The sequence below is a fragment of the Lynx canadensis genome, chromosome A1 (genome assembly GCF_007474595.2).
Source record: "Lynx canadensis isolate LIC74 chromosome A1, mLynCan4.pri.v2, whole genome shotgun sequence".
Lineage (NCBI taxonomy): Eukaryota > Metazoa > Chordata > Mammalia > Carnivora > Felidae > Lynx > Lynx canadensis.
The window spans coordinates 104338208-104460103 of record NC_044303.2 but is presented as its reverse complement, the minus strand read 5'-3'; the positions used below and the strand labels follow the sequence as shown (position 1 = coordinate 104460103).

The window sequence follows — 121896 nt, the reverse complement described above, 5'->3', positions numbered from 1 at the left end:
TCTCAGTCTGTGAGTTCGAGCCCCACGCCGGGCTCTGTGCTGACAGCTCGGAGCCTGGAGCCTGCTTCCGATTCTGTGTCTCCCTCTCTCTCTGCCCCTCCCCGCTCATGCTCTGTATCTCTGTCAAAAATAAGTATTTTTTTTAATTAAAAAAAAACAAAAACTTTTTTTTTTAAGTAAGGAAATCTTTGATGTGCCACACTGCATTTCCAGAACCCTGTCCCTGCTGTTTTCTCTTAGTTGCGTCCCTAGTCTCCCAGGTGCATGACACAGGCAGGGGCCCTGCTTCAGGCTCCTGTAGGAACTTCTGGCAGGAGGCCACCCTGAGCCTCCCAAACATGCCTCTCTGTGCCCAAACCTTTCCTTCCCCACCCAAGGACCCCTCCCATATTATAAACCTAAGCACTGTTCCTGGTGGCCCGCAGCTGCAGCTGAGTCTGGGCCAGACCCACCATCCCCTCGGTGCCAGTAGAGGGATGATTACACAACAGGCACTTAATCAAGACTTTTCAGCTCCTTTTTTCTAAGGTTCAAATTTCCAGTTTTTCTCTCAGCAGGACAAAGACTTAAAAGAAAAGAGCAACTGAGAAAATGAATCATAGGAAAATTTTGGCTCCACATTTAGCCTGGGTTCAGTCCCCTCTTGACACTGGCTGGAAGGTAACAAAGGAGTGGGGGGGAGCTAGCAGCAAAGAGGAAGGAAGGCTGGGTGGTTTCACAATCCCAGGCTTGGGAAGACAATGTTCCAGTGGCCAACAGCTGGGCCACAAAGTAGCCTTTGGTGAAGGGTGGTGTGAGCTGGGACTCTCCCTGGCTCAAATGGAGAGCCTGGAGAAAAAGAAGGGAAAAGAAAAGAAGGGTTCTGGGATTCAGACTTTGGGGAAGTGAGACAATGAACAAGTCCTCTGAAGACCACGCTCAGCCACTAAACTAGAAAGCCAGCCTCTGCCAGATGAGACCAACTCAGCACAGGACACCCGTGTCCCTCTGATGACACTGTGGACACTCTAGCTAACACTGGGAGCTTAAGGTAAGTCCCGGCACACAGGCCTATATGGAAGGCAGTTATGGAAACACTCCGATGGGGACACCTGGGTGGCTCAGCCGGTTAATCGTCTGGCTTCAGCTCAAGTCATGAGCTTACAGTTCATGGCTTCAAGCCCTGTGTCGGGCTCTGTGCTGACAATTCAGAGCCTGGAGCCTGCTTTAGATTCTCTGTCTCCGTCTCTCTGCCCCTCCCCCGCTCACGTGCTTGGTCTCTCAATAAATAAATAAATAATAAACATTAAAATAAATTTAAAAAAAAGACTCTGGTGTATTCAACAAACTAGACCCTTTGAAAATAATTACCCAGAGTGTATTACAAACACTGAGGAAAAAGAAATACTGGTGTAGGTACCTCCACTCTATTACAGTTCCATGGGGAGATCTGCCCCCAATGCTGGATGTGTGGGGAAAGTGAAGCCTGGTGGATGTGACAGGGCCAAGAGGATTAGGACACCCACTCTGAGGGCTGAGTGCATCATGTAAGGAGGCTTAAAAGGCAAGTGGGGGCACATGGGCGGCTCAGTCAGTTGAACATCTGACTTTGGTTTAGGTCATGATCTCATGGTTCGTGAGTTCAAGCCCCACATACATCAGGCTGGCTGCTGTCAGCACGGAGGCTGCTTTGGATCTTCTGTCCCCCTCTCTCTGTCCCTCCCCTGCTTGCATTCTCTCTCTCAAAGATAGTAAACATTTTTAAGAAGGCAAGTGAGGATTTTCTTATTCTAAATCAAATAAACCAACAGCAATGTTTAAGAAAATGGTATAAGAAATTTTCATAGAAACCATTAGGCTCCACACACCAGGGCCCATTTGAAGCACTACAAAGCCAAAGGAGGTATAAAAACTCCTGAAATGGAACAAGAGCTGTGTTTCTCTGAGAGCAAACTTGGCTGACACTTAAACTGAGAATTCCAGTTCAGATTGGTGGAGGAAGCACTCACATAATAAATCTGGGTGGATATGTGCTTTATCGTTGTAACGTTACTTAAGTTACTGAACCGGCTGTCTCCTTGAACTGAGAGGTGCATTTTAGCCTCTGGTGAAAAGTCAGCAAAAGACAGGATTTACTGTGCTGTTAAAAGTGAAGGCAAATATGTAAGAGAAATGAGACAAGGGGTGCGGGTTCGCACTCTAGGTCCGGTGCCGGTCTCCAGGGCCAACTGGTGACTGGTCAGCCTCCACGATGATCCTCTGCCCTTCTCTTTGCATGACCCTCCAGATCAGCCAAGCTGCATCCATTCCCCACTGATTAACTATTCTTCCCGTTCAGCGTGCTCACATGAAGCTCCCTCCACAACACCTTGAAAACAACTCCTGTGAGTTTTACTTGTGTTTTGCCTAAATATTTTCCTTGCTGCCATCAGTTTGGTTCTGAAAGTCTCCCTAGTAAGACAGACAAATGGCAGAAACACAGAATACTAAATATTACGTCCTTCTGTGCCTTTTTTTTCTTCTGGCAAGGGAGGGAAGGAGTATTCCCAGTTTCAGAATTCTGGGCTTTCCTAGGTAACTACGTGGAAATACCAGAACATTGCTTCAAGGGGCCCAAGTCATTCTGTCCTCCATATGATTTGGCCGGGAAAAGAAAGGGCATTCAAATAAGTTCCTTTGTAATTTAAGATTCCATGAAAGGGATGGTGGGTGAGAAACTGAAACCAAAGGGAACATGATTTAGAATCAGCATCTCTCATAAAATACGTACACATACACACAGGCAAATCAATGTGCACATGCTTGTATTGGTGTGTGATGAGGAAATAACTGACAAGGAGGGGCTCCTTCTATCACTATAAAATTGATAACCTGTAATCTTTGTTTTAATAGAGAGCCAGGCTTAAAATGAGAACCAAAAATGCCCAGGTGCCATAAAGGAACAAGAATTCAGAGTGTGAAATGGAAACTTTCAGGATGGAGGCTGGGGGGTGGGGGTAGGAAACAGGGCACAACTCCATGCAAGGACAGGACCTACCCAAAAGGGAGCTGGTTGCAAAAGGTTCAGAACCAGAAAGTGCTCCCACACCTCCCATTACAGCAAGCCCAAAGACCCAGAGCAAAGGCAAACTTTTTTTTTTTTTTTGCTAGAGCGAAAACGTGTGCACGCATCAGTGAGGGGGGGGGGGTGGGGTGGGGAGAAAGAATCCCAAGCAGGCTTCACACTCTGCGCAGAGCAGACAAGGGTCTTAATCCCATGACCCTGGGATCGTGATCTGAGCCAAAATCAAGAGTCGCACACTCAACTGACTGAGCCACCCAGGCACCCCAATGGCAAACTTCTGATGCAGACCAAGGGGGAGCATGTGGAAGTTACCTGTGAGAAATAAAGAATACCCATGCACCAGCATCCAAGTGGATTTTTTTTCACTACCACCAGATGAGAAAACAGCAACAAAGGTCCAATCCACTATCATCATTGGGGAGCTGGAACAGAAAAGCACCAAACTACCCTGTATGTTAGGCACACAAACCACTCACAGAATAAACACCTGTTGAAGGGAAGTTCACAATCTAAAAACCCCATGAGGAAGCAAACCATTTTTGGCTCTCAAACCATTTTGGCAAACCAAATTAGGCTCTCCATAAGAACTCAGGAAAATATGTTAGAAACCATACAAGTGTGCCTAAAATGACCCTTTAAAAGAAGAAAAGAACTATAGTGAAGAGCTGAATTTGAAAAAAAATCAAATTCCAGAAATGAAAAGTATAGAAATTACAAACTCAATGAGCAGGATAAAAAATACAGAGATAAATAGAAAGAAATTACTGAGAATACAACAACACAGAGAAATCCACAAGATATGAAAGAGAATGGGTTCGATAAAAAATCTAAAAGAAACCCCAGAAGGGAAGAACAGCAAACAGGAAAGAGATCATATTCAACAAAATAGGAGCATCCAGAATTTTCTCAGTGAAGAACAGAGAGGAGACCTACCCACAAGAGAAATTTAAAAAAAAAAAAGAAAGAATAAAGAAAAAAAAAATCCCTGTCCAAACACAGGGGTGAGACCAGAAAACCAAAGAGAAAGCGGAAGGGAAACCTCATGCCAGGTGTAAAACAGGTCAGTAATCCAGAAATGTATCCCAAAGCTCCGTGGATGTGGAGACACAGAGCATACACAGGAGGCAGGTGCTCGGGCCCTCTGCCTCTCCTGCTCCGTGGGAACAGATACACGTGCAGCTCGTTTTCAGAGAACCTGGAGTTTCACCTTTGTCAGACTAAGTGAACGCCACCAGCTTCTGCTTGCAACACACCCAGGGCACCAAACCGCGTGGGTACAGGGGCCCAGATTTTCCCCTACATCACCAGACGTGCATCTACGTCGCCGGAGTACCTACTACTCTTCCGTGTCACAGCCGTCGATTCTTAGTGCCCACCTACTAAAAAGGGTTGATTTCTAGAACCTGACTTACCCAGCAGGAAAGTACCCTGAGTGCATTTTGATGACAAGAACCCCATCTTGTGGCAAAATCTGTCAAAGCCGAGTCTGACTGCACACTGCAGTGCCACGCTCATGGTGAAGACAAATCTGTGCTGAGAAGTTATCATTTTATCTGCTTCACCTGACACCGTATCTTGCCCGGCATTTATCTTGTGTCTGTGATGGCACCAGCATATGCAGTAAATCTGCAGGGCACAGTAATTCTGAGACTTTGTGAGTTATTTTCCAGTGAAAGCCGGGAGTCTTTGCGCAGCTTACTGCAGGAATATTTTAAGGGAAAACCAAACACTGACTCCGGGCTGGCTTCCGAAATTTATCATCTGTTCGTTCGACGGATGGTGCAGGCATTCCACTTCCCACAAGATGAACACACTTGGAGAAAGCAATCGCAAGACAAAACTGGCCCAAACCCCTAACAATCGACACCCTAGATTACCACTATACATGACAAAGCCACCCCATAAGCACATGGCCTCCCTGTCACATCACTCATACCTTAATCCTCTAACAGGTACGGTTACGGATATCTTTTCTCTATAAGTCGGTAAAACTAGATTCTAGAAGAGTATTCTCTCCCTCTTCTCCCTTTAAAAGGAGTATCTTCCTCAGTGTCTTCTGCCACTGTCCCTGTTCCCATTTGACTTTCCTATTAAAGGAGATTTTGAAAGGTCTAATTGTTAATAAGCTAAAAAATATAAAGCACTGAGCACGGTATCTGACCCCAAAACATAAGCTACTAATATTTTTTTTAATGTTTATTCATTTCTGAGAGAGAGAGAGAGCGCGCGCGAGAGAGCACGAGCGCACAGTGGGGAGGGGCAGAGACAGAGAGGGAGACACAGAATCCCAAGGAGGCTCTGAGCGGTCAGCATAGAGCCCGACACGGGGCTCAAACTCAAGAACCATGAGGTCACGACCTGAGTTGAAGTCGGAAGCTTACCCAACTGAGCCACCCAGGTGCCCCTATTATTACTTTTATTATTGTTATTACTGCTATTGATGAAGACAGAGTACTGAAAGGGGGAGGAGGGGTAAAGACCTCAGAGTGGTTTGTGGTTTCCTCATTATCAAAGCTTAAAGAAACACCTAGTTTATTTAATTTTTTATTTTAATTTTTTTTTTTGAGAGCGAGCGAGTGCGAGTGGAGGAGAGGCAGAGAGAGAGAGAGAGAAAGAGAGAGAATGCTCAGGATGGAGCCCAATTCGAGGCTCAGTCCCACGACCCTGGGATCATGACCTGAGCCGATATCAAGAGTCAGATGCTCAACCGACTGAACCATCCAGGCACCCCAAGAAACATCTACGTTAAACAAGAAGCCAAATTATTTTTATGAAAAGCACAGGTAAAACAATACTCTTCTTCCCCCCAAATCAGGTTTTTAAAGTTAAAAGAGACCAATTAATATTAAAACAGCTTTTATTTGTTAATGTATCATAGGAAATTAAAGCAAGTTACACTATCTTTAAAAACACAGCTAATGCATTTTAAGAGAAACCCGTCCCTCCCACCCGCTATCCCCGCATGAATTAAGAATCTAAGAGAAGTAACCATAAAACAAAGTTTTGTGGAATCCTTCATCCAAGAGTGCTTACATGATGATTAGGTTAATATTGCCTTCTTACAAAATTTCTCTTTTCTATTAAAAAAAATTTTTTGTAGCCTTGATTGTTTATTACAAAAAAATTCAGTACAAAAGTTTGATATATTGAAAAATGCCCCCCCCTCACAGCACCGTTATATATAGCAGAGAGTAATCAAGAGCAGATTGCTAATCTAGATGGAGCAATCTTCAAATTATACCCAGACACACAGTGGTTTATTTACCCTCCCGTCCCCTTCTTGTAAGAACTTAAAAAAACACACATACAAAAAAATGTCAAAAAATTTGAGGAACCCTTTCCAAACAGTACACAGTTAGTTCAGTGTCAATAATTCACATCTTGCAACAAAGTGTATGGATATGGTTTCTTTTACAAAACTTTTTCAGTGTCAAAAAAGGAAATTAAGGCCATCAGATTCGCAGCTTAAAAATTCACATAAAGGAAATATAAAAATATTCTGTGCTTCTGAGAAGGCTCTGCACTGCATGTTGGTAAGGATTACCGTATTTCTTTGTGTTGAGGAAGACCGTTGACTTGAGAAGTTTACATAATTGCACAGCTTCTATTGGATGCTCTTGGGGTTCCCTGACGAGGAAAAGCAGAAAGAAAAATCAGTGCTAAGAAAATGGAGGACAGCACTTTAAAATAAGGCAGAGATGGGACAAAACCGTATTACCTAACTTCAAATGAAACTTTATCATTTTCTCATTTTTAACCTCCTCTTATAAACTTCTTCCAACAAATTCCACAACAGTGACACTAAACTCCAGCTGCACATTCAGATCCTGAAGAGCTTCAAAAAAAAAAATTCTGATCTGGGTCTCTAGATAAGAATTTCTCATTTAAGTGGGGAAGTATATCTATTTATATATAATTTTAAAACTCCCTAAGTATTTAATGATATGCAGCTAAGGCTGAAAGTCACTATTCAATAAAGAACCTTCTTTTCTAACCGAAAACAGGAGGTCAGCAGGCTCCATTGTGAACAACCACATCAGGGAGCCCAGCCGGCTGGGTCCTCTGCTTGCACATCCCAAAGCACAGGCTCCGGCATCGTCCTCAGACGTGAAGTCAACATGGCTCTCTCTGTTCTTGTCTTTCACCACGCACTAATTCCTTAAAACCACACAGTCGGACCTGTCACTCACCACCAGACTGGGCTGAAATTGGTTTCTCGAAGGCCACCAAAAAAACCTTATCAATTCGAAAGGCCACTGGACCCATTCTCTAATGAGAATTCAAAATATCTACCCTTCCATCTTCCCTCTTTTAAAACTTGACATCATTATATACTCTGATCACCAAAGCTAAACGCCTCACACATCTGCCTTCTTCTTCTCTCCCCTCTCAAGTTCAGTCACTAGGTCTTAATGAACCTCCATTCACAGTCCCTCAGTGTCTCTCTAATCTCCCTTCTGGAGTCAACTGCAGATTAGTATTAGCATCTCCTTGGCTCCAACGTGTGCAGAAGCTCTCTGCCCAGGCAGCCCAGAATGCACACTTACCACCAAAGCTTCCCATTTCATCTATGTATGACGTGTATCCTACGATACAACTGGACAGATACACCTAACACTGACATCCTGACACGTCCTTTGTGGTGAACAGAAGATCACCGCAGGTTCTCTGCCTCACTCCTCCCCATCAGAGCTGAGGACTATTTGCCCTTGCCTATGGCTGAAGATGGCCTACAGACGCACTTTGTCTAAGAGAATATGGGCCTAGCCTTTAAGAGATCTGGTGCTCTCTTTCTCCCCCTTATGGAAGCCAGCTGCCATGTTATAAACAAGATTTCAGCTAAACTACCAAAAGATAAAACAACGTGGGGGCGCCTGGGTGGCTCAGTTTGTTAAGTGTCCGACTCTTGGTTTCAGCTCAGGTCATGCATGATCTCACGGTTTCGTGGGTTTAAGCCCCGCATCAGGCTCTGTGCTGACAATGTGGAGTCTGCTTGGGATTCTGTCTCCCGCTCTCTCTGCCCCTCCCCAACTCACATTATCTCAGTCTCTCCCAAAATAAATAAATAAACTTTAAAAAAAAAAAAAAAGATAAAGCAACATGGAGAGAAACAAGGAGAACATTCCAGCCCCAGCCAAGATCCCAGCTGAATACAACTGTGTCATTAACTTTCTCTCCATCGCATGGAGCAAAAGACTTGCCCAGCTGAGCCCAGTCAAACCACAGAATCAAGTCAAGTAAGAAACACTTGTTCTAAGTCACTTATGTTTTGGGGTGTATGTTAATGCAGCCAACAGGTAATGCAAACACCACTGTGGGTCTTCTGATACCCAAATAACTGCCCAACTTTCAAATTACTGGACAAGCATACTCCCAGGGATCTTCTCAACAATTCTGGTGGCCTAGACAGTCTTCTCCAGCATCCGACCTGCTACAAATCATACTCTGAGCCCCTTCTCTGCCACCTTGAGATATCTCTTACATTGTTATTTTACTTCCACTCATTATAATGCTTCCCACTGGGGGCAGGAAATGGATCTTGTCCTGGTTTCTTGTGAAAGTTAAGGCTAAAGTAGCTGTTCTTGAACAGTCCTCCAAAATGTATTAGGAAGTATCCCAAAGTTCGTTCTACCTCATACAACCCCCATCAAGTGGTTCTCAACCCTGGGGGTTAACCACCTAAGAGAACGTTTATTCGGAGTAGGACTGGGGCCAATGAAGCAAAATGAACCGACTTATAAAGCTGGAAACATAGAAACAAAGTCTTATAAGGATAAGGGCAGGAATTTTGATTAATCACCTGACTCAAACAGCTTGAGACTATAAACTGAAGGCTTATTACTTATTAATAATTCCAATTTAATTAATTAAAATCAAATTTGGAGTTTATTTCAAGGGCTCTCAAAAGCCCAAGCATCAGCTAAAATCTATCTTATAATTAGATGATTTGGAATTTAATATAGTTTAACCGACTGAGCCATCCAGGCGCCCCTTGGAATTTAATATAGCAAGAATTTTTGTTTCCCACTGCAGTAGAATATTACTCTGGCTTTTTTAAGTTTATAGGCAGACACTCTAATTAGTGATCTAAAATAAACCTCTATCACAGAACTCTCCAGTAAATAATTTTGAGCATGCATTCCAACCCATATATACTTATTTATAAGTGATACACAACATGTCCTGCATATTATGTACATTATGAAACATGATAAAAACTGAAATTGGATATAAGGAGAAAAAAATTGTTTTAAAGAAGTGCTATCATTTTCTTCTAACACTCTCTAATGTACTATCTTGAATGTCCCCTCGGGAAAAACAAACCCCAGGTGGCAAATCACTCATCTGGTTCAAGTAATAGGGAAAAAGACCAAATCCACTGCTGATTTTGGTTTCTGTGTAATTCTTTCAATAAAATTTTAAGTATATATATTAAAGTGATACCTGCTGGTGGAAAATCTCTTCCTCAACAACCACTTCAGGTGCCGCTTCCTCCTCTTCCTCTTCTTCAGGTATGGTTGTTTTAAAGACTGTACTTCTTTGAGCAACCTCCTGAAAACAAGAGTAACTTTTAAGTCAACGTCATAACTATCGCAAAGGCAGTTGGGGAGAGGGAACTTATCTTTGCTTAACTTTTAGAAACAGCACCTTTCCTGCATCAGGGATTATTTTCTAAAAAAGAAGAAAGTGCTTCATCAATAGCTTTAGGTAGTGAACAGGATATTTTACACGACTAGTAGCAGTTGTTAGATTTTCAATATTCCCCACAGAGGAGCTACCGGTATCCAATTTGAAATACCGGCTGCAAAGATTCCAATGCTTCTGATCCCATTCGCTTACTAAGAACTCTGTGAACAATCTGGCACACGAGACTCTTTGTAACACTCAACATGAATGCAGCTTCAAGGTCCCGGCTCCTCGCAAAAAGAAGGCACTGAAGAAATTCTGAATTAAATGAAGCTGAAGGCCAAATGCTGTGATCGGAGGCAACATGGTGGCAACAGTCCACCTTCAACAACTTTCCTCTCAGGAAATGGAACCAAGACGGATGAGCGCCATTTACTAATAACACACCAGTGAAGCTCCAATGTATTCTGCACAGAAAATAGTTTCATCATTCACCGTTTCCATTTTCTCCTGAGAGGCACAAGTACAGATGCCTCTCCTGTGGAGAACGCTGACTTGCACAGCACAGCAGTATTTGTGTGTAAGCAAGAGGCTGACCTGACGATCTGGCAGCAAGTAAATGAGTGTCCTACAGCCTGCTGCAGAGCATCTCATTTTATTCTGTACCAAGTCCTAAGGTCACTCAAGAAGGATAACTCCACAGACAAAGATGCTAAAATTCCGTCAGTAAAAGCTTATCTGGAATTTAACACACAACCAGCTCGTTTAAAATAGCAGAGAAAGAAAACCAAAGAAGGTTGTCTTACAAATCAGAGTTCAACTTTAAATTTATGTCCAGGGATCTATCTCATAAATGAAGCAAGGTAGTACACTAGTGTTTTGTGGGGAATTTTGATTACGTTACACGGCCAAGGAAGACGGAGAGTGAGAGTCTCAGCTGGAAACTTCAACTCTGTGAGGTCAGTCAGTGCTCAGGTACACGAACAGCCACTTCACAAACATCAGCGTGCTCTGACCAAATCAGCACTAACAAAAAAGCATGTGAGCCTTACATCAATTATAATTCTTTGAAGTCACATATCAATTGGGGGATGGCGGCATACAAAATAGAAGAAGAATTCTCAAAAAGTGCTCAGAGTACCCAGCCTTCCACAATTCATCCTAAAACGAGGCAAGAAAAGTCAAAGAAACCCTGCTACAGAATTCTCACATTCCAGCTCAGGCAGCACGTGACAAGCATATACACCTCATCTTGCAAATATTCTTAAAGCATGTGACGTTATTTTCCTCAAATGTGAAACTCCGTAAGCAGGAACTTGCCCAACTAAGTTAATTATAAGTTAATTCACCTGAACTACTTTTTATTTTTATTTTTTTTATTTAAAAAAAAAATTTTTTAACATTTACTGATTTTTGAGACAGAGAGAGACAGAGCATGAACAGGGGTGGGTCAGAGAGAGAGAGGGAGACACAGAATATGAAACAGGCTCCAGGCTCTGAGCTGTCAGCACAGAGCCTGATGCAGGGCTCGAACCCACGAACTGTGAGATCATGACATGAGCCGAAGTTGGACGCTTAACCGACTGAGCCACCCAGGCGCCCCTGAGCTACTTTTTAAAAATGTTTATTTTTAGGGAGAGAATGAGAGAGGATGGGCATGAGCACATGTGGGAGAGGGGCCGAGAGAGAGGGAGAGACAGAATCCTAACCAGGCTCTGCACTCTTGGCACAGAGCTCAATGCGGGGCTCAATCTCACGAACCCATGAGATCATGACCTGAGCGGAAATCAAGAGCTGGACACTGAACTGAGCCACCCAGGTGCCCCTCACATTAACTACTTTTTTTTTTTTTAATGTTTTATTATTTATTTTTGAGAGAGAGACAGAGCATGAGCAGGGGAGGGACAGAGAGAGGGAGACACAGAATCCAAAGCAGGCTCCAAGGCTCTGAGCTGTCACTGACACAGGGCTCGACCCCACGAATTGTGAGATCATGACCTGAGTTGAAGTTGGACGCTTAACCAACTGAGACACCCAGGTGCCCCTTTAGTTATTTTTAATATAAGCCTGCTGTTAAGCACCTTTCATGTGATGACATTTAAAAACCAAATAATCCAATGCAGAAGGCCTGTATAGAAAATCAGTGTACTAAATAATGTCTAAAAATTGATAGAAAAATCATAAAACACATTTAGAACCAAAAATCGTTGGAAGGTTTGGGCCCAGGAAATTATTAGTCAAGGCGCTAATAAGTGTCTTTATCCAAAAAGTTCCTCTCATCCAACCCTATCAAGTGCCCTGAAAGACACATATAAATGGCCTCTCTGTAAAATGTATTAGGAGTCTGTCCCTGTTAAGCCTTGCACACACAAAGGTACACTATTCAGGCATGCACTGAAGCCAGCCAGTACCAGCTGATGCGCTCACCTCTGCCAACTGTGCTCAGTCATGACATGCGGATATCCTGGAAACACCACAGTGACAGTATGGGATATCCACAGCACAGAAATCAGCAAATGTTACAGGGCTGTTTTTCGATGGAGGAGCTATTAAACTATGGTATCTCTGTACAGACAAGCAATCATTCACATATATAAAAGCTTCAGTTATGACTATATTCCAGAAGGTAGAGACTTTTTTATTTCTTATTTCCCTCACAGAAGAACATTTTAGCATGTCAACACTTGGTGTTTTTAATCATCTAGCACCTCCTCCCTCATTTCTCAGTGACAGTCCCCAATTTCACCTGGGTACCCATCTCTCCCATGGAGATGGGACAAATGAGTCACAAGGAGCAGAGGGGATCAAGCTGCTAGAGAGAGAATACTCAAGCTCTGTCCTCCTGACTCCAGGAACCGGGTTAGAAGGGAGCCTGTGAGCCATGCTGGTACGAGGAGAGTAAAGCCCAGGATGGGAATGTCACAGGGAAAGAGGCTCCTTCCCACAAAAAGCCAACCTGGAATGATGCACTTCCAGGAACTCCAGCACCCATCCCACATCAACCACAGAGACGCTCAGCAAACAGACAAAGAAGATCCTTGGTGACAGTGAGTGAACTCCTGGATCAAGTCCACTACTGCTGGATTTCTGGGTGTGTGAGCCCAGATATTCCCAGGAGGGTTGGTTTAAGTGGGTTTTCTGACATTTCCAATGCCTCAGGCAAGAAGAAAATATATGTAAAAAAATAAACTGACATGCCAATTACCTACAAACTTACAGAAAAATGGTCTTTATGGTAGTGATTATGGATTGTTGCAAATATGGTCTGGAATTTACTAATAAACACGGTTTCAGAATTAACGAATAAATACCAAATTTACTTGGCTGGCAACCACAAAAATAGAAACTGTATTCATCCTATTTTCCTCATTTGACAAAAGTCACTTTAAATAGAGCCTAGCAAGCAGAAGACAGAAGTTTGTTAAAAGAACAAAACCGACCAAGCAAATAATCTAATATTCAATGGTTTAAGTTCTGCAGAGAAACCAAAGCTTCAGTCAGCTTTATCGAAACGTCACTGTAATACCACCTTCAAGCCTGACCCCAGTCACGGGATCTGCTTTGTTCACATGTCACTCTATCTTGTGGGCTTTAAACTGCTACATTCCAAATACCTTCCCATAAGACCACCTCTAACTAGATAGGCTTTCACAGAGAAAAGAATGGTACACAGGTGATGACTGGATTTCCATGGTTCACAAAAGCCCATCTCATCTGCCAGGGCCCCTTCTAACGGTGCTTTTCAACCTGAGCAAATCGCCACTTTCGGCAACACTGTGAGAGTGTCACGTGTGCTGCCCATGTCAGGTGTCGGGGGAATGCAGCACTTGGGTGGCGGCCCCAGCGACCCTGGGAAAGTTTCCAAAGTGCTGACGGCAAGAAGCCTCTTCTTTCTCCTGCGGAGAAGATCCAACACCTTGAAGACGGAGTGAGCAACACCAAGTGTCAACTACGCCCCCACCGGAGAGGCTAGCCAAGGACCTGGAGGGGAATTCTTCACGCGTGCCCTGAAATCTCACACGACCGTACTGAGGTCTACGGTGAATCAGAACCACTCTCAGTCTGAGATCAAGGGCACTCTTCATCCAGCAGACCGTGAATTCATGTGAAGAGCGGTCCCAACACCAGCGCATGTGTGCAGTGAGAGACAGACAGGAAGGTGGCACGGCACGGGGCTCCTGATGCAAACACCCCACACCCGCATCGCAAACGTGTTACTTTATTTCTCTGAACTCAAGGGAAGGCCCACGTTTAATTAAAATTTTTTTATCCAGTAAATTCTTACTGAAATATGTGCCAAGAAAATTCACCGTAGGTCCTCACCCTCAATGTGCTGTGCTGATTACTGTAATGAGACAGGCCAACCGGACAAGCCCCGTACAGGTGAGAGGTCTGCACTCGGCATTACAGCGGCGGAGAAGGAAGCCCTAAGGGGCTGCTGCGAGTTGGCCTGCAACCGCTCCTTCCTCCGCAGATTCCCACTTCTTGGGTGGGCGTGCACGTGCACATATGGTAGGGGTGTCTTTACCTGACAGCACAGGTAGGTAAGGTTCTTTGATAAGAATCTAGGACAGACATGTTAAAAATAGAAATATCAAGCAGATGTACACTCCACGGTCTTCAAACTCACAGTTTCACAAACACTCTGAGCGAGCAACAAGGTGAAAACATAAGCAGTCACCAGAGGCCAGATGCTGTTGCAAGCATTTCCCAATGATTATCTCATTTATATTGTATTCCTCCCATTAATACCATCACAATTATATTACTTGTCTTTATCATCTCCACTGTAAAATGAGAAGACTAAAGTAAAGGAACTTGCCGAAAGTCACAAAGCCAGTGGCAGTGGAGACAGAACTACTGTCCTGTATGTTCAGTGTCCACAATACATTCCTACTTCACTCCTAAAATCTGAAGTCAGCTTCACTTGGATTTACTGAGCGGCCTTGGTCTGGTGTAAGCAATCAACTACTTCCCACTTCAATGTGATTTCTGAAGAGAAATCATCTTGCACAATGAACTTTCAAGGGGAACATACACTGTGGTAGTGCTGACAAAATGGCCTTACCTCTCCCTGAGAATTTTTCAATATCACCTTCACATCTTCACCAGTGCCCCAAGAGTTCTGGTTCTTCCAGATGAGGTCAGTGGGAGGACTGGCTGTGATGCCAGCATTTGCAGCCCAAATCTAGAAAAGAGAAAGGACATCAGTCGATCCAGATCCCAGCTCTCCCACATCCCAACGACAGCAAAGTAACCAAGAGACTTGGATACTTTATAAAAGAACGGATTCTAACTCTCAGAACTGAGTCCCAGGTTCAGAGACCTGCTGTATGACTAGCTATGCAGCCAGGAGAACCTTTCTAGGCCTCGGCTTCCCCAACCGATAAATGTGAATGGTGATGCACAGGGATCTGAGGGGACGTTGTCCATATTCACCTCCTACCCCTCAACATGTCAGCTGAATGTGTGCAAGTCACCTTACTCTCATCAGGCATGAAATGACAGAAGTGAAACCTGGAACGCATGAGATTACTCTACCCGCACAGAGGGGCTGGCTCACTCGGCAAGGCTCAGCTCTCACTGTCGCTACTGTTACTCTATGCGTTTTATGGGCCATTCTTCCGGGGTGGAGCCCTCTGACCAGCTCCAATAGTAGCCTCCAGCTGCCTAGAGCAGGAAGTGAAGAGATACCGCTAACTTCTCTCAAAACTTCTGCAGCAGACAGCCCACGTAGAATATTCTAATATAAACTAGTAGGTCTCCAACTAGGGGCTCTGTCACAATACGTCAGGAGTGTCTGATACTCAACTCCGAAAAGAAAACAGGAAAGGAACAAATCACCCATTACTCACTGATAAACAGGAATGCTACTGAAATAGGCAAAACCAAAAAAATTACATTTCCCTCCTAATAAGCATGGAAATTCTGCCATATTTTTAATGTATTTTATAGGCAAAAGAGTATTGGTAGAGTGGAGAAAATGTGAGTCAGAAACTCTGGCTCTGAGCCAAGGACAAATCACTCCAGCTCCACAACCTCCATCTGTAGGGACACCACCACCAATCCTGATGCTTCTGAAAGAGTGTATGAAAATAGAAAGGAAAGTCTTACACCCCATAAATTATTTTACAATATAAATGGCTACATGATGGCAAAATGAAGACTGGAGATCATACAGGCAGACATCTTTTTAAATGGGGAGGAAAATCTATGAATTACTAACTAGGAGGGAGCCCATCCTCTGTAGATGCTCACCTGAAGCTTCAAGATCTTTCGTCAGCATTATAGCTGGAAACGGACAAGGAGCATTTACTGGGGTAAAACAAAAAATGAACTGGAACTGGGCTGTCAGGTTTGTGGAATGTTAATGTTTTCCTCGTTTCAAGCAAGACATTTTCACTAGTCCATATGGAATCATATAGTTGGTATAGTGTTGTTAATAATCACAAAATGTCAGTAACCTTACTGGGTAATTTAATCTACATCTAAAATGTCCCAGAGTCTGGGGTGCCTGGGTGGCTCAGTCAGTCAGGTGTCCGACTTCAGCTCAGGTCATGATCTCATGGCTTGTGAGTTCGAGCCCCGTGTCGGGCTCTGTGCTGACAGCTCAGAACCTGGATCCTGCTTCAGATTCTGTGTCTCTCCCGTTCTCTGTCCCCCCCATGCTTATGTTCTGTCTCTGTCTCTCAATAATAAATAAAAGTTAAAAAAAAAAATTAAACATCCCAGAGTCATCCTGTTCCACGTGCTAGCCATATGTGGTTTGTGAGCATTTGAAATGTGGCTGGTCAAAATGGAGATGTACTGTGAGGACAGCTGTAAGTCTGAACACATAGTTTAAAAAAAAAAAAAGGTAGGGGCGCCTGGGTGGCTCAGTCGGTTGAGCGTCCGACTTCAGCTCAGGTCATGATCTCGCGGTCCATGAGTTCGAGCCCTGCGTCGGACCTCTGTGCTGACAGCTCAGAGCCTGGAGCCTATTTCAGATTCTATGTCTCCCTCTCTCTCTGCCCCTCCCCTGTTCATGCTCTGTCTCTCTCTGTCTCAAAAATAAATAAACGTTAAAAAACAATAAAAAATAAAAAAATACATTCTAAAAAAAAAAAAAAGGTAAAATATCTGACTTAATAATTTTTTATATTGATCACATGTTGAAAGAATAGTATTCTGGATATAGTGGATTAAATAAAATATAACACTGAAGTTAATTTCACATCTTTTTTACTTTAATGTGGCTACAAGAAAATTTTAAATTAAGTACTTCTTTTTTTGTGTTCTAGAGCTTTAAATTAATCTTTGCTATTGTCTAGTACAATTTTACAGGAAGATTACTTATCACTACCATGTTCCAAAGAGCTTCTTATCATATTTAAGGCTAGCTACTTAAAAAAAAAAAAAAAAAAATCACATTATTTTATATGATAATTGAGCTCCACTAGACCTATAGTATATTTATCTATTTGGTCCTTGAGGAACTATATCTAATGGAAAAAGCCTATGATTGGCATAATGGTTCCACATTACTTTACAGAGACAGAGAGCACACTCAATTCTGAAATCTTCTGAATTAAAATGTCAGATTCTCTCCACCACATTATGCAACCTCCAAAAGACATGTAAGAGGACTGAACAATTTTCTCTCACTATAGTAATGACTAATGAGAAGAAAAGATAGTGTGGTTAGAATATTTGTTTCCATTTTTTACCCATTATTACAAAATTAGCATCTCATATTTTCCCAATGTGGTATCAAGCTCTAGGACACTTTTTATTTTTTTTTTTTTTTTAATTTTTTTTTTCCAACGTTTATTTATTTTTGGGACAGAGAGAGACAGAGCATGAACAGGGGAGGGGCAGAGAGAGAGGGAGACACAGAATCGGAAACAGGCTCCAGGCTCTGAGCCATCAGCCCAGAGCCTGACACGGGGCTCGAACTCACAGACTGTGAGATCGTGACCTGGCTGAAGTCGGACGCTTAACCGACTGCGCCACCCAGGCGCCCCTCTAGGACACTTTTTAAAAGAAAAGTCCTAACTAGTTTGAGCCTCTGATCTTAAACACTAAATGTGTATCAATCATAAATTTAAAAATATGTGTTTAGTATTTTTAAAAGAAATTGATAAAAGTTACTTCTATATCCTTCAAGAACGAAAACATGAACCATTTTCACATCTTTATCAAAGTTAACAATTTACAAAATCTACTAAGAAAAATAAAGAAATTTTGTGTTTGCTCAATGATGCTACTTCTATAGAAAGTATGCTAATGACATTTAGTAACTATTAAAGATGTGATGTTTCAGAGCACAGCCAACGGTCAGTGAACCACTTAGAACTCAAAATACAGAGTGACACAAAAAGCCCATCTCTCTGCAAATCTAGAAATGTAAACACTATGTATGTAAAAACCACGTTACCCTCGCTAAATTATGTTTAAAAAAGTGATTCTGGGGGCACCTAGGTGGCTCAGTCAGTTAAGCGTCTGACTCTTGGTTTCAGCTCAGGTCACGACCTCATAGTTTGCGAGCTCGAAACCATGTCGGGCTCCGTGCTGACAGCGCAGAGCTTGTTTGGGATTCTCTGTCTCCCTCCCTCTGCCACTCACATGCGTACACGCTCTTTTTCTCTCCCTCTCTCTAAGTAAATAAACTTCAAAAAAAAAGTGATTCTTTCTAGGATCTATCACTTAAAGACTATTGTTCAAACCACAGGTCCCTAATCCAACACCAGAGATGGTGACTAAGGGTGAGGTGGGTCCTGGACACCAAAGCACTACCCAAATGATGCTGAAAGTCAGTCACCCAAGGCAGACAACTGTCATTTTAAGGCATACCCTAGCATTAAAAGATTATCCTAATAGTTCTTTATGCTAAGCAGTATCTCCTGAATCAGACTGGCTACAATAATGTCAAGAGACAGCTGTTTTATATCTACTGGAGTAGACAAAATAAAGATTATTCACAGGTCAATACTTTCACTTTTAATAGTCAATTACCACTCTCAATAAAATAGGATTTTAAAAATCTTTAATAGTACTTGTAATTCCCTAATAATGTCAAAGATGTTTTAATGCCCACTTCTAAAATGCTTCCCTTGAAGCCAAAAATTTTCTTGAGTTACTTTAACTGTTAGTTAAGACACTGAAGTTAAATTAAATGATGATTAAATTCACTTACTGTAACAGTCTGGCCTGCCTTCAGCACATATCTTGAGGTATATTTATAACTGACTGATGTGTCTCCAATTTTTCTGATCATTTCCCAGCCTCCCATTGGCTGATCCTATTCACAAAAAGAGTAAAACAAGGTCACATGAAATATACAGAAAGTGATAGATAACCATATAAATGAACTTACACAGGCAGTTAAACTAAGAAGGCTCTATGGGAGTCTTCCTAGGAATCTATTTTCCTACTACAAAAAGAAAACATGGTTTTGTCATTTAGCAGAGCAGTAACTTCAATAGTGCTACAGTTTTAATATTAAGGTACTTTATTTTAAAGAAGACAAAACTGGAATAAAAGGAATGTGAACCAAACTAAATGGTTCATAGTCACTGCTAGATCAGGTGGGTCTTTGAAATTTACAACACAATCTAGCGGTCATAATCACGATTATAAACATCTAACATTTGATTAATTTAAGCTTTAAAAAAATACAGACACATAAACTTAAAAACAGATGGAAGAAAATGTGTCCTTTATCTTTTGCACCTATACCACTTCTGCCCACATGTAACTCCCTTACCTCAAAGCATGAGGGGCTAGGGGGCGCCTGGGTGGCGCAGTCGGTTAGGCGTCCGACTTCAGCCAGGTCACGATCTCGCGGTCCGTGAGTTCGAGCCCCGCGTCAGGCTCTGGGCTGATGGCTCGGAGCCTGGAGCCTGTTTCCAATTCTGTGTCTCCCTCTCTCTCTGCCCCTCCCCCGTTCACGCTCTGTCTCTCTCTGTCCCAAAAATAAATAAACTTGAAAAAAAAAAAAAAATTTAAAAAAAAAAAAAAAAAAAAGCATGAGGGGCTGAAAAAGGGTCAGTGATGCAATGAGCCAGTCCCAAGTGAGGTCTATCACCGCGGGCCCCCAAGCTACCCAGGGCTGCCTGACACCCGAGAAAAGGTGCAGGGTATTTAAAGCAATTAGCTGGACTGATCTATATCCATCTCTAACTCAAAGCCAGGAATAAACCAGGCTGAAAGCCAGCTGTAGAATAACTCAACACAGGGCTATTAGGCCTTTTGAAAAACAGCCAAACTACAACAATGGAGCAGCAGAGGCTACTCTTTTTCTTCAGGTTTTGAAGTCGTGACTAAGAGGGCATAGAGCCTGTTCTCTTTTAGTATGTGGACTACTAGCTTTCCTTTGCCCATCCAAATTATGTATTCATACACACAAACACACACACACACACACACACACACACACACACGGCAGCTTCAATAGCTCTGGTGAGAAAAGGAGTGGTTTTCACAAACAACATTTGACAAATCCTGAACAATGCTTCAGGAAGTGACATTCATCCCACTGCACCCCCCATGGAACCCCCAGGCCTGCCATCCAGCATCATCGCACACACCCCTTCATGGCCTCCAGCTCCATGATGCCTAGCCAGGAAGGAACTTCACTTCTGAGCTCTCAAAAACCCCAGCTCAAAACCTCACAATTCCCTGCTATGAATATTTTGTTTAACTTTAAAAATTTTTTTTTTCAACGTTTTTTATTTATTTTTGGGACAGAGCGAGACAGAGCATGAACAGGGGAGGGGCAGAGAGAGAGGGAGACACAGAATCAGAAACAGGCTCCAGGCTCCGAGCCATCAGCCCAGAGCCTGACGCGGGGCTCGAACTCACGGACCATGAGATCGTGACCTGGCTGAAGTCGGACGCTTAACCGACTGCGCCACCCAGGCGCCCCTTGTTTAACTTTTAAACAAATAATTTCAAGATAGGGCTCCATACAATTCTTCATATAAATTAAATCATGAGTTTTTATTCATTTATTCATTTAAAGAGCAAAATACTCCCTGCATATATGTGACTCTAGCCTCACATTTCCTTCCTTTTCTGATGTTAACAGCTGTGAAAAAATATCTCCCATTTTCACACTCCCACTCCAACTTTTCCACCAATCTGGCTAGGGAAGGGGGTAACAACAACTCATCCTTAGGAAGGCCACTGTGAGAGAATGGCCAAGTGTGAGAAAAAGCTGTGGCTCTGTACAGAAAGGCTAAGGAAGGACATCTTTAAATCACTAAGTGTACCCTCTCCTCTTCCTCCTCCTATTTCAATATGTATTTTACTCCGTGAATTTAAGTAAAAAATAGAGGAGGACAACTCTTATTCTATGAAGACTACTGAATCCAAATAAAGGCTGAGGAATTATTAGCAATGCAAAATAGTCTACCAATCAGCAAAGCCTTCCTAGAAAAAAAGGGGGAATCTGTTTTTCACCTGTTCAGAAGTGTTCTTCAAGCGGATAAATTTCCCATCAACATCGATCTCTTCAATGCAGACATTGCCAGTGGCCGAGGCGGAATGAGAGATGCTGACGCTACTGCTTGCCTCAGACTCTTCTACGTCGACTCTCTTCCGCTTCCCTCTGGTCGTGCGCACGCTCCTACTTGAGGATGCTCGGGACACTGTCACACGAGAAGAAGGGCTTGGAGAGAGCTTCAATCTACAGGGGAAAAATAATCCATTTATGAGACAATTATGCACTTCCAACTTTAGTAAAAATGGTATTAATATCCTACACACGCATTTCAAAGGCAAAACATCACTGAAGATCTGCTGAACAAGGCTGATATACATCTTAACTAAGACAAAAGTCTTTGTGCTAGAGTGCCCACCATAATGTTCTTTAAAAAATAGTATCGGAGGGGCGCCTGGGTGGCTCAGTCGGTTAAGCGTCCGACTTCAGCTCAGGTCACGATCTCACAGTCCGTGAGTTCGAGCCCCGCGTCGGGCTCTGGGCTGATGGCTCAGAGCCTGGAGCCTGCTTCCAGTTCTGTGTCTCCCTCTCTCTCTGCCCCTCCCCTGTTCATGCTCTGTCTCTGTCTCAAAAATAAATAAACGTTAAAAAAAAAAAATAGTATCGGAATGTTTTTCCCTAGGAACAGAATGTAATTGTTACGCAGGAAGTCTGGAAAACATGGGGAGAGGAACCAACCCACCTACTACAATGTATGTAACACTGAAACTAAATGGCTTCTCATTCCAAATTTTTTTTTTAACATTTATTTATTTTTGAGAGACAAAGCATGAGCAGGAGATGGGCAGAGAAAGATGGACATACAGAATCCAAAGCAGGCTCCAGGCTCTGAGCTGTCAGCACAGAGCCCGAAGCGGGGCCAGAAGTCACAATCTGTGAGATCATGACCTGGCCTGAAGTCGGATGTTTAACCGACTGAGCCACCCAGGCGCCCTGGCTTTTCATTCTAAATCAGACACTTATGCTTTGAAACTTTTTTCTAAGAACAGGTATCAAAGGATTTATACACTAACCATATTTGAAAAATAAGCATAAAGGTCTCTTTCAGCAAATGTAGTATTTTACAACATAATATTTAAAATCTCAAGAAAAAGACTCTGCATCTTGACACAGTCCAGCATTTAAAATAATACTAACAGGGACATCTGGGTGGCTCAGTTGGTTAGCGTATCCAACTCCTGATTTCAGTTCAGGTCATGATCTCACAGTCACGAGATCCAGCCACATGTCAAGCTCCACACTGAGAATGGAGCCTGCTTAAGATTCTCTCTCCCTAACTGACATATTAATTAACTCTGGGGTGGGAATCTTTTCACAATGTATACATATACCAAATCATCATGTTGTACACTTTCAATATATTGCAATTCTATTTGTCAGTTATATCTCAATAAAGCTAAAAAAAATTCCAAAAACAAAAAATCTATCCCCCTTCCTCTGGCCTCTCCCCCACTCATGCTCAGTTTCTCAAACAATAAAATAAAATAGAATACGATAGAATACAATACAATAAAAAAGACTGCTTGAATATTTTTGTTGTTGAGAGAGATAGATGATCCATTTCTACTTACATCTATACTCCAGTGTTAAAATATGACAGAGAAAATATTTAAGGTTGCCTTATATGTTAAAATAAAATTTTTGCAAAAGCTCAATCCTATTTGCTACTCTTAAATAAAAAGGGGAAGGACAAAAAGTATGGGGCAGAGTGACACCGAAGTTACTTACCTCTCCTCTTCGCCCTCTAAGAGCTTCCTGTAAGCACTGATTTCCATGTCCAGGGCTAACTTTACATCAAGAAGTTGTTCATAATCATTGAGCTGTTGCTGCATCTGATCCCTTATTTCCGCCATCTCTCGCTCTTTGTCAGACAGCATGCGCCTAGAGTTGTCTCTTTCTTTAGCGAGCAAGTCCTCCAACTCTTGAATCCTCTCCAAACATGCTCTAGACTTCAGAGTCAAGGGAACACAATTACTTTCTAGGAATGTTTCAACATTAGCACAAAGCACCTATCTTAAACCATTTCCTGGATGGGAAAACAAATAAAGCTAAAAATTTTCATAAATAAATAAAAGATTCTCTCTATCCCTCTTCCTCTGCCCCTCCCCCACTCAGGCTGGCTCTCTCGACACAAATTAAGAAGACTGCTTGAATATTTTTTGTTAAGATCGATAGATATATGATCTCCCTCTTTCTCAGTCCCTTCCCACTTACATTCTCTATCTCTCAAAATAAGTAAACTTAAAAAAAAATTAAAAACCAAAATCTCTCAAATACAAAATACAGCCCTTGGGAACTTTTGACTTGTAAAAGATTTTAAAAAGAGGTAAATTCTTCAAATGCAGTATGTCATAAACGTACATATAATTTTTCTGTATTTGGCCAAATAAAACAAAATTTTAAAAGTTGTGGTTTTAGTAAAAGTCAAGTCTGGCTCCCCTAAAAACCTTTTCACTCAAAAGTATAAATTAACAAAAGTAAAGAACAAAAAAGATAGGAAACTCAGTGGTAAAGAACGAAAAAGGTAGGAAACTCACTGACAAAAGAAACCTAAGGGTGAAAGTATGCTTTGGAGAACTGCTGGAATTATGCAGAAACCACAGAAAGGGATTCTGGTAACTCCCAGAGACAGTGTCCCTTTAGCACTGCTGTGCTCTCATGACCAGGCAGCATACAAAGACTGTACAATATAGTGTGGTTTGTAAGATACTATTTTAAGCATAAAACTTTGCATTTGGTATTTAAAAAAATGAGAAATCACACAGCCTGAGCCAGAAAGTTCATCTGAGAACCTTGTGGCTCACTAGGTTATTATTCTTCTGCATTTCTCCAAGACAGAATTCATCTCAGTAACCTCAAAAAATGACAAAGGTGATCAACTCAACAAAGCCTGATAGATAGTTCACACCCTTAGAATCACAAGTAGCTGCATCAGAGCAGAATCCAAAGGGCATGTATCGTGCAAAAATTAAACCTAGAAGGCGAAAAATCAAAAGAGGATCTACACTGTGCAGAAACACTACCCTTTAATCGGTTTATGTGTTTCTCACAGGGGTATGGGTTAACATTTTTGAAAGTGCTTTACATCTATACTTGGGTTGAACAAATAAGTAAACAGGATGGGAGAAACTAGGTTTTTTACTCTCAAAGAGAAAAGTTATAGACAAGCAAACAAGAAAGCCTAAAATGAACCCTGTGGGATGGGGTTAGTCAGAAACATCTATATTAACTTGGGTTTTGTTTAATATAAATACAAGTGGACAGAAATACATTATAGAAAGTGTGTAAACTTGGCTTAGCATAATACCTATGTCAGCTAGCTCCATCCACAAGAGGGCCTAGAAGCAATGACACCCCCAGACCAGTGAGACACTCAGTGTCCAGATCATCATTTCTTTTTTTTTTTTTTATTTTTTTTTTCAATGTTTTTTATTTATTTTTGGGACAGAGCGAGACAGAGCATGAACGGGGGAGGGGCAGAGAGAGAGGGAGACACAGAATCGGAAACAGGCTCCAGGCTCTGGGCCATCAGCCCAGAGCCCGACGCGGGGCTCGAACCCACGGACCGTGAGATCGTGACCTGGCTGAAGTCGGACGCTTAACCGACTGCACCACCCAGGCGCCCCGAGATCATCATTTCTATATACTATTCTCTAATAAAAAGAACCAAGGCTCCAAGGAGAAATGTCTGATTCTAGTGCAGGGAAAATACAAGATGAACCTGGAGTATCTTACAGTACTAGAAAGTAAAGAAGTGCTTAAAAAGGGGGGGACATGATAGGCAATCTGACAGAACTCCTAATAGCCAAAGCTGGGACCATCTAAGCCAATAAAGGAATGTAGAATTGGATTAACCCAAAAGATAAAATAAATATCCATGAGTCCATACTAATATAAACAAACAAAATGAATGAATAAAATATAAATAAATTTTAAAAAGAAGAGACATATCTTTACTAGGGAATTCCACTTAATAATAAATGTAGATACCCCTTCAGGATGGAGAGCTTATTTCCCATCCCTTAACCCTCAAGAGTGGGCTAGACTTAGTAGGTTGCTTTCCAAGAACAGAGTATAAAAAGAAAGAAATGGTAATGACAGTGGAGAAAGCTGGCAAACACTACCTTAACCAGTGATGAAGGTTAGTATCACCAATGATGTCATGTGACCCCTGACATGATGAGACAAGAAAGGCACTTAAAACCCAGAACCCCAGTCTAATCATGAGAAAAACACCACACAAACCCAGACTGGGAGACAGTATACACGGTAAGGGGCCAGTTCTTCTCAACACTCTCAAGGTCATAAAAAACAAGGAAAGCCTAAGAAACTGTCACAGGCCTGATGAGACTAGGGAGACAGGTGGTACCCTGGAGAAGGAAAACAAGTGCAATAGAAAATGTGATAAAATCCAAATAGTCTGTGGTCTAGTTAGTAGTACTGTACCAACAGCAGCACTTTCATTTTGACAAATATACCATGATAATATAAGATGCTTACAATGGGGGAAAACTGGTTGAGGGAGACAGGGGAACTGCCTGTACTACCTTTCTAACTTTTCTGTAAATCCAGAATTATGCCAAAATAAAAAGGTAATTTAAAAAATAATTAATTAAGGGGCGCCTGGGTGGCGCAGTCGGTTAAGCGTCCGACTTCAGCCAGGTCACGATCTCGCGGTCCGGGAGTTCGAGCCCCGCGTCAGGCTCCGGGCTGATGGCTCGGAGCCTGGAGCCTGTTTCCGATTCTGTGTCTCCCTCTCTCTCTGCCCCTCCCCCGTTCATGCTCTGTCTCTCTCTGTCCCAAAAATAAATAAACGTTGGAAAAAAAAAAAAATAATTTAAAAAAAAAAAAAATAATTAAAATCCAGAGCAGCATCTGACAGTCCATATCAGAAGCAGGCATTCATCTTAAGAGTGATACTAAACATAATCCCTACCTCGAAAACTTGCATTTAAACTGCATTTGCAGGGGCGCCTGGGTGGCTCAACTGGTTAAGCATCCAATTCTTTGTTTTGGGTCTGGTCATGATCTCACGGTTTCTGGGTTTGAGCCCCGTGTCAGGCTCTGTACTAACAGTGAGGAGCCTGCTTGGAACTCTATCTCTTTCCCTCCCCTGCCCAAGCTCTCTCTCATTCTCTTGCAAAATAAACAAACATTAAAGGAGTTGATGAAAGGCATGAAGTACCCAAGATTCAGAGGTAACCTCTGAGCCCAGATTTGTAAACCTAAAAATGTCTCTACTTTTCTGCCTCTGATATTACAGAGCTATATAAGTGGGGAAAAAACAAAATCAAGGTATAAAAAAGTTTTAAAGTTACTCTGAATCATTTAGAAATAAATTGTATATATATTTTTTTAATTTTAGAGAGAGAGAGAGAGAGAGCACAAGTGGAGTTGAGGGACAGAGGGAGAGAGACAGATAGAGAGTTAGAGAAACAGAATCTCAAGGAAGTTCCAAGCTCAGCATGAAACATGATGCAGGGCTCGATCCCACAATCCCAGGATCATGATGTGAGCCAAAATCAAGAGTTGGATACTCAAGCAAGCCACCCAGGCACCCCTAGAAATAAACGATATTTTAAATAGCTACACAACACCTGTCGTGTAGACAAACACAAAGAATACAACATGAGAGACAGACCTAGATTCTTCTTGCAAGTCTGCCATTAAGTACCTTCAAAACTCGGGGCAAGCTGTAACTAACCTCACTAAACCAGTGTCCACATTTGAAAAATGAAGAAGTCAAACTAGATTATCTACATGTATGATCCTACCCCTCACTCTAAAATACTTTATAGCTGACTTCTGCTGGTCTTTTGTTTGTTTGTTTGTTTGAATAGTATGTAACATAATTGTACCAGTTTATTAGGGTCTAGCTACAATAGAAGCTTCCAGAGTCTGAATGTTAGAAAGAAAAAAAAAAAAAAAACTTAGAGGTGCTTTCAAAGTGCTAATGGAGAGTCTTCTGCAAGCCAGACAGACTGTGATCAACCAAGTAATTTGGCCACTAAAAAACTAGACAGAAATAAAAGAAATGCTGTAAGCAATAAACGAAATTCCTAATTTCAAAACAGACTACTACTATCATATCTATGTTATTTAAAAATATTTTAAGTCAGCATTTTAAAGGCTATGTCAATTTTATTTTTTTAGTATTATTTTTTTTATGTTTAAGCAATCTCTACACCCATCGTGGGCTCAAATTTCCAACCCTGAGATCAAGAGTCTCATGCTCTACCGCCTGAGCCAGCCAGGTGCCCCAAGACTATGTCAATTTTAAATCAAGTTTAAGAAGTACCTCACTAGCATAAGTCAAATAACCAAAAGGAAACTGTATGGCCTAAGAGGCAGCATGAGGAAACAGGTATGGCCCAACAACAAATGCAGTTAAAATACACAATGGGAAATACTGGGAGGGGTGGCTTTTTGCTTCTCTTTCTAAGAGGCTAAAGTTTATGAACTAATGAAGACACTCCTCAAGATATATTACTTACCATAAAAGCTGATACCAGTAATGAACAGAGGAAGGACACCCCGCCCCCTGCAGCTCCCCAAAGTCAAAGAAATTTAAAACTATTCTGGCTGAAGGAGGTGCATCTCTCCTATTTCGTAAGGAGTTAGCTCCTGGAAACCCCCAGGGCCCCGCCTAACACGGTTTAAAGACCATTAACCAGAAGTTAACAAAAAACTGTCAAGGACAGGAGTATAACTAAGAAGCCAAGAGGGAAACAGCCCTGAGCCTGAGTCAGGAAAGGTGGCTACCAAGTTTCACAACCTATCACTATTTAACAGGCAAGTCTGTGCCTCTGTCTGTAAAACATCTATACCTAGCATAACTAAGTGGAATATGCAGCTGCCAAGAAAAAAAAGGGTAGGGGCCATGTGAAATTCAGAGAAAGGGGATGACTAGAGTATGATTTATTAAATGGAGAAAAATAGTAAATGTCAACACATAGTAGGAACACAGAAGCCTATTTTTTTTGGAAAGGTAGCTCTTAAGATGGTGCAAAGGAAAAAAAGATTATCTTTAAAGAGTATGAGGGGTAAAAGGAAAAACAGGGAACTAGGAGAAAAACCCATCTATCAGCCTGCAGCCTCTTGGGCAAGTATTTAAACTCACCTAGATCTGTGTCAGACTGAGTGAACTCAATCACTTCTCCGCCTTTGGCCTAAGATTATGTGCGGACTGAGTGAACTCAAAGATCCTTCTAGTCCTATTGCTACATGAAAACTTCAAAATACTGTCAGGACAAAATAGGTCTAAAATAATTTTTTAAATTATGTCATGAATAATAAAGTACACAAAACAGGCAATGTACAAGTTTCTTTCTTTCTTTTTTTTTTTAACTTTTTTAACATGTATTCATTTTTGAGAGTGAGAGAGATAAAGCATGAGCGGGGGAGGGGCAGAGAGAGAGGCAGACACAGAATCAGAAGCAGGCTCCAGGCTTTGAGCTGTCAGCACAGGGCCCGATGAAGGGCTCAAACTCATGGACCGCGAGATCATGACCTGAGCCAAAGTCAGATGCTCTACCCACTGAGCCACCCAGACACCCCCCCCTTTTTTTTTACATTACCCCATTTTATGTAACTCACTGTTTACCTTGTTTTCTAAATTCTTGCAAAAAAAAGTCTTCAGTTTTATAATCAGAAAAACATTTTACTAAAAATAATAAAATAAAAATAAAAATAAAAATAAAAATAAAAATAAAAATAAAAATAAAATAAAATGGAAGGAAAACTTGATCAAGAATAGAGTTTATTCTTATGGGGAAAATTTAAGACAACAAAAATTTCCTCCCTGATGGGAAACGGAGGCTGAAATTACTTCCCCAGTAATTAAGGTGAGCGGCAGATTATCAAAGCATTCTGCATACTTAAGTGGTCGCTTGTGTACTTTGTGTCCACATCAACACCACCCGTACACTGAGACCGGTTTCGAGCGGCGTCCCCACCGCCTGGAGATGCACCTTCAGGGCCCCATCACAACTGGGAGGCACTTCGTCAGCACAACCAGCAATGTCATCATTTGCAACTTAGGTGTACTGACGAATGAATCAGTTGCTAAATTCTTAATAGGCAACTAATGCTACATCTGATGACCCTAATTATTACGTAGTTCAAACATTGAGAGAATCTGTCCAAAATCACAAAGCATTTACCACTCACAAAGAATTTTTGCATGTTTTTCTTATTATGGCTTCCAAATGTGAAGAAAAAGGATGAGGCTGCTAGATGGTTCAGAAAATCTGGGTCCAAGGGGTAAGCCCTAGAAATAAATCAGCATGTCACTTCCTAAGGGAAACCTCTTTAGTTCTGGGTAATCTATTAATTTAGGAGTAACAGTCCTACCCAGGGGACGTTTATGTAGTGCAAAATCAACAAACCAGGAAAGCCCTGTGACACAAGAGTGTAGTTTTCTAACTACGATGCTCTCTGCACAATGACATCAGGCTGAGCCAAGCAGGTGGACGACAGTGGTCAAGGTGGCCTTCAAGAGCAGCTTACATTATTCTTGGAAGAAGACACTTACTAACCTCTTTCTGTAGATTGGAAAGCTGAGACGAAAGGCTCTCAATTCTCATACGACTTTCCATCAGCTCTTCCCTGGCACTGTTGACAGTAGAAGTATTCATCTCTGATGACAGTCTGGCATTCTCCAGCTAAAAGAAGAACAAACAAGAGTCAGCCTTATCTAGTGACTTAGAGCAAACAATGAGGAAGTATGATTCATCTCAAGGCATTTCGGTTCAAACCTAAGCCCTACTAGTAACTGGCTGATGAAACAGGAAAAGCATCATGAAGTTTGCTGACGTGGTATGAATTATCTTACACGTCTTTCTGACTTTAGGTTCAATTCCCACCATATGAGCTTAATAATGGTAATACATGAGGTTCTCTCCCCAAAGTTTAATACTTACATATTTTACCTGAGTATTTCTAATGTGTTAGGTAATACTGCTAATGAGGAGACTGGGTACTAGCAACTTAATTGTGGGTGATGTCTGTAGAAAAATAAACATCACATATCTCTAACCCACCAAATCTAATTATCTAATTAGAGAAGATAAAGCCAGGGGCGCCTGGGAGGCCCAGTCGGTTAACTGTCCGACTCTTGATCTCTCGGCTCAGGTCATGATCTCACCGTTCGTGAGTTCCAGCCCCACATGTGGCTCCAAGCTGACAGTGTGGAGCCTGCTTGGGATTCTCTCAAAATAAATAAACTTAAAAAAAAAAAAAAAAAAAGATAAAGCCAAAAGCAGAGAGTACTAACTCATAGATTATTTCCCACCAAGTAGAACACTTCCTTTCAGAAGCAAAATATAGCCCCTTAGAAACATCCTATTTCTCCAAATGCCCATAACATTCAGCTCTGCGTGTGCCTGAGACACATTTTTCTGGACGTTGTTAGTCTGTTGGCTCCCTCTGGGGACACAGTCTATGTGACGGACGAAACCTACGTTATACTTTGGCTCCTTCACTGCCCAGCACAATGCCTAGTATGGAGTATCAGACAATTCAATGTAAGATTTCAAAGATCCCTCCCTTTCACTAGCCAAGGACTACTTCAGAAATGAATTCAAAGCAACATCAACAAACAGTTTGAGGCCATTCAACAGAAATTATATTCAACATTTCGATGACCTTAATTTTTCTAAGTCTTCCACTAACTCTTTTTAATCAAATCATTTACATTTCACACACTGGGATAAAATCATTTATGAGGAAAGCCTACACTCATTGGTGTTAAAGATTTTTGCATGATCTGCTAACACAAGTGGAAAGTTTCTATAGTATTTTTAGATGAATAATGGCGGCAGAGGAAGAAATACCACACTTTCCATTTAGCCTCTGTTCAAAAAAGCTTGAGTTGTGGTGGTCGCAACCAATGCACAATGATGCCATGCAAGTCAGAACGAGGTGCCGTCTGACATTCATCCGCTGTTAAATGCACATGTAGGACAGCATGATTAGTACTGGCCACGGGGAGGGAAGTATTTTCAGAAGGCTTGGGTTTAACTATTAAGACACAACTTACCTCTATTAAGAAACCCTTACCCCTGATATGGGTGAAATAACCCTACTTTCTTTCAATAATTTCTAGTATCATTTACGTTATAGAAAACTTTTTTAAAAAGTCCATTTTCGAGGCGCCTCAGTGGCTCAGTCGGTTAAGTGGCCGACTTTGGCTCAGGTCATGATCTCGTGGTCCATGAGTTCAAGCCCTGCATCGGGCTCTAGGCTGACAGCTCAGAGCCCAGAGCCTGCTTCGGATCTGTGTCTCCCTCTCTCTGGCCCTTCCCCGCTCACGCACTGTCTGTGTCTCTCAAAAATGAATAAACGTTAAAAAAAACTTTTTTTAAGTCCATTTTCTATTTTCATAGAGACTAGGGGAACTCATTTAGGAAAACTAGCACAAGACAACCATCAAGTCATGTTCTTCAGGGTGCCTGATGCAAGAGTTCTCAGGACTCAAGCCCATGCTCACAGGAGACCGCTCACTTTGGCATGGTAAGTCTGCTCCAACTCCTCCTTGTACAGCTTCACTTGGGCATCGTGTTGCTCTCGCATCTCGTGAAGGGCCTGAGCCAGCTTGTACTCATACTCAATCTGACGTCCAGAATCCACCTCCACCAAGCGAGTTTCATGCTTCCTCCTGGTCTCGTTAATCTCCTGGGGGAAAAAATTACACGAAACCAAGTTACCTACCATGGCTGCACTAGTACCAGTCCAAGCAACATCGGGGCCACTTTAAGTGTTACACGCTAACCTCCTTTTGTCTCTCCTACAGCGGGCAGGTGAAAAGACCTCGCTTTTGCCTTTGCTTGCAAAGGAGATTTGTGAGATGGAACTAATGACAGAAACGAGAGCCCTAAGAATTTTGTGTTTCTTTTCAGTGGCACAGCTATATACTTCTCTCAAGACCAGGAACGGCGTGAAGACTTACAAAAGTACCATGCAACCATGGATTAACTATGTGCACTGATTACCATCTGTTTTTCTACACTGGTGTAATGATCCTCAGGACATCTATAGAAAAAATCCACGTGAAAAGTTAAACTTGCCAACCGGGGCAACTTTAACTACAAGATTTATGTATAATAAAACTATCTACTTAAACATACTAAGATGCAAGCTAATTTATGTGACTTATTTTAACAGCTGGTGCTAAGGCATGAATATCAACTGATATGAAACTGTACTAACAATGGGGCACCTTGGTGGCTCGGTCAGTTAAGCGTTCAACTCAGGTCACAATCTCATGGTTTGTGAGTTCCAGACCCACATGAGGCTCTGTGCTCACAGTGCAGGGCCTGCTTGGGATTCTCACTCTCTCTCTCTCTCTCTCCCCTCCCTGCTCACATGCTTGCTCGCTCTCTCTCTCTCTCTCTCTCTACCAAAAAGAAATAAATGCTAAAAAAAAAAAAAAAAACATTAACAATATTACTTTACTCTCTCAAGTACATATGATCATTCACTATTTAAGATCAGAAATAGTAGGCATAATCCTTCACTTTATGTTATAAAGAAGTATCCAAAACTAGGATGCCTAGAAAGACAAGTCCCAGAATAAAACCTCCATTCCAGCTTCTAGCGCTGGAAATACAAAAGAGCTGTCTTTAATGGCAATAATTCAAGAGGCCACAAGAGGGGGATATAACCCACCGACATTTGTTTTTGTGTCCTCTTCCTGCACGTGGTTCCCTATGCATTTCCTCATCTTCCTTTTAAATGTTCATTGCAGAGGAAAATGCGCTTGACAGAATCTGAAAACCAGGGTTCAAATTCCAGTTCTGTCTCCCACGGCTGACATAAACTTGATGAAGCAAATGACACTTAAATCATGAAAACACGCAAATGAAAGGTTTTTAGTTCAACAAATACTAAACACCTACTGATTTTGCCCTTTGTCTACCTCCTTTCCTCCTCTTCATGTTTTTCATCTTCCTCTTTCTCGCCTCCTAATCCTTAACTGTTCATAGTAAGGAACTTAAGTATATTTATTGAAAAGTATTATATCCTCTGTTAAAAACATGAATATTTTACATTCATTCTCTCATAAAAGGCAAAATCCAAAATATTCAAAGATGCTATGCAACCCCCAAAATACTACTTTTTGTTGGTGCCATTTTTCATTTATTATTTTATGTAGAATCCGTGACTTGCAAAGGAAAAAAAAAAATACCCTATTCTTGGTTTAAAGATGCAGGAGTCCACACACAGCATAAAAACTAAGTAATGATACACCATCGGCAATTTTATCAAAACAAAACAATAATGTAAGTCAACTTAATATAAAAATATCTCCATTTATAAAGCAAAGCTGTAGTTAACAATTAAATGACAGCATTCACTATAATCTTTACAAGGAACTACACAAAATATTCCACTTTGATGGTCACCACTCTTCTAAGAAAAAAATAGCAAGTATTGGCATTTCACTTTTAAATAAATGACTCAAGAGTTGTCATTGAAAAAAAAAAAATTAAAAAAAAAAAAAAAAAGGGCGCCTGGGTGGCGCAGTCGGTTAAGCGTCCGACTTCAGCCAGGTCACGATCTCGCGGTCCGTGAGTTCGAGCCCCGCGTCGGGCTCTGGGCTGATGGCTCAGAGCCTGGAGCCTGTTTCCGATTCTGTGTCTCCCTCTCTCTCTGCCCCTCCCCCGTTCATGCTCTGTCTCTCTCTGTCCCAAAAATAAATAAATAAACGTTGAAAAAAAAAATTTAAAAAAAAAAAAAAAAAAAAGAGTTGTCCAAAGTCTGTTTGCCCAGTAAGTGCACTGTGCCCCCCATACCTGTATGTTTTAATAGCATGTAGTTACAAAAATAGTCAAATTTCTATTTTATTATTTTTTTCGCCAAGTAACAAAAAATTTTAAGTTCCACACTAATTCCCCATTTTTTACATCACTGTTAAACAGTTTTCAAAAATTATATTACCTCTAAAATCACGAAGTATTTAATTGCAGGTTCCATATACCCTGGGTTCATTCCAATCCTCTTCAATTTTGAGGAAATATACGTACATTCCCTGTTCTCTTCAATTTTATTACTTGTTTTTTTGACAACAGCTGCTACCTTCCCCAACCAAGGCTTGACCACAGAAGTCAAGGCTTGTAAACAATATTTTAAAATATACATATATAACTGTAAATGCTGTGGGCAGCCTGCCTTCAAGATGATCCCCAATCTTGATTGCTGCCTCCTGACAGTCACACCCTTGTAGAATCCCACAGTGCATCATGGTTGGTCTGTGTGGTAAGAGAGTGATGGTACATCACTCTGTGGGATTAGAAAGGTTATGGCAGATAATGAGGCTTCTGTCTTGCATTCTCTCTTTCTCTCTCATCATGAGGAGCCCCATGGAAAAGCCCAAGATGAAGTGACTCTTCATGACAGCAACCTGTGCATGAGCTCAGAAGCGGTTCCTCCGTCCAGGATGAAAGCCTGACGGCAGCCTCATGAGAGACTCTAATAACAAGGCAGTTAGTTAAGCAGCTCTCAGATTCCTGACCTTCAGAAACTGTGACATAACAGAGATCTGTGGTTTAAAGTTGGTAAATTTTAGAGTAACTTATTAACGAAGCAACAGATAACTAATACAAATGCTTAAACAGGTTGATATTAACTGCTATGACCAAGCCTCTATGAATCAGATAAAGTGAAATCCTATCTGTTTATCTTAAGAGTTTGAGTTCTTACATACAACATTTCAGCAGCAGTGCCTTGAATAATTCAGCTATAAAACCCCTCCAACTTTATATATATATATATATATGGTTAGAACAAACCTTTTAGGATCCCCCCATTTCTTACAAAAATAAAACCATACAGTTACCTCCTCATACATGTTTTTACGAAACTCCAGGTCCTCAGTAAGGCTCTGACAGCGATTCTCTAAATCCACTTTAAGTAAAGTTTCATCTGCTAACTGTTTCTTGGCAGCAGCTAAGGAGGCTTCCAACTAATATAAGGGAAAAAAATTGATGAAAATCACACAGCGATTATTTAGTAATGAATTTAATAGACACCTATGGACTGAATCTAATCAAGTCTTAAAACTTCCATATCTCTTATCTTTATCTTCTCTTTTACCAATATATGAGAGTCTCTTATTACAACCTTTATCACAGAACTGTGTAGTCAACTGCTGGTCCCACCCAGAACGCCACACCAAAACCTCTCAGATCTGGTAACTGCCAACGAGTAATAGACATATACCGATGATTTTTGCCACTACTTTCATTTGTTTCCTGCGTGTGGAGCAGTGGTATGAGTTTTTCTTTTCCGATCTTACAGTTTGGTGCAATAACGAAAGAGGTTTTGAGAGTAAAAATAAGCATAAGCACAACAAAAACGAAGAAGAGCACCAGTAAGATCTGCATGACCCACAAGTGCAATGACTGAGAAGCGAAGATACTTTGTATGTCAGCTGCGTTAAGACTATCTTTCAGGTAAGCCACAAAAAAAATCACGATAAATTTTAAAAACAAAAAATATTTTCAAATTTAATTCAAAACTCAATCAATCAACCGAGTCGGATGGGGCAACTAAACTCCCAATATGGTTCAAAGGCAGAGTTTGCCTTACCTGGGCAATCTGATCCTTCAGATCCTCCAAATCTGCCTCTAAACTTTTTTTGTCACCAAGTGCAGTGGCCAGAGCTGCATCTTTAGAATTCAATGCTGCTTCATATTCTCGAAGCTTGATCTGGGCTCCATTAAGATCCGATTCCTTCTTAGCATAACTGTAAGACATTTAAAGGTACAAGATACCAAATTATACCCCTGACTTGAAGCCTTCCCCCTCCTTGCTGAAGGGCAAACAAAAGAAGATGCAGTTTAAATAAAGGCTGCCATAATCTACTAAAATTAGATGAGCAATTCAGGAGCACTGCATCTACAACTCTGGCGGATAACAACATTCTCTTTCAATGCCTTTCCTTCCATGATTACTAATGATTCTAGGTCAAAAAAGAAGTCCATAAGGCCATTGTTCCAGAATCTTGGCTGTCAGTAAGAACATATGCCCTTCTTGTTCTATAAGGACACTACATATTTCAATAAGAGAAGATGTTTTTGAAGAAATAGAAAAGTATTATATTAAAATACAATTAATTTGGGGTGCCTGGGTGGTTCAGTCGGTTAAGCAGCCGACTACGGCTCAGGTCATAATCTCAGAGTCAGTGGGTTTGAGCCCCGCACTGGGGTCTGTGCTGACAGCTCAGAGCCTGGAGCCTGCTTTGGATTCTGCGTCTCCCTCTCTCTGCCCCTCCCCCACTTGCACTCTGCCTCTGTCTCTCAAAAATGAATAAAACGCTAAAATAAATAAATAAAATAAAATTAGCATTAAATCCAAGACCCACAGGACACATAAATCAAGATATACAATGAGATTAAATAAATGAAAATGAAGTTATTTTAAAAAGCAGTTTTATGACCTGAAAATACATCATATAGAAATCTTTTAATTTACTTTTATTTGAAGTATAGTTGATACACAATGTATTAGTTTCTGGTGCTCAACACAATGATTTTGACATTTATATTCATTTACAAAATACTTATTACCATGATACATGCAGTTATCATCTGTCACCATAGAAAGTTGTTACATTATTATGGAGCACATTTCCTATACTGTACTGTACATATCCCCATGGCTTACTTATAACTCAAGTTTGTACCTCTTAATCCCCCTCACCTATTTTACCCAACCCCCATCCCCCTGGTAACCATATTGGTTCTCTATATCTGAGTCTGTTTCTGTTTTATTTTATGCAGACACTCCCTCAATATTACATAAGAACTAACTGATCCCAGGCTTGCAAACACTTTCCATTTCTTACAGAGGTGATTTTAAGATTTCCCTAACTTAGAAATAACGGCTTCCCTAATATCTCGAGGAAATACTATTTCAGTTTATACTATTAACCCTCCAAAATGAGATTTGAAATTTCTCTGTCTTCTATATTACATCACTTTTTCATTAAATGAAGTTCTATATTATAGAATTAAGGCTCCTTTGGATATATTTTGTCAAATAATTATATTTTAAAGGAAAGTATTTTTTTCATTCCAAACAATAATTATTAGGCACCAGGAAAGCCTCAAGACCAAAATTCTCCGTAACAATTCTTAATTAAACTGCTATTGTCGAAGAACGTTTCTACAACTGATGTTTGAGAATGGTCTAGAAGAGGAATCCTTAGTTAACAGGAATTTTTAAATTAATCTTATACTACTCAAATAAAATGGAAAAAAAAACCTGTCCAAAGTATTCATCTCTTACTCATTTGGTATCATAGAACAACAATTTTATATATAAAATCTCAGCAGTCCTTTCCCAGTAACTTTTTTCCTAAATTCTGTATTTTTAACAAACCACAAGATGGCATCCTTTCACTGATGTCTTGTTCAGGAGAGGGGAAAAATTAGTTGTTAAAAAGCAATCCCATACAGTCATTAATTTAAAACAAAAATGCTTAGTTCATACAACGGCCAGGTTCTAAAGCAGAGAATTCATTAGAACAGAATCAGTGTTCGTGAGGAGTTCTGTCCCACATAAATGAGCAGAGCTGGGCAGAAACACATGTCATAAAACATGATTTAAAACAAACTCATATTTTACAGATTATACAATATTCACAAAAAATACTGGCTTGCTTAACAATCACAAAAAATTCTACTACACTATCTTTGTGTGTGTGTGTGTGTGTGTGTGTGTGTGCATTAACACGTGGCTTATTTATTGCTGAGTGAGTGAATAAATTAAGGGGCTACAGACTGAGCCCACATTTAGGGCCTGGGGTTGGGTGGTGGCAGAGAGGGCCTTGGTAAGATTCAGGCTGGGCGTGGGGGCAATGGGCAGAAATTGGCCACAGGTTCTGAAAGACTGAGTCTTGAGAAGGGCAGGGAAGGGGTCTTACCCGGTAACTGACCAGGTCTGTAGTCTGGGGTCACAGCCTGTGAGACCAGCCCTCCCTGCCATGTGCCTTATCCTGTGGGGCCTGTGTGGTAGGGGACTGCCTTGTCCCAAGGGGCAAGGGGCTCCAAGGACAACCAGGGAGCAGGGGTGGGGCGTTGCAAGCTGACGTTTAGAAGCCTGGCCAAGAAGGAGCCTGTGAGGTCTGGCTAGAGGCAGGCCCAAGCTCCAAGTATCTCCCCACCCCCCAGTATCCAGTGTGTGTGTGTGGGGGGGGGGGGGGGGGGGTACTTAGGATTGGGAGAAGGAAAGCCTGTCTTTCACAAGCACGTGGCCCAGGCCAGGTTGCTAGAAGGACCAGAACTGAGTGTGGGTTTTATACTCACAGTATCTATATTAGGTATTATTAGGTACCAGTATCTAATATTTAAATCTCAGATCATTATGTAGTGCTTCCAAATGTGGTACCTCTTGGCAGGAAAGAGAACCTGTGCTTCCCAGAAACCAAACGGTCTACCAGAAAGGATACTGAATTTTTTTTTTTAATATGAAATTTATTGTCAAATTGGTTTCCATACAACACCCAATGCTCATCCCAACAGGTGCCCTTCTCAATACCCATCACCTACCCCCCCCACCCATTAACCCTCAGATTGTTCTCACTTTTTAAGAGTCTCTTATGGTTTGCCTCCCTCCCTCCCTCTCTTTTTTTTTTCCTTCCCCTCCCCCATGGTCTTCTGTTGAGTTTCTCAGGATCCACGTAAGAGTGAAAACATATGGTATCTGTCTTTCTCTGTATGGCTTATTTCACTTAGCATCACACTCTCCAGTTCCATCCACATTGCTACAAAGGGCCATATTTCATTCTTTCTCATTGCCACGTAGTATTCCATTATGTATATAAACCACAATTTCTTTATCCATTCATCAGTTGATGGACATTTCAGCTCTTTCCATCATTTGGCTATTGTTGAGAGTGCTGCTATAAACATTGGGGTACAAGTGCCCCTATGCATCAGTACTCCTGTATCCCTTGGGTAAATTCCTAGCAGTGCTATTGCTGGGTCATAGGGTAGGTCTATTTTTAATGTTTTGAGGAACCTCCACACTGTTTTCCAGAGTGGCTGCACCAGTTTGCATTCCCACCAACAGTGCAAGAGGGTTCCCGTTTCTCCACATCCTCGCCAGCATCTATAGTCTCCTGATTTGTTCATTTTAGCCACTCTGACTGGCGTGAGGTGGTATCTGAGTGTGGTTTTGATTTGTATTTTCCTGATGAGGAGCAACATTGAGCATCTTTTCATGTGCCTTTTGGCCATCCAGATGTCTTCTTTAGAGAAGTGTCTATTCATGTCTTCTGCCCATTTCTTCACTGGATCATTTGTTTTTCGGGTGTGGAGTTTGGTGACCTCTTTATAGATTTTGGGTGCTAGCTCTTTGTCCGCTATGTCATTTGCAAGTATCTTTTCCCATTCTGTCGGTTGCCTTTTAGTTTTGTTGGTTGTTTCCTTTGCTGTGCAGAAGCTTTTTATCTTCATGAGGTCCTAATAGTTCATTTTTCCTTTTAATTCCCTTGCCTTGGGAGATGTGTCAAGTAAGAAATTGCTGCTGCTGAGGTGAAAGAGATTTTTTCCTGCTTTCTCCTCTAGGGTTTTGATGGTTTCCTGTCTCACATTCAGGTCCTTTATCCATTTTGAGTTTATTTTTGTGAATGGTGTGAGAAAGTCGTCTAGTTTCATTCTTCTGCATATTGCTGTCCAGTTCTCCCAGCACCATTTGTTAAAGAGACTGTCTGTTTTCCATTGGATATTCTTTCCTGCTTTGTCAAAGATGAGTTGGCCATACTTTTGTGGGTCCAATTCTGGAGTCTCTATTCTATTCCACTGGTCTGTGTGTCTGTTTTTGTGCCAGAAAGGATACTGAATTTTAAAAATCACACCCATTTTATAAGCTATGGCATGTTCTATTTGATTTCACTGATTTAATGGATAATGAAACATGCACATTTCCAAATTCAGAATGTTACAGTGTAAATGACAGAAACCGTGCAACATCTTGAAAAGTACAGGAAATCCAAGAAGTCAAAAGTAAGATGGTGCACTAGTATAGGACTAGAATTTGGTGAATTCTGCAACAACAATCAAGACCAGAGTGGTGGAGTAAAGCGGATGCATGAGAGGAGGATATACTGATGTGTGGTACCTTGAGCCACCCAATGGTACCAGCCGAAACTTGGTGCCAAGTTCTTAGCTGCTTATACCATTGCCAATCTGTAAAAATATAAATTATTCCATTACAAATTCTTTCTTAAAGCTCTGTCATATTAGTAATTAGGCAGAAAAGAAGTCAGAAGTTGAAAATGTGCTTAAAATTACAAATAAAAGCTTTATGTGCCCAGGTACAAGATGGAAAAGGAAGAGAGTTAAATAACTGCACCTTGCACCTATTTTATATTACCCTTTCCATACAAACCCGTATTTGTGGATGTACTCGGCTACTTCAACAGAATGAAACTCTTTCACGGCAAGGGCCATGACTTACTACCCTCTAACTTCTACACAATCTGTAGATAATGACTGTTTTGGTAATTCTTAAAAGAAATTCCCCCATACAGTCCCCAGAAAAACTCACTCTGCTTTTTCCCACTATATAAAAATACCATGTTTTTTCCTAGAAGGAAAAAATAACTGTGATACTTCTATCATCTCTACAATTCACATTACCAGAGGCCCTCCCTATCCCCTTGCCAATTTCCTAGGCTGGATGTATCATAAGAAAATTATTAAGATCACATGCAATTTTCCATCTAATAAGCTATGAATCAATGAGTTTTACCTAGCACATAAGCTGCCAATACCAAGGACACATGGGAGCTGTGCAGAAAGCACATAATCTTGTGACAGTTTTCTAACTGCATTGTTATTTTTCACTCATTACAAAGGACACAGGAAGTCTTGATCTAATTATCAGTGCTTGGTCAAATTACAAAAACCCGTGGAACTGACATCCTAAAACATAACACATTAATTGACTATAGCCACCACCTAAGCATAGAGTAGCATCTGACGCTACCCCGGAATGAACAGCAACTGAGACAGGAGACCAAAGTTACCAGAAGCTATCGCTTAAGGGTATGGTGGGCATTTTTCTTTGACAATATTTTACTATTGTTTATTTTTGAGAGAGAAAGACAGAGTGTGGGTGGGGGAGGGGCAGAGAGATAGGGAGACACAGAATCCAAAGGAGGCTCCAGGCTCTGAGCTGTCAGCGCAGAACTCAACACGGGGCTCGAACCCATGAACCATTGAGATCATGACCTGAGCTCAAGTTGGACACTTAATCAATGAGCCACCCAGACGCCCCTCTTTGACAGTATTTCCTAACTGGATCTCTTCATAGTTGCTGACCTACCCTAAGTTATTCCCCACCTCCAGATAAGGAGACTTTCCTGTGTTTTCATTTACATTCATTCAGCATGTGAATCTACCACTAGAAATATGCACACTGCTAAACATTAAGTCAGAAAACATGCTCGTTTACAGCAGATGCTTACAGATGAACCAAAACTCCAAATGCAGCCCAGAAAACCTTTATAAAATGTAGTTGACACCCCATCGTAATTAAGTACTGCTTCCCTCAGGGGCGCCTGGGTGGCTCAGTCAGGTAAGCGTCCGATTCTTGATTTCAGCTCAGGTCATGATCTCATGGTTCCTAAGATCGAGCCCTGTGTTGGGCTGTGCACGGACGGCACAGAGCCTGCTTGGAATTCTCTCTCTGCCCCTACCCTGCCAGTTCACTCTCTCTCAAAATAAATAAAATAAACTTTAAAAAAAATTGCTTCCCTTAATAAAAATAATATGAATAAAACGAAAGCTTTCATTTCAAGAAAACTTGAATTTCACCAGGCATAACAAGTAACCAGGTCCAATCAAATATATGACCATTAAATAATCAGCTTGACAGGAGACACCTACATTCCTGTTAACATCCTATAGCAATGGCTCAAGAGTAACAGACATAGTTTCAATGATACAGCATGGATATACTTTCCCAAGAGAACCTAGTACCATTAACTTTTGGGAACCAGCCCTACAATCTCCTGGGGTCTATCTGACTAACCTGAATGCAACTGCTTACTTGCCACTTTCGGAATTACTCCTGATCACCTTCTACTTACCAACAACACCACTGTACTTCACTGCTTTCACCATCTTGGTTTTTCATCCTACCACCTCTTTGACCTTGACTTGTCTTAGGATCATAATTTCAAACCTAGCTTCTGCACTGAATTACTGGCTCTGGAACTCAGTGCTTGAACTTGCTTCGATGTCTGCACTACCCTTTCCATTTGGAAGATTCAAGTCTCCTACTGAAGTATCCTTCATTTTGTCTAAGTGAACCCAACTCCGACAACCTCCACCAATAAAGAAATGGGAGATTCAAAAATGCACTTGAGGTGTGCCTGGGTGGCTCAGTTGGTTAAGCATTCAACTCTTGATTTTGGCTCAGGTCATGATCTCATGATTCGTGAGCTTGAGCCCCACATCGGGCTCTGTGCAAACATGGAACCTGCTTAGGATTCTTTCTCTCCCCTTCTTTGGTTCAAGCTCACACTCTCTCTCTCTCAAAACAAATATATAAACTTAAAAAAAAGTTTTTTATTTAAAAAATAAAATGCACTCAATTACAGAATCACTAGAAAATGAATGTTCAAGGTAGCTCTTAGGGGAAATACATCATTACTAGGTAATAAATGTAGAGCACTTTTTAAATAAAGTCATACTACATACACAGAACACACAGAAAGTGACTGAAGACCTAATAAGCATATGACAGTAACTATTTGAAAATGAATTAATATAATTAACCACTTAAACAGTAACAAAGAACTAGTGTAAAACAGAAACCAAGAAGTAAACTTAGAGGGACACACACTTAGAACATAATCTGAAACTCATTACACAACAGTTTAATTAGATAATGGCAAATTATTGCCCTTCTGTTAACATTTTGTTGGTCACACAGGTCAGTTTGTATCACAAATGCTCAGCTAAATGAATTGTCTAGTTTGGCCAGTAGCACAACTACAAAAAAAATCTTGGAGCTCAACTTTTTTTTTTTTTTTTTTTTTTTTTTTTAATTTTAAGTAAGCTCCACATGAGGTTTGAACTCAAGACCCTGAGATTAAGTTACATGCTCTACTGACCCAGCCAGCCAAGCACCCACCCTGGAGCTCAGCTTCTCTGTATCACCTACAATGTATCTGTGAACAAAGAATCTGTGTTAGTTTTCAGGATAGGAACTATACACATGCTTTGCTTCGGTTTGGTTTCCTTCTGTCACAAGTGCCGTAATTTTCAATGTATTTTCTCAAAAAAGCCCTTTTGCCCTTGTTCTTTGATTTTCATATATAGAGTATATATGGGTACAAAGAGTTCCATTAAGCAATTCAAAATAAGAGACACAAATTATAGATGGTCTCTCAGTTGTTCTAATAATTACATACCTAGAAAGGTATGTAGTTTCTGTATGTATGTAAGAAAGTAAGTAAATAAATAAAGTTTCTGGATATTAAATGTCATTTCCATGAAATTCACCAAAGATTATTATGCTGCATATAACCAAGCATGGACAAGGGCAAAAATTTGTGTTCAATAAATACTGAGAGACTTAAGAATATAGAATTGTAAAAGCTCTAACTTTGACAAACAAAACAAAAAACTAGACCAGGAATATTCATGCTTCTAAATAAAAAATAGAAATACAAGTATGTGGGGTTTTTTATTACTACTTTAACAGGTCAGGCAAAAGAATAGTGTAAGGAAACCAAAAATAGACCACTCTCAAGTCAGTTTTAAAATCCATTCATAATATTCTACAGCAAAATACTATGCAACTCTAGTTTCTTAGATCACTTCTTAGCAATTGGGAGAAGCCCTTAAAGATTGTCAGGTTCATCTTATAGAAAAATAGACGCTCGGGGTGCCTGGGTGGCGCAGTCGGTTAAGCGTCCGACTTCAGCCAGGTCACGATCTCGCGTTCCGTGAGTTCGAGCCCCGCGTCAGGCTCTGGGCTGGTGGCTCAGAGCCTGGAGCCTGTTTCCAATTCTGTGTCTCCCTCTCTCTCTGCCCCTCCCCTGTTCATGCTCTGTCTCTCTCTGTCCCAAAAATAAATAAATGTTGAAAAAAAAAATTAAAAAAAAAAAAAAAAGAAAGAAAAATAGACGCTCGAGGCACCTGGGTGGCTCAGTCGGTTAAGTGTCTGACTTCGGCTCAGGTCATGACCTCAGGGTTCATGGGTTCAAGCCCCACAGTAAGCTCTGTGTTAACAGCCTGGAGCCTGCTTTAGAGTCTCTCTCTCTCTCTCTCTCTCTCTCTCTCTCTCTCTCTGCCCCTGTCTGCTTGCACTCTGTCTCTCTCTCAAAAATAAAAACATTAAAATATTTTTTTTGAAGAACAGACACAACAAACAGATTGAAAATTTTCCCTAATGCACGTATTGTGATACCCTAGATAGAAATGAGATGATAAAAAAAAAAATGAAAAATGAACACAAGAAATCCATGCCAATGACACCCCTTCTCTGTCCAGCTGCCTTTCTTAACTCAGCACTCAGCACTAACATTTCACTTCAGGACCATTCTTATTTAGAAAAAACAAATAAATGACAGAGGGTGAAATGGAAAAGCTATTTCGTTTTTCACCTACAGCCAGATAACCTAACAGAAACCATTCTATATAAACTGTTATTTCTAACATAACCACAAAGCAAGGATTTTAAATCCCCCAGAAGAGACCTACTCTACACGGACAGCCAGGCCAAGTATGGCCAGCTGTTTGAGCCCTGTGCTGGGATACACCGTAAACTTCTGACAGTTGTCTGATGGCAGCTGGACACCACTCCACACGACAGCAATTATTCAAGTGACTATCAGTGCAACTTCTGAGGCTCTCTTCACACCTGGAGTTCAAAATGAACATGGCCTTTACCATCTATCTAACCATGGTCTAGGCTTTTTAAGAAAAAATAAACTTCCCTTTGAATTTAAGGTAAGGATTATTAATATACCCAAACACAAACCTTGTCTTTAGTTAAACTAATCTATTTCAAATAACAATGTACTCAAAACGCTGTTAAATAAGCATTTGCTCCAATATTCATTCACCAGCTTCAATTCTGTCCCCAAAGTATCTTCCTTTCCAAAGGAAAAAGGAATGTGATCAACAGTAGTTTTACCGAGGAAAATAAATGAATTCCTCTGCAATTAAGCTCAATGTAATACACAAAATCTCTAGAAAGTCATATGACCACAATTTCCATTAAAGAGGGTCTCCTCTGGCACAAGTAAAAGGACTAAGATGATTCTGTACAAGCCCAAAGGTTGAAATTAATATTTTTTTGTGGGAGTAAAATTCTGCTATTCAATAAGCTGAGCAGTCAACAAATTAGCAGCAATCCAATCACAATCAGGCAAAACCTAATTGAAATTAGATTATAATTAGGAAAAATACCAAATAAGACTCAAACTGGACCTCACATCTATTTCTTCGAACGAAAGAGAGTCACATAGTTACTTCTGTGCTTGCTTATAGCACAGACTTAGACCTTAAATCCTAACAAAAAATGACTTATTAAGGAAAAAAAAAAAAAAAAACCAGTAACCGCCACTGTGTGCCTGACCATTTATCAGAGGGCTTGGAAACCAGCAGTGAACAAAATATAACAAGTCCCTGCTCTTATGGAAGGTATTTTCTGGTAGGTAGAGGCACACAGTAAACACATTTATATATGGCAGAGGTAATCAATACTTTGAAGGAAATTAAATCAGAAAAACAAGTTAGAAATTACTAGTATGACTACTTTACTGCTCCTCTATGGGTTTCACACAACCCAATCTTGTAGGAAAATAGCCTCCTGAGAAAATGGTAATCATTAAGTCAATAATTATCTTAGGAGAGCCTAGAGGGTACTGGAAAAATGTACTGATACAACAGGAAACAAAGTCAGACACTAACCCTGTCCACAAAGAGACTCCATTCTCATGAGGGAATCAATCAATCATATAGAATTGTCTTAACACATCAAATTTGTCGGCAGCCTTCTTGATACACAGCGCTCCAAGAGTACATGATACAACTTCAGGGTAAAAATGTCACATTAAACAGGACTCCCGAAACTTCTGGGTTAAAACATCACATTACACATGACTCCAGAAACCCAATTAAAACAAGCAAAGGCACAAATTCACAATGACAAAGGCAAAGGGAAAATGACAAAATCTTGGAAGCTGAACATGGATGGGTAAGTGAAAACGAGCTTAGCCAACACAAGAGTGCTGAATCCTAAGCCAGGCACAGGGATATCTGAGAAGTAACCTACTTTATACTGCAGATGTTGTTGATAACAAGAGATACCCTGGTAACTCCGAAGTACAACTAGCTGACAATCTATTACAAAGCAAAGCAAATAACCACTCCATACCACACTCCTGGGTCAATGGACCCTCATCCACCGTGGCAAAGATGAAAGATCTCCTCTCTGAGGAGAGTGGGGCAGATTCCTAGACCTGGTAGTTACACAACACACCTGAAGGCAGCAGTACCACACAGAGGGTACAGTGGACTCTCCAGACACCGAACCCGCTCTCAGCCTCTCTCAGCTTACAGCAGGCTGGGCAGCAAAGCCCAAGGAAGACTTGAAAACATGACAGTGGGTATTCCCAGTGACGTGATCCTGCCCTATCACCCCCGGGAAGCTTGGCCAAGAAGCCCCACTTATGCACACAGCTTTCTATCAGCTTCTGAGAAACACTTCTGAATATAAAGGGACATACAACAGTCATCAGACAACTGAGAAAAACTCTCACGTGGATTAACTCACCCAACGTCTGTTCCATCCTCCTAGTTGTGCTTTCCTCAACTGGAAAGGTAAAAATTACATTTTCCAGAATGCCTAGACGCTAGGATATGGGAGGAAAATGAGGAACTCTAATGCACCTGTAAGGAGTATGGAAGAAGGAAGTACCACAGGACCACCTTCTTGGTCCGTGTGGCAATTTTCCTGCTGAAAACCAATCATTACAACCTGAAGTTCTCCTGTCCTTATGTCAATAACACACACATTAATCGAGCTTTGGAGTGAAATTTAAAATCAGAAACTGAATCCTCCAATTTTGTTTTTTGTCAAGACTGTTTTGGCTACTCTGGGTACCACAAATTTCTGTATGAATTTTAGGCTTAACTTGTCAACGTCTGCAAAAAGGCAGCTGTGACTTTGATAGAGATTGCACTGAATCTGCAGGTCAATTTGAGGAGAAATGGCACCTTAACATCTTCCAATCCATAAACATGGGATATCTTTCCATTTATGTAGGTCTTCTTTCATTTATAGTTTTCAGTGTACAAATCTTAGACTTCTGTTCAATTTATTCCTATGTAATTCATTCCCTCTGATGCTGCTAAAAATGGAGTTTTCTTACCTTCATTTTTAGACTGCTCATTCTTCATGGCTAATGTACAGAAATATACTTGAGTTCTGTATATTGCTCCCATGTCGTAAACTTTGTTGAACTTACTAGCTCTCAAGAGTTTTGCTTTGTTTTTTTTATTAAATTCCTTAGGATCGCCTATGAAAGCATGGCACCTGCAAATAGAAACAGTTTTACCACTCCGTTCCTAATGTGGATGCCTTTTACTTCTTTTTCTTGCCTAATCGCCCTGGCTAGAACGCCCGGTACACTGGTAATGTTAACAAGTAGTGACAGTGGGCGACCTTGTCCTGTTCCTGGTCTTAGGAAGAAAGCAACCAGTCTTGACCATCCAGTATATTAGCTGTAAATTTTTCATAGATACTCTTCATCAGGTTAAGAAGCTCCCTTTTATTCCTCATTCGAATATTTTTACAATGAAAGAGCAGTGTACTTTGTCAAATATTTCTTATGCATCTAGTGAGAGGGTTTTTGCCCTTCATTCTATTAATATGGTTTATTACATTATAGACTTTCACAGACTGAACCAACCTTGCATTCCCAATATAAAACCCACGTGATGAGGGGACCCGGGTGGGGTCAGGGTACCTAAGCACCAGCTCAGGTCTTGATCTCAGGGTTGGGAGTTCAAGCCCTGCATTGGGGCCCACGCTGGTCATGGAGCCTACTTTAAAAAATAAAACAAAACCAAAAAGTAAAAAAATCCACATGGAGATAGTATATAGTCCTTTTACATGTTGGTATGTTTGGTTTGCTAGTATTTGGTCAGGAATTTTTGCACCTATATTCGTAAGAGACATTGGTATGTGACGTTTTTCTGGTCTGAAGTTTTTCCAAAACAGTGTCCCAATGTCCATCTCCAGTTTGCTAGATGTCATGGGGCAGGTGTTTGCAGCAACAGCAGTGGCAGCTTCCTGGTCCTGAACTGGAGCTATAAACTGTTTTTTGTTTTTTTTTAATTCAGTGGCTTCAATGGTGCCTGAGACATAAAAGCTCCCCAATCTACAGTGTTCTAGCCATCATCCTAGCTCTCTAACGCTTTTAATAATTTTTTCTAACCACCTGCATCCCATATCGTTTTCTTTTCTGCTTAAAATATCTAGTGGATTCCATTTCCTGCAGTGAGACACAAAGACCTAAATAAACAGAAAAAGAAATTAACTTGGAGCAAACAAAAACTGTGAAGGAAAAGAGAGTTCTTAAAAGGTAAGAGGAAGTACTGCACCTACGAAATGTAAACAAGATCAAGATACTATAAGGAAACATCGAGACAGTAAAAAGAAGCTATTAGAAATTTAAAACAGGACAGCAAAAACTGGAAGGTAAAATGGAGAATATCTACCAGAGAAAAAAAAGTTTTAAATGAGAAAACTAAAAATTTAAGAAGTCCAACATCTGAATCACATGAGTCTCAGAAAGTATAAAATAGGAGAAAACCATGAATAAAAGAATGTGTTGTTTATATATTTATTTTGAGAGAGAAAGAGAGAGAGAGAGAGAGAGAGAGAGAGAGAGAGAGAGAGAGAATCCTAAGCAGGCTCCGCACTGTTAGTGCCAGAGGCCCATGTGGGGCTCAATCTTACAAACCATGAGATCATGACCTGAGCCGAGATTAAGGGTCAGATGTCAACCCACAGAGCCACTCGTCACCTGAAATAATTTTTTAAAGTTGCCAAGGACTGAAAGACATGAATTTCCAGACTGAAAAACTATCACCACATGACCAGCACAATGGAAGGAAAAGAGATGCACACCAAGGGACATTCTTAAGAAACTTCAGAACTGGACCAAAAAAGGATACTATAGGCTTTTAAATTTTTCACTCATAGTGCTTCTTAGCAACAACAAAAGCAAACTATAAAGCATGACTTCAAAATCCTAGGAAATATGCTTTACAACTTAGAATTCTATAGCCAAACTATCCATGCTGATGTGACATAACTAGCCATAGAGAAGAGCATAAGCCTCCAAACGTTATTTCTTCAATAACATAAAGCTAATTTAAAAAAAAAAAAAACTCAGGGCGCCTGGGTGGCTCAGTCGGTTAAGCGGCCAACTTCAACTCAGGTCATGATTTCGCGGTCCGTGAGTTCGAGCCCCGCGTCGGACTCTGGGCTGACGGCTCAGAGCCTGGAGCCTGTTTCCGATTCTGTGTCTCCCTCTCTCTGACCCTCCCCCGTTCATGCTCTGTCTCTCTCTGTCTCAAAAATAAACGTTAAAAAAAAAAAATTAAAAAAAAAACTCATGATTCCAAATGACTTGATGTTTTAAGAGTTAGTATCAAGTCTTTCTATATAATTAGATAAAACTAAGTGGGAAAAAATGCCATTTCCATAAGTAAACAAAAGATGGTATAGGGAAGAAAAACTAATGACTACTGAGTTCTGTGGGAGATTATGTCCATAGTACGTCCAGGCATTTCTGCCATAACACAACATATGTGTTCCTGAAAACCCTTCCACTAACAGATCAAATGGAAACATAAAGTTGGAACAATCCTCTCAAAACCTATGCAGTTTTGTAACAAGAGCACTAGCAATAATAATATAAAACTAGTAGCTCAGGAAATGACTTGGACAACCCAGGCAGAGAGTTGTGTGGCTATAACTACCTCAAGAGATACTTATAAATGCACAAGAGTGGTCATGCAGGCTTGCAGGAATTGAGACGAGACAGAAAGAAGTAGAGCTCTGAACATACCAAAGGGAATGTACCTGTTTGGGAGAGGGAATCCTGGGAGCAGCACTCATGTTTAATCTTCTTCAAAAAAAGGTGAAAAGCAGAAACAGACTCATAAATGCAGAGAACAAAGAGATGGTTGCCAGAGGGGAGGGGCGTGGGCAAAATAGTTGAAGGGGAGAGGAAAATACAGGCGTCCAGTTACCTAATGAATAAGTCACAAGGATAAACGCACAGTACAGGGAATACAGTCACTGGTATTGTAACAGAGTTGTACAATGGTATTCAAGTAGAGTCATACCTTAACAGACAGCAGCTACACTTGTGGTGAGCACAGGGTAAGTACACAAGTATGGAATCACTATGTTGTATACCTGAACCTAATGTAACAGTGTGTCAACTACATTTCGATTAAAAAATAATAAAACTAAAATAACACACAGCTGAAAGTGCAACTGAAGGCTTTCTCTACCTCTAAATTCTACTCTTGGTTCCTTTACTAGGAAAAGTCACATATAAAGCAATACAACCTCCAATTACAGTAATATCATTTCTCGATTTAAAAGCCAAATATGAGCTAATTGGTGTTAAAGAAGCATCTGTAGCACCACAATGAATTAATACTTTAAATACCAAAAAACTGATCTAAATCGGTCCAAAATATAATGTACGAGGCCAGTCACAGGAAGAAAATGTGTTATGGAGAACACAATGAAGAACTCAATTCCCCATCTTTCAAAGCACAAAATCAATAATATCATTTAGGTAAAAATTCCAAATGAGCAGTGAAAATAGTTGAAGGTAATTTCTTTTTATGAGAAGCCTTGGGAGAATCCTTGGAGTCCTTAAATTATATACACACATACACCCTGCTGTATAGTCCTGGGTTGTTTTTTGCTTTGTTTTTTTCTTTTTTCCCAAGACTCAAATTGAAAACATCTGATAGTCAGGAAGGACTTCCCTAAAAAATGGATGCAGTGGACATCAGAGAGATGAGACGTTAACCCAAGGACAAGAGAAGTCCAGACAAGGAAATCACTTTTGCAAAGGACCTATTAACAGGGAGCGTAGTAAACAAGGTTGAATAAAGGACTTCAGAGTGAGGAGAGAGAGCAAGACCAAGTATGGTGGGAGATACAGCTGGAGTCAGAAAGCAGCCAGCTCGTGCAGAGAAGTCTGAGGTAGGATGACCATCTTGTCCCAGTTTGCAAAGGGCAAGTTCCATTCATGCCAGTTGTCCCAGCATAATTTATACCTCCCTCTTTCACATACAAAAGCATCCCTGTTTGGATGCTAAATTATATGGTCACCCTGCAATTAGGCAATACTGAGGGTCTTAGTCTTTATCCTAGAAGTTACTAAAGTGTTTTAGGCAAAGTGGGTTAAGTGCATTATCTTAGAGGGTAAGTGTTCTGGTCTCCTATCCAATGTTTTGTGATACAAAGTTGAAATGAGAATCTATTTTTTTCTTTTTTTGATGTTTTTATTATTTTATTTCTGAGAGCGGTGCAAGCAAGAGAGGGGCAGACACAAGAATATGAAGCAGGCTCCGGGCTCTGAGCTGTCAGCACAGAGCCCGACGCGGGACTTGAACTCATGAACCATGAGATCATGACCTGAGCTGAAGGTGGACGCTTAACCAACTGAGCCACCCAGGTGCCCTGAGAATCTACTTTAAATAAAACTTTAAAAATGTCTTCTCTTCACAGCCAACATTCTTATACAAGTAATCTCACAATCTTTCTTCCCACTCCTTCCTTCATTACAGCCCATGGCTTTGATCCCACTGCCAAAGTTACTAGCATTATGCACTCCTCACAATCAACAATAATCTGCCAGCCACCAAACGTAATAAATAACTTTTAGGACTTATCTAACCAAAACTGTCCTAGCATTGCTTTATAAATCTCTGTCCCATGACTCAACTCTTGTCCTGCTTCTCTGGCTATTGCTTACCATCTCCACTTTTCCTTTTTCTACCCAGTCCGCATATGAAGATGTTTTCCACGTCTTTGCCCGTCCTCTCTTTTGTCTTTATCCCCAAATATCAGCCCTGCTCCTGCAACTGTATCTCCATTCAAAGTCTCTCCATAGAGCTCCAGGCAAGTACTCTAGATTGCCATGTGACATCTCCACCTAGAAGTCCAACAAACACCACTAATTCACACTAACCTTGAGTAGGTTCTCTAAACCAGTCCCCTATCCATCAAGGTCTAAAAGCAACACTTCCCCCAGGCACCCATGCATGGAAGCAGGGTCACCCTCAACTCTTCTCCTGACTCTCTCATGCTTAGTATCTCTTAAATCCCCTTTCTATCCTTTCCCACTGCCTACCTGAGCTCAGGGCCTGCCTCAAGTGTTCTTACCTGGGTTTTATCTGTACTCTTTGTTTCCTCCACAGAATGGCCAGACCATTCTTCTGTTCATGTCACTTTTCTACCTGAAATTCTTGAGGCTCATTTCCTAAAATCCAACCGCCCTCTACGACATACGTGCATGCACGCACACACGCACGTGTGCAGGTCTAGTTAGAGGAAACTAACTGCCATTTGGGTAACCACCCTCTCCTAATGCTTTCCAGCCAACTCCTAGTTACTTACCTCCCAACATTCAGCCCAGTTCCCTGGCGATATCTTTCAAAACTTCAGAAGGCTCCTGTCTGCCTTAGTCTTTTCTTCCACAGCACCATGTAGATACTGCTATCATAACACTTATTACACTGTATTAATGTACCACATTAACAGTTCACAATAGCATAGTGTTTGTTTTCTGCTTTGCCCATGAGACTGTCAACAACTTGGTAACAAGAACTAAGCATCCCATCTATTCGCGGCATCTGGTTCAAGGCCTGGCATATAGTATTATTTCCACAAATGTGTGAATAAAAAATGAAAAGAACATTTCTCAAAAAAATTCAAAAAAACAATATTTCTCTCATGAGTATTAAAGACTTAAGAGATTTTAATTCCTCTTAAAATTATTATTAAGGCATAGAGTAAAGTAGGAAAGTAGCTTTCTAAGAAGGAAGATAAAAGAAGTCTTTTTCAGTAATTCATCTTCACCCTTTCCTCATGAGCGAAGGAAGCCCTCAGTATTTCCAACAGCTGCTTCCATTACTGCACCCTCCTGACAAATCCACAATCACCTCCAGGGAGCTATGAACTATCACTGTGAAAAACACACATCCAGTACCATCTGCAAAAGTAACAACCAAATGGACCTGAAAATCAGCCGTCCTATGTAAGATTTCAAGTCCCAACCCAATGATAGTGCATGATGAGCCTGCTTCAGGCAGAGAAACCAAAATCACACCTGCAAAACAGCAATGATGTAAGGATTACAAGAAATGACACGGGGGGGCGGGGGGGGGGGGCTGGCTGGCTCAGACGGTAGAGCGTGCAACTCTATCTTGGAGTTGAGTTCAAGCCCAACGTTGGCCAAAGAGCTTACTTAAAAATGAATACATAAATGATCCATGTAAAAACTCTCTGACAACGCTGTAACACAGAGCTCAGACCTAGTCTAGCTCTACCACTAATCTGCTAAATTCTCTTAGCCTGAAGTTTCCTCACTCATCAAACAGGGTTATCACACGGCTTAAAAGACAGTGCATCTAGCAGAGTGCGTGGCAAACATGTTAAGCTCGAAATGAATCTTAGCACCTTCTGTCCTGTATCTTTGATAAGTACTTTAATCTAGCTCTCAGTTTCTGCATCCACAAATCAAGTTGGTTAGACTGCATGATCCAAGACCCCTTCCAGCACCAAAAGGGCTCTGATTTGATCTGTGATTAATAAATGTAGATGCAGTGAAGGCAAAAAATTATATTTAAAAAGGACCAACTAAACAGATTAGCTAAGGAAAACATCATTTATCATCTAGTCATACACCAAAAATATCAGCAGAAACCTAAGATTATAACCTAAGTTTCAATCAGTTTATGCCTTTATACCAGCAATATGACCCTAACAATATAAAAATGATCAAGAACTAGAAAGATTCCAAAATTAAAATAAATTCCTCAGACACTCATCTGTTGCTGGTAGCATCAAAAATTGGCAAAATTGTCATTTCTTCATCCAGTGGTTAACATTTAACCAGTCAATTAGTTAACATTTAACCATTAAGTTAACCAGAGGAAAAAACCTGTTAACTGTCAGCAAGAGAAGATAAACATGGCCCTCTAACCATCTCGGAGAAACTGGGGACATACAGTCACTGAGAAGTACACATGCTTGGTCACAGCAAGCTAAGTGACCAATAAAAGTTATCAGTGTAGCTTTAAAATGTGTTAAATGATAGTATAGTACATTAGCTGATGTGAGAAGATAATCACAAAACAGTGCTGCATGAAAAAAGGTTACATATCAGTATTCAACAGGAATCATTTTTTGTTAACAATATGCTTATTAATAGGAAAACTTCAGAGTTCTTTTTTACGGAACTAAGGATGATTTTTACTTTCTTCTTGGTGTTTACCTGTATTTTTTAATTTCCCGTAACAAACATAATTTTTGTGTAATAAGAAAGCTTTTTTTTTTTAATTCCCGAAATATAACAGCCAACACACAATCCCTTATCACAGAAGTACAGTGAAAAAAAGAAGTTAAAAACCCTGATTAGGAAACTTCCTTAGACCCCAATAATAATTGGGAACTTCAGTTACGCTCCCATCACTCAAGTAATGCCTCAGCCTCAATCTCACTATTTGTGCATGGAACAGACCTACACTGAAGATACAAAATTCTGAAGATCTGTAACTCAGACATAACAGAGGTGATGTCATCTAAACAAATTAAAGGACAAACATTAATAGATTGTGCTGGCAGGAGGGGGGCGCGGGTGGGAAGAATCGGGGCACCTGGGTGGCTCAGTCGGTTGGGCAACCAACTTCACCCATGTACATGATCTCACAGATCGTGGGTTTGAGCCCGGGATCGGGCTCTGTGTTGACAGCTCAGAGCCTGGAGCCTTTTCAGATTCTGTGTCTCCCTCCCTCTCTCTCTGCCCCTCTCCCACTCACGTTCTGTCTGTCTTCAAAAATAAACATTAAAATTAAAAAAAAAAATCAACAGCATATTTTTTTACTGCTTTATCTTTCATCCTGTGTTTACTTTCTTGAATCTGGGTACACTAAAAGATTACCTAGTTTATAGGATTAAACCTAAGGATTAAATTCCAACAACTCTAAAAGATATCCTGCTCTACCAGACATCCTTTGAAAGCATAGGAAGGAAGTGTTATGACAGTTTAATTACCTAGGATCTGCTTCCTAGATTTTGACACCAATTCTAGGGGTTTCGTCCTTCCAAGTATTTCCCTGAAAATTAAGTTTAGCATGCAGTTTTATAGCTCTTATATTAAGGCCGGGGTGTTGCCATCAACTTGCTTCTACCAGAGCAAAATTAGGACATAACCGAAAGACGAGGCAATACATGTGATGAAGGTTTTTGTTTTTAAATTAATCATCCTATGTCCAAAGAAAATTCCCTAAAGCAGGTTAGCATTTATTATTTTAAGTTTGAAAACTGAATACGAATGTTAGAACAACCCTGCTGATGTTGTTTAGTCTGTGCACCTTCCCTAAATGTCATTCTGTGACTAAAATAGGTAGAAAGCCAACAAAGGAAGTATATATATGCACTAAGTCCAAATTTATAGTAAATCCCAACCCCTTTCACCACTAGGAAAGTAACAGGAAAAATTATTTTATCATATTTGCATTTCAGTACTCTTTAAAAGTGCTAAAATTTTAGCAACTTTCCTTGGTAAATTATCAGCAATATTTTATCCAACTATTACCAGATAAAAATTCATCCATTATTATGACACAAGTAAATAAGAGGCTAAAAAATGATATAAGTGTCTTAATTCTTGCTGAGATTCACAACACTACTACTTACTCCTTATCTCAATTATACAGATGAGGAAACACAGGCTCAAAGAATTCCAGTACCCAAGCCACAAAAAACTAAGAAGTTGCAACTTTGCGAAGTACCCTTGCTCGATACTACCCAACCTCACGCTATTGTGGTTGACAGTGTCCCAACATACTTGTTAGTAGCACATAAGTACCTGTATGCATTTTTTAATTACACACACGCAAATCCAAATTTCCCATTAGAAGTTTCCTTACTAGGGGCGCCTGGGTGGATCAGTCGGTTGAGCCTCCGACTTCGGCTCAGGTCAGGATCTCACAGTCGGTGAGTTCAAGCCCCGCATCAGGCTCTGTGCTGACAGCTCAGAGCCTGGATCCTGCTTCAGATTTTGTGTCTCCCTCTCTCTCTGCCCCTCCCCCACTCGCACTCTATCTCTCTCTCAAAAATAAATAAACGTTAAAAAAAAATTGGGGGGTGCCCGGGTGGCTCAGTTGGTTAAGCGTCCAACTTCAGCTCAGGTCAGGATCTCACGGTTTGTGGGTTCGAGCCCCGCATCAGGCTCTGTGCTGACAGCTCAGAGCTTGGAGCCTGCTTCGGATTCTGCGTCTCCCCCTCTCTGTTCCTTCCCCACTCATGGTCTGTCTCCCTCTCTCCTTCAAAAATAAATAAAAACATTTAAAAAAATTTTTTTTATTTTTTTGAAGCGGTTAATTTAAAAACACAAATCCATACTCTCTTACATGCACTTCCAGAGTTTCTAAAACCTAAAATTTTCATTAATTCATTTGGTGGCAAAACCTGACCTAAATGGATATGAGGCTATTTTTAGTTTCTTTCTCCACTGACTATAACTATTAATATCTTTCCTTGCAGAAACATGTTTCACAATGGAGTGCCACCCCAAACCCCACTGGGGGTATTCTATACGGTACACGCATATTACCTTAAAATTGAATTGTTTTTACTTCTATAACACACCTGGCCTTAAGGATTTTACATAAAAAACTGTGGACCTGTATCAGCAAACGAAAAAAAAAAAAGTATGCATCCATAAAATTAGTTATTGAACAATTGACCAACAAACTTACTTTTCTCTTACATCTATCTACCTTACCTGTATAATGAGTTAACACTGAAATTCTGCAATGTCAATCTTCCTTTACTTTTTTGTTTCAAGTGTTGACTGATGGCACTCATCATCATTCTTGGAAACTGTTCACCAAAACAGCTTCCAATGACATATAATTAGGTTTGGACTGAATCAGAGTAGCTGTATCTTAAATCTGAGATGTGTTCCTGTGAGAGACCACATGGACGGAAGCGGATGTCAAATTCTCTCCAGCAGGACCAAGCATCTCCAAGAATTATTCTGTCTTTAGGTACATTGTGTACTGAGGAAGCAAAAAGGGACTAAGTAATTTCGGAATCTATGATTTTTTAAATCCACTTACATGATACACTAACTTACAAAGACTCTTAACTCTGAATAAAAAATTAAAAACAGAAAATTATTCTTAAATAAAAGAGCTAAATGGACCCAAATAGACAAAAACAACTTCTTGCTTTACATCTTACAAATTATACTGCAACTATTGCTCAAAATTAAATTATTCCCAAGATTTCCAAGAATTACTACATACAGGCAGCATTAGTCTACCCACTAGACCCTAATAAAAAGGCAGTTAAATATGCCACATAAAATAAATTTGTATCGGGGCGCCTGGGTGGCTCAGTCGGTTAAGCATCCAACTCCAGTTAAGTTCCTGATCTCACAGTTCATGAGTTAAAGACTCACTCAGCTCTCTGCTGTCAGCTCACAACCAGCCCACTTCAGATCCTGTCTTCCCTTCTCTCTGCCCCTCCCCCACGCTTGTGCCCCCTCTAGCTCTCTCTCAAAAATATATCAACATTTTAAAAAAATAAATAAACCTGTCGCACCAAAGAGAATGGGAGAAGGATCATTAAACATTCCAATGAACTTCTAAAAAACGATGAAAAGCAGATAAAAGTACATATCACAAAATATGCACATAAGGACTACAGGGGAAAGTGAGGGAGACTTAAAATGGGGGCATGAACTCATGAAACAGCTTTATATCTGATTCTCCTCAGCATCCCTTAGCCTAACTGCAGGCTTTCCGACCAGTTAGTCCACAGCACATCCCAATGAGATATAAAGAGGTCCTTATGTGTTCTTCCATTAGAAAAGCCAGGGAAGGAACTACCTAAACAACTAAAGCACTAATGCTCAACCAATTCATTTGTAAATGTTGACAAGCGAGAAGGATCACACATGTGACAAAAATCACTTGCAAGAAAAAATCCAATCCAAACAAAAAGAACAAATGAACAGGGAGGAAAAAAGAGATCATCCAGTGAAAAGTATTTTAAAAAGAAAATCCTAAATATTACCTTCAGACAGATTAAAGAAAATAATACATCCTTAAAACAGAAACAAATTGGGGCGCCTGGGTGGCTCAGTCAGTTAAGCATCTGACTCCGGTTCGGGTCATGATCTCACAGCTTGTGAGTTCGAGCCCCGCATTGGGCTCTGAGCTGACAGCTCGGAGCCTGGAACCTGCTCAGATTCTGTGTCTCCTTGTCTCTCTCTGCCCCTCCCCTGCTCACACTCTGTCTCTCTCTCTCAAAAAATAAATGTTAAAAAAAAATTAAAAAATAAATAAAATAGAAACAAATTGAATAAAAGAGAAATATCTGTACAAAAAAATTTCTTGGAATTAAAAGCATGACTTCAGTCTTTAAAATGTCACTACTGAAAAATAAATTAAGTAATTAAATAAGAAGTCACTACTCAACTAGAGAAGAATCAAAGTAATTTCCCAGAATGGAAAAAGAAAAAAAAGAGACAAGAGACAAAAGTGGTTAACATCCCAACCAGAAAAAAATAAAGAAAACAAGGAACACAAAGATTTGGAATAAAATAAATTTCCCAGAGCTAAATAAAGTTCAAGACTTTAAATAGAAAGAAACCACTTGTAACAGGTGGGATGCATAACCCACCTAGACTCATTGCCATCCAATTTCAGAAAATCAGGATAAAAGAAAACTCCAAAGCTTCCAAAGAAGAAAACCAAAAGCAATTACCAAAAGAAAATAGCTGTGACTGACATCAGACAGATACTACAACACAGGCCACTAGAAGACAAGGGAGCAATATCGTAATTCCCAAGTTCTGAGGAAAAAGGTTAGAACCAATATTCTATACCTAACCCAACTACTAACCAAGCATGACAAAACAAAGTTATTTTCAGACACATGGGACTCAGAAAGTTTAAATCCTGGGGAACTTGCGGGGGCTCGGTGATTAAGCGACCAACTCTTGATTCAGGTTCAAGTCATGATCTCACAGTTCCTGAGAGAGAGTCCCACTCAGGGTGCTGACAGCAAAGAGTCTGCTTGGGATTCTCCTTCTCACTCTGCCCCTTCCCTGTTTGTACTCTCTTTCTACCAATAAATTAAAAAAAAAAAAAAAAAAAGGAAGTTTACATCCTGCCATCTTTTCTGAGTCAGTTGCTTAAGGATGTTCTCCAACAAAATGAGGGAAGAAACCAAGAAAAGAAAAGTATGTGATCTAGGACAGTGCGTCGAAATCAGGTCAATTCCTAGGATGTCAGCTACACACAGCACGTTTTTTTAAATTTTTTTTTAAAGTTTTTTTATTTTTGACAGAGCATGACCGGGGGAGGGGCAGAGAGAGAGGAAGACACAGAATCTGAAGCAGGCTCTGGGCTCTGAGCTGTCAGCACAGAGCGTGGTGCGGGGCTCGAACTCACAGACCTCGAGATCATGACCTGAGCCAAGTCGGTCACTCAACCGACTGAACCACCCAGGCGCCCCTACACACAGCACATCTTAAGCCCAGAAAGCTTCAGGGAAAAAATAATACTCATGTAATAGATATTATGATTACATATTTTCAGAAAGACTTCTTTAGTCAACAAGAAAAATGAAAGCCCATTTAGGAGCAAAATTCCTTAACCACACCATCCCTTCACCCTATTTTATCTTTATTACCCTGGCACCTGTTATTACGTAAAATTATATCACATACATTATTTTATTGATTCTAATACATGTATATTTTACTTTTTAATCTTGCTAAAACTAGTATGCATCTTACAATCCACACACAGCATTTTTTTCCACTTTTTTTAATGTTTATTTATTTTTGAGAGACAGAACACAAGTGGGGGAGGGGCAGAGAGAGGGAGACAGAATCTGAACCAGGCTCCAGGCTCTCAGCTGTCAGCACAGAGCCCAACATGGGGCTCAAACCCATGAACCCTGAGAGCACGACCTGAGCCAAAGTTGGACGCTTAACCAACTGAGCCACCCAGGTGCCCCGCATGTCTTTACACTTTAATTGACAACTGACACACATCACTGTGTAAGCTCATGGTGTACAGCAAATTGTTTGATTTACATATACTGAGAAATGACTAACACAATAGGTTCAGTTAACATACATCTTCTCACATAGATACAAAAAGAAAAAAGGAAAAAAATTTCTCCTTGTGATGAGAACTGTTAGGATTTTACCTCTTAACTTTCCTATATATCACATGATGACCTATAGACATCCTGTTATACATGACATTCCTACTACTTTATCTTGTAACTGTATGTATCTTTTGACTGGCTTCCTCTATTTCCCCCTCCCCCTCCATAGGCAGCATTTTAAAACTACAGTCAGCCAGGTGGCAGTCTTGTTACTGTATTAAAAACCTTCCGTAGTTAACTTCTGAAAAGATTACAAAAGCATCAACATCGAAATGCCTCAGATTAGATGAAATAGGACCTTTATGTGCTTGTTAGGTATCTCCCCTACAGTACTCAATTCAGCAACACAAGGGCAATAATTTATTTCTTTAAAACAATCTCTGTAGTCTCTCAACATACAACAGTGACTGGCACATAACAGATGCTTAATCTGTCACATTTTAACATCTCTGAAACAAATATGGGCCCAACAGAATGGATCCTACATAGCTGGTCCTGACATTTTTTTCTTAGTGGTGCATTTCATAGCAAGTCGGCATCTAGGATTTGAAGAAATTCAGTAACAAAAATTAGACAGTAATGTGAGTGCAATGACCCATTTCAAAAGATGCCTCCAAAGGATGGTAAATCCAAGAAACAGAAAAATAAGCTTATTATTGAGTTTCGAAACTAAACACCCAAATAAACACAAAAAGAGCTAAACACGACTGCCTCCTGGAAATAGACAATAGATTGTCAACAGTCTTTCACCAGAAGTCAGCCCATTTTTTTTTTATCAAGTGCACACACTTTTTATGAACCATTTTTCAAATATTAATAAGGGGGAGGGGTAGATTCACGCATACAAAATCAGAGAGAGACAGGAGCATTCACACAGACAGAAAGACATTCACGGGCAAACAGAGTCAAAGTCGGAGTCAAGCATCTCCAGAAATTTCAATGAACAATGGAGGATGGAGACCGAGTTCTGGAAGCAAATTTAGCAAATATCTAAAGCATGACATCAACATTAGTTGCCTACTGATTGATTACAAGTATGCCCTTTTGCTCACCAGAAAGTCAAGGTAGGCTCAGCAAAGGCTTGCTAGTTTATCCTAGTGCCCTGGTCTGAAAACTCAGACCTCCTTAGGTGGAATAATTACAAACTCGCCACAGCACTTCACGTTTACACAACAACCCTTACACCTGCCCTGGCCTGTCATTAATTACAATGACAGACGCGGGCGCTGAAAAGGTCTCTCCATTACCAGAAAGACCAACTGACTACATTAAGGGGGTGCAAAAGCTCGGGGAAGGAGACTGCTGCCGGCGGGGGGGGGGGTGAGTAATGTGGTCCACGAATCAGAGAACGGTGGCCACGCCATCCAAAACCCCAGCTTTCAGCACCCAAGGGGACCCGCGACTATCTTCTTAGAAACGGCACCTTTCCCTAGAGAAAGCTAAAGAGCTTAAAACCCCAACTCGTCCTGGGCCGGCAGAGGCGCTCAGTTCAGACCCCGCCCAAGACAGGCGTAGAACGATTGCAAAATGTCACAGGGCCCAGATTGAGCGCGCCAAAGCGGGACCCACCCCCGGGAGACCGGGACGCTGGAGGCAGGTCCCTCCCCTTCCTCTCTCCGCCCGCGCACAGCTCATTCATTCTTGAGGCGGGCAGCCCATCTTCCCGGCCGGCCATCCCTGCGCCGCAAACCCACCAGCCGCTTTGTCTCTGGCCCGGCCGGAAACAGGAACGCGCATTGGAGCGCGCGCCCAGACGCCACCTCCCCACACCTGGGGCCCGCCGGGCATTCCCGGCCGGAGAACCCTTCTGGATCTCGGGGTTCGAGGTCCGAAGCTGGCCAATCCACCTTGGCGGCCTCAGGTGCGCGCTCTACCCGGCCCTGCTAAAGAGCGGGCAGTCGGAAATGTGCATCTCTCGGTCACACCGTCGCTACAACTCGAACCCTCCTCCGCGACCCCTCTCCCCGCTAAGAAACACTGTATTCTTTCGCCTTCCAAAGGGCGTGGGCACTCGGCCCCGGTCCTCCCGCCCTGGGGCTGCGCCCCCCGCCCCTCGCGTGAGCTAATGCGGCCCCCAGACGAGCACTCACTTGAGGAGCAGCTGGTCGTGCTCGGCTTTGAACTTGCCCAGCTCGATCTGCAGCTTGGCGCGCTCGCGGGCCGTGTCGTCGAGCGCGCGTCGCGCGTCCGCCAGCTCGGTCTCGTAGAGCGCCTTGAGGCCGGTGAGCTCGCGTCCGCGCACCTCCTCACGCTCCGTCACCTGCAGCTGCAGCGCGCTGTTCTCTGTCTCCAGGCTGCGCACCTTGTCGATGTACACGGCCAGGCGATCGTTGAGCTCGCGCAGCTCCTCCTTCTCCTGCAGCCGCGACAGCCGCGTGGGGCTCAGCGGCGTAGCGGGGCCGCCGGTGCGGCTACCCGACCGCGGCGGCACGGGGGTCGCGGTCGCCATGGCGGGCGGCGGGGCGGCTGGCGGGCAGAGCAGAGCGGGGAAGCCGCGGGCAGCACGGGACGCGTAGGGAGCTGCAGAGGGCGAAGCGATGATCCGAAGGCACAAACCGACGACCCGCGCCCGCGGAGAAGTCGGCGTGGGAAGGGAGAAGCACCTGGGTTGGCAGGAGCCGGGTTACGGCACAAAGGGCAAAGGGGGAAGACTGCCAATCAATCAATCGTAAAATGCCCTTTTAAGAAAACACGCACACACACTCACACACACACTCCGGAAGATTTGGGGCGAGGGTGACCGGGAGGGGCCGAGCTGGGTCCGCGCGCCGCCGCCGCCACCGAGTCTCCCGCCCGCAGCACTTTGTTTCCTCTCAGGCGGCGCGGAGCGGCGGGCGGGGGGGTGGGGAGGGAGGAGGGCGGCGGGGGGCGGAGGTGGCGCGGGCAGTGGCGCCGCACTCTCCAACATGGCCGGCGCGCGCCGGCACCTCCACGTGACCGTCGCCGGCCAATGGGGAGCCGGCGGCGCGCTCCGGGGTTCGGGGGCTGGGCCTGTAAATTCAAAATCGGGGCCTCGGGCAACCGTCAGCTTGGCGCGCGGGGCTGGGCGTGGCTGGGGACGGACTGAGGGCGGTGGAGCGGGGCGCCGAGGACTGCTCGCCGGGCGGCCCAGAGCCCAGCGCCGGCCGGGCCTTCCCACCACCCCGCGGGGACCCCCGGAGGGGCTGGGCCTGCGGGTGGCGGGAAGGAGCCCGGAGGTTTTCCGGGGCGGGCCAGCGCCGCAGCCCACACCCAGCGGTTCAGGGAAATTCAAACATAAACGGCCGTAACAGCCGCTCGCACAACTCGTGGAGGACGGGACAGTCGCAGACGTTGTAACTTTATCCCCGGCAGCCGTGGAGTTACGTAATGGGCTCTGCTGTCTGAGGTTCAAAGCCCGCTACGTGCCGGTGCCAAATGCAAGCCTTTATTTTCCTCTGGGACGGAAAACGGTGTATCCAAACACCTCCTCCCAGTCAAGTCGACGTACGCGTGTCTTGAAGCGACAGAGACCGCACAGAAGCCAGAAACCCTGACCTTGGAGTCATTTGCTACCAGTGCTGATCTGATGGTCCGTCCCTGATCGGTTGGTTTCTGAACAAGGGTTTATAAAATCAAAACCACCTCGCAAGAAGTAAATAGCACAAGCTGTGAATTATCTTGCTTCACTAAAGTCCGATGCAGCAAAATCGAAGCTTGTGCAAATTTAGGTAGAAACGACTTTTTTCTTGAAAAAGGGATCCCTCTAAAATGTAATTGTCAGCTAGTTCTAATCAAATGTCCCGTTAATCCCTTTGAAAAGCCTTTACCTTGAGGCGAACGTTCATTGGCTTTTACTGTGCCATGCACTGATCCGTCCACGCAGACGCTCTGTGGTATGGGGATTGTTTTCGTTTGAAAATTCACGTTTAACAGCCGAAATTCCTCAAGGCTGCCCAGCAAGTGACAGGACAACGTTTGAACCCAGGCAGTTTCGGCTGACCCCAGAGCCTAGCCCTTAACTATAACCTAGGCCACCTCACGATGTATTAGTAAAGTACACCTCACATCTGTAATTACAGCTTAGCTGCCTTAATAATGGTAGAAATGAAGACCAGGATGTTCTTTAAATATTAAGTTACGTGCATAACAAGTAGTGAAGGGCACCAGGCTGCATCGTCACCCTGGGGGGATTTCTGGGCACCCTGAGTGATGATACTGTCCTTACCAATGGTTCTATTTCCTGCCCTGTTACCTAAAATGCCTTTCCTTAACCTCGCTGAGAAAGAATTGAAAAGCTTCTATTTTAGGGGCGCCTGGGTGGCTCAGTAGGCTAAGCCTCCCACGATAGCTCAGGTCATGATCTCATGGTGGGTGAGTTTGCGGAGTTCGAGGCCCGCCTTGGGCTCTGTGCTGACAGCTCAGAGCCTGGAGCCTGCTTCGGATTCTGTGTCTCCCTCTCTCTCTGCCCCTCCCCCACTCGTGCTCTGTCTCCCCGTGTCTCAAAAATAAATAAGCATTAAGTTTTTTAATAAATAACAAAAGAAAAGCTTCTGTTTAAGAGGGTCTAAAAAATCCAGATTATTGGAGAAGAAATGAGACCTAAGGAAGATGAGTGCTGATCCGACGTGGTGGAATCAGCACTGGAATGTAAATCCCCTCCACCCATGGTTTGGTTTTTGCTCCATACTCCTCCACCCCCCAAAAATATATGTATTTTGAAATCTTTTATTAAAGTATTTTCTTTCCACTTTGAAAATTTTAAAACTGTATGTGAAGTGTCATCAGGCCTAACCTCTGTTACTCTCAAACCCATAAAGCCTTTTTTTTTTTTAAGTTTATTTTTTGAGGGGAGGGGGGCAGAGAGCCTAATGGAGGGCTCAAACTCATTAACAGGGAGATCATGACCTGAGTTGAAACTAAGAGTCAGATCCTTAACTGACTGAGCCACCCAGGCACGCTCATGAAGCTTTCTCCTAATAGAATCTTTCAATTTTAGATTCTTTTTAGGAGACTCAGATTGTGTCCTTTTGTCTGAACGACAAATACATTGGAGTCAATTAAGGATTTGCCATTGATTGCTGTGTAACAATGGAAGTTATTCCTTGGTTTCCTCATAGAAAAATTGGAATGATTTCTACATTCCAGGAGGTTCATAAAGATTAAATTTTAAATATATAATATGAAATGACTAGTAATTCTTCCTAGTAGTAATTCTATGTCTCCAACCAAAAGCAATTTTTAAAAAATGGAAAATCTCTTAGCCATAAAATGAACCAATTCTGCAAACATTTGGTCAAGAACTTTACTAAATTTCTTTACTAACTTTCTTTACTACATTTGCCTTACTCTCTTGACTATTCCCATGCCTAACCCTGTACCTGGAGTGCCTTCCCCCTGCTCTTTCATAATAAGAGGCTGTTCAGCCCTCTTAAATAATTCCTGTAATCCCATCGCTGCCGATGTGTTTCCCAATTAATTAGAACAGAAGTAACAAATACTATGTTTTTGGTGACAGTGTTTTCACATTTACCAGGATAATCGTATTTTCAAATATTCTGCCTTGTTTTTATAAATCTTTACTTTCTTGTCATGCCACATGTTCTCGTTGCTGGTTAGGCCATACATATCGCCACCAAGCCTCAAGTTGCCGCGACATTGGTTCCCTCTTCAATACTCCTTCCACTGCACAGACCTACTTGACAACATAGACACAGCTTATTTGACATTTGCCCTACTTTCTGTATGACATTTGGATCTGGGACAGAAAAATACAGGACACCTGTCCTACCTGGACAGAAGGGGCCCAGACTAGGATGGAGGTGGGGAGGCAGGAAGAAGGGAAGGAGATACTGAAAGCTTGCAATACCCCACTTACGTCCCAGGGGAGAGGAGTGACAGCTGGCAGTTAGCTGAGCATACAGTGCAAACAAATGGACTAGCTAGGACTGCAGGGCGCAGTGAAGAAACATATTGCTGGGTGGTATCCCCTCAATATATGTTTGCTGAAAGAATGCAAGAAGAAATAAATACATGGTGTTCCTCCAGGCCACATTGTTTCTGTTTAATACACTTTGCAAAGTTAATATTTTTTCCAGTTACCATGAAAGCATAACAATAAGTCAGGTTTCAGAAGGTTGAAGGACTATCCAGAATCCCTTCAAACTCTGATTTTGATTTTTGTGTTTTAAAAAGAGACTAAGGGGCGCCTGGGTAGCTCAGTCCCTTAAGCAACCAGCTGTTGATTTTAACTCAGGTCATGACCTCACAGTCCTGACCTTGAGCCCCATGTTGGACTCCCTGCTGGGGTGAGAGGCTGCTTGGGATTCTTGCTCTCCCTCTGCCCCTCCCCTGCTCGAGTTCTCTCTGTCTCTCTCAAAATAAATAAATAAACAAAAATAACAATATTAATAAAAAGAACCTAAATAGTTATAAAGGTGTCTTTATCATCTTCAATAGCATTCTTCTCTTAGCAAAGCTGCATGATATTTACATATGACTCAAAACTGTTTTCCAAATTGTTAAGATCTGGATAATTTGGCAATAGTAGAAATGGCACAGTTATTTTAACTCCGTGGTTCCATTTTCCTGAAAACGCATGAGTTGATCAAAAAGAGAAACCAATGGCCCCTGGGTGGCTCAGTCTGTTAAGTATCCGACTTCCACTCAGGTAATGATCTCACGGTTCATGAGTTTGAGCCCCACATCAGGCTATGTGCTGACAGCTCCGAGCCTGGAGCCTGCTTGAGATTCTGTGTCTCCCTCTCTCTCTCTACCTCTCCCCTACTCGTGCTCTGTCTGTCTCTCTCTCTCTAAAATAAATATTTATTTCAAAAAAAGAGAGAAACCAATCTTCACGCTTGCATTTCAGTTTTACTTTATGCCAAAATATGGTCATAACACTACTTTATTTAAAAAGAATATCTTTAAAGCCATTTAATAAGCTAGTATTTATGTATCTGATTTTTTTTTTAATTTTTAAAAGCCTACCAAGATATGCTCCCTCACACTATATTCTGCATCTTTACCATTAGAGTAAAAAATAATAATAATAACAATAAAGACTGGAGTCAAAGTGTAGAGTTTATACATAGTTCAGCTGTTTGTGGTCTGATTGGAACTGACACTACTCAAAAGTTAAGGGCTTTCCTTTTTCATGATCCGTCTCCAGTCAGCCACCATATTTATCTTTATAGATGGTTTTATCCCTACACAATAACATTTAAACGTATTCATTACATGAGACGTTTCTCACCTAAAACATCTTTGTTTCCAGACCCCACGGTTGAGTTCAAGAAAGCAGAGGAAGGGGCGCCTGGGTGGCGCAGTCGGTTAAAGCGTCCGACTTCAGCCAGGTCACGATCTCGCGGTCCGTGAGTTCGAGCCCCGCGTCGGGCTCTGGGCTGATGGCTCAGAGCCTGGAGCCTGTTTCCGATTCTGTGTCTCCCTCTCTCTCTGCCCCTCCCCTGTTCATGCTCTGTCTCTCTCTGTCCCAAAAATAAAAAAAAAAATAAAAAAAAAAAAAAAGCGTTGAAAAAAAGAAAGCAGAGGAAAAATGAAAATACAATATTCGCATAGTTGATATTCTAAAATAAAAGAATGAATTTTCAACCAGATGTTAGTGTGTTCATTACCACAATTCTGGGGTACCATTCTTCTCAGGATGGCATTGTAAAACCAGGACGAAAGACAATCACACCATTTTCAGCTTTTAAGTTTAATAATTTTGATATAGGTATAGGAAAAGATTTGAAAAGTAAGGTAGTCTTGGGGCGCCTGGGTGGCTCAGTCGGTTGAGCGTCCGACTTCGGCTCAGGTCATGATCCCGCCGTCCGTGAGTTCGAGCCCTGCGTCGGGCTCTGTGCTGACAGCTCAGAGCCTGGAGCCTGTTTCGGATTCTGTGTCTCCCTCTCTCTCTGACCCTCCCCCATTCATGCTCTGTCTCTCTCTGTCTCAAAAATAAATAAATGTTAAAAAATTAAAAAAAAAAAAAAAAGAAAGAAAAGAAAAGTAAGGTAGTCTGGCTGAGCCAGTCCTGTCCATTCCATCTTCCCATCCCAACCTTCTCAGCCCCAGTAGCTTTTTCCTGGCTCTCCTGGCTTGCCAACATACCCTATAGGTTTTGGACTTGGTTAACCTTCCTATTCACATGAGCCAATTCCTTAAAATAAATTTGTCTATATATACATATCCTGTTAAATCTATTTCTTTGGAATCGGTTGCATTCCTATTCGCCAACAATGAAGCAACAGAAAGAGAAATCAAGGAATCAATCCCATTTACAATTGCACCAAAAACCATAAAATACCTAGGAATAAATCTAACCAAAGAGGTGAAAAATCTATACACTGAAAACTATAGAAATATTATGAAAGAAATTGAAGGAGACACAAAAAAATGGAAAAAGATTCCATGCTCCTGGATAGAAAGAACAAATATTGTTAACATGTCAATACTATTCAAAGCAATCTACATATTCAATGCAATCCCTATCAAAATAACACCAGCATTCTTCACAGAGCTAGAACAAACAATCCTAAAATTTGAATGGAACCAGAAAGACCCCGAATAGCCAAAGCGATCTTGAAAAAGAAAACCAAAGCAGGAGGCATCACAATCCCAGACTTCAAGCTATACTACAAAGCTGTAATCATCAAGACACTGTTGTACTGGCACAAGAACAGACACTCAGAACAATGGAGCAGAATAGATATCCCAGAAGTGGACCCACAAACATATGGCCAATTAATCTTTGACAAAGCAGGAAAGAATATCCAATGGAATAAAGATCTCGTCAGCAAGTGGTGTTGGGAAAACTGGACAGCGACATGCAGAAGAATGAACCTGAACCACTTTTTTACACCATACACAAAAATAACCTCAAAATGGATGAAAGACCTAAATGTAAGGCAGGAAGCCATCAAAATCCTCGAGGAGAAAGCAGGCAAAAACCTCTTTAATCTTGGCCGCAGCAACTTCTTACTCAACACATCTCCGGAGGGAAGGGAAACAAAAGCAAAAATGAACTGCTGGGACCTCATCAAAATAAATAAGCTTCTGCACAGCGAAGGAAACAATCAGCAAAACTAAAAGGCAACCGACAGAATGGGAGAAGATATTTTCAAAGGACATATGAGATAAAGGGTTAGTATCCAAAATCTACAAAGAACTTCTCAAACTCAACACCCAAAAAACAAATATCCAGTGAAGAAATGGGCAAAAGATATGAATAGACACTTCTCCAAAGAAGACTTCCAGATGGCCAACCAACACATGAAAGCCAAAGTATGGAAAGAGTCCAAATGTCCATCGATGGGTGAATGGATAAAGAAGATGCGGTATATATATATAATGGAGTATTACTCTACAATCAAAAGAATGAAATCTTGCCATTTGCAATTACGTGGATGGAACTGGAGGGTATTATGCTAAGCGAAATTTGTCAGTCAGGGAAAGACAAATATCATACGACTTCACTCATATGAGGATTTTAAGAGACAAAACAGATGAACATAAGGGAAGGGAAACAAAAATAATATAAAAACAGGGAGGGGGACAAAACAGAAGAGACTCATAAATATGGAGAACAAACAGAGTTACTGGAGGGGTCGTGGGAGGGGGGATGGGCTAAATGGGTAAGGGGGATTAAGGAATCTGCTCCCGAAATCATTGTTGCACTATATGCTAACTAATTTGGATGTAAATTTAAAAAAAAATTAAGTTAAAAAAATAAATAATAAAAATAAAATAAAATTGCCCTCAGAAAAGAACAAAAACTCTATTTCTTTGGAGAATCCTAACACACCTTCCTTTTTTCCATAAAAGAAGGATGTAGAGGAGCTAAGAGAGGCCAACAGATTGAAATAAGAGAATGAGAGAGGAAAGCTGCAGACTGACCCGGATAATGGACTGCCGGAAGCATGGTGGAACTGTGCACAACTCAGCAGAAGCCTTGAGGACAGAAGTGACAGAGGACAACATACTCAGGAGCCACAAGAAATCACAAGAAATTTCCACAAGAAATCTGGAAAAGGCCAGCACAGCGTGGAAACTGAGTAAATCCAAAAAGTAGATGGCTTTCCCAACAGCTGTAAAGAATCTCCTTAGATTTGGAATCAATCTCAGGGAAGACAGGAAAAATGAAAAATCTGAGAGATATTAAACTTGAATGTGATTGAAATATAAATATAAACTGGTCCACACCACTAGAAGATTGTAATCCTGGTCATCAGAATGGTCCTCCACATCTCTTTACACTGCTTTTCTCCACCTGTAGGTTTTATTCCAACACAAGCTCTCTCTACAAGGTGGAAAAGCTGGCTTCTGGGCCACTCCACACCTAAGTTCTCCTAGTATGTCCCAATATAGCTAATCTCAGGAAAACAGATTTGCTTGTTTGGGTCGCTTGCTCAGCCCTGAAACAATTACTATATCCTTTGATTGGTGAGGCCTAGGCCAAAACCCACCACGATGATAGGGAGGGGTCAGGGAGAGTCTGGAGTCAAGGCTACCCTCACCAAACCACGTGGGATGGGATTCCAAGAAGAATGAGGAGTATGTCCCAAAAAGTGATGAAAGGATGCTGGGCAAGGGATGCTGGATGAGCAAAAACAATATGTATCAGGGCACCTGGGGGGCTCAGTCGGTTGAGCGCCTGACTTCAGCTCAGGTCATGATCTCGCAGTCTGTGAGTTCGAGCCCCGTGTCGGGCTCTGTGTTGACAACTCAGAGCATGGAGCCTGCTTCGGATTCTGTGTCTCCCTCTCTCTCTGCCCCTTCCCTGCTCATGCTCTGTCTCTGTCTCAAAAATAAATAAAAACATTCAAAAAAAAAAAACAATATGTGTCTACCTCACTAAGGGAGAGTAAGAGAATTAACCTAAATGGTCCTTTTCTGGATAAAATTCTTTAAAGGTCTGCATATTTTAAAAAATGTTAAAATACAGGGGTGGCTGGCTGGCTCAGTCAGCAGAGCTTGTCTATCTTAAGGCTATGAGTTCAAGCCCCACAGTGGGCGAACAGCTTATGTACATACGTGCATACATACAATAGAAACTCTTAAAGGTTTAGGATACCTAAAAAGCCATTTTCATCTACCCATTAATCCATGCATTTCTTCATCAAACATTCGTGGAGGACTTACTACATGCAGAGCACAAGCCACTGAGGTACATGATTCCTGCTCTGAGGAGCTCCACAGGCCAGTCGTGGACAGGCAAACAGAAATAAATTCTGCCTCAACGTGTCAGATACTGACAAAGAGGCATGGACAAAGGAGTGCAGGCACACCGAGAGCCAGACAGTCCTCTGTGCTGGGGAGGAAGTCACTATGAGCAAACAGACTATCTCCGAGCTGGGCTTGGAAGCATGTCAGCCTCCAGGGACTGGAAGATGAATCCGGTACTTTGTGGAGACCTGTAAATGGCAAACCACAGGCCCCAGGGAGAATTAGAGGGAAACCCCAGACGGACTCCCTAATCTCCTACGGTGTGCTTTTTATTTCAAACCACAATATGCAAAGGGTGCTTTAAACTAGGAATTAGTAAGGTGGTAAAGGAACCAGATTTTAGTCAACAATTATCTTTAGGCCTGGCTTCCAGTAGCCAACAAAAATGGAAAATTGGGGAAATTGCCATATAATTAAAACAAGTAAATTACTTAAACTGCATCGACACCTTGCCTAAGGCAAAACTAAGATAGAAAGCCAATTAAGCAGGAAATTTTATCGAGCAACTCTTGTGTGCAAGGCACTATGCTGCATCCTATGAAAGAAAAAAAAATTTTTTACATTTATTTTTGAGAGACAGAGTGAGATAAAGTGCAAGCAGAGAAGAGGCAGAGAGAGAAGGAGACACAGAATCTGGAGCAGGCTCCAGGCTCTGAGCTGTCAGCCCAGAGCCCCAAGCGGGGCTCGAACCCACAAACCACGATATCATGACCTGAGCTGAGGTCCGACACTCAACCGACTGAGCCACCCAAGCAACTTAAAGAAATTTTTTTAAGTGTGAAATGTGATTCGATCCTTCAATAAAGATATCGTGTGTGTAGAAATGAAATATATACACGGATTAAATAGGTCAATCAATCAAGCTGTGAAAGACAGAGGTCCAAGGGAGTGGTGTTGATGATAAGTGTCATATCACTGGGAATGCTAAAATCTGGGGAATGAATAAATCCCCGCAGGCCAGGACAGCATGAGAGGACATTGTAGAAAAAGCGAATTTGAGCTAGACATTAAAGTAGGGGAAGACTTATTTCAGTAAGTGATTTGATTTACAAAAAAATTAGCTTTATGCACCAATTTTTCAGGAATTTTTCCATAAAGTTAGATGATGCTAGAGGCACCTGGGTGGCTCAGTCAATTAAGCATCTGACTCTTAATTTCAGCTCAGGTCATGACCTCATGGTTCTTGAGTTCGAGCCCCATGTTGGGCTCTGTACTGGCAGTGTGGAGCCTGCCTGTGATTCTCTCTCTCCCTCTCTCTGCCCCTCCCCCCTCTCTCTCAAATAAATAAACTTAAAAAAAAAAATGTGGGGCGCCTGGGTGGCTCAGTCGGTTGGGTGTCCGACTTCGGCTCAGGTCATGATCCCGCCGTCCGTGAGTTCGAGCCCCACGTCGGGCTCTGTGCTGACAGCTCAGAGCCTGGAGCCTGCTTCAGATTCTGTGTCTCCCTCTCTCTCTGACCCTCCCCCGTTCATGCTCTGTCTCTCTCTGTCTCAAAAATAAATAAACATTAAAAAAAAAAAATTAAAAAAAAAATGTACCTACCCTGCAGGTCAGTAATTCTACTCTTAAGACAAATGAAAGCACATTTCTACTGAAAGACTTGTGGAAGAAGTTCATGCTAGTGTTATTTATAACAGACCAAACTGGAAACCATCCAAATGCCCATCAAGAGAATAGGCAAGTGAATCATGGTATAAGTACTATTCAGCAATGAGAAAGAATGAGCCACAGATACGTTCAACCATGCGGAATCTCACGAACATTATAGTGAGCAAAGAAAAAGTACATTTTATGTGATTCATGTATATGAAATCCAAGAACAAATAATTGGAATCTTTGTAAAAAGAAATCAGGACAGTGGATGTCCAAGGTGGCAAGAATTGATTGGAAGGGAGCATTAAGGAACTTTCTGGAATGATACATTCATGGGTGCATGGACATAGTTGTCAAAGCTCACTAAATCACTAAATTGTACGCTTAAGATGCTCATTTCACTGTATGTAAATTTTACCAAAACTTACAAAAACCATATTCTGGTCTCTTTTAGTTTAGATTTTAAAACTCCTGAGATGCACTTTCTACCTTTTTCTGTAAGTAGACAAGTTTCCACCTTATTTGTTGCTTGAATTTCAAACTTTCTGTGAATTCTGCATTTTGCACACCCATGCTATACAATCTGTGATTTCTTCAGGAATTAGAAAGTGAACACAGCCATTTTTTGGTTTATTTATTTATTTTGGGTTATTTAATTTTTTTAAAACAATGACTTGTTGAGATTTCAAAGGTGCATTTGAACGAATATAATTGCTAATTATACTTCAATTAAACATTTTTAAATAATAAAACAAAAAATGTATTTGAGTAATGAAGGCAGAGGTGTTCGGGCTGAAAGCTGTGACTTGAAAAGAACGGCTGCTGAAGTGCTGAGCACAGAGCCTGCTTGGGACTCGCTCTCCCTTGTTCTCCACCCTGCCCCCACTCTGTCTCTCTCTCAAAATAAATAAACTAAAAAGTAAAAAAAAAGAAAGAAAGAAAGAAAGAAAAGAATTGCTGCCATCTTTGTCTTAGAAAGATCGGAATATGTTGGAACTTGAATACTACAAAACTGAGAATTTCGTGAAGAAAAAAGAAAGAAATCTGAAAAAGTAGTTTCTACTTTTCACTACTATATTCTTTTTACTTTGTAAGATTATATATTTTGTCACTGATCATTCTATTGATCACATACAAATACCGATCTCTAGTAATCCAGGGACCAAAATCCTTTTTGTTTTTTTAAGTTTATTTATTTTGAGAGAGAGTGGGAGTGGGGGAGGGGCAGAGAGGGAGAGAGAGAGGAAGAGAGAGAGAATCCCAAGCAGGCTCCGCACTGTCAGCGCAAAGCCGACATAGGGGGTTCAATCAAACCCACAAACCATGAGATCATGACCCAAGCTGAGTCGGATGCTTAATGGACTGAGTCACCGAGGTGCCCCTAAATTCTTTTAATAATATAACAACTTTCTTTTTTTTTTTAATTTTTTTAATGTTTATTTATTTTTGAGACAGACAGAGACAGAGCATGAGCAGGGGAGGGGCAGAGAGAGAGGGAGACACAGAATCTGAAACAGGCTCCAGGCTCTGAGCTGTCAGCACAGAGCCCGACACGGGGCTGGAACTCACGGACCATGAGATCATGACCTGGGCCGAAGTCGGACGCCTAACCGACTGAGCCACCCAGGCGCCCCAATGTAACAACTTTCTAAACAACTGAAGGCACACCGTCAGTTTAATTCACTAAAAGTAGAGAAGCAATTTTTAAGACGGAAGGGGATGAGAAGGGAGGAAAAAGGGAGTTATCAGAAACGGGGGTAGCTTTGTGACTTATAAAGGATATTTAATATTATAATATCATATTTTATATTTCAAAAGCAAAAAAAAAATACCTACAGGTTTAATAATACATATTTTAAAATTTGACTCGACTTAAAATTTGTCTTAAATTTTCTCGGCCAAACAGGCTTTGTAAAAACTGTGATTCCCAAATGGCTGTAGTGAAGAAAGACAGAAAGCCTCTGTTTCTAAGGGGTTTTTTTAGATTGGAGGGAGCAGGAGAGTATTTTAGGTTTATTAAAAAAGAGTTCAAAGTTATGAGACACTGTTGTGGACAACAGAGAGAAAGTATAGCACACAGCTCCTGCCCTTAGTCTCGCTGGGGCTCTTGAGTTACACGCAGAACCATATAAGCAAGTACACGATTACCTACCAGAAGCTACTGGGTCAGACAACCCGCCATGACAGCCATGACTGTAGACAAGTTCCGTTGTGACATTCACTTGGGAAAATCACCCTGTGGTGACTTGAATCAGCTCCCTCACGAGGTTTTCAGAAACCTGTTGTCATTCAAAAGAAATTGGTTTCACTTCTCTAATCTTAACCTCTTCGTTTTTGTCATTTACTCTACACTTCCTTTAAGGGATTTCATCTGCGTTGATCTCAAAGTGAGGAATGGAGAAAAGAAGTCTCAACTGTCACAGGGAAAAGGCAAGTCACAGGGGGTGAGCCCAGCAATTTTATTTTTAAAAATAAAAGGAATCCAAAATGTCTGCTTCACCCTAAAATATTGAAAATGTCATTCCTCTTATGAACTCCTGTGGCATTATCACCTACAGCAGTCATTTGGAACCTAGCATATTGCTTTTTGGTTTGTCATTTCAACCAAATCGTAAGACTCTTTAAGGCAGAAGAATGTCCTTGGGGGACACTGCAGATGAGGAAATACTGTTACTTTCCTGTCCACGGGCATCCATAGTGGAGTAGAGCGACATACGATAAGGATGCTCTTAGGACCCTGGCCTTCACCACTCTCTTATATTTCATGAGTCCACCTTATCTAAGAGATACTTCAGTATACTTCCCTTGAGCAAAGGACTTGCATAGTCATGAGTCAAGAGATACTCATAAAACTTCTCAAAACAATTATTTGAAGACTTTATAAGAATTCCATTTGGAAAACTTAGTTTTTTATTATTCTTGTCTGAAAGTAAGAATGTGATCCTAACATCTATTTAAATGACTATCCATTATTGGTAAAGTAGTACTATGTGATAAATAATAACATATAATGGAAAGCTTTTTCTCTTTCAATACCAACGGCCTATTTCAGTTTCAGGTTTACTATGTCATCTCAAACGCTTCCTCCAAATTTGGTTACAATTGTTGATGAAGAAATTGCAGGAAATAAACTACTTGATCAAAAATGCATATTTTAAAAATTGAGAGTTGCATGCTAAGCATTGAGAAAGAGAACCGTAGATACATAACCCACCCCAAGTGGACTCTGGTTAATATCAGACATGTTGCTACATCTAAAAGACGTTCAGCCAATAGGACAAAAATCAAATACAAGAATAAGATACATGTGTCATATATTAACAAGTGCAAGTGAATGTGACAGTTTGGAAATTTGGTGGAAGGGAATCACAGCACTGTATGTCATAATCAGAATTAGTACTCTGTTCTAGATCACCAGAAACACACCATTTCACTTCCCATTTGTCTCTTAATGCTCCCCAAATGATCTGAGTTAGGAGACTGACCAGTCAAAGACCTGAATGGCAAATCTCTTTCTTTCACTGGAACTGGAGGAGAGAAAGACCACGGAGAATGCTTCAGAGGCTGATTTGACCGATCACTGGACAAACAAAACTGAAAATATTTGGGGGACCAATGGAGATCTATTAGGGTTCAGGTAACATAAAGTCAGGACAGCACAGGCTTCAGAATCAGGAATACCCAAGTGTGAATCCTGCACAGTCATACACTATATGACCTCTAGCGAGTTACTTAACATCTGTGAACCTCCATTTCCTCATTTGTAAAACCCAGAGAAAGAACTGCCTTACAGGGTTGTTGATAGAATTCAATACGTTAATGTGCACACAGTGTATCTGGTACATATTCGGTGCTAAGGAAATATTTATTCCATTCCCTTCCTCTACAAAAACAGATAATTAGAATTTTTACTTCCCAATTTTAAAAGCTTCCCATCAACTTAGCATATAAAACATCATACCAGTACTGAGAAAAATGTGTGCCTGTAACAACACTGCATTTTCAAAATGTTAACTGTTTTACATTGTCATGCTTACTAATATTTATCTTGGCATAGAGTCAATAACCGTACAAATATTGCATAGTACATGTAGTGACTGCCTTACTAGAATCTGATTCTGTTTCGTAAACTTTCGGTGAATACCAGTATGGCCAGCCCTAGAGACATTACAAAATAATCAGACACAGTTCCCACCCCACAGAAACTGACAGCGTGTGTAAAGAAAGGCCAATGTACTTCTGACATGTGCTCTACTGAATATTTTTATAATTATCTGTAAGCCGACCTCTCTCTAAGGTTGAGTTGCGTTTAGATTTCATAGCCCGTTTTTGTCATTTTAATGATTGTTTTTTAGATATCCAAGCACAGTTTGGTTCGCATTGATTTTTATAATATAAAGAACACATCACTTCCGGTTAATATTATCAAAATAGGAATGGGCACACAGTTAATGGGCACCTTGCAAAAGATGGAAAGAGACAAGATCTCTTATCCTGAGATCTTATAATACTTAAACCAAGATTTTCGCTTTGTATGTCTCTCCACCACTTCCACGTTTTGAAGAGGGAAAAAAAAAAAGCACACTCTCTGCGTAACCACAGCATCAACCACTGCTGCCTGCTGGCCAGAAAAAGGGTAGTATTAAGGGTGCAGTCATCTGCTTGCCACAGACTGCTGGCAAGGCAAGAAAAGCTAATTAGCACCCCAACCCTCACCCTTGCTCTGACCCTCCTTTCCATGCCTCCACCATCTGGCTGGCCTTCCCTTCCCCTACTGCACCGGCTTCTTTCTGCATCCTCTGGCTTGGGTAGGTCACAGACGTTTGCCTATCCTAGCAAGAGACAAGAACAGGCTTCAGCAGCACGCTAGACCATGAATTTCTAAAAATTTTAAAGGAAATTGCACAAATCACCTCCTCCCCCTTCCCCCCAACAGTGTTCTCTTTCACTGGTGCCTGTTGTCTTACTGAAAACATCTACTCTGTCTAAGACAATCTTTAGGTCTGGAATCCAATATGCTTTGTAATTGACAATTGTCTCGTGAAAGGTAAGCACCTAGTTCCTACACTGAGTCTCTCTCACCGATTTGATTGGGCCTTGGGGGACAGCAATAGGATATAAAATCATTAAGTAAATATAGTACCTTTCAGCATAATGCCACAGGACATGGTGAGAGGTACCTTTGGTACGAAGCAGCAATGACAGCTCAAAGGCCATTACTTATTAAAGATGCCAGAAAAGGGGCGCCTGGGTGGCGCAGTCGGTTAAGCGTCCGACTTCAGCCAGGTCACTATCTCGCGGTCCGTGAGTTCGAGCCCTGCGTCGGGCTCTGGGCTGATGGCTCAGAGCCTGGAGCCTGTTTCCGGTTCTGTGTCTCCCTCTCTCTCTGCCCCTCCCCCGTTCATGCTCTGTCTCTCTCTGTCCCAAAAAATAAATAAACGTTGAAAAAAAAAATTAAAAAAAAAAAAGATGCCAGAAAAAGAGGGTATCAGTGAAGTCAACTAACATTTTGAGAATTCACAGAATAAAAAGAGTGAAACTTCCAACTAGTAATCAAATATAGACTATCAATTAACAGACAAGAATTATGATTTTCCTATTTACCTGAGACACAAAACAATCTAAATACACTGAGGTTTCACTAACAAAACTCCTTGTTACTAGGTTACTAGGATTTGGTTACAAAAACAACAGTCTATTTTTTTTCTGTAGTTTGTTCTTGCGATGACTTATTTTTTCTCTTTTTCTACCTTATAGTAATATAAGCTATACACTTTTTAAAAGAAAATCTAGGAGTGCCTGGGTGACTCAGTCGGTTAAACATCTGACTCTTGATTTCAGCCCAGGTTGTGATTTCACAGTTCATGGGATTGAGCCTCCTCATTGACAGCTCAGAGCTGCTTGGGATCCTCTCTCTCCCTCTCTCTCTGCCCCTTCCCTGTTTGTGCTCCCTCTCTCTCAAAATAAATAAATAAACTTTAAAAAAAATGTAACAGTGCCAGCCTAAAAAACGAAAGGTAATAGAAAACAAACTTTGAAAATTACAAAGGTGGGGCACCTGGGTGGCTCAGTTAGTTAAGGGTCCAACTCTTGATGACAGCTCAGGTCATGATCTTGTGGTCCTTGAGTTCAAGCCCCACACTGCTGGTGCAGAGCCTGCTTGGGATTCTCTCTCTCTCTCTCTCTCTCTCTCTCTCTCTCCCTTGCTCTCTGCCCCTCTCCCGCTTGCTCACGCACACGCGTTCCCCCTCTCTCTCTCAAAATAAGTAAAAAAAAAAAAAAAAAAAAAAAAAAAAAAAAAGAATTACAAAGCTGTAAATATTAGCTCAGAATAAAAAGATGATTAGAATCTTGGAGAGAAGCTTCAGTTAAGCTTACTATGAAAAACACTTGCACCTATGAAATACATAGATATATTCCAACCACAACAGTGTAAATTTGAAAAAAAAAAAAAATACTGTGAAGTTTTGCAGCGAGAATTTCTGCCTCAATAAACAAACTTTCTAGAAGAAAGTGCCCAAGGATATCTTTTCATTTTCAGAACAGGAGGAAAGGGAGACTGACAAACTCCAGTCTACATTATTCTTCGAAACTGTGTAAAATTAAGCTGTGACTCAAACCCGTACAGAACGCCAGAGGTTTCCTGCCGGTAGGGAACACCTGTAACTTTTTTCCCACTCACCCTCTGAACTGTCTTCTTATGTTTGGAGAACTCCTCACCATTGGAGTCTCAGCAAGACACAGGGTCTGACTCCCACTCGATAGATGCTAAAAAAGCCAGCCAGCCATTTCTTTTGCAGGCCTAGGTTTGGCCAAGCAGATGCGCTGGCCCAGAATTTGACCCAAAGCAATAGAAATGTGGCAGATTTGTTCTAGTAGCTCTACCCAATTTCGGAAGGCAGCTGGGACAGAGCATCAGCTTATACACAGTGTTGGTGGGGGACGGCAGCTACAACATCAACTCTTTCTTGGCAGCAATAATGACCTTCCCAGACATGTTCCGGGGCCCTTGGCATGTAGCTTCTTTTGACCCCTAGCCGTCCCACGATTCTGTGAGCGATTGGTACGTCTTCATTTTATGCCGTCAGAATCAGCCTCTGTGCTTACAACCAGGAACCCTAAAGGGACACAGAACCTCTGGAATAGTGACTTAGAATTAAAAAGACAGGAACCAGGGAATACAGTTTCTCTTAGAAGCTACATACTGCGCACAAAAGACATCCAGTTGAAGGTCAGAGTATTAGTAAAGAGACACGTGTATATTTTTCCTTCACGTAAGTCAAGGAGGTGTGTCCGGGAGGATATGTGGGGAAAAGGCCAGTTTCAGTGATAATCTAGAAACAACGAAGGGAAACCTTATCCCTTTATCTAGGTCCAGACTTAGATATCTAACTTACACAGTTAAAAATGCAGGAGTACAAAATAACTGTAGGCATTTTACAATTACATAAAACAAAAATACATAAAACAAAATAGAGTGTACTAAACACATGAAAATGGTCCGCCTGGGGGAGGCGGACATAGGAGTGGGGAATGGAGTTGAAGGACATGGTTGCAGAAACACGTGCAAAATGCAAGGCTCCCCACCCAGGTGCAAACAGACAGCAGGGGGTGGTCAGGATACCTGCCACGGGGATCCACCAGCAGAGGATGATGATGTCCAACACCCTCTTTTACCAACAAAACTCTTTCCATCTATGCCTAACTATAGTACAGTGATATTCTATAGAGTCATGTTTGGGGGCGATGAAAGAGTTTGGAAATAGATTGAGGTGAGGATTGCAATAACATCACGAATGTAACTAATGGCTCTGAATTGTATCCTTAAAATGCCAAGGTTTGTAAGCATGGAAGTTCCTTAAAAAGTTAAAAACAAAACTACTCTCCGATCCAGCAATTGCACTAGTAAGTATTTACTCAAAGGATACAAAAGTACTAATTCGAAGGGGTGCATGCACCTTGATGTTTACAGCAACATTATTAACCATAGCCAAACACTGGAAAGAGCCCAAATGTCCATTGACTGACGAATGGGTAAAGAAGTTGTGGTATACATATACAATAGAATACGACTCAGCCATCAAAACGTATGAACTCTTGCCATTTGCAATGACACGGATGGAGCTAGAGAATATTACGCTAAGAAAAGTAAGTCAGTCAGAGAGAGACAAACATCACTGATCTCGCTCAGATGTGAAATTTAAAAAAAAAAAAAACAGGGGAGCCTGGGTGGCGCAGTCGGTTAAGCGTCCGACTTCAGCCAGGTCACGATCTCGCGGTCCGTGAGTTCGAGCCCCGCGTCGGGCGCTGGGCTGATGGCTCAGAGCCTGGAGCCTGTTTCCGATTCTGTGTCTCCCTCTCTCTCTGCCCCTCCCCCGTTCATGCTCTGTCTTTCTCTGTTCCAAAAAAAATAAATAAACGTTGAAAAAAAAAATTAAAAAAAAAAAAACACAAAACAAATGAGCAAAGGGAAAAGAAAGACAGAGAGGCAAACCAAGAAACAGGCTCTTAACTTTAAACAAACTGATGGTTACCAGAGGAGGGTGGGGGGATAGATGAAAAAGAGGATGGGAATTAAGGAGGGTACTTGTGATGAGCACTGGGTATTATATTTAAGTGATGAACCACTAAATTCTACACCTGAAACTGACGGTACACTGTATGTTTTTAACTGGAATTTTAATAAAAAATAGAAAAGAATGCCAAGGTTTGTCATATATATTTTTACCACAATTTAAAAATATTAAAAATGACATACACTAAAAACCACTGGAATTACACACTTTAGATGGGTGAATTGTATGGTACGTGAGTTATATCTCAACAAAACTGATGAAAATTATTCAAAGTATTTAGGATTTTTATTTAAACCATTGGCATTTGGTGCTATCCATCGCAATCTTTTGGGAACTGAGAAATTGCTCCTCCTGTCTGACAACTAGTCACTTCCTTTCGAAGCACATTAGACAGGTATATTAGAGACCAGAGAAACACAAACGTCCCCAGGCTTGAAACACACCAGAGGGGCACACCTGGGTGGCTCAGTCGGTTAGCGGCCGACTTGGGCTCAGGTCACGGATCTTGGCACTTTATGAGTTTGAGCCCCGTGTCAGGCTCTGTGCTGACAGCTCAGAGCCTGGAGCCTGCTTTGCATCCTGTGTGTGTGTCTCTCTCTCTGCCCCTCCCCTGCTCATGCTCTGTGTCTCTCTCTATCAAAAATAGATAAAGTTAAAAAAAATTTTGAAACACATCAGAGGTTCATTTTTGAAAATAAATGGAAGGGAACAGGGACGCCTAGCTGGCTGGCTCAGTCGGTAGAGTGTGCAACTTTTGATCTCGGGGTTGTGAGCTCGAACCCAACACTGGGTGTGGAGATTACTTAAAAATAAAATCTTAGAAAGAAAGAAAGAAAGAAAGAAAGAACCAGAAGGGAACAAATAAGTAGAACCTGGCAGAGACAGACTCTCACCTGGAGATGGGCAGCACAGCCAGAGGGAAGTTAAGAAGTATCCAGTGGAAATGAAAACCACGCTTGGCAGTGATGGGCTTTTTATTTTAATCTATGAGATTTCATTGAGCAGCTACTGGCTCCAGGCCCACCCAGCACAAGACAGCTCCCCTCATGGGATCACCTGTAGCTGTCGGGTCTGAGCTGCAATGGGAGGCCTGGGCCTGGCGAACCTCGCAGCTGTGCAGGGATCAGGGCACAGTTTCTCCATGTCTAGACAGGCTCCTGTGTTGGTCCTCCCCATTCCTACCTCCATGCCCTCAATCACGCTGCTCCCTACACCTGCAAAGTCCTTCCCACTCATCAGCGTTTCTCTGAATCCTCCCCAACCCCCTCCTTCCCTAGCGCCCAGCCAGAGAGCCACCTTCAAGACAAAACAAACTGGTTTCAAAATCATTGTAGACACAGTTCCCAGATACTTTTGACCAGGCAGGGAACGGGGTGGGGTGGGGGGGGGTGGGGAGTGGAAATCAGAAGGGTCTAACAGGCTCTCATTTTTGGCAGGGGTAAGGCAAGCGGAACAGGGCTAAGGGAAAATACGGCCCCTACTATTCCCTACAATTCTCAGGAAGTGGTGTGAATCCTCCAAGTTTACACCCCCTAGGCTACCTAATGATCTTCTTTCAATACAATTTGCATTTCTTTAAAACTATTCATATAATATATTTAGTGACTTTACAGGTTAATTCAGTGTAATGGCCTGTCTTTACAAATCATCCTTCTGTAATTATAATGGGAAAAACAAGTTATGTGCACATTTTTTCTCTCCAAGTTTGACATCTAGCTTTTGTTAAATTCCTATTAATTGCTATTTTTGGGGGCTTCTAAGGAAATGTTTGCACTGCCCAGAACAGTTGCTTCCCAAGTTTTCAAAAGTTACACACGTAGAAAATGATAGGGGTGCCTGGGTGGCTTAGTCAGTTAAGCATCTGACTTCGGCTGAGGTCATGATCTGGCCACTCATGAGTTTGAGCCCCGTGTAGGGGTCTGTGCTGACAGCTCAGAGCTTGGAGCCTGCCTCTGATTCTGTGCCTGACTCTTTCTCTGCTCCTTCCCCACTCATGTTCTGTCTCTGTCTCTCTCTCAAAAAAAAAAATAAATAAACATTAAAAAAAAGAAAAAAGTCACACACCTAGAAAATGATAATTATTTTTTATTTAGGAATACAAAAGCAAAGGGCTAAGGCAATCATATCCCCAATTCCTCTGCGCAGGGCCCCAACTCATTCATTCATTCATTCATCCATCTATCTATCTATCTCCTTCATTCATTCATCCATCTACCAATCTATCTCCCTATCCATCCATCCATTCATCCATCCCTTCCTTTTTCCTTCATTCTCCCCTCCTATTCCCACTTCCCACAGACAACAGTTCTGAGTGTTTAATGTGTACTATTTTGTCTCCTGTGTTATTATAAAATGTATAGTTATTTCGTACTCCCAAATGTTCAGTTTGTGTAAGTGACATCATGTTGTAGATCTCATTTGCTTTCTTCCTTTATTCCCTGAGCACAGTCTTGCTGTGTCTACATCTAAGCTGTTACATTGGATTTCACGGTGGACACCTCCCACGCCTAGCACCCACCCCCAGGGTGGGCACCTGTATCGCACCTGCCATGGTGATTGCCATCATACGTACCCCCTTATGGACCTGAGAAGGATTTGTTGAATCACAGGGGTTACAGATATTCGTCGTGTGTAAGTACCGCCTACTGCTCTCCAGACTGGTGTCTACCCTACCCTAAGAGCTGTGTGTAGCATTTCCTACAGGCCCACAACCACAGCCACACCTGGCATGGAAATGAGAATATTGATACAGACACCAGAGTGAAAAGATAAGAAAAATAGGCCCTGCCCTTGGGCAGCCTGAGGCCCTCCAGCCTCCCCGAGACAGAATACCCATTCACATCACAAGGCATTTCTCTGTGTCACAACACAGATGAGGAATGCTGGGGTAGGATGCCCTCCCCACTGCTACTGTCTTCTGAAAAAATGACTCAAGTCTCAGGATTGTGTGGAATGAGGGAGAGTCACTGTTAAATTTCTCAGGATGTCACTTTGGCAACCTCTGTTCCACCAGGAACAGTCACGATTGCTGACCATTCTGCCACCATCCTGGGAGCTATATCCATCTAAGGAAGAAGCATATGCGGACAGAACTGGTCAAGGCCTCACGGGCAAGGTTCTGAGGAACAAGCGGAATCCAGGCCTGCTTGACTGCAAACCACAATCTCTTCCTATGCCTTTGTGGGACATACTTCAAGAAGAAGGGGCAGAAATAAGGGCTGCTCAAGAAGTTGACTTTGCTCCTTGGGGAACGTGGAAGTGTTTCCTGCAGAGTCACGACCGGGCTCCCCCATGAACGCTGCAGAGTCCAAGAGCACAGGTCCCTTTCTTTTGCTTTGTCACCTTGGGGTTTTAGGGATTTCAGTATAGCAGTTGAGATACAAACCCGTAAACTTTATTTAGAAAAGTACGATGATCTGAGAACCATAGAGTTTGCTTTGTTAGGTTGTGTGTGTGTGTGTGTGTGTGTGTGTGTGTGTGTGTGTGTGTTGTTTTCCTTTAGAAGTGTAAATTAAGTGACTGATGTGTTTTCACAGTCTGTGGGTTGAGGCTGACAGAAAGAGTAAGATAGGTAACTTTTCCATTCCTAAATAATGGAAAGAAGGAAAAGATCCCCAAGAGTTTATTTTTTACAAAACCCTTTTGAAAAATCCTGGTTTATGGGGATGATAAGGAGATAAATAGCTCAAGAGATGACATCTTCATTTATTCATATGAAATGTAAATGTTTGCTGCAGTCCGGAATGAGAATTTTCAGGATATCCATATATATTAAGTTCCGGAAGAGAGAGACACATTTGCTTACATGCTTCTCTAGAAATGAAGATAATATATTAACCAGGCAGAAAGCTAATCTAGTATGCTTGGCTTACATTTCGTAGTTTCTGACAGAACCACAGGCTGAGGATAAGGAGGGACGGACATAATCCCCTTCCTAATAATGAACTGTTTGTCTACTCAGGGGTCATCACGGGCATACTGAGTGGTTCTCTGGATTTCCAGAACAGCATTTCCACCATCTTTCCACCTTGGTTCTTTCATTAGATGTATGATGTCCAAAATATGTCATGGGGACTTAGGACATTAGTGTGAGAAAAAGAAATGGGACTTCAAAGAAAGAATACCAAAACAGTGACTCCAACAGTTATAATTACATGTACATAATTTAGACGTGGTTAATTATGGTTTCCCATCTACATATTTAGAAAGACTGTAGATAGCATAATTTTTGGATGTGATAAGGTACGATGATATCAAAATACACATGCATGTGTCTACACAGATACACACATGCAAGACCAGAAGCCAGGGCGCCAGGGTGGCTCAGTCAGTTAAGTGTCCACCTCTTGATTTCAGCTCTGGTCATGATCCCAGGGTCGTGGGATTGAACCCTGTGTAGATCTCCCTGTCTTTCTGCCCCTCCCCTCTTCTCTTTCTCTCTCTCATTCTCAAAAAAAAAAAAAAAAAAAGGAAAGAAAACACTCACATCTAAGTTAACCAACACTGCCCCCACTTTTAGGCCATTTCTTTAGGGGCACAAAAGAGATCAGACAAATCTGAATGGAGATTTTCAGGTACAGCGAGATATTGCTGTTTCCAAAAGAAAGGGAAGGACAGAACCGTTCAGTTTGTTTTCATGAGAGAAATCATGAAGAAGAAACCAGAGGTGCTTACTAAGATTTTAGTTTGATGGGAAACACCCTGAGTGTTAGACCAAACCGAGATTGTCGCTTTCATCTGTACTTGAGACGTTGTAGAGTCCCTGGGGATAATTACGCTGCCCTCCTCCATACTAAACAATTTGCACCTATTAAGTTCTTCCAGAGACAAGTGGGTCTGTGAGACAACATCATCCAGCCCAACGAAAGTGGCAGAACAGGATACCACATACTCTGTGGCTGCTACTGTAGTCTGCATGTGTTGGTGAGAGTTCTGCTCTATTTCCTGCTGTTCAAATGTTTTTAAAACCTCACTGCCATCTAATGACTTAGGACTTTTACATCCTGAGTGGGTCAGCATAACATTCGTATCTGGTGCTTAATCAAAAAGAAGGCTCTTGGGGCGCCTGGGTGGCTCAGTCGGTTGAGCGGCCGACTTCGCTCAGGTCATGATCTCGCGGTCCGTGAGTTCGAGCCCCGCGTCGGGCTCTGTGCTGACAGCTCAGAGCCTGGAGCCTGTTTCGGATTCTGTGTCTCCCTCTCTCTGACCCTCCCCTGTTCATGCTCTGTCTGTCTCTCTCTGTCTCAAAAATAAATAAACTTTAAAAAAAAAGTGTTTAAATAAAAAAGAAGGCTCTTATTGGGTTAGAAGAAACTGAATGGTAACTTGCAGGGACGGTTCAAAATAGTCTCCCGTGTGATGCTGGGCTTCTAAAAGGAAGGAAGTCTAACAGACAGAGAGACATTCTTTACCAAAAAAAAAAAAAAAAAAAAAAGTTTAGTATTTAACAGGTCCCACATTTTCTTACAAATTCCTTAAATCATTTTCTAACACACTGCTTCAACTTCACCTTCGAGTAATTCTAAACACTTTGGTTGTGGCTATTTAGAGTTTTTGTACTCCAGAAAGGACAGAATTAGGCAGAACATGACTCTGTGATCTTCATTTTACCATAAACCATAAATTCCACGTTAGCACTAAACTAACATCGCATTAGACATGTGTGTTGTTTTATGTTAAATTGAGTTTCCTCTGGTTGCAAGTGACCAAAAAAAAAAGGCGGGGAGGGGGGGGTTGAGGGGGGGAGAAGACAGAGAGAGTTTAAGCAAAAAAACCAAAGGGTGGAGGCACTTGTGGGAGAACCCAGGAGCATCTGCTAAATGCAGGGAAAGAGGGACACCAGGCTTTGAGAGGGCAGAGACAGAGCATCTCTGGGAACCTCGCTGAGCACAAACACAGGCAGAGATTTTCTGCATCAAGTGCTTGCTGCCTCAAATGGTTCTAGATCAAAGAGAAACTGACTGTCCCTTCTTCCCTCAGGATTCAGCTCTGGACCATTCAGCCTTGATGATAGGGTAGCACCAAAAAACAGAAACAAGACTTAGAAGAATCAAGAATCCACCCTTGGGGGCTCGGTGGGAAGTTCTTGGAGAGAAGGGGGCAGCCCAGTGCCACTCACACTTTGACTTTAATACTATAACCACATATTACGGTTAAAGGCAAGCCTTGCTAATATTCCATAGTAGAGTGATGAACACATTAAATGATGTGTTCTTTCTTAATATTTTATTTTCCTGACTTCTTCTTGATCTCACAACCCTAAGATCATGACCTGAGCTAAAATCAAGAGTCAGACACTTCAGTAACTGAGCCATCCAGGTGCCCCTAGATGTGTTCATTTGGATTAGAGTTCCAATCTGTATGTAACTAAAACAGCCTTTTATTGACTCCTACCCCCTTCCACCAATTAATTAGTGTTGTTTTTTTTATCCTTCAAGGAATCGTTCATAAGAGAAGACATTAAAATAATTCTTAGGTTTACCTTTTCCTGAGGATGACCTATAAGACCACACTTCACCTGATCTAAATGAGAATTTCAAACATCTCCTAGGGATCGCTCAGTTAAGTTCAGTGAATGAGCGCTACTGTGAGCCCAAAGTAACAATTCTCACCACACTGTAAGTCCCTGAGTGCCAAAAGCTTGTCTAATTCGCCCTTGGATCCCTGCACGCACCCTCAGGCAAGCTCAAAAAAACATTTGTCAAATAAACGTATCTTATTTATCTTTCCTATTCAGATTTACTCCTCAGAGGGAGGAAGAGCCATGTGGATTTAAACTTCAGGTGCCACACGGGACTGACAAATGGCATGCATGGGGAAAGAACTCCAGATGTATCTTAACACGTATTTCTCAAATTAAAGAAAAGCAGTAAATACAAAGAGATGTCAAATTTTTTAACGTTTATTTTTGAAAGAGAGACAGAGGGCGAGTGGGGGAGGGGCAGAGAGCCAGAGGGAGACACCGAATCTGAAGCCGGCTCCAGGCTCCGAGCTGTCAGCACGGAGCCCCACACGGGGCTCAAAATCTCGGGATCATGACCTGAGCCAAAGTCGGACAGACCGACTGAGCCACCCAGGCACGATACATAGAGATTTTATATATAAAGGGTCTTCAGTCAGATTGAAGATACCGAACAAGGTTTATAAAAAGACCACTGAAGAAACTCAGGGCTTTGCCTCGAAGCCAGATGAGTTGCCCCCCAAAGTAATCTCCAGAATAGAGGACGCACAGTGGGCTGGAAATGTGGGGAAAGACCCATGTGAGAGGTGGAGCCACTCAGGCTGCAAAGGTTGGGTGAGAGTCAGATCCTTGACAAGCCCACCACCCCAACCTCCGCAGGGGTTCCTAAATAGTCATGACCCTGCTCTTTTCAGTGGGATGATGAGTCAAACCAAAACTGGCATCAAAGCTGCTGGACTTTTTCGCCCCGTTTTTTGATTTTTGATTTTGGTTTGTTTGTTTGTTTGTTTGTTTTGTACCCAAAGCATAACAGGGAAAATAAAAAGACAGCAAAAACTTTGGCAATCACATAGGACACTTGAAGGAGTGATTTATTTGTTGCCTTTGGCAGGTTTCCACTAAAAGGTTCACTAAGCCTCTCCCTCGCTGGAGTTTTTGGGTTGGGGGGGGCGGGTGGACAGGAGATGAAGTCGGGAAGGACTGATTTTATCCTTCTCTGCACAAACTTTCACCCACCCTGCCTCTGAAAATAACTCTGGATTTTAAGAGGAGGGATCTCACAGAATACCGCATGTGAGATTAAAACTTTTTAAATGCGACAAAAGCTGTTGAATTGTATACTTTAAAATGGTTAATAGTGGGGCACCTAAGTGGCTCAAGTCGGTTGACCGTCTGACTTGATTTCAGCTCAGGTCATGACCTCAGGGACTTGGAGGGAGCCCTGTGTCAGCCTCGGCACTGAGTGTGGAGCCTGCTTGAGATTCTCTCTCTTTCTCCCTCTGTCCCTCTCCCTCGTTCTCTATCTCTCTCAAATAAAATAAATAAATAAATAAATAAATAAATAAATAAATAAATAAATAAATAAAATGATTAATAGTTAATTTTATGTTATATGAATTTTACCTCAATAAAAAGAAATGAATGGAGCACACTTAATTTGCCAAGGTCAGGAAATTTGTTCACTCTACTTTGTGTGTGTAAGCACTAGACCAAGACTAAAAGTAATTTAGCCCTCTGAAGGAGTCCTGGGCAGGGATCTGAGTTTTGGTCCCAGCTCACCTCCATCGTGGGGAATCTTTAAAAAATATTTTTAAGTTTATTTATTTTGAGAGAGAGAGAGAGAGAGCAGGGAAAGGGCACAGAGAGGGTGACAGAGAGAGAATCCCAAGAAGGTTCCATATCCCTAGCACAGAACCCGACTCAGAGCTCGAGCTCACAAACCATGAGATCAGGACCTGAGCTGAAGTCAAGAGTCAGACGCTTAACTAAGCTGTGCAGGAGCCCTCAAATTTCTCTTATAAATTACCAGGATTGGAATATCTGGTTACCTAGGTCTCTTCCAGAAGTGAATTGTTTGATTTTGAAGCAAGACGGATTTACATCTTTATTTTGATCTTTCAAAAGGGCTTCTTTTTACGTGTCATTTACCCAGTTAAGTCTAAAGGCCCAGTGAAGTGACAAAACCGTTAAAACCTAAGCAAATCATTTTGACTGGATCTCTTCTCACCTAGGAGCTCCTTCATTGAAAAAAAAACAAACCACACTTTAACACATTCCAAGACACAAATGTGTATAAAACCCAATCCTGCCCCCAAGAAGTATGCGGGTGCAGAGGAGAAGGAAGCTGGCGAGAGCAGAAACAGCCCCTCAGCACCCTCACCCTCACCTGGAAGATGAGGTGGCTTGTGATATGTAGCTCCTCACAATGTTCTTCACTACCAAGGGAAAAGTAGTTACCCTACCGTGGAGGAAACTGGCAGACCTCTCTAGCCAGGGATCAATGCTAAAGTCACCAGATAGGACAAATTGATATAAAGTGCTTCCTGATATAATACGCTGAGACTTCTGCGCTACAAATGCCTAATCTCAATTTAATCGCGAAGGAAACACGAAAAAGACAGAGGAACTGTGTCCCCACTGATGGAGACTAAAAAGATGGAACCAAAGGCAGTACATGTTCTAGGATCTTCTCTCACTGTAAAGGACATTATGCAGATAATCAGAAAGATCTGAATAACATCTGTTGATTAGACAGTAATATAGTATCAATGATAATTTCCTGACTTTGTAGTCATCTAAAAGTGGGGTGCCTGGGTGGCTCAGTTGGTTGAGTGTCCAACTTCAACTCAGGTTATGATCTCACAATTCATGTTCAAGCCCCGCATCGGGCCTTGTGCTGACAGCTCAGAGCCTGGAGCCTGCTTCAGATTCTGTGTCTCCCTCTCTCTCTGCCCCTCCCCTGCTCATGCTCTGTCTCTCTCTCGAAAATAAATAAACATTAAAAATTTAAAAAAAAAGGATGCTCTTATTTTTAGGAAATATACACTGAAGTAGTTAGGAATAAAGGGGCATCATATCTACAACTTATTCTCAAACAATTTAGAAAAAGTGTGTGTGTGTGTGTGTGTGTGTGTGTGTAATATTATTATACAGTATGTTATATATGTTATATTTTTGTTTATGTTAGCTATCATTATATTATACTACTATATATATAAATGCAAAGAAAAAAGAATAAAACAAATACGATACAGTGTTAACATTTGTGAAATCTGGGTGAAAGATGTTTGTGGGGAATCTGTGTGCTCTTGCTGAAACTTATTTGTAATTCTGATTTTACACCACAATAAAAAGGGAAAAAAAAAAGAAGTTGAGCTTCCTGTTGCTAAAATACAAACCCTGTATTTGTCTGACCATGTTTTTGAACTTTGCCTATTTACCTCCTTTCTGTGTGACATATTGGATGAATAATAAATAATATTTGTAATAAATTTATAATAAGATGAGACATTTTGGATTTTTTACTGCAATACAACTCACATACCATAAAATTATCTTTTTAAATGTATAATTCAGTGGGTTTTAGTGATGCAACCATCACTGCTAATTCCAAACCGTGTTCAACACCCCTAAAAGAATTCACCAGCTATCACTTTTCATTTGTTCCCATTTCCAATCTCTGACAATGGCCTTCTGTTACTATAGTTGTGCCTTTTCTGGACATTGCATTTACATGGAATCATGTTATATGCAGCTTTTCGCGTGTTGTTTCTTTCATTTAGCATACTGTTTTTAAGATTCATCCATGTTGTAACGCTTACCGGTATTACATTCTTTTTAATTACCGAATGATATTTCCTTGTATATAGATGGCACATTTTATCTATTCATCACGTGATGGATATTTGGGATTTGGTCTGTTATGAATAATGCTGCTGTGAACATTTATGGGCACATTTTTTGTGCGGTTATATACTTTCAATTCTCGTGTTTACGTACATAGGAGTCCAATTTTGGTATACATACTGTATTAGCTTGCCAGAGCTGACATAATAAAACACCACAGATCGAGTGGCTTCAACAACAGACACCTATTTTCTCATAGTTTGGAGACTAGGAAGCTGAAATTAAGGTATTGGCAAGTTTGGTGTCTTCTCAGGTCTCTCTCCTTGGCTTGCGGACACATCCACGAGCAGAAAATGCATTTTCTCTTACTAAGAAGGTTTGCTTTGGATGACATAACTTCTAAGGCCTTATCATATTAAAAAAACTGGGGGAGAGGAATAATGAGGGTGTGCGTGCACAGGACAAAGTCCCTTTTGCCATTTGGTGCTTTATAAGGGCGTGGCGAATAAAAAAATTATAAAGAAATTCAGTGATTAAACAATTTCTAAGTGAGTTTCATCAACCTATACTAAATGCCAGTTGGAATAGTGTTTAGCTCTTTCTGACACGTTAAGAATATTTTAGAGACATTTCTATTTATTTTGTTTTTTGTTGTTGTTAAATACGGAGATTTCTTTGGCTTTCCATTCAGAAGGGAGGGTCTGAATCTATCCCTCTCAGAGAGCCTGAAAGGGCTCATTCAGAAACCACTAAGAGCAGAGGTGGAATGCCCAAAAGAGCCAGGCAGGACTGGGCTGCTGACCACTAGTGGCTGACCTTCTGGTCCTGCTGGTCCTCGGGGTCAGGTTGGGGACCAGAACATCTCTCACCTTCAGACACTGTGCACAGCTCCAACCTATCCTAGGGAGCACCAGCCAGGGAGGCGTGTCTGAAATGAATTGTCCAGAGTGAGCCAGTGGCCCGAGGCAGGTCAGGGAAGGTAAGAATAAGGAATGTCCAAAAGGGCAGAGGAACCGCAATTTCAGAGGCTTTAGTTACTGCCTAAGGTGGAGCTTTACATTCTACTAATAGAGCGTTGCTTGGTCAGACTGGATGGTTTGGATTTTTCCAGAATGGAACACATGGAAGGAACAAGAAAGGTTAAAAGAGGGTTTGGGTCAATGACACAAAACACAGAATACGGCTGAGCAGAGGGAGGCAGAGGGCTCTGACAATCCCCCACGCCCCCGATTTGATTCAGTTATTCGGGAGAGCTGATTGAGTCAGCAACTTCTAACAGGTTTTGAAAAATATTTTTTATATAGTTTTATTTATTAAAAAAAGTTAAGGTAAGTGCTATTCTTTTTTTTTTTTTAATTTTTAAATGTTTATATTTGAGAGAGAGAGACAGTACATGAGTCAAGGAGGGGCAGAGAGACAAGGAGATAGAATCCAAAGCAGGCTCCAGACTCAGCACAGAGTCCAATGCAGGGCTCAAACTCACGAGCTGTGAAATCATGACCTGCGTGAAGTCAGACGCTTAACCGACTGACCCACCCAGGTGCCCCTAAAGGTTTTTGGGTTGTTTTTTTTTTTTGCTCTTAAACACTTTGAACTTTTTTTCATCATCATCCTTGGTATTATGTGACTTTAGGTTTTAAAAAGGAACTGACTTCTATTTTGTAATAGTCATATCAATATAAAATACTACTTTTGTTTTTTTACTTTACATTCCCAAAGCTTTCCATGCCCAAATGGGAGTGCCCGCTGCATTATTCAAAACTCACAATCATTTGGTAAATGTATAATGACAGAAGGCAAACAGCTTCTTTAGGGCATGCCAAAACCTCCCAGGTATGTGTCATAGACACTTTATTTTGGCAAATTGGAACTTGTGTATTTCCATAATAAGCATTGTTATTCTGTTTATTTCTCAACCGCTTAAAGGGAGGTGAAATTGTGTTCTTCCAAAACTCACACAAAAATTCAGTGTGCAGAAACAGATTTGCAGGATTATCTTTTGTTATAAATGTCAGCAGAGAGCTACGTGAGTTTGGTTGTGTTGGTGTGGTATTTACAGAAAATCCCTCTAACATGGCCACTTGTCTAATCTGCTTGAGTAAAGAACTAGGACTAACTACAGATATTGAGGGTTTACTATATGAATCATTACACCTATGTTACTCAATAAAAACTCCAAAAGAGTATAGGATACGTTTCATGTTTCTAGACATTGAGAGCCTTTTAGTTACTTCATCAAGTCTGCTGAGCATCAGAACCTTAGGATATTTAAAGGAATTACCCAAAGGAAACAGAACAACAATAAAAGCAGACTATTTAAGGTGTTGTGACCTTCTTACAGTATCAATTCACCAAAATTCCTAATAAAAATAGATTATTGATGCAAAGCACGAGACATACTTTTCAGTTCTATGAATGCCCAGAATGACCAGAAAGGATTCGCAAGCTATAGCTGGAATATACAAAATTTGCAATTTTATGGATTTTTTTCCCCAAAGGGTTCATTCTTGAAAGTATATACTTTTTAGACTCAGGTAGCCGAAGGACACTTGTATTTGGAGGTTAAATAAGTTTGCTTGGCGGGGTGGGGGGAGATGAATCTACCAGGAGACTAATTATTTCCTTCTTAACAAGGCCAATTTAAAAAAAAAAGCCAGAAACACAAAGAAAACCACTAGAAGGGATTCTTCTTGTATTCCTACTGGAATGAACAGGTCTCCTGAGCTTATTTTTCATGGGAATTCATATTCCATTAGGGATATCTAAGCAAAATAACGTGCTTAGCACCACTCAGGCAGGAATCTCGCTGGCCATAAACATTTCAGAAATACACATCTAAGCCAGCTTCGGCTAGGAGCCAAGACAATACACTAATCCACTTGGACAGCTGAGGAGGTAAAGTTGGGTCAGAGATAAGTAGCCCTGGCTGAACGTTCATAGCTCACCTACCACCTGACAAAGCCCACGGGCGGGGGTGTGTGCAACTCAGGTGTCCCGGCTGTGCCTGCCTAAGGCTTAAACATTCCGGGATCTGACCTCTGTTACTGTAACCACACACTTTACCCACAGTACTTAAGATTTGCCAAAATGAATAAATTCCCTAAATTCATGGATGGATGCTGAATTTAGCTGCTGAAATAAAATCCTCATTGTTTTTTTTTTTTAATTGTCTCCTGGGTTTCATCTCATTTATTCAATAAATAATTATTGAGCGCTTCCTGTGTGTTAGGGTTTTCCTTACGGCTAAGCCAAACGCAGGAAAGAGAGCTGCCAAGGTTTGCCCTGTTGAGTTTCTTTCCAAGTGAGCAAACTCCCAAAGGAGGCGGCAGTTTAGAATTGATATTTTCTATGGCAGCTGCCAGCTGCGAGGAAGCAAAAGTGTCATGGATTACTGGTGACAGATGGAAATAATGGCTTGGGCTCAAAAAAAAAAAAAATGCAAGTTTATGGACCAACATCATAAAAAGGCCAAATTACTTTAACTAGTTACACAATGTTTAAGGTATGACATAGTACGAAAATGTAATTTTAGAGAAGCCCTTTGGTATTACCAAAATAGTAGTAGATTTGAAAATTAAAATATTTCCGGGGCGCCTGGGTGGCGCAGTCGGTTAAGCGTCCGACTTCAGCCAGGTCACGATCTCACGGTCCGTGAGTTCGAGCCCCGCGTCGGGCTCTGGGCTGATGGCTCAGAGCCTGGAACCTGCTTCGAATTCTGTGTCTCCCTCTCTCTCTGCCCCTCCCCCGTTCATGCTCTGTCTCTCTCTGTCGCAAAAATAAATAAACGTTGAAAAAAAAAATTTAATGAAAATTAAAATATTTCCAATATGGAACAGGTTAACACTGTGTCTATCCTCCCTGACTCTAGTGTATTAGCCAGCACACTTCCTGTGGCTAGTGACAGAAACCAACTCAAAGTAGTCCGAGCATACGAGAGTTTATTGACTTGTGTAACCGGTAAATTCAGGGTAGGGCTGGTTTCAGGATGACATATCCAGGGTCTCAGATGAGCTTGTCAGGTTTCTCTCTCAACTTTGTTTTTTTGTTTTTTTTTTCCACTGTTCTGATCTATTCTCTTCTATGCAGGTGGGCAAATCATCAGACAATATCCCTCAGTCATCTGCCCTCCTCTTCAAAATGCAAAAAGCAAAACACATTCCCATCTAACTAAATGTAAAGCCCAGAAGGGATTTTCCTTGGCCTGACTTGGGTTGCATGCCTTTGCTTACTAAAGCCAGATAAATGGGATATTAGGAATGTCTGGAATGTTCTGTGCCCACGGAGCAGGGTCCCAGTTTAGCAGCCCCACCAAAAATCACACGATTGTACTGCTGTGGGGGAGAACCAATTCCCCAAAGGAAGAGGAGCTATGCAAGCAACGTCAAAAGACATTCCGGAAGATTCCAAACCTACACTTTGAATCTGCGCTTACCTTTTTGTTCAGCCATGTTCCACTGAATGTTTGACTAATATGGTTAATATTTCTGGCTTCGTAAAGGCATCAAAATTGGCAAAGATGAAGTCAAGCTTTCGCTTTTTGCAGATGACATGATATTATACATGGAAAATCCGATAGACTCCACCAAAAGTCTGCTAGAACTGATACATGAATTCAGCAAAGTTGCAGGATACAAAATCAATGTCCAGAAATCAGTTGCATTCTTATACACTAACAATGAAGCAACAGAAAGACAAATAAAGAAACTGATCCCATTTACAATTGCACCAAGAAGCATAAAATACCTAGGAATAAATCTAACCAAAGATGTAAAGGATCTGTATGCTGAAAACTATAGAAAGCTTATGAAGGCAATTGAAGAAGATTTAAAGAAATGGAAAGACATTCCCTGCTCATGGATTGGAAAAATAAATATTGTCAAAATGTCAATACTACCCAAAGCTATCTACACATTCAATGCAATCCCAATCAAAATTGCACCAGCATTCTTCTCGAAACTAGAACAAGCAATCCTAAAATTCATATGGAACCACAAAAGGCCCCGAATAGCCAAAGGAATTTTGAAGAAGAAGACCAAAGCAGGAGGCATCACAATCCCAGACTTTAGCCTCTACTACAAAGCTGTCATCATCAAGACAGCATGGTATTGGCACAAAAACAGACACACAGACCAATGGAATAGAATAGAAACCCCAGAACTAGACCCACAAACATATGGCCAACTCATCTTTGACAAAGCAGGAAAGAACATCCAATGGAAAAAAGACAGCCTCTTTAACAAATGGTGCTGGGAGAACTGGACAGCAACATGCAGAAGGTTGAAACTAGACCACTTTCTCACACCATTTACAAAAATAAACTCAAAATGGATAAAGGACCTAAATGTGAGACAGGAAACCATCAGAACCTTAGAGGAGAAAGCAGGAAAAGACCTCTCTGACCTCAGCCGTAGCAATCTCTTACGCGACACATCCCCAAAGGCAAGGGAATTAAAAGCAAAAGTGAATTACTGGGACCTTATGAAGATAAAAAGCTTCTGCACAGCAAAGGAAACAACCAACAAAACTAAAAGGCAACCAACGGAATGGGAAAAGATATTTGCAAATGACATATCGGACAAAGGGCTAGTATCTAAAATCTATAAAGAGCTCACCAAACTCCACACCCGAAAAACAAATAACCCAGTGAAGAAATGGGCAGAAAACATGAATAGACACTTCTCTAAAGAAGACATCCAGATGGCCAACAGGCACATGAAAAGATGTTCAGCGTCGCTCCTTATCAGGGAAATACAAATCAAAACCACACTCAGGTATCACCTCACGCCAGTCAGAGTGGCCAAAATGAACAAATCAGGAGACTATAGATGCTGGAGAGGATGTGGAGAAACGGGAACCCTCTTGCACTGTTGGTGGGAATGCAAATTGGTGCAGCCGCTCTGGAAAGCAGTGTGGAGGTTCCTCAGAAAATTAAAAATAGACCTACCCTATGACCCAGCAATAGCACTGCTAGGAATCTACCCAAGGGATACAGGAGTACTGATGCATAGGGGCACTTGTACCCCAATGTTCATAGCAGCACTCTCAACAATAGCCAAATTATGGAAAGAGCCTAAATGTCCATCAACTGATGAATGGATAAAGAAATTGTGGTTTATATACACAATGGAATACTACGTGGCAATGAGAAAAAATGAAATATGGCCTTTTGTAGCAACGTGGATGGAACTGGAGAGTGTGATGCTAAGTGAAATAAGCCATACAGAGAAAGACAGATACCATATGGTTTCACTCTTATGTGGATCCTGAGAAACTTAACAGGAACCCATGGGGGAGGGGAAGGAAAAAAAAAAAAAAAAAAAAAAGGACGTTAGAGTGGGAGAGAGCCAAAGCATAAGAGACTGTTAAAAACTGAGAACAAACTGAGGGTTGATGGGGGGTGGGAGGGAGGGGCGGGTGGGTGATGGGTATTGAGGAGGGCACCTTTTGGGATGAGCACTGGGTGTTGTATGGAAACCAATTTGTCAATAAACTTCATATAAAAAAAAAAAATATTTCTGGCTTCGTGGTTCTTCAACTGTAACTTGTACCAGAAACATCTGGAGGGCTTGTTAAAACACAGATCGTTCGGACGCACCCCAGAGTTTCTGTTTCAGAAACTTTCAGTATCTAAGTGATGCTGCTGGTCGGATAATCATACTTTGAGACACTGTACCGGGATTTTATTTTTTAAATTGTTGAAGAGCTTCTTATTCGTATTAATATCATTCCTGGATATACTTCACAGGTAAAAGTTTTCTAGGGTTCAGGAACACATCATTCTGATGCTGATTAACATTGTGGTCTTGGGCAACTTACTTAACCACTCTGCCAATTTTTTTCTTGTGTAAAATGGGAATAATGGTACTTACCTCATATGGTTGTTGCAGAGATTAAATGAATTAATATATAATATTAATATACATAATACACACTACATACATACCCTACATTACACTTAGAAGTACATAAAATGTGGGATGCCTGGGTGACTCAGTTGGTTAAGCATCCAACTCTTTTTTTTTTTTTTTTTAATTTTTTTTTTCAACGTTTATTTATTTTTGGGACAGAGAGAGACAGAGCATGAACGGGGGAGGGGCAGAGAGAGAGGGAGACACAGAATCGGAAACAGGTTCCAGGCTCTGAGCCATCAGCCTGACGCGGGGCTCGAACTCACGGACCACGAAATCGTGACCTGGCTGAAGTCGGACGCTTAACCGACTGCGCCACCCAGGCGCCCCAGCATCCAACTCTTGATTTTGGCTCCAGTCATGATATCTCACAGTTTGTGGGATCCAGCCTCGGGGCGTCTTCTTGCTTACAGCATGGAGCCTGCTTGGGATTTTCTCCCTCCCTCTCTCTCTGCCCCTCCCCCACTTGTGCTCTCTCTCTCTCTCTCTCTCTGTCTCAAAATTAATAAATAAATTAAAAAAAAAAAAGAAGTAAATGGTATATAATATAGAAACATTTGCAAGTATTTAAACTGCTCAAAAAAAATAGAGAGGGAAGGGGCACTTGGGTGGCTCATTTGGTTGAGTGTTTGACTTCAGCTCAGCTCATGATCTCACTGTTAGTGAGTATGAGCCCCGGGTCGGGCTCTGTGCTGACAGCTCAGAGCCTGGCGCCTGCTTTGAATTCTGTGTCTCCCTCTCTCTCTGCCTCTCTCTCTCTCTTTCTCTCTCAAATAAAAATAAAACATTAGAAAAATAGAAAAATTGTCCAAAGTATTTTATAATGAATCAAAATATCAATATCAAATCCTAAAAAGGATTATGTACACCTATGTCCCCGATAAATTAACCAACCATGAAAATCCTAAATAAAATAGCGGCCAATGGAATCCAACCATATGTTCAAATGTTCAAAAAATACAATATCACAACCAAGAGGCTTTTATCCCAACAACGGGAAGATGGTTCAACTCAATCTACAAATTTAGTTCCTATAGCAATAGGTCTGAAGCATAAAATCATATGGTCGTTTCAAATGCTGAAAGGGTAAACATTATTGACTCCTGGGGAAATATTTTAATAAAGTCAGAATAGATGGGTAGTAGACTTCGTCATTTCTATTTTTGACTCTCCAGCAGCAGCATCCGATTATGGGATACGGAGTTGTGTCTGTCTTGGTGGGATATGGGGAACCACTCGAAAAGACCCTGGGAGCCGCAGTGCAAGCACCAGCCAAACCCGATCACCCAGAACTCTGCCTCAGGAGTGGTAATGCAGAGAAGTAAGGGTGAATTAGAACTGAGTCTGGTGACAGCAGAGGTGGCACAATCTCCAAGGGTGGCAGAGACATCTCAACCTAACTTGTTTTGGGAAACAATTTTGGCTACAGTCTGGATTCCCAGCTTTTTATTTTTTATGAGGTAAAGTTCAAGGGGCACCTGGGTGGCTCAGTGCGTTGAGCGTTAGACCTCAGCTCAGGTCGTGATCTCACAGTTCGTGAGTTGGAACCCGGCATCGGGCTCTCAGTTGTCAGTGCCGACCTCACCTGAGATCCCCTGTCCCCCTCCCTTTGCCCCTCCCCAACTGGTGCTCTCTGAAAAATAAAATAAACATTTTTTTAAAAAGGGAAAAAGAGAAATTTTGAATTTATTTTTAAAATTTTTTAATGTTTATTTATTTTTTGGGAGACACAGAGTGTGAGCAGGGGAGGGGCAGAGACAGAGAGGGAGACACAGAATCCGAAGCAGGCTCCAGGCTCTGAGCTGTCAGCACAGAGCCCTATTGGGGGCTTGAAATCACAAGCTGTGAGATCATGATGTGAGCCGAAGTCAGCCGCTTAACTGACTGAGCTATCCAGGCGCCCCTGAATTTATTTTTTAAAAAAATTTTTTTTTTCAACGTTTATTTATTTTTGGGACAGAGAGAGACAGAGCATGAATGGGGGAGGGGCAGAGAGAGAGGGAGACACAGAACCGGAAACAGGCTCCAGGCTCCGAGCCATCAGCCCAGAGCCCGACGCGGGGCTCGAACTCACGGACCGCGAGATCGTGACCTGGCTGAAGTCGGACGCTTAACCGACTGCGCCACCCAGGCGCCCCTTATTTTTAAAAGATCAGTATGATTGTGTCTTATGAAAAATGGTAAAAAAGCAAGGTAGGCAGAGAAAAAAAAATGCATTAGGTTTGTTCTGATGACCTAGGGATAAAAAGAGAAACATTGGGTAAATGCTACAGGAAGTCAAAGAAAATTAGCGAGACCTTTACTGGCATTTACACATATCTGATGGGTCACCGCTTGGTAGGAACCTTGTAGCAAAGACTCAATTATCAGAAGAGGTAGTTGAACCAGATGATTTCAGATTTGCAAGCCTGAGATTACTGGATGCTTCCCATGAGATATTCAAGGCATAAGCAATAATCCAAAACTTCAAGGGAATTCCCAGTTTCATGATTACCAGTCTTTCTTGTTTTTATAGATTACATTTAGATCTTCAGCCTTCCCAGAGATTCCATGAGTGATCAAACAGCCTTCCAAAATGTTCTTCTGGGACGTTACCCTGATTCTGTTTCTGATGGGAAAGAACCTCAAAACCGAGAATTTTCACTAGAGCAAAATGACTATCGCCTTGACCTGATTTTAAGAGTGTATATCTTAAACCAAACACCAACATTATATTTAATGGTGAAACACCAGAAACCCATTAATGCCAGCTATAAAACAAGTGTAATCTCTATGATCATCCACCATAAGAAGTCTCTAGTTGTGTCTGTCCGTCTGTCTGTCTGTCTGTTTTAAGTAGAGGGTAGTAGGGAACAACTTTTCTATCACCCAAACCGTGCAAACAAGTGTGGGCAACATAAGCTGAGTGGCCAGTAGAATGCCTGAATCCAGTCAAGGAGAGATTTCCAGAAACCAGGCAAAAGGAGCTGTAGCAGGGGAACTTGATAATATGTCCAAAAATGTTTAACAAATATTCACTCCCTCTCTCAGCAGTTTACTTCTGGGGATTCAGCCTAAGAAAACAATCAGGGCTGAGAACAAAGACTTGTGTGTAAAGGGCAGAAAATTTGCACCTGGCCACAAGAGATGACAGTCTCTTTTAAGGAGGAAACCAATTTATTTTTCTTCTCCTTGTCCCTCCTCACTTTCCTTCCCCTTCTTTCTACTTTCTTCTTGTCCACCCCCCCTTTCCCTCCAGTTCTTTGACCTCTTCCTCATCATCCTCCTCTTCTTCCGCCTCCTCTCTGTCTCTGTCTCTTTAACTTTCTACCTTAATTTGCCTTTTCATCATAAGAGAGAAGGTCCTGGGCTAGTCTAAAGGGTTAAGTTGGAAAAAAAAGTAAGGTCAGTGCTTCTGAGGACAGATACACTGAGGTGTGAGGAAAAACTATAATCCTAAAGACATTTCTAAAGAACAAGGAGATAACTAGACACTATAGAAGACTAGTCCCTAAATTACTGTGTTTATACTATCCTACACGAACTCATTCTATGATTTTAGCATAAAGCATTCTGTGTGGGTATTTTCCCCACTTGTACTTGGGAATCTTAGGATTTTCAGCTCCTGGACCTTCTTGAGAGGCATGTGGTTTATAACCACAATTTATTGAAGGCTCATTATTTTCTAAAAATCTTCTTCTTATGTGGATCACTTCATTTAATTTGCACAAGTGCCCAGTGAGGTAAATGCTATTATGATCCGTAATGGAAGGATGAGGAAGCAGAGGCTTCAAGAAGTAATGACTGAATCCAGGCAGATGGGCACCTCCCACTCCTTTTTTTTTCTCCATTAAGTAGTAAGAATTTATTTAAAAAAAAAACTTAAAAAAAAGTAAAAAAATAAAAAAATAAAGCTTTTTAATGTTTATTTATTTTTGAGAGAGACAGAGTGTGAGTGGAGGAGGGGCAGAGAGAGAGGGAGACACAGAATACAAGGCAGGCTCCAGGCTCTGAGCTGTCAGCACAGAGCCTGACGTGGGGCTCGAACTCAGGAACCACAAGATCATGACCTGAGCTAGAGTCGGACGCTTAATTGACTGAGCCACCCAGGCACCTTGTAAGAATGTATATTAAATAACCTATGGTTGATTGAAAGGGAATTCATGACAAAAATAGAAGATACTTGAGGAAAGATGTGAGAAATGGACTCTGCACACAGGCTAAATTGACACTACCTCGAAAACGAATGATTATGGCAAAGGAAGTCTTCACATTAAAATTCTGCTTTTTATGGCTTTTTTTTCTTCATTTCTTTACACAATTACAAAAGAAAGAATAAAAGTCCTAAATTCTTAACTATTTTTCCTTTCTTGGACCAAATACTCATTTTCCTCTAAATTATTGACCTGTGGAACTTTTTACACAATAAAATCTTTCAAGGGAAGGCCTGGGTTTCAAATGAAAAAGATGGATATCTGAAGGGTACAAAGAATGCTCAGAACAAAGGATGATGAGAAAATGGCTTCAGTCACTGATTATTTCATTATCCTTAGACTCAATCACCCTTCATCCCTCCCCAGCCACAATCTACACAATCTTTAAGATCAAGAAAAAGGTGTAAACAGTTTAACATTACTAAAAAGAAATAAAAATTCACATTTAAAAAGCAACACTCCAGTCAGGAAATATTTTCCCATCAAGCTTTTCTGTGACCAGGTCAGAACCCCCACTCCTAATCGTTAAGCTACAATACCCACGTTAGGTAGTAAATCCAGAATAAACTTGGAAACTAGGCATTTGGGTCAAAGTGGCTCCCATTCTCCAAAGCTGGTTTGGTAAAATGACATGGGAATCCTTGTCCTTTTCAGTAGCCAAACTTCATGGGAATGCATCAAGTCTTTCCACATTTCTCGACTATGTCTCTCTCCTGGCTGCCCACTATAGCGTACAGAGGTTAAGCTTTGGAGGCATACAGACCAAACCAGCTTGCACCCTGGGGGCTCGCTACAATGACTGGGTCTAAAAGGTTGTCTGGGTGGGAGTCCAGGCCCTGTGACAGACAAGAGCAGGTACCTTGCAGAGCAGCCAAGAGGGTGAGACACATCTGTGTTAGCGAGACCATTTCAGCCATGTTTCCTTGAACAGGGCAAGCAATGCCACGTGACAGACAGATGTAAGTAGAGAATTTCTTTGATTACACAGGTTTCAGATGGATACCCGACTTCCTCCTTCTGGAGGAAGCAACAGCAGGATAGAGGCTCCTTCTGATCTACAGCAACTTCTGGGTGCCTAGGTGGCTCAGTCGGTTAAGCATCCAACTTTGGCTCAGGTCATGATCTCATGGTTCATGGGTCTGAGGCCTGCAAGGACTCTGCACTGACAGCTCAGAGCCTGGAGCCTGCTTCAGATTCTGTGTCTGCCTCGCTCTCTGCCCCTCCCCGCTCACGCTCTCTCTCTCTCTCTCTGTCTCAGAAACAAAATAAACGTTTAGAGCAACTTCTTCAGATGTGGATGGTCTGTAAGGCAGGAGTGAGAAGGGTAGAGGTGTCCTAAATACATTGGGTGTGGGGATGGGGGAAACGGGATAGAAACTAAACTTGCAGATCATCTGAGGATGTGCACGTAAGAGGCATCCCTTGCACTGAAAATTATCATGTGGGACGGGCACCTGGGGGGCTCAGTCGGTTGAGCACCAGACTTTGGCTTAGGTCATGATCCTTTGGCTTAGGTCATGATCTCTCGGCTCATGAGTTCAAGCCCTGCATCCGGCTCAGAGCCTGGAGTCTGCTTTGGATTCTGTGTCTCCCTCTCTCTCTGCCCCTCCCTTGCTCATGCTCGCTCGCGCGCTCTATCTCTCTCTCTCCTATCCCTTAAAAATAAATAAAATACTAAAAAAAAATTTTTTTTATTTATCGTGCAGGATACCTCAGTTACATTTTGAAGAGAACAGAACATTTACACTGTTGCTGTGAAGTTCTGAAATCTTCATATTGGGTGCTGGAGAGGACTTTAAAGATTGTCTCATTAACAGCCCACCCAATATTTACATCTCCTTGCCAAGAATTGTCTAGCCTATTTCGACAGACCTCAGACTGAGGTCCACTTTGTTTTTTTTCCCAAGCCCCTCATCCTGTGTTTGGAAAACATTAATAAAATGGTATTTTGGAAATTTTGCCACAATGTATCTCCCTGCAAGTTTCAAACTTTGTCAAGATTCCACATCCAGAGGCAATATGGGCTAGGTCTAATCAAACAGTCTTCCACAAATCACCTTTCATAACTGTAAAAGCAGGGGATTTTATGTAAATAAAACCTCTTATAAATGTAAAAGCCTAAGTGGCTCAGTCGGTTGGGTGTCTGACTTCTGCTCAGGTCATGATCTCATGGTTTGTAAGTTCAAGCCCCACGTTGGGCTCTGGGCGGAAAGCTCAGAGGCTGGAGGCAGCCTTGGATTCTGCGTCTCCCTCCCTCTCTGTCCCTCACCACTTGGGCTCTGTTTCTCTCTCTCTTTCAAAAAATGAATAAATGTCAAAAATTTTTTTAATAAAAAAAAAAAGTAAAGGCAGCCAGAATCGGAGAGACAACTCTCTCCAAAGCTACACACGCTCAAGTTAGTTTGTGCAACTCTTCCCCGTGTGACATGTGTCAAGGCCCTTCACACTCCTGATTTCTCTCCATGAGAACTTGACAGCGGTCTCTTTTGCTTACAAGATACGACATCCAGAATTAAATGTCACACTTCTGAAGTAGGGAGCAACTGTCAACTATACTTTCCTATTGATGCAGACCAAGAGCACACTGGCTTTTTTTTTTTTTTTTTTTTTTTTTTGTAAAAACTTCAAAATGGGTGGAAATTGCTAGAACGGCTGGCTACATTCCCTAAATCATTTTCACATGAGTTGTTTCTAAACCCTGCTTTTGCTTTGCTCAAGGCAGCTGCTGTACTCTTGTGAGACTCAAACGCCCTCAGGGGTAAGTTCCAGCAACAAAAGCAATAGTCCATCCAATATTATTAAATCCGTGTTTCCAGGTTCAAGACAGTCTCATGTTTTCAGTCACACATTGTATCTTTTCATAAAAGAATGATTTAGTATCTCTTAAAATGCCAGACAGGGTGCCTGATTCCCTAATGTTCTAGCCATCATGCTTTGCGATGCAGATGCGGAAACAGCCTCAGGATTTATAGGCACTTTTGGGTGTTCTGATAAAATTTAGCTTTCGTTTAGAAATATCTTTTCTTTTCCACTTCTAAAACGGTGGATTCTTAGCAAAATGCACCAGTATTGGCATGCAGCTTAAGGACTCCTCTTTCAGACTGTCAGGGTAACCCCTACTTTTACCGTCACAAAGCCCAACTCTTAAAATACAAAATGGTAACTCGCTTTTCAGTCTCCAAGGGTTCGAAAAAAGATCAAAACTAAAGTAAGTGTTAGCGATTGTTAGGCACCCTTATAGGATTTTTAAGCACTAGATCGTTGCCCTTTTATCTAAGTTTAGTTCAGATAAGTACTTAAAGCTTCAGAAATCAATGTTACGCAAGCAGAGTGTCCGTGCAAGATTACTGTGCTTGGGACTGCCGGCACGCTTCCTATCTGCCTAGCATAGCAAGTGGGATTGGTCAAGTTCTGACAAGTGTGTGAGTTTCTAGGTTTTTCCAAAACAATATTTGGGTCATTAAAGAAAAAACTCTTACAGATAATTCAGCTGAAACTAGTTTATTAGTTCAAAACAAATGACTTCATACTTCGTCATTCTTTGGAATTGTATGTATTTTAAATCACATTTGGCGGGGGCACCTGGGTGGCTCAGTTGGTTAAGTGTCCAGCTCTTGGTTTTGGTTCAGGTCATGATCTCACGGCTCGTGGATGCAGGCCCTGCATTGAGCTCTGCTGACAGTGTGGAGCCTGCTTGGGATTCTCTGTCTCCTCTCTCTCTGCCCCTTCCCTGCTCACTCTCTTTCGAATTAAATAAATAAACATTTAAAATAAATTAATAAATCGCATTTGGCCTCCAGCGGTTCATGGCCTTATTCAATATGTAATGCTATACAAAGGGAAAAGAATGGAATATATTTGACCAACTTTGGTGTTAATAATCTTGAAATATTTAATTTTTTTTTAATGTTTATGCATTTTGAGGAGAGAGAGACAGAGTATGAGCAGGGAAGTGGCAGAAAGAGACAGAGAGACACAGAATCCCAAGCAGGCTCCAGGCTCTGAGCTGTCAGCACAGAGCCTGATGTGGGACTTGAACTCACAAACCATGAGATCATGACCTGAGCTGACTGAGTCTGAGTCAGATGCTTAACCAACTGAGCCACCCAGGTACTCCGAAATATTTAATGCTTCTAGAAGTAAAGAAAGGCAACGTGTTTCATTTGAAAACTTACTGAAAAAAATACCGAATGAAAGAATAAAACTATTCATGTTAATGTAGTCACCCTGCAAAAAGACAACTGTTTTACTCCCTGGAGTGCAGATGGCCAAAGTTACAGACAGGACTGGCTCTCCTTCTTCACCTTTCCCAGAGTCCAGGGTTCTGGATGGAATTCCCAGAGGCAGGGGTGGTGTTCCGGGAACAACACAGCAGAAACATCCTCACCTGACTGGAGACTAGATGGCCTCTAAGAAGCAGACCCACCACAGACACTGGCTCTCCTGGCCTTTCTCCACCCCCTTCTCCCTGTGTGGTCTCTCTCCTCTTTCTATCCTTTCCTATGGAATCTTAACTTGGTTGGAGGTGAGGAGGAGTGGGGGGGGAGAGGAGGGTGGGGAGCTGGAAATGTGAATCTGAATTTTTCAGTCTTCACCTAGACTTCACCAGTGGCTTTATAACCTCAAGATGCCAATAATGGAACCCATCTCTTAAAGCAAAGAATGACTCATATCTAGTTCACCCGGGAAAAGCCCTCGGGTGCAAGGGAAGAATTACAGTGAGAGCAGGGTGGGCGGGAAGCTGTCAAGATTACACACTATTTATCTTTTGAAGTTTTCTACCTCCAAATGACTTTAGAGAGAATGGCAGTGGATAACCTGCAATTAACAACAAACTAAAAATATTTACATGAGGAGTTCTTCTAGGTTCAGCATATACGCGAGATGAGAGAAAAACCATAAAAATACATCTTGAATGAAAATATGTGCAATTCTTGGGAAAAGTAATGTTGGCTGAGTGTTTATAATATTGGGTATAATAATATAATATTACCATTATATTTTTTTAAAGATTTTATTTTTAAGAACTCTCTACACCTGGGAATGGGAACTGGTACAGCCACTCTGGAAAACGGTATTGAGGTTCCCCAAAAAATTAAAAATAGAATTACCCTACGACCCAGCAATTGCACTACTAGGTATTTATCCAAGGGATACAGGTGTGCTGTTTCGAAGGGGCACATGCACCCCAATGTTTATAGCAGTACTATCGACAATAGCCAAAGTATGGAAAGAGCCCAAATGTCCATCGATGGATGAATGGATAAAGAAGATGTGGTATAGGAACGCCTGAGTGACTTGGTTAAGCATCTGACCTCAGCTCAGGTCATGATCTCGCAGCTCGTGGGTTCAAGCCCCGCATTGGGCTCTGTGCTGACAGCTCAGAGCCTGGAGCTTCCTTCCGATTCTGTGTCTCCCTCTCTCTTTGCCCCTCTCCAGGTTGTGCTCTCTTTCTCTCAAAAATCAATAAATGTTAAAAAAAAAAAAAAAAGATGTGGTACACACACACACACACACACACACACACACACAATGGAGTATTACTCAGCAATCAAAAAGAATGAAATCTTGCCATTTGCAACTATGTGGATGAAACTAGAGGGTATTATGCTAAGCAAAATTAGAGAAAGACAAATATGACTTCACTCATATGAGGACTTTAAGACACAGAACAGATGAACATAGGGAAGGGAAGCAAAAATAACACAAGAACAGGGAGGGGGACAAACCATGAGAGACTCTTCAATATGGAGAACAAACAGAGGGTTACTGGAGGGGTTGTGGGAGGGGGGATGGGCTAAATGGGTAAGAGGCATTAAGGAATCGACTCCTGAAATCACTGTTGCAGTATATGCTAAATGACTTGAATGTAAATTTTAAAAAAATAATAAATTAAAGGGCAAGATGTTATATTTACTAACAAAGTAATAAAAATAGTTTGAATTGATTTAAAAAAAAAAAAAAGATATTTCCCAGTTCTTTTGCCATGAGAGTTTCACTCAGCAGATTGTACTTCGTACGTCGCAGCTTCACACAGGAAACCAAATCTCCTGGAATCTATAGTGGTGGAGATATCTGGTTACCTGGGGTAGCTTTAATGCAGGTTCTACCCTGCCCTCGGATGTGCCAAGCGGCGTCGGCAGTGGATTTCACCAAGAGCAGTCCATGTGTGGTGCAGAGCTTCTCTTTATATATCGTTCTTGACTGTGGGGCATGCAAGCCTCAGTCCCTGACCTTCCCCAAGAGTCGGCATGAAACTAAGTATTTTTAAATAAATTGTTTGCTGTTGTCATCATAAATCCTGACCAATAAAATACTTGTCTACATAAAAAAAAAAAAATTCTCTACACCAAACGTGGGGCTCGAACTCAGAGCCCTGAGATCAAGAGCCACATAATCTACGGACTGAGCCAGCCAGGTATCTGGATCTATTCTTAATTTCTGTTGTAGAAGGAAATCGTTCTTCTCCAGGGTCATCAAAGAGCCCATGTTGCCAAATAATCACTTTTTATCCTATTTTGTGTGTGTGTGTGTGGGGGGGTGGTGGTGGTGGTCATTCAACGCAATTGACCACACTTTTGAAAAAGAATTTTTTTTTTACATTTATTTATTTTTGAGAAACAGAGTGAGACAAAGCGTGAGTGGGGGAGGGGCAGAGAGAGAAGGAGACACAGAACCCAAAGCAGGCTCCAGGCCCCGAGCTGTCAGCACTGAGCCTGATGCGGGGCTCGAACTCACAAACTGTGAGATCATGACCTGAGCTAAAGTCGGACACTCAACCGACTGAGCCATCCAGGCACCCCCACACTTTTTTTTTTTTTTACCAAAAATTATATATACATAGTATAAAGAGTCAAACGATTCCATAAGGCTTATTAAAAAAAAAAAAAGAAATTAAAAAAAATGTTTGAATCTCAGCTGTTTTACCCTCCAACCTGTCACCCTACTCACATCTTGTCATTTCCCATTTCCCAGAGCTTTGAACTATTTTTTGTCATTATTTCAATACTTACCTCCAAGTCTCTAAATAATGTGCTTATACTACCACTTCTTTAATACTATGGGTGGTGAGGAATTAATATGTGTTTGGTTGGTCTGTCAGTCTGTTTCTGTCCTCTCTCTTACACACCGCCCCCCCCCCACCACATACACTGCCTTTGGCAACAAGCATACTTTTCATCCTCTTGACTCCAAATAGAGTTACATTACAAAAGTGTTTATTTTTTGGATGTCTATTTGTTTATTTTGAGAGAGAGCGAGAAAGGGGAGGGGGCAGAGGGAGCGGAGAGAGAGAGTCCCAAGCAGGCTCCCTGCGAACAGCTGGATCCCATGAACCATGAGATCATGACCTGAGCAGAAATCAAGAGCCGGATGTTTAACTGACTGAGCCACCCAGGTGCCCCTCATTATCGAAGTATTTAGATAAATGTCCAGTATTTCGTTGTTATGACTATGTAAATGCTAGCCAAGTGGTACACCTGAATATCCCCTTTTCTGTATGTCATATCTCCCTGCCTCAACTCTAGTTTTCAACCCTAGATTTAATCATTACTTCCCTCGCATTTGCTCAATCTTCTCCCTATAGAGCTTCTTACTGGGTCACCCCTGCCTTAGTGCATTCGCGCTGCTAGAACAAAATCCCACAGACTGGGTAGCTTATAAACCGCAGAAAGTTCTCACAGTTCTGAAGGCTGGAGGTCCAAGATCAGAGTGCCAGCACGGTCCAGTCGGGTCCTCTTCCAGACTGTAGACTTCTCATCGTACCCTCACGTGGCTGAAGGGGCTGGGAAGCTCTGTGGGGTCTGTCCTTATAAAGGTACTAATCCCATCCATGAAGGCCTCGTGACCTAATCACCCCAAAGGCCCCACCTACTGATACCATCACCGTTGGGAGTTAGGATTTTAACATATAAATTTGGGAGGGGACACAAACATTCAGACCATAGCCAACCCTAAACTTTCCCTCGGTTTTGAAATTCTTTTCTCAGTAAGATCAGATACATTAGGTATTTAGTCAGTTCCCTGTGCAGCGATCCCTCCTGGAGCTTCCCAGGGGGTTCCAGTAGGAGACAGTGGCCCTCCAGGCCTGGTGAACAGCTCTTGCTCTGGGACCTCTCTCCTTCATTGTTCTGGAGAATCCTTTCATCTTTCCATTGCATTGGAATCTTGTTTTCTCAGAACCTATGTCTTTATCTTGGTTTAGTCCCTTAATTAAAGCCACATTGTCTGGTAGCGTCCTGAGAAAAAATACATGAGTGATTCATCCTTTTTCATTGCTGTATGGTTGTCCACGGTGCAAACGTACTACAGTTTGCTTTTTCCATTTTGCTGTTGATAGACTTTTGGATTGCTTCCTTTTGAGGACTATCACAAATAGTGCCACCATAAAAATTCTAGTGCATGTTTTTTGGTGATTTACGTAAGAATTTTTGTTGCATATATACTTAGGAGTGAAATTTTTGGTATAGGAGATGCACTATGTTCAGACTGAATAGATATCGCCAAACATTTCACAGAGTTGTTGGACTGACTTACACTCTTCACAGGAATGTCTGAGAATCCCAGTTCCTCTACAGCCTTGCCAACACTTGATGTTTTCTGCCTTGTTAATATTACCCTTTTGGAGGGGGTGCCTGGGTGGCTCAGTCAGTTGAGCATCCAACTCTTGGTTTCACCTCGGGTCATGGGATCAAGCCCCCACATTGGGCTTTGTGCTGGGCGTGGAGACTGCTTAGGATTCTCTCTCTTTCTCTCTCTCTCTGCCCCTCTTCCCCATTCATTCTCTCTCTCTCTCAAAAAAAAAAAAAAAGATAGCCTTTTTTGTGAGTTTTAATGGTATCTTACTGTGGTTTGAATTTGCATTTTCCTGACTACTAATAAAATTGAATGGCTTTTCACATGCTTGTTGTCTATTCAGACATCCTCCTATTTGGTGTCACTGTTTAAATCATGTCCCTATTTTCTTTTGGGATTATTTGTCCTTTTTCCTATCGATCTGTAGAAGTTATTATATATTCTAGATATAAGTCTTTATTAGATACATGTTTACCAACTATCTTCTCTCTGTGAATTGCTTTTATAATCTCTTAATGGTATCTTTTGATGAACTAAAAATTCAAATATTAATAGAGTCCATTTTATAATTTTTCCTTTTATGGTTACTGTATTTTACATCCTGTTTAAGCTTTCCCTCTTCTCAGATCAAGAAGATATTCTCATATTTTTTCTTCTAAAAGCTTTATTGTTTTACCTTTCATCTGGAATTGCATCTGGAAAAAATTTTCTGCACATGTTGAAATGTTTCAATATGGTGAAGTACTCTAACACATTGTCCCCTGTTGGCTCAACCTTGCAAATCCGGACTCAACCCAAATGGACTGCGAGATATTATCTTTGTTATATACTCCTGAATTCATTTGCAAATACTTTGCTTGGCATTTTTATTATCTTTATGTTAATGAGTGAGGTTAAATTGTATCCTTCTCTCATATGTCTTTTGGTATCAAGTTATGCTAGCTTATTAAAATGATTTGGGAAGGGTTTATTCTTTATCTATGGTTGATAATAAGATTGCCATTAGCTCACACTTGAATTTTTGGTAAAACTTGCTTGTAAAATTATTCAGACCAAAATGTTTGGTTTATTTTGCAGGGAAAGCTTTTAAACCTATTAATTCAATTTATTTGCATGTTGTTTCTGTATTTCATCTTGATCTACTACATAAATTTATTTCATGAAATCTTTGAAACAGGTTCCTAATTTTTTCCTTTCTTATTAATCTGTCCTGCCCATGTACACACAGAGAGAGAGAGAGACAGAGACAGAGACAGAGAGAGAGAGATCCCCCTGTTCTCCCCCCCTCCCCCCGCTCTCGCTACCCCCTCTCTCACTACCCCCCCCCTCGAATGAGAGGGAGAGGGAGAGAGAGAGGGGAGAGAGGGGAGAGAGATCCCACCCCCCCCCTCTTCCCCGCCTCTCCCCCCCCCCCCGTCTCCCCCCACCCCCCTTTGCTCTTGCTCTCTCCTCAAGTGGTGCTCACAGCCTAAAACTCCTAAACTGTGAGATCATGGAGAAAGAGAGAGAGAGAGAGAGGAAGAGAGAGAGAGGGGCGAGAGTGAGAGCGAGAGAGCGAGCGCCCGCCCCCGCAGTACTGATTGGCGGGCAGCGGGCACCTGCGCAGGTCGTGATCTCACAGTTCAGGAGTTTTAGCCTGCGGGCACGGTTTTAGCCTCTCGCTCTCCCTCTCCCTCCTCTCTCTCCCCCTCCCTCTCTTTCAGGACCTAGAAATTTATTAGTTTTTAAAATATTTCAGTGAAATTTATAGTGTTACAGACACTGTGATCCTTTTTTTGGATGGTTCTGTGCTATATTTTGTGGCCTACCACATAAATAAATCTTAAAAATGTTCCATATGTGCTTGACAGGAATGTATCTGATTATATGTCCATTAGATCTGGCTTGTTAATCATGTTGTCTAAATCTTTTTTTTTTTAATGTTTACTGATTTTTAAGAGAGAGACAGAGACAGAGCATGAGTGGGGGAGGGGCAGAGAGCAAGGGAGACACAGAATCTGAAGCAGGCTCCAGGCTCTGAGTTGTCAGCACAGAGCCCTACATGGGGCTTGAACTCATGAATCCTGAGATCATGACCTGAGCTGAAGTCGGACGCTCAGCCAATCAAGCCACCCAGGTGCCCCTTGTTTAAATCTTTAATACCCCTGCTGATTTTTTTTTTCTTCTGCTTAAGGATCATTTACTGAGAGAGATACATCAAAATCTCCTTCTTGGATAAGGAATTATCCCATTTCCTCTCAAAGTGCTAATAAATTTTGCTTTCTAGATTTGGTGCTAGGTTGGTAAATTCATAAAAGTTTACAACATGTATATATCTTCTACCTAATTGAGCCTCATATTAATATGTAGTGATCCTTTTTAACTCAAATAATGCTTTTTTTCCCTTATAGCCTATTATTATAGCCTGATATTACGATAGTCTTCTCTGTTTTACACATTATTTGTATATATCTTTTCATGTTTGAAATGCAGGGAACTTGGGGCGCCTGGGTGGCGCAGTCGGTTAAGCGTCCGACTTCAGCCAGGTCACGATCTCGCGGTCCGTGAGTTCGAGCCCCGCATCGGGCTCTGGGCTGATGGCTCAGAGCCTGGAGCCTGTTTCCGATTCTGTGTCTCCCTCTCTCTCTGCCCCTCCCCCATTCACGCTCTGTCTCTCTCTGTCCCAAAAATAAATAAACGTTGAAAAAAAAAATTAAAAAAAAAAAAAAAAGAAATGCAGGGAACTTTAAATCATGTCTTACTAGGAAAAAACTTTTGGGGTGCCTGGCTGGCTCTGTGAGAGCATTTCACTCTTGATTTCAGGGTCATGAATTTGAGCCCCATGTTGGGGGTACTTTAAAAAAATCATATGTATACACACACACACACACATATAATTTTCTTTTTGGTTTTTAGCAGTTTCATTGAGATATAATTTATATACCATGAATGTGACCCACTTAAAGTATACAATTCATTGGTTTTCACGGAGTTGTGCTATCAACACTATATAATATTGGGGGGCGCCTGGGTGGCTCAGTCGGTTGAGCGTCCGACTTCAGCTCAGGTCATGACCTCACAGTTTGTGAGTTCGAGCCCCGCATCAGGCTCTGTGCTAACTGCTTGCTTAGAGCCTGGAGCCTGCTTCAGATTCTGTGTCTCCTTCTCTCTCTGCCCCTCCCCTGCTCATGCTTTGTCTCACTCTGTTTCTCAAAAATAAATCAATGTAAAAAAATTAAAAATCTTTAAAAAAAAAAAAACAACACTATATAATATTGGAACATTTTTGTCACTCCAAAAAGACCATACCTGTTAGCAGTCGCTCCCCATTTTCCACCTCTCCCCTTGCTCTCCTGCGGCCCCTCGTAACCACTAATCTACTTTCTTTCTCTATGAATTTGACTGTTCTAGCTATCTCATATAAATGGAATCTTATAGTATTTGTCCTTTTGGGTCTGGCTTATTTCACTTAACATATTTTCAAGGTTCATCCAAGTTAGAGCACGTACTTCATTCCTTTTCACTGATGAATATTTTATTGTCCACACATACCACATTTGTTTATGGATTCATCAGGTGATGGACATTTGAGTTATTCCTGTTTTTTTAACTATCATGAATAATGCTGTTATGAGTGTTCATGAACAAGTTTCGTAAGTACATATGCTTTCCACACGTATGTTTCTTTTGGGGACATGCCTAGGAGGGGAATTACTGAGTCTTAAAGGAAGTGTATATTTAACATTTTGAGGAATGGGCAGACTGTTTTCTAAGCAGCTTACATCATTTTACAGTCCCACCAGCAATGTATGAGGATTTTAATTTCTCTATGTCTTCAACAATACGTGTAATGAGTCATCTTTCCAATTAGAGCTATTCAAGGGTGTATTAGGTCGGGTCACCATAACGCAATCCCACAGACCAAATGGCTTAAATAACGGAAAGATTTCTCATGGTTCTAGAGGGTGGGAAGCCAAGATCATGGTGCCAGCCACTTTGGTTCCTGGTGAGACTCTATTCCTGGCTTGTAGGGAGACACCATCTTGCTGTGTGCTAACATCGTGACTTCTTCTTTGTATGTGTGAAGAAAGAGAGACCTATGGTCTCTCTTCGTCTTATAAGAACACTAATCCTATTGGATTAGGGTCCTGCCCTTATGACTTCAACTAACTTAGTTACCTCCATAAGGGTCCTGACTCCAAATACAGTCACATAGGAAGTTAGGGCTTCAACATACAAATTTTGGAAGGTTACAAACATTCAGGCCAGGACTTAGAAAATACAAAGTACTGTCTCATTGTGGGTTTGATTTGCATTTGCCTAATAATAACTACTTGAGCATCTTTTCATATGTTTTATTATCCATTCACGTATCTCCTTCGGGGAAGTGTTTATTCAAATCTTCTGTCCATTTTTAAATTGGGTTTTTGTCTTTAGCATTGAATTGTGAGAATTTTTTAACAAATTCTGGATACAATCCCTTTATCAGATATATGATTTGCAAAAGCATATATTTCCTAAAGTAAACATTTTAAATTATGAAAGTCAACAAAAATGGGGGTGCCTGCTGGCTCAGTCAGTAGAACATGCAATTCTTGATCTCGGGGTGGTGAGTCTGAGCCCCATGTGGGGTGCAGAGCTTACTTAAAAATAAAATCTTAAAAAAAGAACTCACCAAAAATGCAAAAAAAAAAAAAAATCAGAATTATCAAAAGAACAAAAACAAATTATATCACAAAAGAATTTTAGAATTATCAAAACAAAGTATCCTTTAAAATGGCATAAAAAAAGATCAAATATGGGTGGCTCTGTTGGTTGAGCATCTTACTCTTGACTTCAGCTCAGATCATGATCCCAGGATCTCAGGATCCAGCCCCATGTCAGGCTCTGCACTGAGCGTGAAAACTGCTTAGGATTCTCTCTCTGTCTCCCATTGCCCCTCTCCCTCCTTGTGCACTCCCCCCACCTCTAAAATAAATGAGGGGCACCTGGGTGGCTCAGTCGGTTAAGCGTCCGACTTCAGCTCAGGTCATGATCTCGTGGTCCGTGAGTTCGAGCCCCGCGTCAGGCTCTGTGCTGACCGCTCAGAGCCTGGAGCCTGTTTTGGATTCTGTGTCTCCCTCTCTCTCTGCCCCTCCGCCATTCATGCTCTGTCTCTGTCTCAAAAATAAATAAATGTTAAAAAAATTAATAAAGAAAAATAAAATAAATAAGTGAGCAAATAAGTAAACAAATAAATAAATAATTTTTTAAAAATCAAATATCCCTGTCACATCAAAAAGAAAAAAAACGAAAATGTGCTTATGTACCTTTTAGAAATAAACAGATTTTCAGATTAGATCACAAAGCAGAAACCAAACTTTATAGTATGTAAAAGAAATACACCTAAAACAAAATGATTCACAAAGGTTGAAAATAAAACAATGGGCAAAAGTAAACTGGGCAAATGCAGATTAAAAGAAAGCAGGAATTGGGATCTTAATATCAGGCAATAGGAATTCATGCCAAACACAAAATGAGACCAAGTGGTGCTACTTAGAATATTAATTGATATGATTTACAACAGTCAGGGATAGACAGGCTCTGAAAGCACAGTGGCAATAGTCAAAGAACAGATATTACAAAAGATACAACAGAATTAGATACACTTACCTTAGGAGACTTTAATTGCATCTCAGGGTCCAGAGCAGATCACATAGACTTTTTAAAAAGCATGTGAGGATATGGACAACACAAACAACAAGATAAGGTAGAACTGGTCAATGTTATCACATTTCTTCGAGTGTAAGATGTCATCAGCTGTAAAACCTATCACTTTTTTGGTAGCCCTGAGAGAATGAATGTTATCATTCACAAGTGTGACACAAGGGGGCGCCTGGGTGACTCGGTTCAGTTAAGCGTCCAACTCTTGACTTCTGCTCAGGTCATGATCGAAAGTGAGATCAAGCCCTGCAAGGAGCTCTGCAATGATAGTGCAGGAGCCTGCTTGAGATTCTCTCTCTCCCTCTCTCTTTGCCCCTCCCCTACTCGTTCTCTCTCTCTCTCTCTCTCTCTCTCTCTCTCTCTCAAAATAAATTAGTGAATTGGAAAAAATAATAAAGTGTGACACAATGCCTTAATTGTAGCCTGCAAAATGCACGAAAAAGAACATCAACTGTGTGTTGTGAAATTTATTTCAGCTCTTTTGAGGGACTTGGCAATTTCTCCTAAATTCGTTTGCTCTCTCTGGTATGCAACAAGTATACTCCCGTACATATCTCAGGAACAAAATGTCACACAGATCCATCCACTCATACCTCACTGTCATTTATTATTTGAAGGTTCTACCAAGTCTTTGGTTATTTTTGCAAGAAAATGTGGAATTATAGCAATTCTTCCATCAACAATATTTGCTCTACTAATATCAAGTTTATACCTTTCAGCTTTATTTCCAAGCTTTGCTCTGTGCCCAGTAACTTTTAGTTTCAGGGCCAAAACATATACTATAATCTTTTCGCCCATATTTAAAATGGTAATTAAACCCAACATGTATAGAACCAGCAATGCAAACATAACTCAGCTGAAGTGTAATGATATAAACAGCTGTGACCACGTTTGTCCATGTGCCAGCAATAACAACCACATTACAAGTGCCATCTGGCCAAAAGGAATTATAAGATGCCAAAAATTGAAAGATGAATCCCAATCAGGGATTTTAAAATGCAAAAGAAAGACATTGTGACTCAGATGCAATAAAACCCGGTATACCGTGTTCCCTTAAAGTCGATAATATATCTGCATTTCAAGGGCCCTTTGAACCCTAACCATATCTGGGTCCCCAAAAGAGCCTGAACAGAGTTCAAACAGTGGATGCAATTCAAGCCACACTCTGCAGTCACAATTCAAGAAAGCCAGACTTACACACATTATCAGAAAAGAAAGGCCCTTCCATCCAAACATGTAAAGAAAAGACATTCTTTTATATCTTGAATCAAGAGGGATGTACTGGGGCCACCTGGGTGGCTCAGTTGGTTAAGCGTCCAACTTTGGCTCAAGTCATGAACGCACAGTCGGTGGGTTCGAGCCCTACATCGGGCTCTGTGCTGACAGCTCAGATCCTGGAGCCTGCTTCAGATTCCGTGCCTCCCTCTTTCTCTGTTCCTTCCTCGCTCTCTCTCTCTCGCTCTCTCTCTCTCAAAAATAAACAAATCATAGATTTGTTTTCTTCTAGGAGTTTTATGGTCTCACATCTTGGGTTTGAGTCTTCAATCCAGTTTGAGTTTATTTTTGTGTATGGTGTAGGATAGGGGGTCCTCTTTCATTCTTCTTCTTCTTTTTTAAGTTTATCTTATTTATTTTGAGAGAGAGAAAGAGAGCACACAGGAGGGGCAGAGAGAGAGAGAGAGAGGGAGGAAGAGAGAGAGAGAGAGAGAGAGAGAGAGAGAGAGAATCCCAAGCAGGCTCTGCACTGCCAGCACAGAGCCCATTGAGGGCCTTGAACTCACAAACCACGAGATCATGACCTGAACCAAAATCAAGAGTCAGACGCATAACCGACTGAGTCACCCAGGCGCCCCTCCAGTTTCATTCTTCTATATGTGGCTGTCGAGTTTTCCCAACACTATCTATTGAACAGATAGTCCTTTCCCCCACTGTATATTCTTGACTCCTTTGTCCTAGGTTAATTGGCCATGTAAGCTTTTGTAGGTTTATTTTGTTCCACTGATAAGATGTGTCTGTTTTTTTGTTTTTGTTTTTGTTTTTGTTTTTTTTGCCAAAACCACTGTTTTGATCCCAGATTGGATTAAGCCCTACCCGAAAGGCCTCCTTTTAGCTTAATTACCTCTGTAAAAGTTCTGTCTCCAAATACAGTCACATTCTGGGGTCCTGGGGGTCAGGGCTTCAATATATGAATTCTGAGGGGACACAACTCAGCCTGTAACAAAATTCGTAATAAAATATTATGTAATTGTTCCGTATTTCAATATATCAGCCATAGCGTATGGCTCCATTATCTCAGTGCCTCTCAAAAGTTAGATGCACTTATGAATGCCCTGGCAATCTTGTCAAAAGTGCAGACTGTGATTCATTAGTTCTGGGAGGGATGTGGATTCTGCAATTCCATCCAGCTTCTAGTGAGACTGATGCTCTCACTGATATCCACACTTTGGACCACAAAATGGACCACGCTTTGGATAGTAGTAAAACACTGCAAGACAGGAAGCAGTCAGATCATTGTAATCAAAAGGATTGGATTTGAGGGGCACGTGGGTGGCTCAGTCAGTTAAGCATCTGACTTTGGCTCAGGTCATTATCTCCCAGTTTGTGGGTTTGAGTCCAGCATCCGGTTCTGTGCTGACAGCTCAGAACCTGGAGCCTGCTTCAGATTTGGTGTCTCCCTCTCTCTCTCTGCCCCTCCCTCACACTGTCTCTCTCTCTCTCTCTCTGTCTCAAAAATAAATAAAAACATTAAAAAAAAAAAAAGGATTGGATTTGAGATATAACAGGACCAGAAGATATTCCATGCGAAAAAAACAGAAAAATTAAACAGCAGAGGAACAAATGTGATTCATATTTGAAGATGACAAGAGAAAGCGATTCAAATAAATTAATGATAACATGCCAAGACAACATACTGTCTTCGTGGAGAAAATGAGAAGGTACCATATCCCTGCCAAATGAAGACGTGAATAGTGTTAATGTACCCCATCAGGGCTGTCCGATTTCTAAAACTGCGAATTCGCAAGACACTTTTTCACGCCACTGCATCATTTCAACAATACTACAAGTGATACAACGGGAGGCTTACCGTATATCATCAGTGATAACAGATACTTTTTTAAAATGGGAAATTATTCAATCAGCACTAACAGCTCCCTTTCCAATTTATTTACTGCCAATTTTTTTTTTTTAGTATTTATAATCATGCATCACATACAGAGGAATCTCAGACTTAGTAAATTATTCAGAGACTATGTCTTTAATTCATTTGGGTTTCCTTGTCCATACCACCTTCTCCAAAATTACAGGGATTTTTTTGTAACTTTTCTTAAAACAACAACAACAGTAAACTCTTCATTATTAGGGCGACTGGGTGGCTCAGTCAGTTAAGTGTCCAACTTTGACTCAGGTCAGGATCTCGCAGTTCACAAGTTTGAGCCCCGTGTCAACCTCTGTGCTGACAGCTCAGAGCCTGGAACCTGCTTCGAACTCTGTGTCTCCCTCTCTCTCTTTGTCCCCCTCGCCCACCCCCACCATGCTCTGTTTCTCTCTCTGTCTCAAAAAAAAACAAACAAACAAACAAAAAACAAAAAAACAAAACAAAACAAACTCTTCACTATTAAAACATATCAAATTACCATCGATTTATATTTGTAGTGCGTTAACGCTGGTGGAAGACAGGCAAATCATACAAACTGAAGGTAACTTTCTTGTGTGAGACATTCCCACACCCTACAGGAGGTTTAGCATTCCTGGTTCCCGCTCACTATAAATACTGGTGTTGAATCTTCCAATCCTTGTGAGGGATACAAAGATCTCAACAGATGGCCAAAACTTATGAGCATGTTGACCATCACCGCATAGATCATCAACTAGACTACACTTTACATCTTGAAGATTTAGTGCAATTGCCAAATGCTGACTTAAAAACCAAAACATCAAATATACCAAAGCAGTAAATGCTTCACAGCTATCTTGTAATCCAAAAGTTTCATGCAGAAAGGCCAAGCCCCAGAAAAGTCTGACATACTCACTCAGGGTTTATGACTGCAAACCTCAAGTAGTTGGCTAGCCAGTGAGCTCTGAAAGTTCTTCCCTTATAACCAGAAATACAAGAACAACAGCTTCCACTCTTTTTGTAACCTGTTTTACCCGGCTCTGAGCCTCTTTCACTCAGCTGAAAACAACATACCTGGAGACACTTTGTTTAAATTCACCGGCCTGCCAGACTTTGTAGCATAT

The 121896-nt window shown here is 41.4% G+C and overlaps 1 protein-coding gene and 1 long non-coding RNA gene across 2 annotated transcripts; one reads left to right on the top strand and one right to left on the bottom strand.

The window, feature by feature from the left end:
• The first annotated feature begins 774 nt into the window (after window positions 1-774).
• On the top strand, window positions 775-32277 carry LOC115515407. The gene is made up of 3 exons (XR_003969246.1): window positions 775-1030; window positions 31538-31664; window positions 32051-32277. It is a non-coding gene; the product is annotated as an uncharacterized LOC115515407 (long non-coding RNA).
• On the bottom strand, window positions 5886-63464 carry LMNB1 (lamin B1). Its single transcript, XM_030317200.1, has 11 exons — window positions 62732-63464; window positions 35742-35898; window positions 34990-35115; window positions 31656-31826; window positions 29690-29815; window positions 22881-23101; window positions 21113-21338; window positions 18846-18950; window positions 14739-14858; window positions 9488-9595; window positions 5886-6670 (listed from the first exon to the last, which is right to left on the bottom strand). Exons 1-11 carry the CDS (start codon window positions 63088-63090, stop codon window positions 6629-6631), a joined length of 1761 nt encoding a protein of 586 aa, XP_030173060.1. The 5' UTR covers window positions 63091-63464; the 3' UTR covers window positions 5886-6628.
• Window positions 63465-121896: the final 58432 nt, after the last annotated feature.

Excerpts from the sequence above, each read along its gene's own strand:
- LMNB1 (XM_030317200.1), bottom strand. The coding sequence starts at position 63,090 with ATGGCGACCGCGACCCCCGTGCCGCCGCGGTCGGGTAGCCGCACCGGC. Across the intron at positions 31,827-34,989 it reads GTAAAAACATGTATGAGGAG|GAGATTAACGAGACCAGGAG; the intron begins GTAACTGTATGG and ends TTTTTCCCCCAG. Across the intron at positions 21,339-22,880 it reads TTAGAGGGCGAAGAGGAGAG|ATTGAAGCTCTCTCCAAGCC; the intron begins GTAAGTAACTTC and ends TTTCCCCTGTAG.